The sequence below is a fragment of the Mauremys mutica genome, chromosome 4 (assembly GCF_020497125.1).
Source record: "Mauremys mutica isolate MM-2020 ecotype Southern chromosome 4, ASM2049712v1, whole genome shotgun sequence".
NCBI classification, from domain to species: domain Eukaryota; kingdom Metazoa; phylum Chordata; order Testudines; family Geoemydidae; genus Mauremys; species Mauremys mutica.
In genome coordinates this window covers 135217565-135344652 of record NC_059075.1, presented here as the reverse complement: position 1 = coordinate 135344652, position 127088 = coordinate 135217565, and the positions used below count along the sequence as shown (strand labels likewise).

At 45.5% G+C, this 127088-nt stretch overlaps 6 protein-coding genes and 1 long non-coding RNA gene across 21 annotated transcripts; 4 read left to right on the top strand and 3 right to left on the bottom strand.

Annotated features, from left to right (window-relative positions):
* Window positions 1-2494: 2494 nt before the first annotated feature.
* LOC123369070 lies at window positions 2495-9484 on the top strand. Its single transcript, XM_045014437.1, has 6 exons — window positions 2495-2537; window positions 3248-3598; window positions 5051-5368; window positions 6617-6710; window positions 6824-6994; window positions 9053-9484. The coding sequence occupies exons 1-6, from the start codon at window positions 2495-2497 to the stop codon at window positions 9078-9080; spliced, it is 1005 nt and encodes a 334-aa protein (XP_044870372.1). The 3' UTR covers window positions 9081-9484.
* An 8079-nt stretch (window positions 9485-17563) lies between these two features.
* Window positions 17564-20407, top strand: LOC123370163. The gene is made up of 3 exons (XR_006579302.1): window positions 17564-17653; window positions 17767-17937; window positions 19993-20407. It is a non-coding gene; the product is annotated as an uncharacterized LOC123370163 (long non-coding RNA).
* A 3414-nt stretch (window positions 20408-23821) lies between these two features.
* Window positions 23822-30140, top strand: LOC123370162. The gene is made up of 7 exons (XM_045016438.1): window positions 23822-23952; window positions 24760-25116; window positions 26522-26846; window positions 28182-28274; window positions 28990-29084; window positions 29296-29351; window positions 29871-30140. The coding sequence occupies exons 1-7, from the start codon at window positions 23910-23912 to the stop codon at window positions 30138-30140; spliced, it is 1239 nt and encodes a 412-aa protein (XP_044872373.1). The 5' UTR covers window positions 23822-23909.
* Window positions 30141-66168: 36028 nt separating this feature from the next.
* Window positions 66169-86624, bottom strand: NFYA (nuclear transcription factor Y subunit alpha). Of its 9 annotated transcripts, none has more exons than XM_045013433.1 (10): window positions 86462-86624; window positions 82162-82283; window positions 80252-80338; window positions 77670-77816; window positions 75090-75221; window positions 74181-74286; window positions 73133-73299; window positions 71940-72113; window positions 71422-71514; window positions 66169-69736 (listed from the first exon to the last, which is right to left on the bottom strand). In XM_045013433.1, the coding sequence occupies exons 2-10, from the start codon at window positions 82234-82236 to the stop codon at window positions 69683-69685; spliced, it is 1035 nt and encodes a 344-aa protein (XP_044869368.1). In that variant the 5' UTR covers window positions 82237-82283; window positions 86462-86624; the 3' UTR covers window positions 66169-69682. The 9 variants fall into 9 exon arrangements, with proteins under 9 accessions (XP_044869368.1, XP_044869371.1, XP_044869372.1 ...); XM_045013436.1 differs by having other exon boundaries at window positions 80252-80335; XM_045013437.1 differs by having other exon boundaries at window positions 73133-73281; window positions 86462-86620.
* A 16-nt stretch (window positions 86625-86640) lies between these two features.
* On the top strand, window positions 86641-96076 carry OARD1 (O-acyl-ADP-ribose deacylase 1). Of its 4 annotated transcripts, none has more exons than XM_045013448.1 (6): window positions 86641-86777; window positions 87876-87944; window positions 89083-89227; window positions 90512-90570; window positions 91678-91790; window positions 94106-96076. In XM_045013448.1, the coding sequence occupies exons 2-6, from the start codon at window positions 87909-87911 to the stop codon at window positions 94206-94208; spliced, it is 456 nt and encodes a 151-aa protein (XP_044869383.1). In that variant the 5' UTR covers window positions 86641-86777; window positions 87876-87908; the 3' UTR covers window positions 94209-96076. The 4 variants fall into 4 exon arrangements, with proteins under 4 accessions (XP_044869383.1, XP_044869384.1, XP_044869385.1 ...); XM_045013449.1 differs by having other exon boundaries at window positions 86716-86857; XM_045013450.1 differs by lacking the exon at window positions 86641-86777 and adding an exon at window positions 86857-86988.
* Window positions 96077-96197: 121 nt separating this feature from the next.
* On the bottom strand, window positions 96198-106159 carry APOBEC2 (apolipoprotein B mRNA editing enzyme catalytic subunit 2). The gene is made up of 2 exons (XM_045013443.1): window positions 105732-106159; window positions 96198-98328 (listed from the first exon to the last, which is right to left on the bottom strand). The coding sequence occupies exons 1-2, from the start codon at window positions 105857-105859 to the stop codon at window positions 97791-97793; spliced, it is 666 nt and encodes a 221-aa protein (XP_044869378.1). The 5' UTR covers window positions 105860-106159; the 3' UTR covers window positions 96198-97790.
* A 7165-nt stretch (window positions 106160-113324) lies between these two features.
* TSPO2 (translocator protein 2) lies at window positions 113325-119459 on the bottom strand. Of its 4 annotated transcripts, none has more exons than XM_045013444.1 (4): window positions 119302-119459; window positions 117355-117581; window positions 116512-116650; window positions 113325-116009 (listed from the first exon to the last, which is right to left on the bottom strand). In XM_045013444.1, the coding sequence occupies exons 2-4, from the start codon at window positions 117525-117527 to the stop codon at window positions 115827-115829; spliced, it is 495 nt and encodes a 164-aa protein (XP_044869379.1). In that variant the 5' UTR covers window positions 117528-117581; window positions 119302-119459; the 3' UTR covers window positions 113325-115826. The 4 variants fall into 4 exon arrangements, with proteins under 4 accessions (XP_044869379.1, XP_044869381.1, XP_044869382.1 ...); XM_045013446.1 differs by lacking the exon at window positions 119302-119459 and adding an exon at window positions 118978-119295; XM_045013447.1 differs by lacking the exon at window positions 119302-119459 and adding an exon at window positions 117755-118767.
* Window positions 119460-127088: the final 7629 nt, after the last annotated feature.

The following is a 127088-nucleotide window of genomic DNA, read 5'->3' as shown; positions in this document are numbered from 1 at the left end:
GGTTAAAACTGTGCTTTATCAGTTATATTCTGCAGCTAGTGGCAGCTGAGGATACCTCTGTGTTTCCCCACAAAGCACAGAGGTGGTCAGTGCTCTAAGGTTCACACTGGGTCTGTAGGAACATAAAACGAATACTGCTACCCGGCATCAGTGGTCCCACCCTAAGAGTTAAAGGAGAATTTTCTCTCTCACCCTATGTATATGCTGCAATCAGAGATGAGGTGTAGTTTGTGCAAACGTACCCGTACTCGCTTTAATCTCGTTAACATGCTAATAATAGCAGTGAACATGTGGAAACATGGTCTACAGGGCGGGCTGAAGAAACCTGCCCAGAGACCCTGGGTATATACTTGCATTGTTAGCCTGCACCGAGGTCTATGCTACTGTGTCTTCACTGCTGTTTTTAGCCACGTTAGCTTGATTAAAAGTAATACATGTGTCTACCTAAGCTGCAATCACACCTACAACTGCAGCTTAGACTTTCCCGGAGACTGAGACCTTTCCCATGGCGATAGAAAGCCTGGTGCTCTGGTTACCACCCGCTGCAAAGGGGCTTGCTGCTCTGCCATATCAGTGTGCAGCATTATCCAAGATGCTTATCTGCACAGTCCCCTCCCCAGAGAGCCAGAGCTGAGAGCCACCTAACTCACGTCACCTCAGGGCTGCCCGGGGGGTGGGGGGAGCAAGTGGGACAATTTGCCCCAGGCCCTGGGCCCTGCAGGGGCCCCCATGAGAATATAGTATTCTATAGTATTGCAACATTTTCTTATGGAAGGGGCCCCCAAAATTGTTTTGCCCCAGGCCCCCCTAATCCTCTGGGCAGCCCTGTATCACCTCAGAAAGCAGCGCACACACAGTGCCAAGGGACAGAAACGATGTTGTCTCTGTTCAGGGGGAATGAGGCCTGGCATAAGGATTCTCACAAACAATGTACCAGCGTGGGGCAACCCCCTTGGTGATGGTCCCTGTGTCAGAGGATTGAGGCCTATCATAGAGCACCTTCCTTCTCCCAGACCAGGCTTTCCTCCCACTGAATTAGCTCACTCCTTGAGGTAACTCTGTCTGAGCTCTCTCAAGGAATCCAGGGAAGCAATTTCCAGCAGTTTCATTTTAAGCCTTCTTACCAAAACAAAAAACCCTCACCAACTCTTCTCATATAGTCTGTGCTGACCAAGGAGTCCCTTCCCCAAGCCTGTCCCTCATGCCAGTAACTCCGGTAACCGACATTTCCTGGCTCTTACCTCTGAGTCTCAGCAATAAAGGACTCCATGCAGTCTCCCATCTGTCTGTCTGGTTTCTGGTGCAATTCCTCTTTGCAATAGCTCCAGCAGCAGTCCAACGGGCTCGCAGACCCTGGCCCCTTCACTTCCTGGAGGGTGTTGTAGTCCTCTCCGCCATTTCCTGCTGCCTTTTTTTTTTAAATAAGGGTCAGCTAATTACGTTCCAGCTCTTTCTCAGGTGCAGTGAGCAGGGCTAATTGGCCAGCTGGCCCCAGGCCTCTGACCCCAGAGGAATGGCATCCCTTACACCTTCACACCTTGCTTAATGCAAACACAGATGGGGGTTTGTTTGAAGACACAATTCACTGGGCTCCTTGCATATCGTTACCGACAGTCTCCCAGGTTCAGGTGCCAACCGCGTTCTCCAGGGAGCTTCTGTCCAGCACAGAGCCTTTGTGGGTCATTTTCCACATGCTCAGGCTCATACAGGAGCAGAACACGCTGACTCTCACCTCTTTCCCATTGGGTGAAGGTAAGAGGTGCAGCACAGGGCTCTCTGTGAAAGGTGTGGAAGGCAACCGTAGGCAGTACAATCAGTACAGCATTCACAAGGAAGCCAACCAAACTACCCTCCATCAGCAGAGCTGGCTGGAAAACTTCTGTTTCATGAAACATTTTGAAGTGAGACCATGTCACTGCAAGAGGGTAGTGGGAAACCCCTGGTCTCCCTACACACCAGCTGTCCCACGCTGATGGAGAAGTTCCTTCTTCACTATGAAGTTTAGAGCAGCCTCCAGACCATTTGAAACACCTTTATGCCCTCTGACCCTGCCTAGTGGAGATGGGTGCAGGAGAGGATCTGGCCCACACTGTGTAATACAGAAATTAAGAGTTAACAAAATAACATGTACTGATGTTAAAAATGTTATTTGAAGCTATAACATTCACCATCCTCTTGCCCAGCTCCCTATGTTTAAGTGTCAATAGCTAAGCTGTTGTGCTTTTTTAAATGAGAAGCAGCTGGTAGTTCAAATACACAGAAACACAGGCACCTGCCCCAAAGACTAAATTGAGGGATGCTGCTCGGCCTGCTCCAGTTAAAGAATTTTTCCAACAATTCCAAACCGACACTGTCACTCCAGAGCAACACGTGACAGACAGCGACAAAGGGAGTTCACTTCCTACCCGTGAGGGGAAATCCATCTTCACAGCACTGAAGACGCCTGGAGGCGGCATTCCACATCTCCAGGACCTAAGCCACTTCCCACTACAGGATGGGTCGCTTCCCAACCTGGCTGCTACTGCTGGCACTAACAGGTAAGGCACCGAGAGATCGGCCCTCCTCTCCCGTAGACACGGAATATTCCATTTCCTCTTGCATTCATAGCACACTGCACTTGTTTGCTCTTGCACTTATCATGTTGTCTGGCTGCAAACAGCCACGGAAATTGGGCTCCCAGCTATTTGTGATGGCAGGAAATGCTTGGCCTGCTGAATCTCCGTATTTTTTTCCTCAATAATTGCATATTTTAGAGAGAAAATAAAAGCCATCACATGGATTTCAGGGGCACCCCAAATTGTGAAAACAGGCTAGAAGGGATTCCTTATCCAAACCCATCTACGAATTGGTTCCTGTCAATCTGGAGAAAGCAACAGAGAATGTGCTGTAGCGAACACTCCTACACTGAAAGGGTGGTGGACTAGATGATGAGACCAGTGCCAGTTTACCAGACTGTACCAGACAGAGCCAGCCTAGCTCCCGATTAGTTGTTCACACTCTAACTCACTTTGAAGACTGGGTGATGTAAGCTCCAGAGTGGAGCACAGCATGGACCATTAAATGGGAAGGAGACAGCTTCTAGGCACTGGCGCTCAGGACAGAGGCTCATTTAGGCAGGGGTAAGGAGCTTAGAATAACAGTCACAGCAGCCTGAAGTAGTCGCAGGGATGGGCAGGACATTGGTTAAGAGCCACGGTCCCCACAAGTCATTGTCACCTCTAACGTCAATTTGTTCTTTCCTTGGAAGGGCCCTGCCTTGCAGGAAAGGACCTGGAAATGGTGAGAAGAGTGCAGGGAGGCGCACTCACTGCAATGTGTCACTACAACCAAGACGAGTATTCACAAAGGGAGAAATTTTGGTGCAAGGAGCTGTCAGACTTGGAATGCCGCACCATAGTCCAGAGCTCCCCTGCAGCGGGAAGGAATTCTCTAAACCCTCCAAATGCAAGGGTCAGCCTAAAAGACTCGGGAATTGGCTGGATTTGTGTGTCCATGACGGAGCTCCGGGTAGAGGATTCGGGAATATACTGGTGTGGGGTTTCCGATCATATGAAGATTATCCCATTGAAAAAGATAAAAGTGGCGGTATCTTATGAAGGTGAGCTACAGATCAGTGAAGAGCAGGTTAGGACACAAATCAACTCAAAGCTGGATATTCCAAATTAGATTCATGCACCATTCCCAGTCCTGTTTCTAAATAAAACACATTCTTTGCCGACAGAGCAATGGTTAATATATTTTAATCCCAATTGTATATATACTTATAGAAAAAACATATGTATCAGATGTATGTATCTATTTAAATGCGTGTATGTATACATAAACACAAACACACATATACATGTATCTATGCATCACATGCTAGCACATACATAGGTAGAAACCAGAGCTGGTTGGGAAATTTTTTTGCTCTATGAAAACTTTAGATAAAAACAAAAAAACATTTTTCCATTGTTTCTAAAAACACCACAAACAAGGGTTTTTGACTCCCTTAAAACTGAATATTTTCAGTTATGGGTTGTTGGATTAAAAAAATCCATATTTTTCCAGGAAGGTGAATTTTTTTTGCACATATTCTATGTTTCACACACAGCCATTTTCCATTAAAAACAAATACCCCCTTTTAGACAGAAAATCTTTGGCCAACTCTAATAGAAACCCCATGACATGGAGAAACATCGGTCCCAATTTCAAGTCCTGGTTACCAGTTGGAATGACCAATAAAAACAGGGCCGGCTGCAGGGTTTTTGCTGCCCCAAGCGGCGGGGAAAAAAAAAAAGCCACGATCGCGATCGGCAGCAGTTCCACCGCGCTGCTTTCTTCTTCGACGGCAGGTCCTTCCCTCCGAGAGAAACCCGCTGCCGAATTGCCGCCGAAGAGCCCAATGTGCCACCCCTTCCCCTTGCTCAGCTGGTGCCTGGAGCCAGCCCTGAATAAGAACGATGGTCAGATCAGCTGCTAGACATCCCAGACTCTGGGGCATCTTCACTTATACCACCCCCGCCCTGTTTAACAGCTGTGTCTTGTTACTGCCGGTGAAAGGTGCCGCAGCAGCAGCCCTGGAGCCTTATCCTTACACACAGGGGAGGCCCAACATGGTGCAAGCTTCCTCATGATCCCCCAGCCCAGCCCTGGGTGGTCCCCCATTCTAGGGACGAGGGAGGCGTCCCCTCTTCATGGCTCATTCAGTCTTTAGCTCCTCGGTTGCTAAGACTGCCAGCAGTAGAGGAGCCCGTTGTGAAGGTGCATTTTCAGAGTGGTGGCAGCATTAGCAGATACTCAGGCTGGATTCAGGGCTGCCCCATAGTGATTGATTGCATTTTGGATACTGTGCAGTTTTCCAGTGGTAATTGTGCACAGACAATCCTAGGAAATATTCTCCTTGGGCTGGGAGAGATTATTTCTATGTCTTTTGCAAGCTCCTGTTGGGCTGGGGTTTGGTCTGATCCTTTGCCTTCCCATTTAGATACAGAGGGCATTTATACACCTGCAGGACATGTCTCTTTCCTTCCCTTTCTCACAATAACCAGTAACCGATCTCTCCCTCCAGCTCCCATGAGGCTATCTGCCAAAAAAGGACACTTCATCTCCCTAAATTGTTCCTATTTTATGGATGACAGCAGAAGACCTAATAATTTTACCTGGTGCAAAATGATAACCGCAACCAGATGTCAACCTGTCGTCAGCGTTAAGATCGATCAGATTGTTAATACACAAGGAAGGACCAGGATAAAGATCGACCGGTGGAACAGAGTGATTATAGTGACACTGGTGGCGCTCCAGCTACATGACTCAGGGGAGTATCATTGTGAGACCCATCTCCAGGGAAGTACCGTGCTACTGAAGATGATCACACTGAATGTTTTGGGTGAGTTACTCAAAGAAAACTGGCCCTCCCTTAAAAGTCAGCAAATATGGTTACAGGCCAGAGTTCAGATGGGCTCCTCAGAGACATTCCAGGAGACAAATGAAAAATTCCTGAATTCACCTGTACAGGCTTTGATACCTACTAGTATTATCTACAAATTATCCTTTATATCACCATGTGTTGTGAGTCTTGGGTAAAAGCCAATAAGAGCTTTAAAGAGGCTCGGCCTTCACCCCCAAAATCCTGACTTTTTTGAGGTTTAAGGCTGAGCTTCTGCCACTTGAGTTTTGCTTGAATTAACTTTCAGTGTGTGCATTAAAAGGGTGTCGATGCGAACTGGGGTGGGTGAAATAAGAACTGAACTGAATCCTGACCAAATCTCAGACTGAACACTGCCCTTGGTCAAGGTTCATGAACGCTGCACTTTTATTTGATATTCCTCCTTTTCTGCCCTTTTCACTTTCAGCCAGTGCAGGAAGCAGAAACACAGAACAGGCCATAGGAACAGCCACCCTTGAGGAGGGTCCGACTTGGGTGGAGATGGACTCCTCACAAGAAGATGTCCTTCCCCATAAAACCTCCAGCCTAATAATAGCAAAGAAGTTCAGCTAAGCATCTGAGCATTTGGATCCTTATACGAATGGGACCTCTGGTCCTGCTGAGGTTTAACCAGCAGTGCTCAAAATTTTGCTCTCATCATACCCGTGCTTTTATCTGTCATACAATAAGGTTCTGCAAGGCACTGAGGCCCAGTTTTTCAAAAAAAATTAGGTGCCTAACTCCCACAGAAATCAATGGGAGTTAGGCACCTAAATACCATGGAGGATCTGGGCCTGAGTGCTCTGGAGATGAGGGAATTTAGCATCTCCTAGGAAGCACTTAACAGCTTGCAAGATCAGGTGCACAGAAATTAGAGATTACATAGCCCATCCCTTCTGGCAATGCACAATGGTTCCCATCAGTATGTTTCTCTGGGCTTTCTCCAATCTCGTTTTAATTATCTCAATTGAGGTGCTTCCACCACTTCCCTTGCAAGATTGTTCCAAAGACCAAGAGACCTCACTCATAGGAATTTTTTTTGCTGGTAAATGGCAAAAAGATTGGGTGGGTTTCCACAGGACACACATGGTACATGCTCACTGCTAACAAACGAGTTAACTCTGTTCTTCTTATTCCTCATGACGAGGACATGGCTACAGGAGAAGGTTCACGTGTACTATCTTCATCATGGGGTGTGTTTATTTCCAGAATCTTATGATAAGACAGCTTTTGTGACTATATCCCATCCCATTGACAACATAGGAGCCATCCTCCCAACTACAGCCAGGAATGATCAGCAGAGGTAAAGACAGAAAGAAAACAATTCAGGCTCAGCAAAATGCAAGATTCACAGTAAAAGGGTGGAAATCTCCTTTCCCAGTTAACCCTAATTGTTGTGTGTGTGGTTTCCCATAGCTGGTACTCTGAGGTCAATCTCAGTGTCCTCTGTATCATGACTGGATTGCTGGGCGCTAAATTCCTGACAGCACTCCTGATCTTTATTGTTGCCAGCAAAAGGGGAAGCAGAGCCACAGAGCAGGAGATCCATGGCCAGCCGGAACAAACACCAGCTCCTCCCACTCACAGGTAATCTCACTAAGTGTGTACGGGGTGGGATGAAGCCCTGCTGGGAGAGTGTTTCCCAGTGCTGGGCCGCAGACATAAGCAAGGTAGTTGGAGTCCGGGGAGGATGAGCAGTGCGAACTGGGAGTAAGGCTGAAGGATATATCTTAGCTGCTTGTCAAGGAAGACAATAAAACATTTGAGAAGCTAAATGTAGCAATAACCTCTCATGGGTCACCAGTTGGTTTGACCTGACAGCAGAAACCTTGATTACTTGCACTAAAGGGGTAACTCCATTAGCTGGCGGCAGTAGTAGTCTGTTACGTCTATGTGGACCAGCCACTAGAGGGTGACGCAACACACACTTTGACTCATGCCCCTCATGTAACAGGCAAAAAGTGAGTCATCAAACACATTAATGATATTAACAAAGGCAATATTGTAAGAATAATTTTAAAACATACGGGCAACGTTGATGGATTGTGGGATCTCTCTTCCATGCCTTTAATAAAAGTCTTCCCAGGTGGAGAATGTTTGAAGATTTCAAATCCAGTGGATCTGAGTGAGCTAGAGGTGCCACTCAAACCTCCAACCCTGCCACAATGGCAAAAGGACCCTTTAACCTGTGACAAAGGGAGCTGAGGATACCAGCAATGCTTAGAATATCCCAGATTTCCTTCCTTCCTTCAGGATAAACAGTATTTACTAGGATCTCAGATTGCTCTTTCAGGTTTCTCATGCAAACTGTCTACTCTGTTGTGGGGTGGAGGGAGTTTTCCTCTCTAGGGAGTGAAAAGTCTGTTCATTTGTCCTCTGGCCCTTTCAGGCCTTGGCCTTGCTATTGAAGTGGCCATTTAGTGCAATGCTGGTGATGGTTTTGTGCGTGGAGGAAGTGGACACCTGTCCACTGGACACTGAAGTGAGATTCACCACTCCTTTAACAAAAGCCAGCAGAAGTGAACAGTTTCAATCAACACAGACCTGGGCTGGATTCAAACCAGCAGCCTAGAGGTGAAACTATCCCATTCCCAGACTAGTTACACTACGGAGAAAATGCCTAGGGGCAAAAGGGACCAAAGACACGGTGTATGGCAGTGGGCTCATCTTGTACAGGAGGGAGATGATCGGCCTAGTACCTGAGCCAATGCGTCTCGGGAACAATTTACAGGGTACAATGGTCTATTTGTAGGCTTGGCAGAATTCAATTTTTGTTATATCATTTTAACCGAAAATATTGATGGTTATTTAAGCTTTTTAAATGTTTATCTATTTAAATTTTCACGGTTGCAGGAAATTATGGGGGAAGTCAGACAGTAATTATTTAATGACAGTAAATGTTGAGATTCGAACAGTTAACGATTTGTCACAGCTGAAACACAAATTGTCAACATCACATGTCACAATATGCAAAGTAAATATCCTCACATCAAACTGCGATACATTCTCAAGCAGCATTTTTCTTACTTTGACTATCTGTACATTTAGATTATTATCGATGAAAACATTTTTGCATTGGCTTGTGCGTGTATGATGAAACCAACCTTTACCGATAAAAATCTAATATTTGTGCATAGCTCAAACATGTGATACTAAAATAAAATCCACTGTCGTGTTTCAGATCGCCCAAGCTAGTTACGCTAAGGAGAGCTGAAGACCACCGCAGATATGACTGTTCCATTATCCACACCAGGGTGACCCTGTTAACTGCAATCATTACTATTTGTATTATGGTGGCACCCAGGAGCTCCAGTCATGAATCAGAGCCCCCCTTGTGCTAGGTGCTGTACAAACACAAAACAGAAAGACTTTCTCTGCCCCGAAGAGCTTGCAATCAGAGTAGAAGACAATAGACAAGAAATGCATGCAACAGGCAGAGGGAACTAGGTAACAGTAAGACCATACTGACCAGCCTGATAAGCAGTGGTCACAGTCCTGATTTACACTGGCACCAATGGAGAACCACGCTTCAAACGTGGGTGGGGGGCAGAGGCATGTTTTTGGAAAAGCAGACAGCTCCCTGAAACCAGCATGGATTCCTCATCCCTTACTCTATACCAAACCCATTTCCTGTTTTGTTTCCAGGACTAAAGCAAGGAAAGGAAAACGCTAGTAAGACAAGGATGTGATGGAAGGAGGAAGAGAAGTAGGCAAAGAAAAAGAATTCCAAGAGTCTTTCCAGCCAAGCTCCCAACTCCTCCAGCACTTGTACATATACACGCAGAGATACTCACACAGATATTGACACCTGCAGACACACACACCTCCTTCGGATGAGAAAATTCTGCTCAGTTTTCCCAGTGCCTCCAGCCATGACAGATAAACCTTTGCTTGCTAAACCCTGTTTTACCTGCAAAGCTAATAGAAAATGCCTAGGTGCAAAAGGAACTAAAGATACAGCATTTGGCAGTGCGCACACTTAATTCCGGAGAGAGACTTGGAGTGTTGCATCTGAGCCATCAGGACCAATGTCCAGGGGCCGCAATGGGATATATGCATTACTCACACATAGGATGCTAAAATAAAAGGCATTGTTGGGCGTCAGATTGACAAGCGTATTGACCCGATTCATCCAAACTCCAGGTGTGCCCACACTGCAATCAACAGCGTGATGGCAGCACACGTAACCATACCCAAGTTCGCGTTGGTCTAGCTAGCGCCGGTAAGAATAGCAGTGAAGCTGCAGCAGCACGAGCTGTACAATCTGGAGAATTGGAATGGGTTACCTAGGGAGGTGGTGGAATCTCCTTCCTTAGAGGTTTTTAAGGTCAGGCTTGACAAAGCCCTGGCTGGGATGATTTAGTTGGGTTTGGTCCTGCTTTGAGCAGGGGGTTGGACTAGATGACCTCCTGAGGTCCCTTCCAACCCTGAGATTCTATGAATCCCCCCAGGGCCCTGGGTATGTTGAGCTGCTAGCCCAAGCTGCTGAGGATTTGTTGCTCTTGTGCACTGGGCTTGAGGAACATGGAGCTATTAATGTCAGCAGATACCAGTGACAGAGTGCTACGGGCAAGGCCGGCTCCAGGTTTTCTGCTGCCTCAAGCAGCCCAAAAAAAAAAAAAAAGCCGCAGCAGCGCGATCGCACAACTCCACTCTTCAGCGGCTGGTCCTTCGGTCCGCAAGGGACCTGCCACTGAATTGCTGCCGAAGACCCAGACATGCTGTCCCTTGGTATTGGCTGCCCCAAGCACTTGCTTCTTTAGCTGGTGCCTGGAGCCGGCCCTAGCTATGGGCTACGTTTCTCTCCCTGATTCAGCCAATTCCTTTCCCACGGTGATAATTGTACCATGCTCTGGATCCCACTAGCAGCTGGGATACCGGCTGTTTTGCCAGATGAATCTGCAGACATATGGGAGCTGTTACCTGTACTACCTCCCACAAATGGGCTGAGATCCACCAAACTCATGCCACCTCAGAGACCAGTGCCTGCAGTGCCAGGAAAAAGAGATGGTGCTGTCTGTTTGTAGCCAATGAGACAAGGCAGAGGAGTGATACCACAACTTGACATGCACACAAAGCAGTTGAGCTAAAGACTCACTGTTTGCTGGGTACCTGACACAATGTTTCTGGGTGGTGTCGCTAGGTTCAGACACAATAAGTGCACACCCCAGATAACCAGCTGCACCCACGTCCTGTCCATTCAGGAGCCTTTGCACTTTGAGTCCATGAGCCTCGGGCTTATACAGGAGCAGCACGTGCAGCGAGTGGCCGGCTTAGCCAGGAGACATCCACTTCCTACCCACTGGGTGATGAGACAGGGACAGCAAGGGCTCCCTTTTAAAGGGGCAGGACGTAAGCCAAACCTGCAGGGCTCATTTCACAGCACTGGAAGGGAGATCCTCATTGCAGCCCCTGTAGACTGGGAAGAACTGATGGAGACTTGGGGTGGGGAGGAAGATCTGAGGACGGCGGAGGCCAAAATCTCCTTATTCCATACATTTGGGAGCCTTGGCAACTCTGTCACACACACACACACACACACACACACTGGGGGTGGGCAGGGGAAGTCCATGGACAGACCCCCAAAACCATATAATTTTTTGATGTAAAATTCATGATTTTGGTACAAATCATGATTTTGTGGGGGCTAACTCATGGTTTTTGAGCCTGGCAGTAATGCACATAAAAGCTAGGTACTGTTTTTATTCTCTAAACTTGAATCCACAGCTCATTTCACATGCGTTCGAGGTTCTCTGCCTTGCAATCAGGGAAGAGGAATCCAGGGCCAGGCTGGGGGCTGTAAGGAGAGAGCGGGGCTGTTTGCTCACAGTCTTTGGACTCAGGGAGGGTGAATCCTGCAGGTTTCCTACCCGCAGAAGCTTGGATCTTTGAGGACAAGAATTTCAGTGCTGTTAGCTGAGCAGCTGCACAAGACAGAACAATGGGCTTGGAACTTGCTCACTGCTCAGGGTTAAAAGGCCTGTTTCCTGATTTCACAAGAAATCATGCTGCAAAAATAGGGTAACCCAGCTGTGGGCTTTTTTCCACTCTCTTATTGCTATGTCATCGGTATGTGAGTTTGACTCATCACCGCCCCAAAGCAAAGCTGAATCTAGCCATCCTGGGAAAGGATCTAGTTACACAATGCAAAACCCTGACACCAGCAAGAACTCACCCCCAGAATGCCAACTGCGCCCCAATGGCCAAACCCACTACCAGCAATGCTTTCCTTTCCCCGGCACTGGTTGTAAACCCAAGGCAGAGCCAAACAAAACTGACTTACAGGGTTCGTCTATGCACACAATTGGTTTGTGGCAAGTTGAGGCGTGAGTGTACGCTGTACTAGCCCACTGCGGACTAACTGCCCATGTGACCCTGCTCACGCTCACTAACAGTTCGTCAATCCACTTTGGTCTACTCCTCTTTGAAACAGGATTAGATCAAAACACAGCAACGAACCGTTAATGCGCATCGGCAGGTGCACAGGGACTAACCATGCAGGCTAGTGTGGGTCTCACACCAGCTTGCTCCCAACTAAATATTTGTGTAAACAAGCCCATACTCCCCCCCACACCCACACACACACCACGAAGACTAGTGCTGGTTTTTCCATCCTGTGAAAAATGTCAAGATTTAAAAATGTTTCCCCTACCACACTGGGACGAAACCGAGCCCTTTTGAAGTTTTTTGTGAAATACCCAATAGGAAGAGAGAACAGAATAACCAATAGCCCAGCAGTTATGGCAGTCATCTCAGATCTGAGTGCCCAATGCGCTGTTCCAATGAACAGGTCACTGTTTATATGAAGTTCGAACAGCTTCAACAGGAGAGATTGAGAGAGACGCATCCCAAAACAGCCAATAGGACTGGCTGGATCAGCTGAGCCAAGCCGTGCATTCCAATCTCCCACATAGAGGCCAGCCAACATGATCCCGCGTTCCTTTCCTCAGCACTGTAATCCTCCTCCTTTTTGTATGACTTTAAGCAAAAATATCACATCCAGGTCAACATCCCAAACACGGAGCTAGAGAATGACACAAGGGACCCTGATGGGAAGCAACTTGGGGGTGTTCTACTAAGGAGATGGCATGGCCTAGTGGGTTGGGCCCTGTCCTAAGACTCAGAAGACCTGTGTTCTACTCCCATCTCTGACCGGCTGTGTGACACTAGGTAAAGGAATTACCCATCTCTGTTTCCCTCAGAGTACAATGTAGCTGTGGCTAATTCTCCCCTTTACAGGGGCAGCTCTAGGCATTTTGCCGTGCTTGCCTGCGGAGGGTCTGCTGGTCCCGCAGCTTCGGTGGCACGCCTGCGGGAGGTCCACTTCAGCTCCCGCAGGCATGCCGCCAAAGCCGCGGGACCAGCGGGACCCTCCGCAGGCAAGCCGCCGAAGGCAGCCTTCCTACCGCCCTTGCAGAGACCGGCAGAGCTCTCCCAGTGGCTTGCCGCCCCAAGCACACACTTGGCATGCTGGTGCCTGGAGCCACCCCTGCCCCTTTATAAAGTGCTTTGTGATCTAGGGATTGAAAGCTGTTCCTGTACTATACACCAATGCTTCAAATGTCAATAAAAATAGAACATGTGCTAATCTCTCTCTTTTTTCCCCTCACTCCCCATTTCCCCTCACTCTCCCAAAGCAGATATCTAAACATGTGCTAAAATGAGAAACAGCTGATAGCCAGAACACAGGCTTCCTGTGTGATGGCTCAGAATAGGACTGTGGTAAAAGCATCTTTCCAACAATACTGTCACTCTGGAGCATGACGACACAGATAGTGACAAAGGGAGTTCACTGCCAACCCATCTTCACAGCAACAAAAAAGCCTCAATGCTGTATTGCACCTCTCCAAGATCTAAACCACTTCCCACTACAGGATGGGCCACTTCCCAGCCCGGCTGCTACTGCTGGCACTAACAGGTAAGGCACCGAGAGATCATCCCTCCCCTCCCGTAGACACAGAACATTCCGTTTGCTCTTGCATTCGTAGCACGCTGCACTTGTTTGCTCTTGCACTTATCACATCGGCGGGCTGCGAGCAGGCACGGAAATTGGGCACCCAGATATTAGCAATGGCGAGAAATGCTCGGTTTGCTGGGTCTCCATATTTTCCCCCAGTCATTGCATATGTTAAAGTGGAATGAAAAGCCACAAAGTGGATTTCAGGGAGGGTTTAACCAATACCAATTTTTGGAAATAGGCTCTCCTCATGCTAGAAGGGATTCCTGTCTCCAAACCAACCTAGGAACTGGGTGCCAGGAGTCTGGAGAAAGTAACAGAGAATGTGCTGTAGGGAACAATCCTGCAAGATGGCTCAAGGATTAGATGAGTCAGACCAGTGCCAGTTTACCAGACAGAGCCAGCCTAGTTCACATGCTAGCCTGCAATGAAGATCAGGGGACATAAGCTTCACAGTGGGGAAGAACATGAGAAGTTGAATGGGAAGGAGGCAGTGGCAGGGGCGGCTCCAGGCACCAGCATGCCAAGAGTGCGCTTGGGGCGGCAAGCCACAGAGGGCACTCTGCCGGTCGCCGCAAGGGCGGCAGGCAGGCTGCCTTCGGCAGCCTGCCTGCGGAGGGTCCACTGGTCCTGCAGCTTCGGCAGACCTCCCACAGGCTGCCACCGAATTTGTGGGACTGGGGACCTCCCGCAGGCAAGCCGCCAAAGGCAGCCTGCCTGCCGTGCTTGGGGCGGCAAAATGCCTAGAGCCGCCCCTGGGCAGTGGCAATGGTTCGAGTCTCAGCACAGAAGCTCCTTTAGACAGAGATGGGAGCCTGGAGAACCAGTCACAGCAGCTTGAAGTAGCAGAATTGATGGGCAGGTCATTCTCACCAATGTTTTTCTTTCCTTGGCAGGGCCGTGCCTGGCAAGAGAGGAGCTGGAATTAGTGACAGCTGTACAGGGAAGCCCTTTCAGTACAACGTGTTACTACAATAATGACAAGTATTCACCAAAGGAGAAATTCTGGTGCAAGATGCTGTCAGACCAGGAATGCAACAGCAGAATCTTCCTGAGCATCCAAGCAAAAGGAGGGGAATACCTAAATATTGCACCAAAAAGAAGGGTCCATCTAACAAACTCGGGAACAGGCTGGATTTCTGTGTCCATGACGGAGCTCCGGATAGAGGATTCAGGAACATACTTGTGCGGCATTTTGGATCATGAGATGATAATCCCATTGAAAATGATTAAAGTGGCGGTTTCTTATGATGGTGAGCTAAAGACCAGTCATGACCTAGTTGGGACACAAATCAGCTCAAACCAGGATATTCCAAATTAGACTAATGCTCCATTCCTATTCCAAAGAAAACACAGGGTCTATAGATGTCAACTTCCCAGTATATATTATAGAGAGAAATGGTTACAATAATAACCTTCAATTACATATCTAGACATAGAAACACCATGTGTATCATACTCATATATGCATGTATTTAGATAGACATCACATATCTGGTAAAAAGAAGAGCTGGTTAGGAACCTATTCCCCTCCACCCCCACCCCCCGAATAATTTTGACCTAATTTTGGTGCAATATTTAGATATTCCCCTCCTTTTGCTTGGATGCTCAGGAAGATTCTGCTGTTGCATTCCTAGTCTGACAGGAAATTGTGTCTCACTAATCTCTTAGAATTCCCTGAACATGTCAATAAAGTGCTGAATGAATGAGAACTGATTGACATAATTTCTTTAGTAGTCTCTTATGACAGATTTTCTCAAAGCCTTCTGGAAAGTCTAAATGAATTGAATAATCATGGGATGAGAGTAAAACAAACAACATTTTTAGTCTTTTTGTCAAAACAACAAAAACTGTTTTCAGTTTTCAATTGTTTAATTTAAAGTTTTTTTTTTAAATTATGAAAATTAATATTTTTTTCCCTAAATTTCCTATTTAGTCAAAAAGCCATTTCGCATAAAAAATTGAACCTTTTACACAGAAAAATCTTTGACCAGCTGGGATAGAAACCCCACGGCCTGGAGAAACCCCACTCCCAATTTGAAGTTCTGGTTACTAGTTGGGATGATCAATAACAAGACTTGGCTTCTTCAATCACACCATCCCTGTCCTGTGTGACTGTTGTTTGTTGTCACTGCTGGTGAAAGGTGCTGCAATGACACCTCTGGACCCCTATCCTGACACACAGGGGAGGCCCAATGTGGTCAGTTGCAGTGCAAGTTTCCCCATGCTGCCCAAGCCAAACTACCTCAGTCCTGTCCTGGGTGGTTCCCCGTTCTAGGGACGAGGGAGGCGTCCCCTCTTCATGGCTCATTCAGTCTTTAGCTCCTCGGATGCTAAGACTGCCAGCAGCAGAGAAGCCCGTTGTGAAGGTGCATTTTCAGAGTGGTGGCAGCATTAGCACATGCTCAGGCTGGATTCAGGGCTGCCCCATAGTGATTGATTGCAGTTTGGATACTGTGCAGTTTTCCAGTGGTAATTGTGCACAGACAATCCTAGGAAATATTTTCCTTGGGCTGGGAGAGATTATTTCTATGTCTTTTGCAAGCTCCTGTTGGGCTGGGGTTTGGTCTGATCCTTTGCCTTCCCATTTAGATGCAGAGGGAATTTATACACCTGCAGGACATGTCTCTTTCCTTCCTGCTCTCACAATAACGAGTCACCGGTCTCTTTCTCCAGCTCCCATGAAGCTATCTGCCAAAAAAGGAGACTCCATCTCCCTAAATTGTTCCTATTTTATGGACGACAGCAGAAGACCTAATAATTTTACGTGGTGCAAAATGGTAACCGCAACCAGATGTCAACCTGTCGTCAGCGTTAAGATCGATCAGATTGTTAATACACAAGGAAGGACCATGATAAAGATTGACCAGCAGAAAAGAGTGATTACAGTGGCATTGGTGGCGCTCCAGCTACGTGACTCGGGGGAGTATCATTGTGAGACCCATCTCCAGGGAAGTACCGTACTACTGAAGATGATCACACTGAATGTTTTGGGTGAGTTACTCAAAGAAAACTGGCCCTCCCTTAAAAGTCAGCAAATGTGGTTACAGGACAGAGTTCAGATGGGCTCCTCAGAGCAGGGAAATTCCAGGAGACAAATGAAAAATTCCTGAATTCACCTGTACAGGCTTTTGATACCTACTGGTATTATCTACAAATGATCTTTTATATTGCCATGTGTTGTGGGTCTTGGGTAAAAGCCAATAAGAACTTTAAAGAGGCTCGGCCTTCACGCCCCAAATCCTGACTTTTTTGAGGTTTAAGGCTGAGCTTGTGCCATTTGAGTTTTGCTTGAATTAACTTTCAGTGTGTGCATTAAAAGGGTGTTGATGCGAACTGGGGTGGGTGAAATACGAAGTGAGCGGAATCCTGACCAAATCTCAGACTGAACACTGCCCTTGGTCAAGGTTCATGAACGCTGCACTTTTATTTGATATTCCTCTTTTTCTGCCCTTTTCACTTTCAGCCAGTGCAGGAAGCAGAAACACAGAACAGGCCATAGGAACAGTCACCCTTGAGGAGGGTCCAACTTGGGTGGAGATGGACTCCTCACAATAAGATGTCCTTCCCCATAAAATCTCCAACCTAATAATAGCAAAGAAGTTCAGCTAAGCATCTGAGCATTTGGATCCTTATACGAATGGGACCTCTGGTCCTGCTGAGGTTTATCTGTCAGACAATAAGGGCATTGAGGCCCAGGTTTTTTTTAAAAATTAGGTGCCTAACTCCCACTGAAATCAATGGGAGTTAGGCACCTAAATACCATGGAGAGATCTGGGCCTGAGTGCTCTGGAGATGAGGGAATTTAGCATCTCTTAGGAAGCACTTAACAGCTTGCAAGATCAGGTGCACAGAAATTAGAGATTACATAGCCCATCCCTTCTGGCAATGCACAATGGTTCCCGTCAGTATGTTTCTCTGGGCTTTCTCCAATCTTGTTTTAATTATCTCATTTGAGGAGCTTCCACCACTTCACTTGCAAGATTGTTCCAAAGACCAAGAGACCTCACTCATAGGAATATTTTTTGCTGGTAAATGGCAAAAGAATAAGGTGGATTTCAACAGGAAACTCATGTTACATGCTCACTGCTAACAAACAAGTTAACTCTGTTCTTCTTATTCCTCATGATGAGGACATGACTACAGGGGAAGGTGCACTTTTACTATCATCATCATGGGGTGTGTTTATTTCCAGAATCTTTTGATAGGACAGTTTTTGTGACTACATCCCGTCCCATTGACAACATAGGAGCCATCCTCCCAACTACAACCAGGAATGATCAGCAGAGGTAAAGACAGAAAGAAAACAATTCAGGCTCAGCAAAATGCAAGATTCACAGTAAAAGGGTGGAAATCTCCTTTCCCAGTTAACCCTAATTGTTGTGTGTGTGGTTTCCCATAGCTGGTACTCTGAGGTCAATCTCAGTGTCCTCTGTATCATGACTGGATTGCTGGGCGCTAAATTCCTGACAGCACTCCTGATCTTTATCGTTGCCAGCAAAAGGGGAAGAAGAGCCACAGAGCAGGAGATCCATGGCCAGCCGGAACAAACACCAGCTCCTCCCACTCACAGGTACTCTCACTAAGTGTATACAAGGTGGGATGAAGCCCCGCTGGGAGAGTGTTTCCCAGTGCTGGGCCCCAGACATAAGCAAGGTAGAGGAGTCCAGGGAGGATGAGCAGTGCGAACTGGGAGTAAGGCTGAAGGATATATCTTAGCTGCTTGTCAAGGAAGACAATAAAACATTTGAGAAGCTAAATGTAGCAATAACCTCTTATGGGTCACCAGTTGTGTTTGACCTGACAGCAGAAACCTTGATTACTTGCACTAAAGGGGTAACTCCGTTAGTTGGCGGCAGTAGTAGTCTGTTACGTCTATGTGGACCAGCCACTAGAGGGTGACGCAACACACACTTTGACTCATGCCCCTCACGTAACAGGCAAAAAATGAGTCATCAAACACATTAATGATATTAACAAAGGCAATATTGTAAGAATAATTTTAAAACATACGGGCGACGTTGATGGATTGTGGGATCTCTCTTCCAGGCCTTTAATAAAAGTCTTTCCAGGTGGAGAATGTTTGAAGATTTCAAATCCAGTGGATCTGAGTGAGCTAGAGGTGCCACTCAAACCTCCAACCCTGCCACAATGGCAAAAGGACCCTTTAACCTGTGACAAAGGGAGCTGAGGATACCAGCAATGCTTAGAATATCCCAGATTTCCTTCCTTCCTTCAGGATAAACAGTATTTACTAGGATCTCAGATTGCTCTTTCAGGTTTCTCATGCAAACTGTTTACTCTGTTGTGGGGTGGAGGGAGTTTTCCTCTCTAGGGAGTGAAAAGTCTGTTCATTTGTCCTCTGGCCCTTTCAGTCCTTGGCCTTGCTATTGAAGTGGCCATTTAGTGCAATGCTGGTGACGGTTTTGTGCGTGGAGGAAGTGGACACCTGTCCACTGGACACTGAAGTGAGATTCACCACTCCTTTAACAAAAGCCAGCAGAAGTGAACAGTTTCAATCAACACAGACCTGGGCTGGATTCAAACCAGCAGCCTAGAGGTGAAACTATCCCATTCCCAGACTAGTTACACTACGGAGAAAATGCCTAGGGGCAAAAGGGACCAAAGACACGGTGTTTGGCAGTGGGCTCATCTTGTACAGGAGGGAGATGATCGGCCTAGTACCTGAGCCAATGCGTCTCAGGAACAATTTACAGGGTACAATGGTCTATTTGTAGGCTTGGCAGAATTCAATTTTTGTTATATCATTTTAACCGAAAATATTGATGGTTATTGAAGCGTTTTTAATGTTTAGCTATTTAAATTTTCACGGTTGCAGGAAATTATGGGGGAAGTCAGACAGTAATTATTTAATGACAGAAAATGTTGAGATTCGAACAGTTAAAGCTTTGTCACAGCTGAAACACAAATTCTCAACATCACATGTCACAATATACAAAATAAATTATCCTCACATCAAACTGCGATACATTCTCAAGCAGCATTTTTCTTACTTTGGCTATCTGTACATTTAGATGATTATCGAAACATTTTTGCATTGGCTTGTGCGTGTATGATGAAACCAACATTTACCGATAAAAATCTAATCTTTGTGCATAGCTCAAACACGTGATACTAAAATAAAATCCACTGTCGTGTTTCAGATCGCCCAAGCTAGTTACGCTAAGGAGAGCCGAACACCACCACAGATGTGACGGTTCCATTATCCACACCAGGGTGACCCTGTTAACTGCAATCATTACTATTTGTATTATGGTGGCACCCAGGAGCTCCAGTCATGAATCAGAGCCCCCCTTGTGCTAGGTGCTGTACAAACACAAAACAGAAAGATTTTCTCTGCCCCGAAGAGCTTGCAATCAGAGTAGAAGACAATAGACAAGAAATGCATGCAACAGGCAGAGGGAACTAGGTAACAGTAAGACCATACTGACCAGCCTGATAAGCAGTGGTCACAGTCCTGATTTACACTGGCACCAATGGAGAACCATGCTTCAAATGTGGGTGCGGGGCAGAGGCATGTTTTTGGAAAAGCAGACAGCTCCTTGAAACCAGCATGGATTCCTCATCCCTTACTCCATACCTAACCCATTTCCTATTTTGTTTCCAGGACTAACGCAAGGAAAGGAAAACGCTAGTAAGACAAGGATGTGATGGAAGGAGGAAGAGAAGTAGGCAAAGAAAAAGAATTCCAAGAGTCTTTCCAGCCAAGCTCCCAACTCCTCCAGCACTTATACGTATACATGCAGAGATACTCACACAGATATTGACACCTGCAGACACACACACCTCCTTCGGATGAGAAAGTTCTGCTCAGTTTTTCCAGTGCCTCCAGCCATGACAGATAAACCTTTGCTTGCTAAACCCTGTTTTACCTGCAAAGCTAATAGAAAATGCCTAGGTGCAAAAGGAACTAAAGATACAGCATTTGGCAGTGCGCACACTTAATTCCAGAGAGAGACTTGGAGTGTTGCATCTGAGCCATCAGGACCAATGTCCAGGGGCTGCAATGGGATATATGCATTACTCACACATAGGATGCTAAAATAAAAGGCATTGTTGGGCGTCAGATTGACAAGCGTATTGTCCCGATTCATCCAAACTCCGGGTGTGCCCACACTGCAATCAACAGTGTGACGGCAGCACACGTAGGCATACCCAAGTTCACGTTGGTCTAGCTAGCGCCGGTAAGAATAGCAGTGAAGCTGCAGCAGCATGAGCCGCACAATCCCCCCAGGACCCTGGGTATGTTGAGCTGCTAGCCCAAGCTGCTGAGGATTCGCTGCTCTTGTGCACTGGGCTTGAGGAACATGCAGCTATTAATGTCAGCAGATACCAGTGACAGAGAGCTATGGGCTACATTTCTCTCCCTGATTCAGCCAATTCCTTTCCCACGGTGATAATTGTACCATGCTCTGGATCCCACTAGCAGCTGGGATAACGGCTGTTTTGCCAGATGAGTCTGCAGACATATGGGAGCTCTTACCTGTACTACCTCCCACAAATGGGCTGAGATCCACCAAACTCATGCCACCTCAGAGACCAGTGCCTGCAGTGCCAGGAAAAAGAGATGTCTGTTTGTAGCCAATGAGACAAGGCAGAGAAGTGATACCACAACTTGACATGCACACAAAGCAGGTGAGCTGAAGACTCACTGTTTGCTGGGTACCTGACAATGTTTCTGGGTGGTATCGCTAGGTTCAGACACAATAAGTGCACACCCCAGATAACCAGCTGCACCCACATCCTGTCCATTCGGGAGCCTTTGCACTTTGTGTCCATGGGCCTCGGGCTTATACAGGAGCAGCACGTGCAGCGAGTGGCCGGCTTAGCCAGGAGACATCCACTTCCTACCCGCTGGGTGATGAGACAGGAACAGCAAGGGCTCCCTTTTAAAGGGGCAGGACGTAAGCCAAACCTGCAGGGCTCATTTCACAGCCCTAGAAGGGAGACCCCCACTGCAGCCCCTGTAAACTGGGAAGATCTGATGGAGACTTGGGGTGGGGAGGAAGATAGGGTAACCAGACAGCAAGTGTGAAAAATCAGGACAGGGGGTGGGGCCTATATAAGAAAAATACCCCAAAATTGGGACTGTCCCTATAAAATCGAGACATCAGGTCACCCTAGAGGAAGATCTGAGGACAGCAGGGGCGAAAATCACCTTATTCCATACATTTGGGAGCACTGGCAACTCTGTCTCACACACACTGGGGGTGGGCAGGGGAAGTCCAAGGACAGACCCCAAAAAACCATATAATCTTTCGATGTAAAATTCATGATTTTGGGACAAATCATGATTTTGTGGGGGCTAACTCATGGGTTTTGAGCCTGGCAGTAATGCACATAAAAGCTAGGTACTGTTTTTATTCTCTAAACTCGAACCCACAGCTCATTTCACATGCGTTCGAGGTTCTCTGCCTTGCAATCAGGGAAGAGGAATCCAGGGCCAGGCTGGGGGCTGTAAGGAGAGAGCGGGGCTGTTTGCTCACAGTCTTTGGACTCAGGGAGCGTGAATCCTGCAGGTTTCCTACCCGCAGAAGCTTGGATCTTTGAGGACAAGAATTTCAGCGCTGTTAGCTGAGCAGCTGCACAAGACAGAACAATGGGCTTGGAACTTGCTCACTGCTCAGGGTTAAAAGGCCTGTTTCCTGATTTCACAAGAAATCATGCTGCAAAAATAGGGTAACCCAGCTGTGGGCTTTTTTCCACTCTCTTATTGCTATGTCATCGGTATGTGAGTTTAACTCATCACTGCCCCAAAGCAAAGCTGAATCTGAGCCATCCTGGGAAAGGATCTAGTTACACAATGCAAAACCCTGACACCAGCAAGAACTCACCCCCAGAATGCCAACTGCGCCCCAATGGCCAAACCCACTACCAGCAATGCTTTCCTTTCCCCGGCACTGGTTGTAAACCCAAGGCAGAGCCAAACAAAACTGACTTACAGGGCTCGTCTATGCACACAATTTGTTTGTGGCAAGTTGAGGCGTGAGTGTACGCTGTACTAGCCCACCGCGGACTAACTGCCCATGTGACCCTGCTCACGCTCACTAACAGTTCATCAATGCACTTTGGTCTACTCCTCTTTGAAACAGGATTGGATCAAAACACACCAACGAACCATTAATGCGCATCGGCAGGTGCACAGGGACTAACAATGCAGGCTAGTGTGGGTCTCACACCAGCTTGCTCCCAACTAAATATTTGTGTAGACAAGCCCATACTCCCCCCCACCACACACACACACACACACACACACCCCACAAAGACTAGTGCTGGTTTTCCTATCCCATGAAAAATGTCAAGATTTCAAAATGTTTCCCCTACCACACTGGGATGAAACCGAGCCCTTTTGAAGTTTTTTGTGGAACACCCAATAGGAAGAGAGAACAAAATAACCAATAGCCCAGCAGTTATTGCAGTCATCTCAGATCTGAGTGCCCAATGTGCTGTTCCAATGAACAGGTCACTGTTTATACGAAGTTGGAACAGCTTCAACAGGAGAGATTGAGAGAGAGACATCCCAGAACAGCCAATAGGACTGGCTGGATCAGCTGAGCCAAGCCGTGCATTCCAATCTCCCACATAGAGGCCAACCAACAAGATCCCGCGTTCCTTTCCTCAGCACGGTAATCCTCCTCCTTTTTGTATGACTTTAAGCAAAAATATCACCTCCAGGTCAACATCCCAAACACAGAACTAGAGAATGACACAAGGGACCCTGATGGGAAGCAACTTGGAGGTGTTCTACTAAGGAGATGGCATGGCCTAGTGGGTTGGGCCCTGTCCTAAGACTCAGAAGACCTGTGTTCTACTCCCATCTCTGACCGGCTGTGTGACACTAGGTAAAGGAATTACCCATCTCTGTTTCCCTCAGAGTACAATGTAGCTGTGGCTAATTCTCCCCTTTACAGGGGCAGCTCTAGGCATTTTGCCGTGCTTGCCTGCGGGAGGTCCGCTGGTCCCATGGCTTCGGCGGACCTCCCGCAGGCATGTCGCCAAAGCCGCGGGACCAGCGGGACCCTCCGCAGGCAAGCCGCCGAAGTCAGCCTTCCTGCCGCCCTCGCAGAGACCGGCAGAGCGCCCCCAGTGGCTTGCCGCCCCAAGCACACACTTGGCATGCTGGTGCCTGGAGCCACCCCTGCCCCTTTATAAAGTGCTTTGTGATCTAGGGATTGAAAGCTGTTCCTGTACTATACACCAAGGCTTCAAATGTCATTAAAAATAGAACATGTGCTAATCTCTCTCTTTTTTCCCCTCACTCCCCATTTCCCCTCACTCTCCCAAAGCAGATATCTAAACATGTGCTAAAATGAGAAACAGCTGACAGCCAGAACACAGGCTTCCTGTGTGATGGCTCAGAATAGGACTGCGGTAAAAGCATCTTTCCAACAATACTGTCACTCTGGAGCATGATGACACAGACAGTGACAAAGGGAGTTCACTGCCAACCCATCTTCACAGCAACAAAAAAGCCTCAATGCTGTATTGCACCTCTCCAAGATCTAAACCACTTCCCACTACAGGATGGGCCACTTCCCAGCCCGGCTGCTACTGCTGGCACTAACAGGTAAGGCACCGAGAGATCATCCCTCCCCTCCCGTAGACACAGAACATTCCGTTTGCTCTTGCATTCGTAGCATGCTGCACTTGTTTGCTCTTGCACTTATCACATCGGCGGGCTGCGAGCAGGCACGGAAATTGGGCACCCGGCTATTTGCAATGGCGAGAAATGTTCAGTTTGGTGGGTCTCCATATTTTCCCCCAGTCATTGCATATGTTAGAGTGGAATGAAAAGGGAACAAAGGGATTGTAGGGAACAATCCTGCAAGATGGCTCGAGGATTAGATGATCAGACCAGTGCCAGTTTACCAGACAGAGCCAGCCTAGTTCACATGCTAGCCTGCAATGAAGATCAGGGGACATAAGCTTCACAGTGGGGAAGAACATAAGAAGTTGAATGGGAAGGAGGCAGTGGCAGGGGTGGCTCCAGGCACCAGCACGCCAAGTGTGCGCTTGGGGCGGCAAGCCACAGGGGGTGCTCTGCCGGTCGCCGCAAGGGCGGCAGGCAGGTTGCCTTCGGCGGCATGCCTGCGGAGGGTCCACTGGTCCCGCAGCTTCGGCAGACCTCCCGCAGGCTGCCACCGAATTCGTGGGACCGGGGACCTCCCGCAGGCAAGCCGCCAAAGGCAGCCTGCCTGCCGTGCTTGGGGCGGCAAAATGCCTAGAGCCGCCCCTGGGCAGTGGCAATGGTTCGAGTCTCAGCACAGAAGCGTCTTTAGACAGAGATGGGAGCCTGGAGAACCAGTCACAGCAGCTTGAAGTAGCAGAATTGATGGGCAGGTCATTCTCACCAATGTTTTTCTTTCCTTGGCAGGGCCGTGCCTGGCAAGAGAGGAGCTGGAATTAGTGACAGCTGTACAGGGAAGCCCTTTCAGTACAACGTGTTACTACAATAATGACAAGTATTCACCAAAGGAGAAATTCTGGTGCAAGATGCTGTCAGACCAGGAATGCAACAGCAGAATCTTCCTGAGCATCCAAGCAAAAGGAGGGGAATACCTAAATATTGCACCAAAAAGAAGGGTCCATCTAACAAACTCGGGAACAGGCTGGATTTCTGTGTCCATGACGGAGCTCCGGATAGAGGATTCAGGAACATACTTGTGCGGCATTTTGGATCATGAGATGATAATTCCATTGAAAATGATTAAAGTGGCAGTTTCTTATGATGGTGAGCTAAAGACCAGTCATGACCTAGTTGGGACACAAATCAGCTCAAACCAGGATATTCCAAATTAGACTAATGCTCCATTCCTATTCCAAAGAAAACACAGGGTCTATAGATGTCAACTTCCCAGTATATATTATAGAGAGAAATGGTTACAATAATAACCTTCAATTACATATCTAGACATAGAAACACCATGTGTATCATACTCATATATGCATGTATTTAGATAGACATCACATATCTGGTAAAAAGAAGAGCTGGTTAGGAACCTATTCCCTCCCACCCCCACCCCCCGAATAATTTTGACCTAATTTTGGTGCAATATTTAGATATTCCCCTCCTTTTGCTTGGATGCTCAGGAAGATTCTGCTGTTGCATTCCTGGTCTGACAGGAAACTGTGTTTCACTAATCTCTTAGAATTCCCTGAACATGTCAATAAAGTGCTGAATGAATGAGAACTGATTGACATAATTTCCTTAGTAGTCTCTTATGACAGACTTTCTCAAAGCCTTCTGGAAAGTCTAAATGAATTGAATAATCATGGGATGAGAGTCAAACAAACAACATTTTTAGTCTTTTTGTCAAAACAACAAAAACTGTTTTCAGTTTTCAATTGTTCAATTTAAACTTTTTTAAAAAAATTATGAAAATTAATATTTTCCCTAAATTTCCTATTTAGTCAAAATGCCATTTCGCATAAAAAATTGAACTTTTTACACAGAAAAATCTTTGATCAGCTGGGATAGAAACCCCACGGCCTGGAGAAACCCCACTCCCAATTTGAAGTTCTGGTTACTAGTTGGGATGATCAATAACAAGACTTGGCTTCTTCATTCACACCATCCCTGTCCTGTGTGACTGTTGTATGTTGTCACTGCTGGTGAAAGGTGCTGCAATGACACCTCTGGACCCCTATCCTGACACACAGGGGAGGTCCCAATGTGGTCAGTTGCAGTGCAAGTTTCCCCATGCTGCCCAAGCCAAACTAGCTCAGTCCTGTCCTGGGTGGTCCCCCATTCTAGGGACGAGGGAGGTATCCCCTCTTCATGGCTCATTCAGTCCTTGGCTCCTCAGATGCTAAGACTGCCAGCAGCAGAAGGACCAGTTGTGAAGGTGCATTTTGGGAGTGGTGGCAGCATTAGCAGATGCTCAGGCTGGTTCAGGGTTGCCCCGTGGTGACTGATGTGCAGTTTTCCAATGGTAATTGTGCACAAACAATCCTAGGAAATATTCTCCTTGGGCTGGGAGAGATTATTTCCATGTCTTTTGCAAGCTCCTGTTGGGCTGAGGTTTGGTCTGATCCTTTGTCTTCCCGTTTAAATGCAGGGGGCATTTATACACCCACAGGACATGTCTCTTTCCTTCCCTTTCTCACAATAACCAGTCATCGGTCTCTCTCTCCAGCTCCCATGAGACTATCTACAGAAAAAGGAAGCTTCATCTCCTTAAATTGTTCTTATTTTGTGATGGACGACAGCAGGATACCTAATAATTTTACCTGGTGCAAAATGGTAACCGCAACCAGATGTCAACCTATCGTCAGCGTTGAGATCAATCAGATTGTTAATACACAAGGAAGGACCAGGATAAAGATCGACCGGTGGAACAGAGTGATTACAGTGACCCTGTTGGCGCTCCAGCTATGTGACTCGGGGGAGTATCATTGTGAGACCCATCTCCAGGGAAGTACCGTGCTACTGAATATGATCACACTGAATGTTTTGGGTGAGTTACTCAAAGAAAACTGGCCCTCCCTTAAAAGTCAGCAAATTCTCATCCCCTGCTGGATGTGGTTACAGGGCAGAGTTCAGATGGGCTCCTCAGAGCAGGGAAATTGCAGGAAACCCAGAGACAACTTCTGAATTTGCTAGTATTATAAACAAACTCGGCCAGATCCTCTGTCCCATGTAAATCAGAGCGGAATCATTAGTTGTTATGGACCTACCCCAATTTACACCAGCGAATGAAATGGCCCCAAAACTGATCTGAATGTTGCCCAAATCTCTGATTGAACTCATCCCTTTGTTATAGTTCACGAATATTAAACTTTTCTTTGATCATTTGATAATTACCTGTTCTGTTCATTCCCTCTGGGGCACCTGGCATTGGCCACTGTCGGAAGACAGGATACTGGGCTAGATGGACCTTTGGTCTGATCCAGTATGGCCATTCTTATGTTCAATACCCATTTTCACGCCTCTCCGCCCTTCCTACTCTGAGCCAATATAGGACACAGAAATACAGAAAATAAATTGGGAGAAGCTATTCCTGTGGTCTTTCTGACTAGACTGAAAATGGAGCCTCAAAAGGGATAGCTTGTCCCTGAGACACTTCCATCCCAATAACTCCGAAGAGGGTCAGATCAGAAGCTGAGCACTCAGATCCTTATCCAAGGGGACCTTTTGTCCATATGTGGCTTATCGGTCCCTGTTCACACGTATTCTCTGGCAGTAGCCATACTTTCCCTTTCATATGTCATAGACCCCAGACCTACCAGGTCCATCTCACTGGAGGCACTCAGCAATTGGCAACGTTGGGTGCATGGAAACCAATGGTTGTCTAGACAATCCCTCTGGGCATTGCAGGGTTGTTCCCTCTAGTAAATTTACCAAGGCTTGCTATACTAGCTGTAAATGTCTCCAGTGAAAAAGCATAGCCCAGTGGGTGGTGTGGGAGCCTGGGAATCAGCAGATGTGAGTTCTAGCTCCATATCTGCTACTCACTTCCCAGCGGTATCGACACTAAACTTTTTTTGCTCAGATACTACGGTGAGGGTCACCATATAACAACCTTGGTAGAATTCACAGCACTTCACTGAGGGATTATTGGACTACACTCCAATAAACCTCAGGGCTAGGACTCCTCTGGGTGAAAGGGCACAGAATGGACTCCTGTATCATACCCCATTGTCACATTCTCACTGCTAACCAACAAGCGATCTCTCAGGATTAGTAGAGGAGGCTCTAAAGCCTCATTGTGATTTCCCATCACTTCCAGAATGTCAAGCAGACCAGGGCCATGCAGGGAAGGGTCACTCATTCTTGTGTTTATTTTCAGAAAAAAGTGTGCATTATGATACAGTTAATGAGGCTACTTCGCCTCCCACTAACGAGAGGGAAACCGCCCACCCAACTGTGGCCAGCAACAAGGAGCAGAGGTATGAACATCAAACAAACAAAAGACTTTAGGGTCCCCAGAAGAGATTTTCTGGGTCTGCTGCAGATTAAAAGGGTGGGGTTGTAAAAACACACACACCATCCTCTGAGTCTCTTACAGGGTTTGATCTAACCCCCTCAAGGCAATGGAAAGGCACCCACTGGCAGTAGTAGGAGTTGGATCAGGCCCTTAGTGAAGGAGTTGAGCTGTCTGTTCTTTCCACTCCATAGAAATACTTAGGGGATAAGCCCAGAGCCCAGCTGTGCTGCCTTCTCTGTCTCTTGCATTAGGAACACAGCCTAAGACCAAACAATATCACATGTCAAATGAGAGCCATTACCAGGCCTGATCAAAGAGGCCCCTGATAATTACCCTGATGAAAGACAGACCCATGGAAGGGGTACAGCATCCTTTGAATTCTAGTAGCACTGCCAGCAAGTGCTAGAAAATAATTCAAGTTCCTGAGTTTATCCCTTGTATGAAGCAACCCTGGGAAAATACAGCAGGGCCACATACTCCAGTGGCATCAGTCAGCGTAGCCCCATTGACGTCAGTGGAACTGCATCAAGGTACAAGCAGACAGTGTGATTTTTGCATGCTGAATTTAGATCTTGGAGCCTTAATCCAGTTTCCAACACACAGAGTCCCCTCCCAAATTAACCAGGTCACCTTTGATGCCAGGAATATTAATGCAGATGTCATGCATTTCCTTGCAGAATTCTTTATGTTGTCCTGGCACTGGGCTCCTTCCTGGTTGGCAGTGCATTGATTGCTATCATGGCTATTATTTTCACCAAAGGGAGAAAAAGAGGTACATCTCTATCACTTGTCCAGTTTTCATGCAGTTTGGGTTTGTTCCCCACTGGCCTGGATCAACAGTGGTGAGGGTCATGCTGAATGGAAATGGGGTGGGGGGAGAGAGGTGCTAGATCCTTCACCCCATGACTCACTTTTAGTGGTATGTAAAAATACAAAGGGTTAGGTACAGTTTTTCCATTAAATTGAGATTCTGTCTTTCACAGTAGGAAACGGGCTGAATTTTGGTGAACACCCTAACTGCAGACTAGCAGCAGAGCAGGTAGGTTGAAGGTCTGGTATTTCTAGCATTTTGTTCCATCTCCTCCATATAGCTATTTGAAGCAGATGGAAGCAGGATTGTCTAGTGTTTAGAGCAGGCAGATGGAAATCAGGATTCTTGTATTTCTGTTTGTCTGCCTGTAATACAAATATTACCATGAACACAAGCTGCATGAAGTTTAATGTCCCTGAATCTGCAATCTGATCAGCATGGGCTCAGAGGTCTAACTTCAGAGATCCTTGAATGTTAGATGATTGCAAAGCATTCATATTACTGAACAAGCCAATATGGGAAGTGCCTCAGTCCAATTCCTCAGTCCTTACAGTAGGGTTCATATGGGGGGGGTGTTCTCTGAGCATCCCAGAGAAATGTATTTCTCTTTTCCCATGCCCCCCCCCCAGTTTCACCCTCTAGAGAGGAGATGTTTAGTTCTGGTAAAGTGATACTTAATATTCAGGAAATGGAAATGTTAAAAAGGATGACTTTTGATTTATTCTCCTATTATTTGTGGCTTTCCAGAAGGATGAAGGACACCCCAGAGATGCCACCCCAGATGGGGAATGGAAGAACGGTATAATATATGCCATGCTAAGGCTCCAACCCAAGCCAAAGCCAGACGATGTCACGTATGCCAACGTGGAGCCTCCACCAAAGCCAAAAGGTGCCAAACATTCTGCTGAGCCCTCAGCTGTCCTGTTCTCCTCAGGCACCATGGAGTATGCAACCATCATCTTTGGAGATTCACCTCCTCGGTCTGGGACTAAAGAGAAACAAAGTGTCCCTAACTGAACTCAGATCCCATGAAATCTAGTGTCCCTCTCTCATAGCTCTTCTCCTGAACTGCTATCGCAGAAACTACAGTCGCTGACAATTGAATGCATCTGGAATTGAAAGAAAGATACATCCTGCACTGGTTGTCAGTAGCTCCTCTGGGTATTACCACAGTGCATCATCTTACATAAAAATTGTGGTGAGGCTTATTTACCTGGTGGCCTACTGGTACAATAGCGCTCTGAACTACTCTATGATAGGCCTGTGTCCACTTTCCTGTTTCTTGTCCCCATGGCCAGGCAGGTGCAGGGAATGCTCCGGTGGGAACACACTCGCTCCTTGGTGGGGAGAGTTACTGAACTGCATTGCCCAGCAGGGAGCAAGGATGACAGGTGCTGCAGGGAGTCCCACAACCAGAGGAACTGCACTGTAACATGAGGCCATGAGGGTACAAGTGCAAAGCAAGTGAAAAGGAGCAAAGAAGGAGGGGATGGACCCAAAGGACTGGGACAGAGCTTCAAAAAACCTCCCTGGAAAAAAACAGCTACACTGCTAGGATAGCCCAGTAGCAGGATTCAGCCACTGGGAACTAAATGCAGTGGAAGGGTGGGGGACATTTACTTTCTCTAGTGGCTCTATTTTTAGTGATAGGCGGCTATAAACTCCCCCATCAGGAAACTGGCTCCCTCTGATAAGAGCGGCCACAGCGTCCCAGTAGGGAAGTGCTGTGAAATATGGGAACATGCTACATTTCCTTTTCAGTCTTATAACTTCTCTAACAGTTCAGTTAACACCACAGTGGCTACCTTTCAGTCACCTCCCTGCGTTCGGCTCCAGTTCAGCGAAGCACTGAAGCATGTGCTTAACGTTAAGTCCTGACTTCCATGAGACTTCAAGTGCTTTGCTAAACTGCTGCCTTGTGCCTCACCGAAGAGCATATGATTGTGCAAAGTAAAACTGTATTGTAATGCAGAGTTAACTGTGGGTGGGTGTGAGAGTCACTCTGTATTCACTTCTATGGCGCATAATAAATATGTTAAATAACTTTATTATAAGCTATACACATTTCAAACTGTGGCGGCTTCCATTAAAATCTATGCGATTGATACGATGGTGGCTAGTCCCTGCAGGAGAAGAATTATGTTGGGGAAGACTATTTGCAGCAATTCCCAGTGCATTAGCAGGAGGAATGAGTTCCTGGAAGAACAGTGGAACAGATTCCATAGCAGGACTGTGGTTATCCACGGCCCAAGGGTTCAGGTGCAAGTTTTCAATACCCCTATCAGGAGATATATGCTGGAAGTGGGGTCTCAATAGGACTGTCACAGAACCTTGCCCCGCTCTCAGGTTATCCTAGGGTATGTCTACACTACAGTGAAACACCTGCAGCTGGTTCTGAGACCCCTTAGAGCCCGGCCTCTAGCCCGAATAGCTGCATTGCAATTTGACAGCCTCACAGCCAGAGCCCTGCAAGCCAAGTCAGTTAACACAAGCCAGTCCCGGGTGTTTGACTGCAGTATCATCATACCCCTTAAATACAGAGTTATCCCCAATCATTCCAGGGTCCCACAAACACCACTGAACTACACAGACTAAAAGAAAAGAACCCCTTTGTGTCACTTTTCCCCATTTTTCCAGTGTCCCTCCTAAAATTCTCTGCTGGCCTCTGAGCCACGACGAGGCAGGTTTTCAACGTACGTGCTCCAAATTCCAACAAACCCTCCACCCTACCCAGCAATTTCCCAGCTCAGACAGTCTCTCCTGCCCGCTCAGACTTTGTCACCGTCACCCTGGGGTTTTCTGGACGTCGAGGGCAAGGTGCGGGGTGCAGTGCTGATGTATTCCATAGGCTCACCACTGGGCAGCGTGTGGGGGGACGCGGGAGCTTGCCCCAGCTGGAGATGAACAAAGGTCAATTCCTCCAGCCTGGGTTCGGATTTCAGCCTCGATGTGACAGATTTCATGTATTCTCGTGTGCCCTCTTCATCCTGATCTTTGCTGTCCTTCAGCTCTTCGACTCTGCCGGAGCCCTGATTCTGTGCACAAAACAGGAAATCTTCTTAGCATGGTTTATAACAATAGCGGAGGCTGAGCCGATGCCCAGGAGGGCAAGACGGGAGAAGGAGAAAATGTTCAGCTTAAGGTGTTTGCCTGAGTTACCGAAGAGCAGAAAGCAAAGTGCATGTTGTTTGTCCTCCTACTGCTAGTTCTGTCATGGCATCTGTGCCCTATACAGTGGGAGAGCCAGATCTCTGACGCACAGGCCACAGGGGCTAAGAACATCAGGTCAGAAGGTCATGAGAAGGGAAGTTGAAACTCGTGTTTCACAGTGGCCCCTGCTGACCAAGTTGGAGCAGCAGTAAAAGGGCTGTAATGGGAATTCTTGTCAGTCTTTTTGGATGCACAGGTGCCATGGGGTCTATAAAGGGCCAGGGAAAATAAAGAAGCAAATGAAACCTAGACCCTCTCCCCTTAATGCCGAATCTCTGCATTTCTTAAGTAACTAAACCTGCAGTTTAGCAGGGGCTGTATCATAGGGGGAAAGTTATGGGGGAGGCAAAATAGTGAACCTGAAACAAAGACTCTTCTCCAGTGGGATCTCTGTGTACCTGCATCAGTTCCACTGCAGACCCTGACAATTCCCTCCACAAGTTATACAGTGTATGATAGACTCCCTTTAAATAGTTTGTGAGCCCTCTAGCGGTGCTCATCGTGTTTTATGTCTTAGAAGCCACCAGAAAACCAGTCAGAGCAGGACGGTGTATGTAGCTAGGCTTTGTACATTTGTGTGCACTAGTAAACATGGTAGTTTGGGACCCAACTGCGCCCGGGGTGTTGTCCGTCGTGTTATTGTTACATTCAGAAGGAAAGTTACACCAAGTTGTCACTCGATGCCCATTGCACTGCAACTACCATTGCCCGTTTTGTTTCTATTGGCACCCCAGAGCTCAGCTCCCCTGGCGTTCAAAGAGAAGAGTCACGGCTCACCTTGTTCTGGACACGGTCAGATCTCACACTGAGAGACATTTCCTCCAGCCTGTTGTGGGAAGTGGCCGAAAGTTTGAGACCCCTCCACAAAGGGGCCTGGCTCTTATCTTCATCTCCCAGGAGGTTAACAGAGGCTTTCAGGCTGTAAACCCTCGTGTGGTAGACTGGACTCGTCGAGCAGCGAGAAAGGAATTCTTCAAAGTACTAAAGAGAGGAGAATAAACCTGCTCTGAGTAGGGTGGGGGTGATGTGGTGCTTAATATGCTGGCAGCAGCCTGTCTACTCTAGGGCTTCTTATGTAGCTGATCCCGGTGGAGCTGATTCCCCGCGAGCAGCCATGGGGAATTTTTGCAAAAGACTAATGAGGTTGATTGGCAGAATTATATGGGCACATGGGCTGGACTAGCAGAGGTGCTGTGTGCATTGGCAGAGCCACGTGGGGTCCGAGTATAATGGACACGGGGACTGGAAGAGAACGAAGGGTAACAGATCCAAGTGGGAAGAGCTATGCATGCACAATGCCTGCTCAGACCAGGACTGGTTATTACCGGTCCTTCCCTTACATAACCACTGGAATTGACATAAAAGAAAAATCACCCCGAGCGTTGAGCTGCGAGTCTCCCGGACCTTCTCGGGCATGTCTTCCATGACTCTCTGTAGCAACAGCCCCTGGCATTCCAGGAATCTAAAAAAGCCATGAGTGCCAAAAAGGGACGTGTTCGTTCTGCTCACCAACCGCTGGGCCTTTGTGAAATTGTCCTCGAACAGATCCCACTGCTGGAGTCTGCCAAACCTCCAAACAAACAGGAAGGAAGCCATCAACCTCTTCTATTCACCGCCAGCCAAGGCTGCTTTAATATTGCACTCAACAACCCTGCTTTTATTCTTACAGCAGCTTGGAAGGAGCCGCAGGTGGCTTTGCAGAGCCGCTCATTACAGTGGGCCAAATGAGAAAAGAGCCTCCACTATTTTGAGGGTTTAAGAGGGACTTAAATGGAGACAAGGTTTTGTGCTGGCCTCTGCACAGGGGTGAATGTCGCCCTAATTCCATATGTGCCCTAGGCAGTTACAAGAAAGGGCCATTTCATTTTCAGAGCAGATGAGCACCTGTAGCTTCCATTAAAGTCAATGGGAGCTGCAGATGCTCAACGCTATGAAACTCCGGCCACTTCTATCCAAATGCCAGAATTTAGGTCCCCAAGTTGGAAAATGTTGGCTTTACTTTTTAAAAAAATACAGATTCTGCAGCAGGGGGTGAATTCTCTGCACCCAATTCCATACCTACAAGATCATGGTTCTCTCCCCCACAGCACACAAAAGAATGCAAGAGCTAAAGCCCCAACACAGAGACGTATCTGATGAGACCCCTGTATTACCAGAGTGCCAAAGAGGAATACAGACTCAGCAAGATGTTGCTCTGAGACTTAAGGATGTAGCTGGCTTCGTATTGGTTTATGAACTGCAGGCACTCCTCAATGGGCCTGTAATCAAACCCTGCAAAAGAAATGGGCATCTGAGACAGTGTCAGAACAGAAGAGACCTCCCAACGGCTGTTCACATGGGTGCATGTTTGGTGATAAGGACCTTGGGTTGTCAGTTTAAATCATGGCTGGATGCTGATTGAATCTGGCGTTTTTAGTGACACACCATGTCCCTGGTGCCATCAGAAAGCATCAGTAATGAGTTAGCATGAACGCATCAGTTACCTTTCCTCCTAGAGAAAGCATCCTTACCAGGTGGTGCTCCCTGAGAATAAACCCCTGCACCCCATAGTGGTCTACTCAATGCTAAAGCCATGGCTTTAGGAATTGAAGTTTGTTTTTTGATCAAGTAGGTCCTATAAAAACATGTTTTCCCTTTTGATGTTTTGTCCATTAATAAGGAATCTGGTAGGTTCCCTAGCAAATGCCAGACCTAGGGTAGATTCAAAGCCACCAACCCCAGCTTGTAGTGTAGAGGTAGAAACCAGACAAGCCCATCCCGTTGGACAAAGCCAGCACTGCTCTCTGTGCTTCCTCTAAATATGTCAGTAGCACACAGATTGGTCCCATCTAGTGCCTGATCAGCTGCCCAAAGTCAGCTTTCAAAACTGTCTAAAAGAAAGAAAAATGGCCTCCGTAGGCCAACGGGGATTTTCTTTCCTTACATTAAAACTCTCTATATAAAAAACTCATGGTAGGAAGAGCAATGACTCCCCTCTTCACACACTAAGATCCCACCAGAAGAGAAACTGAGAGGGCCTGAGAAAGGCATAGCTGCATAAGAGGCTAGCAGATGCCTTTCCGAGTTGTACTCTTTTCTGGCCATCTCGGAGTCCCCTGGAAACATTTGAGCCTAGGCATGCAAGAACAGACTACCTCAACATTCCTGAGGCTCTGCTTCATGACGATGTCTCCCTTTTACATTTAGAGCATAAGCTCTTTGGGACAGAAACTGTCTTTGTTCTGTGTTTGTACAACACCTTGCGCAATGTGGTCCTGGTCCATGAGTAGAGTTCCTAGGTTCTATAGCAACAAAGATACTACTAATGGCCATAGTGAATACTGCTGGTAACACAACCCTCCCAGCCAGTGTAGGAGCTTCATTAAATGCCTCTTCCCATCATGAAAACAGCATGAATCCTGGCAGAGGATAGCAGTGTGTGGCCACCCTTCTTCTTAAACTACAGGTAGCACTTACCAGCATCACAAAGCAGCAGGTCTAAGCAGGCTGAATAGAAACATGCCAAGACAATGATGCTCTCCTCTCGAGTAGCAAGTTCCCACAGCCACTCCAAGACTCTGATGCATTGGGCGTACCTACAAAATAAGACCTACGAGCTCTAAGAGTGCCATTATAAACAATCCCTTGAGACCCTGTTGTGCAAAGGGAAAGTCCGAAGGGAGCTCTAACCCTAAAATGCTAGCAGGAGTTGGCACCAGTGCTGATTCAACAGAGGCCTTTCCAGCTTGCTGTATCATACTGTTGATCCTTGCCAGGTTAAAATCAGTCCACACCTCCCCCTCCATCTACATCCATCAATCGCACCATCTCTAGGACCCTTCTTCCATCTCTATCCTGTCTTTCTTAGGCCACTCCATTTTCCCATCTATACTCATTCTTCCATCTCTCTTTATAAATCATCTTGACCAATGCAACATAAATACCCCAACTATAGTGAGTTAATACAGCAAAATGAAATGATGATAATACTTGTTCTTCAGGAACGCAGATTTGAAGAGAACCGAAAGAACCAGGCAGTGGAGGCTGGTTTTCCGGAGACACACACACATTGTATGAGCTTGAAAGCCTGTTGAAGAAAGAATACATATGTCTGTATATATGGTGTGTGGGTTTATGTATATAAACTCTCCCTCCCAGCAAACGGTTAGAATGGACTCACCCAACTGGATGGATCGGGTCAGATGACCCGAGCAGAGCTTGCTATAGGCCAGTGCCTGAGCTAACTGAGCTGTCATTAGCAACCTCTCCCTAGTGAAGGTGAAGTTGCACTAGGAACTTCTCTGGATAGCCATCATCTCATATTTTAGCCACTCGTCTTTATAGCCCATACTTTGGGAGAACTGTGAAAAATCCATATACGTCGAAATGATCTAAGGCATTGAAAAGAAGAAATGAAAATGCACCCTGCTGAAACTCACCAACCGGTATAAAGAAAATACAAGGCTGTTGAAGGAAAAGCCATGCAGCAGGCCAAGCTGGAGAAGACCCTAGTTTCGGAGAAAGCCTGAGGATCTTGCCCAGATAGAACATGGTGTCTCATTGTAGATGGTACGTTTAGGTGGAGGAAAATTTCCCTACCTAGAGACAACAGCACTGAGCTGGAAGCAGCACATGCTCAGTGGAGGTCTGGAGCAGGCTAACATGGGGCAGGGTTTTAAACATCACGCTGACACTCAATGGTTATCTGATTGCCACGGAGACTTTTCTAATTAAAAATGTAGCAACATATTTGACCTATGACTTTCCCCCCTGCTGTCAAGGTTGGGCTAATCGTAACTTCTCTTGCAAAAAGCTTTTTCTTTTCTTTTCTTTTTTTTTTTAATTGCCAGCTCATTTTTAGTTTGCAATATGACGACGCAAAGCCTTTCTGTTCTCAATCAACCCCACACTGCGTTCACTCAGAAATATTGCCTGTGCCCAGAGACATTACCCCAGAGCTTAAAATGTCCTAATTTTAGAAGCCTTCTGGGTACTTCCCTCTTCTCAGGGATTAGTACTTCTGGTGCCATGCTGATGAGTGGAGGATATGCGCCTGGAGAGATGAGGTAGCTAGACCTTTGCCATCTATACCAGGACTATTAGCAAAGGGCACACACACCTGCATCTTGTTCTCAGACGCATCTGCCAAATTTATTTCCATCAGGGCTGCCAGCCGAGAGTACTTCCTGTTGGCGGTAGAGTCCAGGCTGTAGAGCTGCCAAAGCAAGGAGAGGCAGTGGATTTGCTGCTGCAGGACAGCTAATGCCTTCCTACTGGAAAGACGTTGTTAGATATTAGTGGTCCCAGCAAGTCAAACATATACGGTAACTGCTAATTAAATAATGAGAGATCAAGCAAAGGGGCCCATTAGAAACCCTCTTGAACTCAGCGTGCCAATCACGCCTATTGTGTTCAGTTTCCATGGTGACATTTGCAAATAGCCGCTGGGGACGAGGGCTAAGACCCACAATCATCTGACTGAGATTCTGCCTCTTACTCTGTGTGTTGGGCCTGATGCTGCTGAGTATGATACGCAGAGTGTTTGGATTCTTCGAGTAACGACTGGAAGAAGGCTCCGAGCCAGGTATGGGGAAATCCCTTGTGCAGTAAGCAGAGGGCCCTCTTGATCAGTTTCTTGGCCAGTGCGATTTGACCCATGTTGAAGCAGACCTGCATGGGGAATGACTAGTAAGGCAACCACCGCAACACCACCACTGCATAATTGCACCTAGGGGAGAGAGTCTGACGAGGTCAGGGAGGCTGAATGGCATTTTCCACATTTTAGGATAAAACAGAGTTGAGGTGGGGTCCTGCAGACAAACTGAGCTGCAGGTGCACAACAAAGGAATAATGAGGTACTGTGTGTCTGACTGTCTAGGTTCTACTGTGGTCCCTGCTAATATCTGAGTGCAGTAATCAAATCAGGAGGTAGGAAGATTTGGAGATGCCACTGTGGCAAGGTCGGCCTCCAAAAGGAGATGGTGGGGTCTGCAGCTGAAAGGGGAGTTTGCAACCCCAAAGCTGGGAGCAGATACGGGGGGAATACTGTGTATTCCTTGGGTTGCTGCTGCTACTTGCTCCTCCAGAGCAGCCAGGATCCAACAGAGCGCTCAGATTGCGCACTTTATTAGCAAAACACAGCAGTCCTGGTAGTTAGACGGCAAAAGCAGGTGGGCTCCTGATTTTGCTGCAACCGTTTTTAAGGTGGCAATGGTGAGATGGATGGGTGGTAAAACCTTGAGGGGTTTGCACAGGAGTTGGGGCTCATGGGAAAGGCAGACAGCAAGAGTCAGAAACCCCGTGAACCATATAATCTTTGGACATCCTCCGGCATCTACCGGGCATCTTACCTCTCCCCTGAGGCTACAGAAAGTGGCTTCCTCAAACGAGTTGATCTTCAGTTTTGGTCTCTTCAGACAAGGGAACACTGCCAATGCTGACAATTCCTGTAGGCCACTTGCTTTCTTCAAATACAAGTATGCCTCAAGCAAACACAGGGAGATACGGTGAGAGACTGGGCCATCGCCTTCCCAGAGCACACAACTCTGGCCACCCAACCCCCTACTTATTAGTCAGAGGAAACTTATCCAGCGCCAGCTTTAGGTTAGGTCAGCTAGAGATGCAGGAACATATGGAGGCCAATTCACCATATAATTGTTGGATAAATATAAGGAAGCAGCTGCAGACTCAGCAGATAATAAAAAGCCCTGGTTCTGTCGTTCACCATGAGGCAATGGCGGGCTAGGGCAGAGACCACCGACTCCACTCTCTCTCCACATTCACAGGGTGCCAGGTTTGTGGCTTCCTCTTTGCCACGTTTATGGTACTTAATCATCTTGTCCACTCTGTCCAGGAACTCCTGTTCAACTCTGTAGTGAGAGAGAAGTGAGGGCATGCCCGCTGTAGCCCAAGTTGAATATCGCTAAAGGAGCCCCTGGAGATGATCCCATCAGGGCCCATCCCCAGTATCCACACGGGCATTGGGGAACCCCTACTGCAGAAAATATTAAACACTCCAAAATTTAACTGAAAAAAAAATTTGTTTCCTTTAAATTGACATAAAAATTCCCAAGTTGTCTGGCATCACCCACCAACCAAGGAAGGATGGGCTTGCAGTTAAGACATGGGACTGGGATTCAGGAGAACCAGATTCAATTCCCTCTTCTGCCACTGATTGCCTGTGTGTCCTTGGGCAAGTGCCTCCGTTTCCCCATCTGTAAAATGGGGATAACAACAATGCTGTAGCTCACAGGCTGCTGTGAGGTTAATAGAGTGCCCAAATACTATAGTGGTGGGGGCCCGACCTAACTAGATAGAAAATCCAGTATAAAGCATTTATACCACTATCAAAAATCCTCTGTGCACAGGCTCCCCAACAGCAGTCAAGAACTGCAACATAGGCATTTCCAAACTGGATCAAACCTGGCCCAGTATCAGGTCTGCAATAGCAGCCAGCAGGTTATATGTCTCCAGAAGGTGTGAGAACCCCACAGCAGGCAGAGGTGGGATTCATAGCATATCAGGGTTGGAAGGGACCTCAAGAGATCATCTTGTCCAACCCCCTGCTCAAAGCAGGACCAATCCCTAAATGGCCCTCTCAAGGACTGAACTCACAACCCTGGGTTTAGCAGGCCAATGCTCACACCACTGAGCTATCCCTCCACCCCATCTTCTCCCTCACCTTCTCCCCTCACTAGTTCTCAGCCTGGTCTCTCACAGACAGAGATTGGCTAAAGCATGAGGTTTTAACCCCTTCCTAAGTTTGTTAGCATTAACTGTTACAGCTCTGGACGCTCTTGTTACTCATATAAATGTCCACGCCCTTTCTGAATCTTGCTAAACTCTTGGCCTCAGAGACTTCCTATAGCTATGAGTTCCAGTTGGTTTGTTTTTTTAATTTCCTTGAATGTCCCCTTGCTCTTGTGCAATGAGAAGGAAGAACAAAAACTCCCAATCTGCCTTCTCTAGACCATCGATTACTTGATATACTTTTATTATGTCCCCTCTTGATCCCCCTCTGTTCAATCTCGCTTCATATGAGAGTTTTGCCAGGCCCTTAATCATCCCTGTCAACCTTCTCTGAACCCTGTCTAATACTTGTGCAATATCCTTGCAAAAAACAGCAATAACGTTTTATCATTGACCAAGGGCCTGATCCTAAGTTCACTGAAGTCAATAGGAGTCTGCCCATTAATTTTGATGGGTTTTGGATTAGATCCTAGCTGAGCCAGATCTGAACTAATGGGCTTCGAGCTGAAAAGTTCTGTTATCCCATTTCCAGTCCCAGTCCCAAGAGCAACCTGTTCCCAAGGAATTAACTTGCTCTTTAAGAACACAGGTGATCAAAGATCCCCCCTACCATACCGGAGATGATCGTCTGGCAACACCTGTTTATTCATGGCTGATTTTGCCCTGCACTGCAAATTATCTGAAAAGCAAGTTAAAAAAAAAGGGTTAAATGAATCATGTTCTAGCTTCCAAAATTTACTTTATAGTTTAGGATAGGGTATCCTTCACTTCCTCAGCTAAACTGTTGTGCTGCGTTCCTGTGGACTGTTAAACAGCTGACGGGTTCCATCCCAGAGGTGGGTATGACGTGATGCCTTTGTTTAAATTACATATCAACTAATTAAGTCTCTAAAATTGCTGAGAGTGTCCAGCGAGAGGGATTGGACATTACGGTCAGATGTCTCTGGGAAACTTGGGAACTGGGTTCACCTGCAAGGCAAGGTTTAGACTAGCAGAGTCTCAAGGAGTTTGCTGGTGAGATGGACAGACTGGTGTGGCAGGGAGCTGACACACAGATTGTGCTCCAGCAAACCACTCTCTTGCTGAGGCAGAGGGGTAACACAGTAGCTTAAGATTCTGGGCATCCCGGGAGAGCATCACACCTTGTGCAAGTCACTTAGACTCTCTGCTTTAGTCCTCCATCTGCTGTGAGGATAACTACAACTGAAAATCATGAGGCACTCAGATACTGTGGTAATGGTAGCCAGGTAAGTACTCTCACAGCCATAACAGACAGGCTCCTCTCTCTCTCTGTCCCCCTTTCAAAGCCTCCCCCATTCTAACTACATTCCCAGCTGGACAGCCAAAGAAGTTTTACCTTCACATGAGGCCATGGGAGTTTCTATGGTGAGTTCCTGCCCCAGAGGGACATCGGTCCTCTTTGCTGCATCTGAAACAGACGAGACAAAATAACTTCTGAATCTGAAATGCTCTACACAGGCATTGTTATCTTCCTGCAAACAGAGACTGGAGTTGCACTAGTGACCAGGTTTGCCTACTGCAAACACATAAGCTGGAACTTTATTTTAGATCTGGGTGTTTGGTAAGTTAGGAATCTGTCTGTGGTTCCTCTATCCCCTTATGTGATGCTCAGCACTGGAATTGCATCCAAGAATGCTCTGACCTGCATACAAGAAGCATCTGGATATTTGATATATTAGAAACCAGACATGGCATCAGATAAGCCTGACACAGTCTGCCAGTCAGGTGACCTAGTTCTGTATTGGCCTTCTGGGTTGCAATGCAGATTTCAGGCTGGCTAATGTATCACTAGTCTTCCCAGTTTGTCATTTGTTTGACAGAAGTAGGAAACACGTTTGCCGAGTTTCCAAAACTGGAAATATCAGATGGAGAAGCAGCACCTTGCAGGATGAAGAGGACAGGAGTTTTCAAGACACTGGGGCAATCATTCAACACACTCCAATGTTATGCTCCAGAGACTGCAGGTACCATCTTCATCCTCTTACAGGATATTGGGGTGGGGGAGGGATAGCTCAGTGGTTTGAGCATTGGCCTGCTAAACCCAGGGTTGTGAGTTCAATCCTTGAGGAGGCCACTTAAGGATCTGGGGCAAAAATTGGTCCTGCTAGTAAAGGCAGGGGGCTGGACTAGATGACCTTTCAAGGTCCCTTCCAGTTCTAGGAGATTGGTATAGCTCCAATTATTTAAAAAAAAAAATAATCCTATGCACTGGTGTGAACTACAGCTTCCAGAAACGCACAACCCTAAAATGCAAACACCCTGCAATGCGTTGTCAGTCCCTCTATGCTATTTCCTCTGGACCTCCACTGTCTGGGTTTCAATAAGAACTTCAGTTTACCTTGTGCTAAGCTTGTCTGAAGCCTCTTCGTAGTTTCTTCAGGGAGCACCAGAGCCGTGCCCTTGGTCTTACTGCCCTGTCCCAGCAAAGAGTCTACATTGCTCATCTGGGTGTCCAGGGCATAACGGTGCAAGGAAACAAAATCTCCTCCACCACAGCTTCTGCATTTGTGAGCCTTGTGCACCAGAAAGGTGGCACATTTGTGGTTCAGGGCCTTCTTCTGATCCCCCAGCCACAGCTCATAGGCCCCTTCTCTCAGCAGGGGAGTGCAGAACCGCATTGCTTGATCCTGCTGCAACATCCCCAGCTCCTCTTGCAGGCTGAAGCTAGGAGCAGTGGCCCTGACATCTGGAAAGCAGCAATGATTCCTTTATCACATTATTGCATCAGATTTATCTGACTGGAAACCACTTAGACTGGCTGTTCTTCTGGGCAGGGACCTGTCATTTTTTACTTGTTTATAGAAGTGCTTTACACATCTAGGGAGTGATATAAATAAATAATAATAAAGCAGAGCCAATGTGATTACGATGGCTGTAGAACCTCATGCAAAATTCTCCTAAGCCTCCCAGGGAGTAATTTCCCCAGCACTTATGAATACAAAATATTAAGTGAACATAAGAACAGTCGTACTGGGTCAGACCAAAGGTCCATCCAGCCCAGTATCCTGTCTACCGACAGTGGCCAATGCTAGGTGCCCCAGAGGGAGTGAACCTAATAGGTAATGATCAAGTGATCTCTCTCCTGCCATCCATCTCCACCCTGACAAACAGAGGCTAGGGACACCATTTTAACTGCCATCACCATTTCAACTGGCCAGTGACTATGTGCATGGGGCCAGATCCAAACTCCAACGAAGTCAATGGAAGGAAATACTCCCATTGACTTGAACAGGCATTGGCTCAGGCACACAGGGACAAAAGAAAGGGACATCAGCCCATCATTTCCAAGGTATAGCCAAAAGAGAGAGGAACAAAGGAGTTCCCAGGGAACACTGGGGGTTCTGAAAACTAAAAATCCTGCTCACCTTCAGACTCCTCTGGCCCCAGGGTTTGCATCGTCAGGGGGCCCAGATGTGTGTGTAAATGGCAGGAGCCTACTGCCTGTGTAGCCCTGGCTTCTTTTCCAAAACACTCAAACACGTGGGAATTGATCAGGCTCATGAGTGTCTCCTCCATCTTCTTGTTTGTCCACTCCGGGAGGATATACAGCAGCAGCTCTGGAGTAAACGTATGGCCAATGACAGCTGCATATTTAACTGCCATCTGCTCAGAGGGGCTCAAGCTGTACAACTGGGCCACAGCAATCTCGGCAGACAAAAAAGTCAATCAGTCAATAACTTCCTCCTGTGAATATATTAACTCGCAGGATATTATTCAGTTGCTCACGATCTCTGGGATGTTGCATAGAGTTCCAGACAATGATTCTCTCTTCCCACTCATGCTCATTTTAGATCAGTATAACTCCACTGACTTCAGTGATTGGCATAAGTGAATCGGGCCCAGAGTGTGGTCCCTGGTAAACAAAGCCAGATGAAACTGGAACGCGAGTTGTGTGGAAGCCTGCTCACTCCGATTTGTTTTGTACAATAGATGCCTCCTGTATAAGGACTGCGATTCCATATATCATGGACCCTCTGGTCTTTAGCCTGAGTCCATTCCAGGAAAGTAGCAGAAACCTGTTTGGATCCCTGACCTCTTCTTTCTGTACAAATTAATACACTGAGGGAGCCCCCTCTGTGCCTTATGGCAACACCGTTTGTGAACACTGTTGCCTCAGGCAACCAAAAGGAAATCCCAGAGTGCAATGTTCCACTGAATTCAGGTGGGTTCAAGGTACATTGTGACCAATCATTCAAGTCCATTTGGATATGAACCCAGTGGATAAGGTGTTAGCTTGTGACTCAGGCTCAGTTCCCTGTCACAGACCTCCTGTGTGATATGAAGCATAAGGCAAGTCACTTACATTTCTCTGTGCCTCAGTTCCCCATATGTAATGCAGGAATAATACTTCCCTAGCTCACAGGGGAGCTGTGGAGCTAAATACGCTCCAGATCACAAGGCACAGATACTGTGGCAATGAGGCTGCATGAGTACCTAGATAAATAAGCGGAAAGAATGGAGCTTGAACTGGATTGTGCATCCAAAAAGCACCACTGGTGAACACAGTAGATACTCCTTTTATTGAAAGCTCCACACTAGCTCGGTCTAACAGAGTTCCCAGAGTCTTTAGCCCTCCTCCGTGATGAGCTCTGGATCTCAGAACCTGCGCTGCGGCATTCAGCTCCCCAGGCCTTTTTCATTTCTCTTTGACCACTGCCTCTGAAGAGACACACTGAGCACCAGCCAATCAGCTGCTCACCTTTCAGCCTCGCCGGGAGTAGAACGGTGTCCAGGTCCACATCCTTCCTGGTGGTACAAATGTAAAGCTCTTTGTCTTCCTTGGAGGAGACTAGAGGCGCTCTGTAGGGTATCGATTTGACGGCACTGGCTACGTGGAGGGAAGGAATTATTTGGAAACATTTTACAGCTGCACAGTTTGAGCTCATTTTAAAAATATATCTACAAATTAAACCATGAGGTAGTGAGAGCTAAAGAATTTGTGCTGGTTTATTTAGTCTTCTGCACTATAGGTATTAGAAAGGTCTCTGTAAAATTCATCAGTGTTTATTCCATCTGCCAGAAAATGCAAACTGCAAACACTTTGATACAGGGACTGATAGCTCTGGTGTCAGTCTAGTTTCTAAGCACTCTCGATAGCCTTTGCTGAAATGCTATTTTGTATCTCCCTACATACTACATCGCCTCAGATGAATCACATCTGCACCAGGCCACACTAAGAGAGCTGTTTCCCCCCCCCCCCCAAGCAATGGAAGCGCTTCCAGGTCGCTAATGGCAGCGCTGCATCATCTATCACCTCCTCTTCACTGAGAACAGCTCCTGCACCAAAGTCCAGACCCAAAAGAAAGTTCAACTGAAGACAGAGTCAACAGGATCTGTTGTTAGATCATCCCCAAGTGAAATGTTATGAACAATAATGTTTTTTAAAAGTTGGTGGCGCTGTGATTTAAAGAAGTTTCCTTTCAGCCAAGATTGGATTTCTGGTCCTGTGTAGGATTGATTCAGAGTGAGCAGGCTACAGGTAGAGGAGAACCCCATAATCTATTCTATTCTATGTGTATCCTTGTGAATAGCTCACTGGATAAAGACTGTGAAACCCGGGTTCTGTTCTCAGCTCTGCCACTAGCCTGCTGGGTGACTTTGGGCAAGTCAGTTCCTGTTCTGTGCCTCAGTTTCCCCACCTGTAAAGTGGGGATAATGATTCTGAACTTCGTAAGATGCTTTGAGAGCTACTGATGAAAAGTGCTATAGAAGAGTTAGGTATTATTCTATTCAATGGAGGTTCTTATACTGTCCTCACCATAGTATCTAGGTGCCTTCCAGTAGCATATGAAGGACATGAGCATGAAGGTGGTAACTTCTACTCACCCTGAGCTGGATTTGAACCGGGGACATAGAAGTGAAAAGCTCTCTATTCTGTTAGCCACAGGGCTGGCTTTGAACTGGAGACAGAGGGGAAAGGCTCTCTGCTCCATTAGCTATACCCTAAATCATCCAGACCTGCTCCATGTTTCCCTAGATCCAGCTAATATGAAATAGAGATGTAAACTGGAATTCTGAGTCCTCTGGCTGGGAACAGAGCTATGGGATTTAGATGAGTTAAGAAGGTGAATCGTACTAGACAGGTTATCCCACTCATCCTCTTCTTTCTCCTCCTCGGGGATGCGATAAAACTCAAGAACCTCATTAGCATGGAGGTCCGTCAGTAAAGCTTCACAGTACAATGGGACCCCAGAGCTTCTTTGTATGAGGAATCTAAAGAAAGGAGAAAGCCCAACACTTACTGACGCAAGCAGCTTCTCAGTGTAATATGGAATTTAGCACATTTAATATATTTTTAAATAGCTGATTTCATTTATCTTTTTTCCCCATTTATGATGCATCCATTATCGGGAGGGAAAGCTAAGCAGTAAAAACCAAGACCCTGGAATAAGCAACTGGCCCAGAAGTGAGAGGAACAAATGGAATAGGAAATCCTCACGAGGCAAAAGATTGCCCTAAATTGTTTGCCTGGTTTAGCTGGTGAGCTGAAAAGGGTTTTCAAATTAAATTTGGATTCAGGAAACCACGTACATGGGTACTTAAGTCCCATTGCAGTTGATGGGATGTAAGCACATGCAACAAAAATGTGCTTAAGTGCTTTCCTGAATCGAGACCCAAATCAGTAACAATACCAGGGCATACTTTAAACAGCGCTGGCTAGAGTTTAGAGCAGGGGCAGGGAGTAAGGACTTCTGGATTCTATTCCCAGTTTGACCAGGGATTTGCTGCGTGGCATGGGGCAAATAATTGAATCCCTCTGTGTGTGTGTGGGCTATGACCCTTCTGTTCTTCTGTATTCATGGCCCTTAAGGCTTGATGTCCCTCCCTGGTGGACTTGTTCCTCTCCACTTGCTAATGCAGATTAGTCAGGTATAAGGCCACTTACATTTCCATCTCTCTGGGAATGCTAACCACTCCAAGGGCCTGACGGGCCATCTCCAAGAGTTTGGAAGGCTCCAGCTCCTGGAGGACAACACCAGTGGTCTTGGGGCTCTTCATGATGCCTTGGGCAGAAGCACAAGGGAGCAGCTCTTTGGAGGCAAAGGGAGAAATGACAGGACTATAAAGATGGGGACATTCGAGAGGAGTTTTGCCAAAAAAATCCCAGGAGGCAGCATCGATGTACTGGGCTTCATCGATGATGAAAATCAGTGTCGCTTCTTCTGCAGCCTGAGAAAGAAAAGGGACGAGACCAGTGCGTTATAGGCCAGGCTTCAAGCAGAGAGAAAAAGAGGCAGGACAGACCAGACAGGGGTTTGCTTCATTTCTTTAAATTGGGTATTTTTAATTGACAACAATTCAACTCTCCAATGATTCCCCCCTGCACCTGTTGAGCCTGAATGTTAAAACTCCTCAAGCTACTTCCTCAGTTAGCGTAAATCAGCGTAGCTCTGTTGAAATCAATGTTGAGGTCAGGTTAAACCAGGTGAGGATTTGGCCTCATATTTCTAACCCAGCATTTAACTGGTAAGGAGCTGAACCTTTTTAACTTGGGTGGGGGAAGCTCCAAGTCAGAAAATCTGACCAGTTTTCAAAGCAGGAACAAGCGCTATGCGAGATGATCTTCAAGAGCACCCGGCTGATTTAGGAACACAAATCCCAGTGACTTCCAGCAGGACTTGTGCTCCTAAGACACACAGCTGCTTTTGAAAATACCAGCCTATGTATTCAGGAAGGGCCTCCACAAAGCATCTCAGATTCAGGGAAGACACCCCTATTGAGTCTTTGGGGAAGATAGTCCAAGTGGATGGTCATCTCAGCCCATTAAAGTAAAGCTGTTTGCTAGCCCTGCCTTTGTAATCCACTCAGGGTGGTGCTCTGTACACTCTAGTGGTGGACTGTGCCACACACAGATGTTGATGAACCTTCTACAGCCATAGGTGGCAGAGCTGGATCTACACTCAAGCAATAGATGCTCAACCCATGTTCTAGCCCCACGGTTGATGACCTATCTGGGGCACGGTTTAACACCTGCAAGCCCAACCTCTCACTTGTACCTAGTTTAGGATGTCTGTTCACCCCATTTATCTGGTGATGGGGTTCGCTCACCTTCCGCAGGACTCTGAGGAAAAGCATTTCCTCTTCTTTTTGCTTTGTCTCATTGTCCATGTGAGAAACCTCAGCTGACATGGGGAACTGGTCAGGAAGACACCAGGATAGTTAGCAAGAGACGTAGCATGCTTGAGAGTTAATGCACATTAGCAGAAAAGCAGCCAAGAAGAAAGATCCAGTGCAGCAAGGCGTACATACATTGCTCGTCGCTTTTTTTTTTTTTTTTTTTTTTTTTTTAAATAAACCTTTCCCTGTGGAGACTTAATGGCTCAGGATTTGTCCCAGGACACCCAATGGAACCCTTTGCTTTCTAGGCCAATGGCTTGAATTTGACTCATGTCACTATGATGTTCCCATCTGGCCACTGTTTGGTGAACTACATTACATGCATATGCTGGATCTTAGTCCAATACCTAGCAAGCAGTTATCCACATCACAAAAGTCACCACCCACCAGTGGCATCGCCGCTGCCTGTCAACGGCACGCAATGATGGAATCAGCAAGGAGATGCTTCTGCATGCTTTGAACTCCCTCTCCCTCACACCCCCTTGCCTTGGGCTGGATTACCCCCACCACCACCAAGTAAGGGATTGGATGGAAAATTTGTTGAATTTCTCCTCACCAGGTCTCCTCCAATGCTCTGTAAGGGGTAGGAGCTGTGCCCACAGAGTAAGATTTAGCCTCAATGAGCTGGCATCATAACGGCAATGAGGGTAATCTCAGGCAAAAGTGAACAGGTGGTTGCTTAATTCTGAGCTCACAGCACGTCAAGAGGATTTGGAATGCTTTGATATCACTGGATGCTCCAGACAAATTCAGGGAAATTTAGTAGCCATATTCCAATGTACCGGTCAGTCCCATGTAGAACAGTGAAAATGTCTTGGCTTTCTGATTATTTGGAAATTTGATCCTGGCCACAATTTTGACATTTCTGCCAATGAAATTCAAGGCAAGGATGAATGATGCTGAGACATGAACCTGACAAAAATGAAGGAACCAACTGAACCCCCACTCCTTATAACCGGCTCGTGCACAAAGTGGTTACACCTCATTGGGTCTTCTCCCAGAGAGCAGGTGCTTTCCCCATTACCTTCACAAAGAACTGATTATTGAGGAGACAGTAGAAGGTCTCATCCCACAGCCCAGTGAGCTTGCTTTGGAGGATGTCTTGTCTCTTATAAGGTCTACAGGCATCAATCCCGAAGACTATGGCCATAAGTGACCGGATAGCATAGAAGGACTCCTGGATATCTACTTTGGACAGCTCTAGTGCTATAACCCTGTGTTGAAAATTATTAATTATTATTATTATTATTTGTATCATGGTAGCACCAAGGAACCCCAGTCACGGCCCAGGACCCCATTGTGGTAGGGTTTCTGAGGGGGCCATCAGGAATGAGAGGAGGGGTTGGATGGGGCGGTGGGGGTCTGGGGGCAGCAGGGGACAGGGAATGCAGGTGTGTGGATGGGGCAGGGGTCCCAGAGGGGCCATCAGGGGACAAGGGGGTTGGATGGGGCAGGAGTCCTGGGGGAGGGGGGGGCAGGTCCACAACCCCCTCCCCTAACCGGCCCTCCATACAATTTAGGAAGCCCTCAGGCCAAAGAGTTTGCCTGCCCCTGCTGTGGAGGAACAGCACATATCAGAACAGAAACAGCAGCATCTTACCTTCTTCAGAACGTTTCCCAAGACAAACCTCCGCAAGGCCAGCTCGAGCTCACGACTGGAAGCCAGGGCCACAGCCTTTCTCAGCAGGACTAGGAAAGGAATTTATATGGTTTAAGTCAGCAGTTCTCAAACTTTAGCAACCTGAGGACCCCCCATTTTGATTTAATTTTTTTATCACGGACCCCCCAAGCCCTCTGCTCAGCACCAGGCCTCACCCCCACTCTATCCCTTCCCCCAAGGCCCCACCTCCACTCCACTCCTACCCTCCTCTTCTCCGCCTCTTCCCACCTCCTCCCCTGAGCATACCCTGTCCCTGCTCCTCCCCCTCCCTTCCAGTGCCGCCGCTGAACAGCTGTTCCCCTGGCGTGCAGGAGGCGCTGGGAGGGAAGGGAGAAGTTGAGGGAGGGAGGGGGAGGAGTTGATCAGCATGGCCCACGGACCCCCTGGAGTACCCTCTGCAGACCCCATTTGAGAAATGCTGGTTTAAATTATCGAGAGGCAAAGGGGGGTGGGGGAGGAGGCCTCTCCCTATTCCAGGGATCCTCCATTCTTGTTGTCTCGAAAGCTGAATGCAAGGATCTCACCTTCATCGTTTGGATAATGCTGTAGATGGTCTATGCACTTTTCAAAGTGTTTATCAAAATCAGGTGGATGGAAGATCTTTAGGTATCGCAGCTGAGTACAAAGAAAAAATTATAGACAGTGTGTCATTTCCCCAAAGTCTGCTCAGTAAAAAAATACATCAGCAGAAGCATTCCAACCCTAGATCTCATCCTTCACTATGGTCATCATGCCTAAATTGCTCCCCAAACTAACTTCATCATTCCCACTATTGGCACCTTCCTGGCTATATTCAACCCACTTGTGCCAGAAGTTAAAGGTTCTGGATTTACAAAGGGTCCGAACACCTGCCCCTCCCATTGATTTCCCTAGGACCTGTGGGTGCTCAGCTCTTCTGAAAATCAGGCCAAATGGCCCTAGAATGACACCGTCTACTGACCCCACCTGGTGATCATCAGAAATTGGGAAGAACTGCTAGCCATAAAAGTAAAACAGTTGCTTCTTGGGAGTGTTATGTTTGCTGCCCTCAAATTTCCCTCAGAGGGAAGGTACCTTGCAGCAATTTAACACATGCTCGGCATAGCATGGGGGAATAGAACTCACAATCTTTGGCTGTAAAAGCACAGGCCCTTGCTGATTGAGCTCAAGAAAATGTCCCACTAGCTAACAAAGAAAAGGGAACCATATGAACACAAGCCAGTCTGATATATCTTGGTTAATGGACTGATCCAAAGCTCACTGAACTCAATGAGGCTCTCCCTCTTTTGACATCAATGGACTCCATATGACAGACTCCACTGCATAGTAATTGCAAAAGCACTATGGGGCTCCTACCTTCATGGCTTTTTGGCCTTTAAGCATTTCTGCTTCTAACACATCCCGATCACAGAGCTCCCAGCAGTTCAGTGATAGAATCACTTCACGAGCTTGTGCCAGACTTTGTGCCAGCCTCACATTGTCCACTTGCTGGCCAGTCACCAGCAAATACTGACGTATCTCATCACCGACAATGAGCTGAGACACGTGGCCTGCAGACAGCCCTGAAAGGAAAAGGAAGTTCCTGTAACTGGTGTTCTTTGAGATGTGTTGCTCATGTCCATTTCATATTAGGTGTGTGCGCTCGCCACATGCACTGGTGCCGGAATTTTTTCCCTTAGCGTGCTCTGGTGCCCTCTGGAGTGGCGCCCACATGGCGTGGTATAAGGGGCACCGCCAGATCCCCCACCCTCAGTTCCTTCCTGCCAGAAACTCTGACAGAGGGGAAGGAGGGCGGGTTATGGAATTCTTTCCTGGGTGCTGGCTGGTGAGTCTTGCCCACATGCTCAGGGTTTAACAGATCACCATATTTGGGGTTGGGAAGGAATTTTCCTCCAGGGCAGATTGGCAGAGGCCTTGGAGGTTTTTCACCTTCCTCTGCAGCGTGGGGCACGGATCACTTGCTGGAGGATTCTCTGCATCTTGAGGTCTTTAAACCACGATTTGAGGACTTCAATAACTCAGACATAGGTTAGGGGTTTGTTACCGGAGTGGGTGGGTGAGATTCTGTGGCCTGCATTGTGCAGGAGGTCAGACTACATGATCATAATGGTCCCTTCTGACCTTAAAGTCTATGCGAGCAGCGGCACAGGAGGCAGCGAACAGAGCTGCTAACAGGGGAGTTTGCGTGGGAGTTCCCATTGGAGGAGCAGGTGAGTGTCTTTGTGTCTGTTTGTGTAGTGTTTGTCTCCCTCAGCAGAGGCCCGGAGGGGCAGACTGCTGAAGGGGCAGCCGAGCCGGGATTGGCTGAGCCCTGATTAGGGGGTGGAGCCAGGCTAGGAGGGGCCTATAAAAGCGGCCGCCCAGCCAGGCAGCGGCACAGCTGCGAGCAGCGGCACAGGAGGCAGCGAACAGAGCTGCTAACAGGGGAGTTTGCGTGGGAGTTCCCATTGGAGGAGCAGGTGAGTGTCTTTGTGTCTGTTTGTGTAGTGTTTGTCTCCCTCAGCAGAGGCCCGGAGGGGCAGACTGCTGAAGGGGCAGCCGAGCCGGGATTGGCTGAGCCCTGATTAGGGGGTGGAGCCAGGCTAGGAGGGGCCTATAAAAGCGGCCGCCCAGCCAGGCAGCGGCACAGCTGCGAGCAGCGGCACAGGAGGCAGCGAACAGAGCTGCTAACAGGGGAGTTTGCGTGGGAGTTCCCATTGGAGGAGCAGGTGAGTGTCTTTGTGTCTGTTTGTGTAGTGTTTGTCTCCCTCAGCAGAGGCCCGGAGGGGCAGACTGCTGAAGGGGCAGCCGAGCCGGGATTGGCTGAGCCCTGATTAGGGGGTGGAGCCAGGCTAGGAGGGGCCTATAAAAGCGGCCGCCCAGCCAGGCAGCGGCACAGCTGCGAGCAGCGGCACAGGAGGCAGCGAACAGAGCTGCTAACAGGGGAGTTTGCGTGGGAGTTCCCATTGGAGGAGCAGGTGAGTGTCTTTGTGTCTGTTTGTGTAGTGTTTGTCTCCCTCAGCAGAGGCCCGGAGGGGCAGACTGCTGAAGGGGCAGCCGAGCCGGGATTGGCTGAGCCCTGATTAGGGGGTGGAGCCAGGCTAGGAGGGGCCTATAAAAGCGGCCGCCCAGCCAGGCAGCGGCACAGCTGCGAGCAGCGGCACAGGAGGCAGCGAACAGAGCTGCTAACAGGGGAGTTTGCGTGGGAGTTCCCATTGGAGGAGCAGGTGAGTGTCTTTGTGTCTGTTTGTGTAGTGTTTGTCTCCCTCAGCAGAGGCCCGGAGGGGCAGACTGCTGAAGGGGCAGCCGAGCCGGGATTGGCTGAGCCCTGATTAGGGGGTGGAGCCAGGCTAGGAGGGGCCTATAAAAGCGGCCGCCCAGCCAGGCAGCGGCACAGCTGCGAGCAGCGGCACAGGAGGCAGCGAACAGAGCTGCTAACAGGGGAGTTTGCGTGGGAGTTCCCATTGGAGGAGCAGGTGAGTGTCTTTGTGTCTGTTTGTGTAGTGTTTGTCTCCCTCAGCAGAGGCCCGGAGGGGCAGACTGCTGAAGGGGCAGCCGAGCCGGGATTGGCTGAGCCCTGATTAGGGGGTGGAGCCAGGCTAGGAGGGGCCTATAAAAGCGGCCGCCCAGCCAGGCAGCGGCACAGCTGCGAGCAGCGGCAACAGGAGGCAGCGAACAGAGCTGCTAACAGGGGAGTTTGCGTGGGAGTTCCCATTGGAGGAGCAGGTGAGTGTCTTTGTGTCTGTTTGTGTAGTGTTTGTCTCCCTCAGCAGAGGCCCGGAGGGGCAGACTGCTGAAGGGGCAGCCGAGCCGGGATTGGCTGAGCCCTGATTAGGGGGTGGAGCCAGGCTAGGAGGGGCCTATAAAAGCGGCCGCCCAGCCAGGCAGCGGCACAGCTGCGAGCAGCGGCACAGGAGGCAGCGAACAGAGCTGCTAACAGGGGAGTTTGCGTGGGAGTTCCCATTGGAGGAGCAGGTGAGTGTCTTTGTGTCTGTTTGTGTAGTGTTTGTCTCCCTCAGCAGAGGCCCGGAGGGGCAGACTGCTGAAGGGGCAGCCGAGCCGGGATTGGCTGAGCCCTGATTAGGGGGTGGAGCCAGGCTAGGAGGGGCCTATAAAAGCGGCCGCCCAGCCAGGCAGCGGCACAGCTGCGAGCAGCGGCACAGGAGGCAGCGAACAGAGCTGCTAACAGGGGAGTTTGCGTGGGAGTTAGCAGGGGGAGGAGGAAGGGGGCCGCGCCGTGTCCCCTGTGTTTCCCTAGGTACAAGCACCGAGCGAGGCCGAGACAGCAGCAGCCATGAGCCAAGCAGCAGAGGACTCACCAAGGATGAGAGCATGCAGCAGCTGCGGTATGTACCTGGTTCTAGCAGGGGACCCAGAGCAGTACTATGTATGTATGAAGTGTCGCCTAATAGAGCTGCTGGAGGAAAAGATCCAGGGCCTAGAGCTGCAGGTAGAAACCCTGATAGAGAATAGAAGGGGGTTCGAGCAGCTGATGGAGCAATGGCAGGCAGTAACCGAAGGGGAACGCCCAGGGGCACAGGTGGGAGCAGGGGCTAAGGCCAGTGAGGGGGGACCGCCAGACGAGGAGGATGGGCGGTGGAAGCATGTGACTGTGAGAAGCAGGCCAAGGAAAAGGAGAGCCAGTGAGGGGGAAATAGAGCTAAGGAACAGGTTTGAAGGTTTGGAGAATGAGGAAGGGGTAAAGAATATGGTAGCTGATGGTGGGAGGCCACGGAAAAAGAGACGAGCGGCCAGTCCCATATATAGAGGGGAGGAGTCTATGGAGGCAACACCAAGTTTGGGTCAGGGGAGATTACAGGATGGCTTAAGGGGAACCACAAGGGAAGACAGGAATGGAAGGAGCTTGCAACCAGGGGGAACGGGGGATAGGTTAGAGGACCGCACTGTCCCCAGGCAAAGGCAGGTCTACGTGATTGGGGACTCCATACTGAGAAGGTTGGACAGGCCTGTGACCAGGGCCGATCCGGAGAACAGAAGGGTGTGCTGTCTACCGGGCGCTAAAATACGGGATGTGGACCTGAGGTTGAAAAGGATCCTAAGAGGAGCAGGTAAGAACCCTTTGGTCATCCTTCATGTGGGAACGAATGATACTGCTAGATTCTCGCTAGACAGGATCAAGGGAGACTTTGCCAGGTTGGGTAAGACGCTTAAGGAAATTGAGGCTCAGGTGATCTTCAGTGGGATCCTACCTGTCCCTAGGGAAGGGCGCCAAAGGGGTGAGAGAATCCTGACAATTAATAGTTGGCTGAGAGAGTGGTGTTACAAGGAGGGCTTTGGGATGTATGGGCACTGGGAGGCTTTTGGGGACAGACAACTGTTCTCACGGGATGGGCTCCACCTTAGTAGGGAAGGAAGTAGACTTCTAGGAGGGAGGCTGGCTCATCTGATTAAAAGAGCTTTAAACTAGACACTGGGGGGAGACGGTTGGGAGAGGCCCTGGTGCACTCCACGCCAAATTTACACATTGGGAGTGAGAACAAGAAGATAACAACAGATATAGCCAGAGGGGGACGGTTAGGTGTAAGGAAGAGGGGGGGGACAGATACTAGATCGACAGGTCATGCTGGTAGTACTGTGTCCCTACCGAGTGGGGTGAGAAGAGTGAGAGGAGCCCAACAGCAAAAGGTAGGATGTTTGTTCACCAATGCGAGAAGCTTAGGTAATAAAATGGAGGAACTGGAGCTCCTGGTCCGAGAATTGAAACCGGATATCGTAGGAATAACCGAAACATGGTGGAACGATAGCCATGACTGGAGTACAGGTATGGAAGGGTATGTGCTGTTTAGAAAAGACCGATGCAAAGGTAAAGGTGGGGGAGTAGCATTGTATATCAATAATGAGGTGAAATGTAATGAAATAACTAGCAATGCAATGGTTAATACGGAGTCTGTGTGGGCAATGGTCACATTGGGGAAGAAAACTACCAGAGCGTCACCCGGGATAGTGATTGGGGTGTGCTATAGACCGCCAGGATCTAGCTTGGAGACGGATAGAGAGCTCTTTAATGTTTTAAAGGAGGTAAACACTAATAGGAACTGCTTGATCATGGGAGACTTTAACTTCCCAGATATAGATTGGGAAACAAATGCTAGTAATAACAATAGGGCTCAGCTTTTCCTAGACGTGATAGCTGATGAATTCCTCCATCAAGTGGTTGCTGAACCGACGAGGGGGGATGCCATTTTAGATCTGATTTTGGTGAGTAATGAGGACCTTGTTGAGGAAATAGTTGTAGGGGACAACCTTGGCTCGAGTGATCACGAGCTAATTCGTTTCAAAATTAATGAGAGGATAATCAATATCGCATCTGAGACTAGGGTTTACGATTTCAAAAGGGCTAACTTTACTAAATTAAGACGACTAGTTAGGGAAGTGGACTGGACCAACATATTTAGGAATCTAAAGGTAGATGACGCCTGGGGTTACTTCAGGTTGAAATTGCAGGAGTTGTCAGAGACATGTATCCCGAGAAAGGGAAAACGGCTCGTAGGTAGCAGTTTTAGACCGAGCTGGATGACCAAGCGTCTTAGAGGGGTCATTAAGAAAAAACAGAAAGCGTACCGGGAGTGGAAAATGGGAGGGATCAGCAAAGAAACCTACCTTATTGAGGTCAGAGGGTGTAGGGATGCAGTGAGAAAGGCAAAGCGACGGGTGGAGATGGACCTAGCGAAGGGGATTAAAACCAATAGCAAAAGGTTTTTTAGCCATATAAATAGGAAGAAAACCAAGAAGGAAGAAGTGGGACCGCTTAAAACTTTAAACGGAGTGGAGATTAGGGATAATCTTAGAATGGCACAATATCTGAATGAATATTTTGCCACGGTCTTTAATGAGGCTAATGAAGGGCTAAGGAATAGTGATAGAGGGACCGATGGGAATGAAGATATGGGGGTAGACATTACGGTATCTGAGGTGGAGGCCAAACTTGAACAGCTTAACGGAAGTAAATCGGGGGGCCCGGATAATCTTCATCCTAGAATATTAAGGGAATTGGCGAGTGATATTGCTAGCCCGTTAGCGATGATTTTTAATAAATCTCTAAATTCGGGGATTGTACCGTTGGACTGGAGATTAGCTAATGTAGTTCCTATATTCAAGAAGGGGAAAAAAAGTGACCCGGGTAACTACAGGCCTGTTAGTTTAACATCTGTAGTATGCAAAGTAATGGAAAAAATTTTGAAAGAGAGAGTGGTTAAGGAGCAGGAGGCCGATGACAACTGGGATAGATTACAGCATGGATTTACGAAAGGTAGATCGTGCCAAACCAATCTGATCTCCTTCTTTGAGAAAGTAACAGATTTTTTAGACAGGGGAAATGCGGTGGATCTAATATATCTGGATTTCAGTAAGGCGTTTGATACGGTACCGCATGAGGAATTATTGGTTAAATTGGAAAAGATGGGGATCGAAATGAAAATCCAGAGGTGGATAAGGAGTTGGTTAAAGGGGAGACTGCAGAGGGTAGTACTGAAAGGGGAACTGTCGGGTTGGAGGGGGGTTACCAGTGGAGTTCCTCAAGGTTCGGTTTTGGGTCCTATTTTATTCAATCTATTTATTGCTGACCTGGGAACCAAGAGTAGGAGTGGGCTGATAAAGTTTGCGGACGACACCAAGTTGGGAGGTATTGCCAATTCGGAGAAGGATCGGGATATCCTCCAGGGAGATTTGGATGACCTTGTAAACTGGAGTATTAGTAACAGGATGAAATTCAATAGTGAGAAGTGTAAGGTTATGCATTTAGGGATGACTAACAAGAATTTTAGTTATAAGCTAGGGACGCACCAGTTGGAAGTAACGGAGGAGGAGAAGGACCTGGGAGTCCTGGTTGATCGTAGGATGACTATGAGTAGGCAATGTGATGTGGCCGTTAAAAAAGCTAATGCGGTCTTGGGTTGCATTAGGCGGGTATTTCTAGTAGGGATAAGGAAGTGCTAGTCCCGTTATATAAGGCGTTGGTGAGACCTCATTTGGAGTATTGTGTGCAGTTTTGGTCTCCCATGTTTAAGAAGGATGAGTTAAAACTGGAACGGGTACAAAGAAGGGCCACTAGAATGATCCGAGGAATGGAAGGCCTGTCGTATGACAGGAGACTTGAGGAGCTCGGTTTGTTTTCCTTAACCAAAAGAAGGATAAGGGGAGATATGATTGCACTCTTTAAATATATCAGAGGGATAAATACCAGGGAAGGAGAGGAATTATTTCAGCTCAGTGCTAATGTAGACACGAGGACAAACGGATATAAATTGTCAGTCAGGAAATTTAGGCTTGAAATTAGACGAAGGTTTCTAACCATCAGGGGAGTGCAATACTGGAACAGCCTACCGAGGGAAACAGTAGGGGCGAAGGACCTCCATGACTTTAAGATTAAGCTAGATAAGTTTATGGAGGAGATGGTATAATAGGATAACGGGCTTAGTCAATAGGTCTATTAAGTGCCAAACTGGTACTTAATTGGGTCAAATTGGGTCAATGATATGATATGATATTCTTAACCTCTTTCAGAGGGTATGGCTGGAGAGTCTTGCCCGCATGCTCGGGGTTCAGCTGACCGCCATATTTGGGGTCGGGAAGGAATTTTCCTCCAGGGCAGATTGGCAGTGTCCCTGGAGGTTTTTCGCCTTCCTCCGAAGCATGGGGCAGGGGTCGCTTGCTAAAAGAGTGGGTAGATCGGCTAATGTGGCCTGCATCTTGCAGGAGGTCAGACTAGATGATCATAATGGTCCCTTCTGATCTTGAATTCTATGATTCTATGATTCTATGAGTTATGGAAAAGGTAACTGTCTTTTCTTCGACTGCTTGCTCACATCCATTCCATACTTGGTGACCCAAGCAGTACCCCTGGAGGTGGGTAGGAGTTCACGGACGTGTAGATTGCAACACAGCTCTGCTGAACCCAGCATTGTCTCTGGCTTGCTGAAGGATGGCATAATGCGCCGTGAATGTGTGGACAGAGGACCGCGTCGCGGCCCTACAGATGTCCTGGATAGGGATGTGTGCCAGGAAGGTGCTGAGGATACCTGAGCTCTAGTCGATTGGAATCTGACAATCAACGGCAGCGGCACCCCCACCAGATCGTAACAGGTCCGTATGCAAGAGGTGATCCAATTGGAAATCCTCTGTGAGGACACCGGAAGGCCCTTCATCCTATCCACTGTGGTGATGAAGAGCTGAGTCAATTTACAGAAAGGCTTGATACGCTCTAGGTAAAAAGCCAGGGCCCTTCGGATGTCCAGGGCGTGCAGCTGCCTCTCCTCACTGGTCTTGTGTGGCTTAGGACAGAACACCAGGAGGAAGATGTCCTGGTTCATGTGAAAGATAGACACCACCTTTGGCAGGAAGGCCAAGTGAGGCCTCAGCTGGAACTTGTCTTTGTAGAATACCGTGTACGATGGTTCTGAGGTCAAGGCTTTAATCTCAGAGACTTGCCTCACCGATATCACTGCCACCAGGAAAGCGAGTTTCCATGACAGGTGGGAAAGGGAGCAGGAGCCTAGCAGCTCAAAGGGTGGGCCCATGAGCCTGGAGAGGACCAAGTTAAGATCCCACTGTGGGACAGGAGTCCGTACCTGCCGGAAGAATCTCTCGAGGCCTCAAGAATCTGACTGTCATGTCACAAGAAAACACCATCTGGCCTTGACTCTGTGGGTGAAAAGTGGAGATGGCCGTGAGATGCATTGTAATGGAAGAGTGTGCCAGGCCCTGGTTCCTCAGATGAAGCAGGCAGTCTAAGATAGACTGTACAGAAGAGCATGAGAGAGAGATGCCATGCTCGGACACCTAGCAGGAAAACCTCGTCTCCTTGGCCAGGTAAGTCAGTATGGTTGAGGGCTTCCTGCTTCCCAGGAGGACCTGTTGGACCTCATCCAAGCAGGTCTGCTCCTCCTGTTTTAGCCACGAAGCACCCACACTGAGAGGTGGAGGGACGTGAGGTTGGGCTGCAGGAGCTGACTCTGGTCCTGTGACAGCAGGTCTGGTCAGTTGGGCAGGGGCCAGGGAGGGGCCACTGCCAGGTTCATGAGCGTGCTGAACCAGTGCTGGCGAAGCCACACAGGGCCATCATAATAACCTGTGCCTTGTCTCTCTTGATCTTTGTTAGGACCCTGCTGATGAGAGGAATTGGAGGGAAGGCGTACATCAGGCTCCCTGACCATAACAGGAGGAAGGCATCGGAGAGGGAGTCCTTGCCAGGTCTTCCAGTCGCTGCAGAGTGACCACGACCAGCTGGCCCAGTGGCCCTCCTCCCTGTGGTGCTGGCTACTGTGCCTCGACGCCGACCTGTCCAACTGGGATGAGTTCCTTCCATGGGACCCTGGGGATCTTCAGCGTTCGGTGTATCTGCATTGGTAAACTGGCGATCTATGCCTCACACTGCTTGACCTGTACCAGGATCTAGAGTGGGATCGGGAGTTGGAGTGGGCCAGTTGTCGGTAGAATCTCCCCGATCGAGGAGATTCACGGGCGGGCAGGGCCGGCTCCAGACCCCAGTGCGCCAAGCGCGCGCTTAGGGCGGCATTTTGCCGGCAGGGCGGCTCCGGTGGACCTTCCGCAGTCATGCCTGCGGGAGGTCCACTGGAGCCGCGGGAGCAGTGGACCTCCCGCAGGCATGACTGCGGAGGGTTCGCTGGTCCCGCGGCGCCGGTGGACCTCCCACAGGCATGACTGCGGAAGGTCCGCCGGAGCCGCCTGCCGCCCTCCCAGCGCACCCTCCGCAGGCGCGTCTGCAAGAGGTCCCCCGGAGCCGCGGGACCGGCAGCGCGCCCCCTGCGGCATGCCGCCCTGCTTGGGGCGGCCAAATTCCTAGAGTCGCCCCTGCGGGCGGGTGCCAGTGGGAGGGTGACTGGTGACCCCATTCCGCCAATTGGTCGCAGGACCGGTGCTGAGGCGTTGGTGACACGATGGGTTGGTCTTGACGCACATGCCGGGGGGTGCGTGCTTCCACAGGGTCTGCACCACATTACTGGTCAGCCACACCTTGAATCCTGCTGTCAGTGCCCTGGGTCCAAGGACCTAAGAGGGCTTCTCTGAGACTCATGCAGGATCACCTAACTAGAACTAACACTAAGAGTAAATACTAAACTATATACAACTATTTTACAAAGAAATGTTCGTGAGACACACTGAACTAAGCGAAAGCTAGTCGAAGCAGCAGACGTTCCAGCACCGTCACTGGCGGCAAGAAGGAACTGAGGATGAGGGGAGCTGGTGGTGCCTCTTATACCGCACCATGCGGATGCCACTCCAGAGGGCGCCAGTGCCAGTCCTCTACGGATACTGCTACGAGAAAAACTTCCAGCACCGGTGCATGTGTCAAGCACACACACCTAATATGGAATGGACATGAGCAAGCACTCGAAGAACAGGTTAGTTGCCAGTATGTTTCTTTGGGGCTGAGGTTGCTGTCATGTATTTCTTCCATTAGGCGCCTGTACCGATCTTCAGTTGGAGCTCTAGGCCCACTTCCGTGTAGCTAAACCCAAACTGCTCCTGCATCTCCAAGCTGCATTTTGCTGCTAGGGTAATGATGTCACTGAGCTGGCTTCGTTCTACCTTCCAGAGCACCAGCAATGCATCCCCTGCAGGAGAGAGAGCAGAATGGAAGGGGGGCATGAAACAGAGATGGCTCTTTTCATGTAGGTGATTTCCAGCTTGTGAGATCCATGAAGGACCTGATCCTAAAGTCAATGGGAGCTTTGCCTGATCCTAAAGTCAATGTATCACTAAAGTCAATGGGAGCTTTGCCATTTTTTAACTCCAGTGGGTGGAGAATCAGGCCAAAAATACTGTAATAGCCACTGATGCATTTCAAAGGCATAGAACAATGTAATAAGTACCTGTGAAGTTCAAGATATCGCCTCCGAAACAAAGCACATCTGAGGAACACAGAAAATGAATAAATGAGACATAATATAATGCCATCTTCATTATATAGCTGCTTTCATCCCAAATAGCTTTACAAACTATAGATCTACACAAGAACCACTTTGGCATTGCTGAAATAGGGCATAACTGTTTTATAATGCACAGAAAGACTGTATAACATTGGGGGATGGAAAAGGGAAACAGCACTCTCAAAGGATCCAGTGCGGGGAAATTATTTAGTATTTGTATTTTGGTAGTGCTGAGAAACCCTGCTCAGGCTTGGGAACCTCGTTGTGCTTGGTGTTGTATGAACATGGAGGTTGGGGCAGGGTGTGCATCTAAGAGGAAGACAAGAATATAATTATTCTAATTGGAATTTGGTCAGCACCGTAGGACTAATAGTCCACAAATTCATACTCTTGCCAGGAGAGCTAACCGTCACAAGTGGTCAGGACTCCAGGATTTTCCATTTTCAATCAATGAATTAATTCTTTTATGGATGAGCGTTCGCCAATTTGAGCATGTCACCACTGGAGTCACTAACATGCCAGCGAGCAAGAACCCAAATTTGACTCACTCGCCAATATCACAACCACTAAGAGAAAAAAAAAGCAGGGCTTTAGCTATAATAATATAAAGCTATTTTTAAAACACATTTTCAGAAACAAGCCAGCAGGGCACATTATTTACAAACTTCTTGGGGTAGGGGTTGCATCTTCTTTAATACATTCCTCTGCAGCAATGGCAGAGCAACGCTGCTTGACCAAGGGTGAACATCTGCTGGCCCACCAAAGTTTCCTGGCTTATGGAGTTAAACACACCACTTCTACCCTCTGTACAGCAATGGTACGATCATCTTATTTCAGAGCTAGTTTCCCCTAAGACACTAGTAACACCAACATAAGGTTAATACTGTGGGTATAGGAAGGCTATGCTAGAGAACTCCCACATAAAAGTTAGCAAAAAGTCATGATAAAAGAGATGATAAAGATTTATTAGCAAACAAGAGCTAAGCTGCTTGTTAAGCAGAAACATGTTTAAGACCATGACCTTTTGTTATCGCTGTGTAAGGTTGTTTTAAATCGCATACATGCTTAGTAGATAAAAATATCACAAAAAGCGGGGGAAACAATGAACAGGCATACGTAACAGGGTATAAAATTTAATAATGATTGGTTGAAGACTTGTTCTGAACCCATGTTAAAGTAGGTCAAAGTTGTTATGCTTCTTTACGGTTGGAAATTTGGGGCACTCTGGAATTTGTAAAATTTGACAACAAGTTGACATTTGTTAGAGATTGGATGACACCAGCTATGCAAATTGTCATATAGGTTAAAGAAGGGAGGAGTCTACATAAAGACTTAGGTAATAGCCCACCTTGACCCAGTGCAGCCTGGTACTCCAGAACTGGTAAGTTAGTCTTTTTCTGTTTGTGCTGTGTTTGTTTATAATACACAGATTCCCCCTCAAAAGAAAAGATCTGAAACCTCCCTATGACAGAGAAACAGCCACATGGTGACACACAATAAAACTAATGCCCCTTCAAAGGCATTAAGGGGAGAGTGGCACCCAACTCCTATTGACTCTGAGAGGTGGGCATCTTAACTGCCCCTTTGAAAGCCTCCTCCAACCCTTTCAAGGGAGAAACTTTCTTCTGTGCCACAAAAGTGACAAATAGTAAGGGCTGTCCATCCAGTTACATTTGATCAGGATGACGATTGCTTTATGATACCTGCAGGGGGCAGTGAAGAGTTAGGCAATACTCCTGGAAGGCCACCAAGAAAATAAAGGACCAAGTGTCTCAGAAAGAACAGCATTTTGGCAGAACCAAGCCAATCTCTGATTCTGAGGTTCATATAGCCCTGAACAGATACTAGCTCACCCTATAGGTGGAGAGGTGAAGTACTTACGCTCCATTATCCCTTCTATGTAATCATTGAGCATCTGGGTTAGCTGTTCCGAGCCACAGTTCAGGTCATTGTTTGCTTATAGCTTTTCAAGGAGAGCAGTTAATCCTGTGACACAAGCAAAGACGGAAGGCCAAACTGTCATCCTGAGGGAGCTTTCAATATTGTCCCAAAGGATAGCAGACACTTAACTAGGGAAGGGTTATAAGTTGAATAGTGGCAGGTCTCAGCTGTTGCAATCAAATACACTTTCCATTACAAATTATAAGAATAATGTAAGGTTTGTGATGAGTTTGGTACTTATGAAATAAGTGACTGATAGTGCTTTCTAGAGACATGCATGCACCTGCTATTCCAAGTCATGGGATTCTTTGAAGAGCTCTATTATTCGTGTTGAACTTTGTGAGCGCACCCAGTGGAACGATTAACAACCACCAAGTCCTAGACCAGGGGTTCTCAAACTGGGGGTCAGGACCCCTCAGGGGGTCGCAAGGTTATTACATGGATGGGGGTCTCAAGCTGTCAGACTCCACCCCAAATCCTGCTTGGGCTACAGCATTTACAATAGGGTTAAATATATAAAAAAGTTATTTTAATTTATAAGAAGGAGGTCTCACTCAGAGGCTTGCTATGTGAAAAGGGGTCACCAGTACAAAACTTTGAGAACCACTGTCCTAGACTGAAGTTATCAGACTCATTTCTAATCATGATGTTGGACAAATTGAAACTTTCCCATCTGCTCAGTGGAGCAAAGCTGCCTCAGGATGCAGCAGGGATCAGGGCAGGGGACAGGTAGACAGACTGGTTCAATTGGGGAAAAAAGAAAAGAAAAACAAAAACAAAAGCCCAGACTCCACTTTCCGCCAGAAATGCCCACTTTGTCTAAAGGAAAGTGGAAAGGAATGGAGCCTTCAAGGCTGGGAACTCACTTACGCAGCTGGCAGAGGGGATAGTAAACAAAAGGGACACTCATAGCACTGATAGAAGAACCTAAATAAATAAGTGTAGAAAACCCTTTAAGGCAGCTGCTGACCAACTGATAAGCTCAAATGGTTGCCCCATCCACAAAGGGAGCACAGACAGAGATTTGCCACAGGCAGCCCTGCTCCTCACCTGTAATCTCCACGCAGAGCAAGACTCCATTGAAGGTCTCCATGGAAGGCAGCGTCCGCAAGAGGGAGTGATTGTTATACACCAGCAAGTCTGGGAGAAGGGAAACCACCTGCACCTGCCTGGGAGGGAAGCTCACCTTCACCTCCTTCTTCCCCATCTCCTGAGAGGTCTCCTTCAGCACCCCCATTCTCCCCACCTCCTGAAGAGGCCCATAGGAAACTGATGCCATCTCTACCAGCTGTGGGGTCCGAGCCATTGATTCCTCCTGTACACTCTGCAGGGATTCATATGTCACTTTCCCACCTTGAGGGAACCAGTTGAAGCTGCCCCTGTCCCCTTCACCCCACAGAGGGAATCTGCTCAGCACAGCCATTTCCCTCCACTCCTGCAGAGACCAGTTCTCGCCCTCCACATCCCCTGCTCCTCTCTGAGGGGGACTACGTGATGCCCCTGTTGTCCGAAGGGATTCATCAGATGCTGCCATGACCTTCACCACCATCTGAAAAGGCCCACTTGACATACCCATCTTCCCCCACTGAGAGGGCTCCCCTGCTGGGCCCGTGTCCCCAACCCCGCACTGAGGGATCCTGGCTGACTCCTCCATCTTCCCTCTGTGAGAGGACCCTGCCAATGTCCCCATATCCCCAGCTCCTCTATGAAGGGATCCATCCTGGGTGTTGCCCACCAAGGCTTCCCTCACATAAACTGCCATCTTGATGCTAGAAGCGGCTTCAAAACACTCAAAAGTTCTGAGGCGAGTCACCCTTCGTCAGCCAATCAGAATTCCTCACTGGGAAGCCAGCCCCCCCAGGCCAATCGGAACTCCCCACTTCAGGGCCACACACCCCAATTTCAGCCAATCAGAATTTCCGCAGCCCATGACCTGTTAGCTGCAAGTAGCCGTTTAACCATTATGGCCTGTACAGATTAATCCATCACCCAATCAAAAGCCTCTACAAGGCACCACCCTCGTCAGCTTGAAAGTCCTTATTCTGCTAGAGAATGAGGAAAGAGAGGGAAGAATAAGGGAATGTCCTCTGTTTCCTGCTCCCTCATGGTCTGCCCCATCCTGCAGGACGCTCCTAACACACAGACATCCCCCCACCCCCACCCCCAGCAAAATCAATCCAACAAGACCATACAGGCACAGTCCAAGTCCAATTGTCTTCCATGGCTGGCTGCAGGCCATGCTACAGGGAGACTGGCTGCCTGAAGATGCGGTCACCTGCAGCTTGCTCACAGGCCCCTGGTGTACAGTCTGGCCTTCATCAATATGGCACGCCACCCTACAGGAAGGCCACATGTTTATAGATGCTGTGAACAGGGCCAGAACTTTTTGGGGGGGATGTGCAGTGCAGAAGAAAGGGTCAAAGTCTTTCCAACTGCCCTGCAAACTGCTCAACAGAAAAGTTTAAAGATAAAGAAAGCAAAAACCAGGAGCTCAGCGTTTATAAATTTTTTATTCGCTGGATAGTGTACACAGTACTTACAATTGCATCTATTAAAGACAAAATACACTTGAAAAAAATGTATCATATAAAAAAAATTATAAACTTTTGAACTATTTACAAACGTTGCCTTACGTTACACAAATCTCAATACCACCACCCCCCACCCATTCACAAAGTAAGAAATGGACTTTTTTAACATGCAAAAGCCTTTGAAAAAACTATTTAGCATCACTTAGGGATCATATTTCCCACAACCCCATTCTACACTTGTATAAAACTGGTTTTGATAGGTTCAATGCTCCAGTGCTTTAGGGGTCAACTGACCAAGCATCAAGTTCTCCTCATACCCATCATTATTTCTTTTATCTTGATCTGTCCTACTGTACTGTGCTCCCAATCTGGAATTTATGTCCAAATCTAGCCAATACACAAGCTAGAGTTCTCACATCCACTTACTACAGGCTTTTATCTCACAGCATCTCCAGTTTTATAATTTATTTGTAAAAAGAGCTTCGAATCTTTTTGTAACATGGTGCTGAGATCTTCAATCTCACTGAGCAAACAAAGGCCTTCAGAAGTGTGTCACTGAATACAGGAAAACCAAAACAAAGAAAGGGTATGACACTAACACCCAGGCTTTCACACCACTATATAAAAACTTACCTACAAGAACTCTCTATGTAGCACAAATGCATAGGTCTTTATACACCTTCTACAACTATGGCTCAGAGAATTTATTTGGGGGAGGGGCTAGCTGGAAGAAGTTCTAGATGTTTTGTGAAGAGCTATACAAGTTCTTAAAGAAAACACACACTGGGGCTAATTACTCAGATACAAGATGTCAGACAAATAACCTCCATTCCCCTAACTTCCCAACTTTCAGAGAAGATTCTCTGGGATAGAAATTGGTTGTAAAATGAAAGTAGAAAGACTGAGAGGCTCCCATAATCCAGAATGGAACTACCCTTCCCACCCACCAGCGTGCATCGGTAACCCAGACTGACAATGTACAAATGCTCTTAAAAAGTATTTACAATGTGTTCATTCAAACAAAGCAAAATATTTACTGTTCCTTCACTAGGAAAGAGTCTGATATTTCCTGAAATAGGGGACATGACAAAAAATATTAAGCAAGGGTTTCATGTGAAGAAAAAAAAGCACCATACTCTAATTGGCCAAAATATTTTAAGACGGAGCAACCAACCAGAGATGCCAACGATGTAAGGGGCAAACTAATGTTTTTTGAATAATAAAAAAAAATAAAATGCAAAATTGTAGGTAACAAATACAACCTAAGACAAAATACAAAAATAATTTATTCCTTTATTTGCATGTCATGAATTGAAACTAGGGTTCCATGTCACCCCTTAACTGTGAATGTCACCAACAAACACAGCTCCTTGCAAATTTTAGTTCATGTCAACCATGGGGGGTGGTGGGGAGGGGGAGACATTGAACTAGGCAGGAAGGATGATCATCTTTAATTACAGAATATAGTCTACATGCCAAAGGACAAATCCCAACGTAGCAATTCCCTTCCTGTATTTTCATTGGCTGAAATTTGGGAACCTTCCTAGGTGGCTGGCCCAAGAAGCCCAGTTCTCTTGGCATCTGGTCAGGCAGTCTCTCACTCCAGGCTGACTGCTGTCAAATTGAAATAAATCATTTCCACCTTTTCTGTTTCTCTCTTTGATCCTCTCTCACCTGTTTTTACTATTTTAGGTTTAGTATCCTTTTATCCAAAGGAAAGGGGTCTTCTGGTGGTATTGTTCATCCCGCCCTCACCTCGTTTGCTACCCAATTTTCTTCCTCCAGTTTACACAACTAAATTGTTACTTTGAGCGTTCCTCCTGTTCATGATTTGAGGAGATGGTATAGGGCATATTCTCCAAACTGTGCTTGCTGTGCTACCTTAAGACAGACCCCCCTGAAATTTAACTAGCCTTTCCAAATGACCTTCTTCACTACTTCATCCATGAAGACTCTCCTCTCCACTGCTTTCATCATTCAGGCTCACCCATCACACTTAATTCTGGTGACCCAATAGAGTCTTAAGATTAAAACACAGAACACGCAAAAATTGGAAACAGCAGCAGCACCTTAGATGTGCAAAGGGGATCAGCTTAAGTGCGGATGAGGCAAGGGTGGAAATAGGCAGCTAAATATGACTTGCTAGAAGGCTATAGAAACCTCAGATCCCATTGCCAAATTTCAAAGCCAGGATGATGGACCAAGTTCAGAATCCAATAGTGGCTAACCACAAGGTATTCAACAGATGCCCATATAAAGAAGTCACAAAAAAAGGATCCTACTAAAAAAAAAAAAAGGCAAACATTCCTCCTTCATTCTCTAAGTGCTATGTTTATAAAAGAGGACATTTCATAAAAAGCTTGAAAGGATCATCAATGTTTGCCCTCCCTACATAAATAGTCTTTGAGCTAGACCAGGGTGCACCAAATTGAGCTGGCCTCTGCTCCAGTTGTGATGCAGCCATCCTTTGCCCTGAATAAGGTCAAAGCTCTGTACAGAACCATCTGCAATTTAAAACACACTCAGACAGCCACACTGGGAGATAGTCAATCCCTCCATTCTGAGGTTCCAGATTTCATCTCTTTTGGAGCAACCAAGTTCTGCACTGGCAGAGTAAAAACAGACACTGAACTTCTTTTAGAAGAGAATCTCAAACCTTTTTATCATTTTTATCCCAGCAGCTGGATTTCTCCTTTCAATGCATCCACTGCTAGCAACATGCCACCAGCGCCAAGGTTGTTTTCCCTACTTAACTCTGAGCTCTGTGTCAATGAGCCACTCCCATCTTACTCCTTGGAACAGATATACAATATTTCAATTCTTGTAAAGGTCTTGCAATATTCACAACAACTTGACAAGATGGTTGAACTTTTCCCAGAACGAGCTTGCTGTTTAAGGATGGAGCTTAGAGAACCTCTTTCTGTTCTGTTACACAGTTCCAGAAGGGCAAATGCAACTACAAGAGAACAGTTCAGCTGTCAATAAATGAAGTCCAAAGCTGTGAAGAGTGGCTATAAACAACAAAACTCCACTGGGAAAACAAAGCACTGTGGTGTAGCCATGTTAGCTCTGGTTGCTACAAACTGGATTACTCCTCTGCAGAAGGGCCATGGCTCTCTATGGTCTCAGTTAGCCCTGCTTCAGCATGCCAGAGTTATTGCTAATCACTGTGTCAGTTGGCCAAACTTAATTCAAGAAATGTAAAAGGCATGAGTTGTCAAACTTTCAAACCCCTGGACTGAATTACACGGGTATAACCCTGAAGGTCCCTACAATTTCTATTTGCTGAGTCCACTGCAGTTAAAATCTCAAACAAACCACTTACTGGAAAGGTGGTTTTTGTTGTATAGAAAAGGGTAGGCTAAGATATGGTGATTGTCCATTGTCCCATTGGAAGGTTTGCTTGATACACTGGTGTTAAGATAGGACACGCTTGCAGAGGGACAGGAAACTTGTTCAGTTACTTTTTTCTTCAGACAGTGGTTAGGATACTCTGATCATCTGTGTCATTGCTTCTTCATTTGCCTGAGCTGGATCCTGTATATACAAAAGACAAACAATACTGTGACCCTGAAGTATTTTCCTTACAGCAAAGTACTTCTACTACAGCAGCCAATCCTTGAGGGCAAATATCTCCCTTTGTCCAAAAGAAAAAAAAAGTATATACAAAAAGAGTTACTGAGCCAGAAACTCATCTTAGTATAAACCAGTGTTGTTTCACTGACTTCAATGGAGCTAACCCACTTTACACCAGCTGAGGCGCTGGTACATAAAACCTATAGGTTAAGAAACTAACTCTACAAGACTCTTCCAATCAAACAGCACATCTCCAGTAGTAAATGCAAGACTACATGACTGGGAAAAGATAAGTAACCCTAGAAGACAAAAGTAGCTTTGCCAAACCACCTTTTACTGCCATAGTTAGACAGGTGTGAGAGCTGCCAATATCTTCAATATTCAAAGCCAAGTGATGCTGTACCTTCAAACTGCTTTAGAAAGCTGGTGAACATAAATGCAGCATGCAGACAGAACAGTGATTTTCAAACTTTTTCCATTTGTGGACCCCTAAAAAATGTCAAATGGAGGTGCAGAACCCTTTGGAAATCTTAGACAGTCTGCAGACCCCCAGGGATCCACAGACCACAGGTTGAAATCCACGGAGTTAGAATGTGGGATTCTAATTCAGAGGAACCAGTGAAGTTTTAGTTCCTGGGAGTAAAGAGATAATTTAAGGCTCTCCTTCCTTAAGGAATAACAGCTTAAATCATGTCTCTCCTCTCCCTTAAGGAGTAACATCTACATCCCTTTAAGTTTAGTATGTTAACAGCATTACTCATTCCACCCCAGGAAAATTTATCCTCTCTCTACTACAAACATTTTCCCCACATTTGCAGGGGACACTAGGATAGAAGAGGCATAAATTTACAGATGACAAGAACGCTGTATCACACATCAGAGAATTATGACTTTTAAACAGTACATTCCAGACTACAGCACTAAATTAAATGAATTTCAAGCAAACCAGCTCTGCTCTTTGACAACAGCTCACAACTCAAGCCAATCATATACTAGACATAGTTGGAAATCTTTACTTGGGAGGAGTTGGTATGGACTAAAGAAAGAAGTATCTTATCCCTAAAGAGAACGGATCTCTTAGGTTAAACATACACTGCTACCTCAATGCTGTAAAAGGCAACAGTGTTTTCTATCCCATTATATTCACTTCTCTGAAAACCTCTCCTGGCTTCTTTCACTTCATTTAAAACAGTGTGAAATATTAAAGCTACTTTTAAAAATAAAAAGATCCAAGCATGCCCAGTTCTGAATTTCAAACTGCGTGCTCATTGACTTTCATCCATCTTTCACTATCATCTTGAGGCAGTAGACAAAGAGGAGCAGCTGACTACACCTTTCTGTACAGGCAAACAAACAGAGCTATTACATTTCTCTCCATTTATAAAACAAAGTTGAATACAGGTTTATATTAAGATTACTATGGCCTAGCTATTTGAGGGCCTGTAAGCGAGGTAGGAGACTTTCCACATAAAGCCTGAAATAAGGATTGGGGAAAGAGGACAAAGGCCAGGGGCTTAGCCCAACAAGGTCAGGAAAGCTGCAGAAAAAATAGAGCCCTTCGAAGTGTTTTTCTGAGGGCTACTCAGAAGGTGTGTGCAAATTTCAGCCATACAAAGAACATAGCTGGAAGCAAAGGTTTTGCTCACCTGCATATCCTTTTCCTTCGGTGAGAAAAAACGCCCACCTTCTCCCCGTTTCCTAGCCATGGCATGACGATGTCTAGACTCATGCAAGTATTTCTGTAACAATAAGAAAAAGAATAGTCACAAGTCATTCGATACTTTCTAGCTCAGTATTATTGCTGCAGCTAATTGAGCACTCAGAACCAATTCCTTCTAATGAAAAACAAAGAATGCCTTTGAGGAACGTCAGTGTACTGGCCAGTTACAATACAACCACATATACTTTCAACAATTAAGAGCCAAGGAAGTAAGTGGACTCAAGTGTTGAGTCAAAAATGGCTCTGATGTCTGTCAAAAGATAAAACGTGACGAGAAATACCCATCAGTGAGACAGACATATGTATGTTGCACAAGGCAGGAAGAAGTATATTAGAATCAATTCCAATTGTCTCCATGTCACCCAAAATGTCTTCTATACCATTATAATGCAATGTCATTCCTCCACACTATGCCTAAAAAGTAACCTTGGGTTATATACTCACTCTCCTCTCTTTGGGGATTTTCCCCTCAGCTTCCAGCTTGGCTCGTGCCTGCCTCCTCTTCAGGATTCGGTGGTACTGCTTGGCATTTACATAGAGGGGCTCCTCTTCAAGCATCTCTGCCCCTGGCAATGGAATCCTTTGAATAGCTGGTACTGATCCAGCCCCTGGTACCATCTGTGTAAAGAAGAACACACTCAGATGCATATGGTTCACAGCAGACGCTACATACACAAAAAGGAGATACGATCAGTCCAAAAATATTAATGCAGAAGTAACTGAAAAGATGTATTGTCTGAACAACTGTGTCTGCTTCAAAGTGATGGAGTATCAAAGTCAACTGCACACAATTCAACAAACTGTCGGTTACATATTGCCAATTTTTCTGATATTTTGTGTATAAAAAGGTAAATGTAAATAAATTATATTACTGTGTAAAGTTTCTCTAAACAAATGTTCACTTTTGTACCGATGGTTTTGTATGGGACATTTACATGACAATGATATGAAAACCTGTTAAAATTCCTAAATAACCAGATTTAAAATAAATAAATAAATAAATGAATTAATGAAAAGCTACACAATACCTAGTGCTCCAAGCAATTCATTTTCCTGTACAATGTAATGTATTATACACTCATCTCTTCTATTGGTATTTTATTTGTGCATGTTCTACTTGTCTATTTCAGTATCTTTATTAAAGAAGTGCTATTCATAAAATGTCTGCTGCCATCTAATGGAGCTGAACAGTAAAACAAAAGCCAAGAGGGAATCTCAGCACAAATGTAGTATGAACATGAGCAGAACAAAGCCCTTATTTACTAGAAAAAAACATCTACGGGATACTGAAGAATAGCAAGTTTTTGCTTGAACTCTTCAAATTTGTAAGTATCTCTAATAAAAGTTCCTTTAAATTAAAATGTTGAACTTCTTTGAATTCGATGATAAAATTATGGGGGAGAGGAAGCATGACCTATGTAATAATTTGCCACACAAATTCAACACTACAATTATTTACTCCAGTTTTAACTCCATATTAAACCAATAGGAAGTCCTAATTACAACTAATTTCTGAGGAGACTGAGCATATTAGGTGAAACTAATATGAATCTCAAATTGCAGTTTGAAGATAGTAAACTTAAAATAACTTGTAAAATGACAAAAAGTGAAAAAGAATTTGGAAATTCCATACGTACCATAACCATTCCACCTGAATTGACCACATTTCCAGCAACTGGTAGCGTCACAGTTACAGTCCCTTGCCCACTGCTAGTTGTATTGGTGTTGGCTCCTGCCTGGACAATTTGTGCTCCTGCCAAACTGGCTGCTGGGATGGTGATCATGCCTGTAACAGGGACTGTAACTTTAAGAAAATAAAACACAAAACAAAAAACAAAAACACGCACACAGAAAGAACGAAGGGAACACGATTAGTCCCACTTCTATTTTCATTCACTCACTCTTGGATAACGTACAAGAGGATGGCAAAAAAAATGTTACAAGCAACTATTAACCAAATCCCATCATCTGTCCTTAATACACAAATGCACTCAACTTTTCAAAGTGTTCATTTTTCATATACATGGGAATCACAGTCCAAATGTGAAGCAATTTCTCCAAAACCTCGAAAATTAAATGTAAATGCTTGCACTCTCCATTGACTATTTGTCAGGAACCCAAAGCCTGTATTTTATTTAAATATTAAACCTGAAAGTGAAGAACTAATTCTTATTCCGTAATCCCGTTTGCACTTTCCACACCAAAGAGCTTTTGTCCTATTTGCAGGCACATTTATATTTGCAGATTCCTAGTAACCAGCCCTGCAAAGGGGGGGGGGGGGGGGTAATTTATCTGCTTCACTGTGGTCTGGGAAAAAGGATTTCTGTAGCTATTTAAAAAGTTAGTTCTACAAATGTGAATCTATATGATCAATGTGAAAAAAAATCTCCTGCACTTATTCGTACATTTCAAACTCTTCCTATCTGTACAGCTGTTACAGCACATTGTTACCAGCAATATAAGACATATCAGAAAAAAAATCTTACTGATGTCAAGAGTAGTAAAAACCTATAATTCCAACTCTAAAGACAGGCAGAAGAGGAACAAAAACTTTTGCTCTTCCAATTGTCACAGTGTTCCTCAACACTAAGGAACCAAGAAGAAATTAAATGGTATGCGTCTCTCTGGAAACTTTCAACTATAACTTAAGAGAATGTGCTGTCCTTTATATGCCAAAGTTCATACCTTGTTGAAGAATGGTTCCATCAGCATTAACAGGCTGATAGACAATGGTCTGGCCTTCTGCTGTCTGGGCCACCTGCTGCCCTTGAACTGCTATCTGCTGCTGGGTCTAAATGGAACAAAGAACATCACAAATTACAAACTGCTGAGAAGTTAAAGATTTCCATCCCTGTTAATGTCCACATTGAACCCAAGGACGTGAGTCTCCTTTATTACTAATACTCAGAATAGAATTGTGTATTTACACGCCAATTTCAACTGGAGATTAAAAGATACTTAAAATATATACAAAACTTTGACTTAAATTTGTTGTAAGGAACAAGAGAACTGGGGAACTAAATTAAATGACTAAATCTGTAGATACATCAAGCAATAATATTACAAGAAGTGCGCAACAGTAGTAGCAACCACAAGTTTTTCAGAAGTTCTTCACGAGAGATCTCAGAATTTAAAAGGGGCAGTTCTACATACACAAATATGTTTAATATACTGGGAGTATTTTTTTAAGATCTAGGTCTCATATTTCATAAACGACACGTTAAACGGATACTCAAGTAACAATAACAAAAAAATTGTTCCTAAATAAATAAGATTTCACAAAAGTCAAATGTAACCATAACTTTACAATTTTTTGGGGTGGGGAACGTTAAATTCAACAGTATTTTTCATTTTAAACATTCTCATTCAGGGAATCCCAAATCAATAATGTACAAATAAGAACCAGTTGGTTAAACTATGACAAATACAGTTATTCTGTCCCAGCAAAGCAATTTGCAAAAAAGAAAATAGCATAAAAGCTGATGTATTACAAATTTATTTATTTTAATATCAGACGGTTCTGGATACTAACTTTCTAACATTTTCTCCCTTCTTGTAAGCCCATTACAATCCCTTTCATGCTGGTGCAGTTACCTGTGTCTGGCCAGCGGTGACTGCAGTCTGTGGCTGCTGAATAATGATCTGCTGGGTCTGGCCCTGTTGCCCCTGGACCTGCACAGCCTGCCCTCCTTGAATCTGAATCTGGCCTGGCTGGACCAACTGAATCTGTGGAAGAAAGAGTCAGAAAGGAACATTAACTAAACCTGTTAATTTTTTTCCCTTTGGTCTCAGCATTACCAAAGCATCTTCCAACAGTCATCTAATGCGACCACTGGGAAAACCCCCCACTAACTTTCCTCTTTTAATGGAGACAGTTTGTTTTAATTTATTCCTGCCCCATGACATAGTAATCACTGATGCAAGGGAGGATAAGACTAAGCAGAAAGGAGCAAATATACTACATGCTCATGTCATCATGCCTCATCAGTTTTCCACAGTTTACTAAATACAGCATAATCAGAGAGAGAAACACACTAGCCTTGAGCATGAGACTAGGGATAATACTCACCTAAATCACAGGAGGAATGGGACTTTAAGGGTTAATTAAGATAGCTGTAAAGTATCACAAGTGCTAATTATCAAGCACATAAAAATTACCCTGGATTTTACAAAAGTGTAAGACTAACCTTGCAGAGAAGAGATACTTTCCACCCCCCTTGCTACACCTCTCAGGATAAATTGGAATACTGTCAGCCCCCCATTGCTGAACATTCCAATTACACACTTACTCTATACAGCCTGTAAATTAGAAGAATGTTACACTGAGGAATGATAATCGTGTTTTCCTAATATATAATGCCTTTCAGCCAAGTAGACTGAAGTATTTCACAAGTCACTAAATAAGCCCATCAACACAGCAAGTTAGTGGCACAGCACAGACAAAAATTATTTGACACCAGACACAATCCCCATGCTCTAACCACCAGACCACACATACAGAGAAGAAGTTGCTTAACTTTTCCACCCTTTGTTCTTGAGGAACACTTATCAGGGCCTTGCCTAAAACCAAATACTATCTTTTAAATAGACAGTTCTTATCCAATGTGTATTACTGAAAAATAATCCTATCCCACTTAGCACTATTACTCTCTGTGAAGCCAGAGGTTTTAAATTCTCCTCAGGCCTTCATACATTGTAATAACTGAACTTCATGTTAGTCCTGAAACATTTTCAAGGAATTCCATATTTTTATGGGACAAGCACATGAGTAGGCATGGAACTGCTGTGTGTTACAGCTGCCAAGAACCAGAAAAAGCTCTGGCTGCATTTCAGGGGACTGTGCTGAGTATATTTGCAGCATTCATTGGAAATATACTTGAAATACAGAAGAAGCTTCACTTTAAATATATGGTTGTGACACAGAGGCTCATGGGCTACAGTTGGCAAAGAGTTCACTATCATGTAACAGCAAAGCCTGACAAATGCACTATACCTAGCACCCTCTTTCATAGTATGTATCCATAAAGAATGGCATGTGAGGTCTCTAATAAAAAGTGTGTCATACTGATCCTCAATCTTTGCATGACATATGTACAAATGATATTTAAGGAGTTGTGTATACATATTGAAAATATGTTTTGAAGTCTGTCACTGATCAAAGAGAAAAACTGGTTTATTCAAGACAAGAGGTAAGAGTATCTCTTTCTGTCAAATATAAATTAACCATTGGAAGCCAACATAATGGAAATGCCTTTTACATATGAAGTCAACAGGGGAATGGAAAGTCAACAGGGACACAAGACACTGGAGACAGAACCACAGGGGGCTGTCCTGTCTCTGGGAGCAGACAATGAACTTTAAGGCATACAAAGGAAGGCAAAAAGACTTTATCTTGCACTTGAGAAAGTAAACAGAAAGTGCATCTACATTCATGAAAATGGAATCTCAACCAGGCTTGGTTGAAATGCTGCAGAAGATATCTGGAGTGAGATAAACTTTTTTAGACAGAACCTTAGCTTGCTAAATTAAGTTTAATCTCTAGTAAATGAGCGATGACTTGGTTTTATACATAACCTGTTTCCATGATGTTTACTCACTATCTCTTAAAATTCAATCCTTGATAATAAATTCATGCATTGTCATCACTATAAATACAACTCTGTGCTCTAGTATTATACAAAGACCTGACACTGGGTCCAATCATTCAAGTCGTACACAATTGCCTTTCGGGGACAGCTTACCTGGAACAACTATCAGGGTTCAGTGGATAAGGGGCTGCACACTATAGTGGGAACACTTCAAAATGGCTCAGAGATTGGGGTGCACCTATTGTTAACCTGCAAGGCAAAGTAAGGACTAGCACAGCCCTGAGGAAAATATTTAGAGGCTAACAGACTGGAGGCTTCAGGTAGCTGACACAAATTAAGCACATTCAATTCTTCCTCTCACTGGAGGGAGGGAGAGTTAGCAAGGTGACACTCAGTCCTGGGCACCTCAAGAACTGTCACGGTAGTTCATCCAATGCACTGGGGCAGATCCTCAGCTGGTATAAGTTGTCATGACTACCTTGACTTCAAAGAAGCAATGACAATTTACACTAGCTTATGATCTTCCCCAGAACAGTCATAGTTCATTCCTTGACCTTTATGATTAATGAAATTGGAGCATACTGACCTGCTGCAATCCTTGCGATCCAGAAACTGGGACTTGCATGATGGTCTGACCCTGACCCCCAGGCACAGCTTGCACCATGATCGGCTGGCCAGTTGATGTGATCAGCTGACCTCCGCTTACTTGTACCATTAATGGCTGACCCTGGACCTAGAGAACAGAAGAAACAAACAGAACAATGAAACAAAAGACAGATGATAAAAAACCTCAAATGAAATTGATAAATAGTAAGGGCTAAATGTCTGTTTATTTCAGTGGAAGGGCCATGAAAACTAAATAATAGTCTCTAAATTGTTTTTATTCACAACTTCCAACAAACAACATTTCTAAAGGTGTCTCCATCTTGTGTTGCTGAATTTAGTAAGTTGTCCTTTTCTGCTGCTCCCTAATCAAAACCATAAAGTCCAGATACAATAAAGCATGAACAATATTTACATAATACATATGGCTAAATTGTCCATACACTAACAGACAGGGATTACCTCTATATACAGCCTGAGAACTGGAACCTTTCAAAAAAGAGCTCACAATCCACAATAAGTCTTTGTATTTCATTAAGAAGCCCAATGCAAATGAGTAAAGGCTCCAATATAAAGCTACCTTGGCAGGTGGGGCTCAAGAAATTACATTCTCATAGCATCTTAATTTCCAGATGGCTATGGCATGCATTGTTCTTGGAGCATCTTCTTATGATCATAAAGGGAAGTAGTGCTTGTAACAGCACAAAGTATGGCTCAGAAAGGAAGAGTGGATGAAGTGGACCAACAAGTCTGGAATGGTGAAGGTTTCTAGATCAGACATGAGAGCCCTTACAAATATTCTTTGGGAAGAGGCCTGGGGGAGAAAGGAAGGCAACGGAAAACTCCATTCAGCTATGCTTATCTAGCAAGGAAGAAAGCCATCTGCACCAAAATAATATGCCAGACGAAGAGCTCAATAAAAGCCACATCTTCAGGTCTTAAACTTGGAGTGGGAGGCAATTGACAACAGGATTATTCTTCACTGCACTTAACACATTTCGTAGAAGGGAAGAAAAAGTATAATGAGCAATCACTGAACCCCAATTTCAGTTATCATGGAAAATTCAAGGACTTTCAAAGGCCAATGACCATCACCTCTGACTTCTACCTCCAGATCTCTCATTGTTGACACTTCTATCCCCCACCTTTCAACTAATTACAGTGCAGGAGACCAATCCATGACTGAATTATCAGTAAAAAATAATTTTCAGAATTTATGAAATTATCTAAAATAATAAGGTCCCTTAAAGGAAAAAGCTCCAATTTCTATACGGTGAAATGCATTAGTGGCTTATACAATGACACACACATCAGCAACCCTAGGTATGTATAAGCAGTCAAGCTCCCAGATAGGATATCCTGGCTTCATTAAGTCATCTGATAGTCCTACTACTCAGTCTCTTCCACCCACTCTTCCCACCATATAAAAACCACTTTCAATAAAGAGAAGTGAACAGTATGCATTACAACATAGTGAAAGAGATGCAAGCATGCATACATCAGCCACAAAGCAGCAAAAAGTAATTAGCATGATATGCTTAAATTGAAATAAAATTATAATATAAATCCGGGATTTTTGTTAATGTATTTTTAAAATGCAAGCAAGAAAGGAGAGATGAAAAGCAAACTTTTCAGCAATAGGACTGTGATACAATCGAGCTCCAAGCAATTGCCTCCAATTCTACCAGCTCACCCTTTCACATTTTAACTCACATCAGGAAACCACTGCATATACTTCATTATTCACAGGACCATTCTGACCATCTAGAACGTTTTTCTCTCCAAAGAACAGAGGAAGGCCCCCCCACGCCCACAAAGACCCCAGACATGGGTAAAAAAAGCTATATCAATCTTGTAACATCTACCATCAACAGTTTTTTCATCCCTTTAAAGAGCTGCCACACAAACCAATGAGATGAAGCTTGTAAGATGTGGAACATTTCACATGAACAGAAATCAGGGTTTGAAATAACCTGCATCCCTTCCCAACTGGTAGTGAGATTTGGTAGTAATTAAGATGCAATTTATGGATCTGCTTGTGTTGTCACAGTAGAAATATGTGGTCAGTAAGTATCTCAATCCTATAGTAGGCGAGAAAATCCTCAGTTTTTGTTTCTAGTCAGGAAAAAAAGTCTCTCCTCAGCCCCACTGTGGCTTCTTTCCACAGAGAAAAAACACAAAAAGTCCCACTCAGCACTGGATCTGAGAGGTCTGAATCTCTGAGCTAGGTCCTGGGGTTTCTTTTATCTCGTCTGCAAGTTGTAATTTTCTCCTGTTTCATTCCTATTCCCACCAAAATTCATCTTCATAATCACACCAGCAGAGAGTTTTTATGAGTGGATCAGGGTTTGGCTGCATGCATTTTAGATCCAACAAACAGCTCTACCGCTTCATTTGTTTTACTGAATGAAACTGCAATTAACATATGTCCCAGCTGCTACAGACCAATGAAACTGCCACTAATTCTGTCCCTATTTCAAACCCTGGTAGAAACACAACATTAGAGATGAGGCGATGGGGACGTTCATGCAGTGCTCACATAGACACAATTAGAGAGATCACCACTACCTGGAGGGTCTGGACTTGCTGGCCTGAGGCGGTTGCCACCTGGGCCTCTGTCTGCAACTGGACAGCAGTGACACCACCCTGCTGCTGGGAACAGGAACAGGAATAGCTTGAAACTTAACAACAAGGAAATGCAGAGCTCAAGGCAAGAACCTTACTGATGGGACAGGGAGAACTTACAGTTCTCCTATCACTTGTTCTTAGGAACACAGGAATGCTGAACATGCTCACATTATCTTAGGAAAGGAATATCAGCAAACCCGACATAGGCTCACTGGCAGGAGTCAGCAACAAACAAAACACAATGCAGACAACATTGTCAAGGTATTTTTCAGAATTTGAAGTTCCTATTGTTCTTTAAATTATCCCATGTTTGTTCAAGTGTTTTCCCTTTAATTGCACATATTTGTTATTACAGAGGTGCAGTTGCTCTGTCAGACTCCAACTTCCAAATAAATAGCTCCAAAGTCCTTTATCCAACAGACAAGGTACAGCATGGACAGCAGCAAAGTAAGTTTTACATACCCAGCCCATATGCTTGAGGGGCAATCTGAAGAGAATAGTTTTATCTCTAATGACCTGTCCTATCTCTAACCTCTTAGGAGAGATTCCCAAAAATAATCAGTGCCAGTTGCAGTAGCGGTTTGTGAGACATGGACATCCATCCACAGAGAATTAGACTAAGATTGGACCATTCACATTTTGTTAAATACAGCATTCAAATATTCCTTTTCAAAACAACCACCACATATGCAGTACTACATTAACTTTGAAAACTAATACAAGAAATTAAAACTAGGTCAAGGTTTGGTCCTACTGCCTTTTGCAGAGTTCCTTTAAAGTGTTACAGGATTACAAAATGTCAATCTACCAATCAAAAGTGTCTGATTTTAGCCATCTATCAGCATCAGATTCATGGTTCTCAATTTTCCACAATTTATTTTCTTTATAATTTAGTGATGGTCTCTGTAAGGGCCACATGCTGTTCCCACAGAAGACAAAAAGTCAATTTCCACAGTGGAAGTAGGGCCCAGCCTGATGTGTCTGGTATTTACACTGCTTGACACCAGCAACAAAGTGCTATTTTAAATTAAAGTGTGATTCATATTGTCTCACTCATGTGCATAGCAGAAACAAACTAAAGAGCTCACTTCCACTGTCCCAAACAAAAGCAAATAAGGCTTGATGAACACAGCTAATCCACATAACCAGCTTGAAAATGTATCACAATATGAGGCTAGGTAAAGATAATATTTTAAAAGCATGTCTAACACTTTCATAAAAGCAACTCTACATGCCTGAACATTATTGTACCCAAGCCAGAAGTTAGTTTTTGGAGGAATGATTCAGACAAACAGTCCAGCAAATGACAGACTGATCAGTAGAAAGCAAAAGGCCTTGTTGCAATTACTTTGTTATTGCATTCACCCTGATCTTTCAGTGGGAGCAGAAAAAGTGATTCACATGAACATGATTGTTAAAGGAAAGCTGGAGAAATTCTCAAAATTTGCTTGAGACCATCTTGTTTCAACCCTTGAAGATAAACAACTGTTCGTGAACATTAAGTGCTGAAATTTACATTTTGTTTCATTTAGGATCTTCATTAAATTTTTATTATTTTTGTTTGTGTCAGAATTAAAGGGTAAAGTCCTTAATCTAATTCAACTTTGCATTGTATGTATCAGTTGTTTCCATTATTTTATTTAATATAGATTAGAAATGCTAATATTCAAGCACACTCCAATAACAGAATGAAACTGCTGATCAAGGGATAAGACAGTCAACTAACCATGCATCCAGTCAATCTCACGCAGCATCCTGATGGCCTGGTCGAACTATAGAGAGCATGATATGCCTTGTGACCAAACAGCAGAACCTCTAGCTCACCCTTTAAGATAATTTTTCCATACCTGCTGCTGAATCTGTCCAGCTTGCACAACGATCTGTTCTGTGGAACTGTTGCTGTTTGCTGTGTACTGCTCCATAGTGTCTCAGTTCCAATCTTGTGCCCAATGCACCTCAGTCTGGATATCTGACAAGACAATAAAAAATGCATCATTACTGCTTCAATGGCTCAAGATCAGGATCAGTTTACAGGAGCTGGAAAACAAGCCATCTAATGACATTTAGATGACATGCCTTAACAGTCAGAACACCATTGTTTCAAGTAAAGTACCTACCCTGTGTCATTTTCATTTGTAGTAAGAGGCCACATATTTTAATGTGAAAATTAAGTATTTTCCTAAAACTCATGTGTAAAAAGAGGCAGCATCGTCCAACAGCTTGGGCACCAGACTGGGATTCAGAACAGGGTTCTATTCACAGTTCTGCTGCCGATCTTGGGCAAATTATTCCACTTCTCCTGTGCCTCTGTTTCCTCTACTACCATTTGTCTGTCTTGTCAATTTAGATTGTAAACTCTTGGCCAGGGACTGTATCTTGCTATGTGTATAGATAGCACTTTGTGCATGGGGACTCGATCTCAGTTGGGTCCTCAAAGCACTACCACAATATACACTAATTATAATTAATAAATAAAACTTTGCAGTGCTGAAAAGTTCACTGTAAACATCACCTGAACACCAAGCTACATCTCAAGAATTTCATAGATTTTCAGTTAGACACTGATATAACAAGAGGGACTGAAATACCCTGTGCTCTTAGGAATGAAGTTTTCCCCATTTCTTTTCCTGCTTCTCTTTTAACTTGAAAACAGATGGCTTCTCCCATCTCTCCTTTTCCTGATCCCTCACTCCAATGCACAGGGGAGAAAAGGCTGAAGTAAAACCATTCATTCCACAGCTCTCTTTATTCTCATCTCCATTTCTTCCTTTCCTAGTTGATTAGCAAATGAGGAATTCTGATCTTCGCTTGTAATGAAGCATTTGTTCTACTCTACCATTGAACAAGTCACTGCTATCCAGGTTCGAAGCCCGCCTAAATTTTATATCAACTTTAAAAAGAAAAATAAAGGAATTAATTAGATTTGATATCTGCACAGGATTTAGTCACACCACCACTGACTTCAACTGGCTGTGTAATGTAAGAGACAAGGTGGGTGAGGTAATATCTTTTATTGGACCAACTTCTACTGGCAAGAGAGACAAGGTTTTGAGCTACACTGAGCTCGTCTTTAGGTCTGGAAACTTGTTAGATCCCAGACCTGAAGAAGGAGCTCTATTTAAGCTCAAAAACTCGTCTCTTTCACCAAACAGAAGTTGGTTCAATAAAACATATTAACTCACCCACTTTGTCTCACTAATATCCTAGGACAGACATGGCTACAACATGTGTAATGTTAGTCAGTTAACATTGCACCGAAGACTTAAAATGCTGTAATTCCTGCCTTTATGTTTACCTTTGCATCCAAATACGCATTAATTGTTTTGCATTTATCATAAAGACCATTGCAAAAAAGCTTTTCATTGATTTACTCGTCTTTCAAAATAGATTGATTACTTCGAAGATTGTTAGCTCAGTCAAATGAATATAATCAACATGCGTCAACAACAACAAAAAAATACACAGTACGCAGCAGACAGATTACATGGCCTAAATGTGGTAACAATTTGCTTATTCCCTCTGCCAAAAGCTTGGTTTGGAATTAAGAAATACAACTAGTCCCTTTGACCAGAGCAAAAATCTGAGTCATAGCACAGAAAGATACAACATTGTGCTGCAACTGTAACTTTATCTGTCCCTGGCCCATTTAGAGACATATGGTGGGTGAGGTAATATCTTTTATGTGGCCAACTCCTGTTGGTGAAATAGACAAGCTTTCAAGATATTCTGATTTTCTTCGGGTCAGTAGTGTTTTTCATGGGCCAGCAGAAGAAGAGTGAATTTGGGCACTGATTTCAAAACTAGACATAAATATGGTTGCATTTTAGAAAGCCCAGCGGATAGATATGTTCTCCTTTTAAAGGGTTCAGCTAAGTCAGACCACCTCAGGCCATGTGCTTTTCTGATCTCATGAACTAAAACAGGGCTAGGCTTAATCAGTATCTTGGATAGGAAACTAAGGAAAATCCAGGACATTGCAGGAAGTGGTGGTGGCAACATGACCAGTGGCACTGTGATGTCAAAGTCCGTTTAGGAGACCTGTCTTCTGCTTAAAATGTAATGCTGAAATCCTGATTACATGGCCATGAAAAAATCCCATCCCATTTTGCAAGAGTATAATCATTAATACTGATAAAATTAATTTCTAGTTGCTAGTTACATTCTGCCTACCAAAAATTATCCCTCTAGTTTCAACTGCATACAGTATTCTTCACTTCTGTCCTAAATGCTTGTGCAGTATCACATGAAACAGCTCCCACATTCCATCCTTTGAGGCAGCATTTCAGCAGTGAGTGCAGGATGCTAGCCTATTATACAGCATGTAAGCCAAGCACATACTAGCAAGAAGTTCCTTGATTTCCTCTACTCTACAAACAACCTTTAAGCAGAGACCTATTCGTCATGAATACTCTCTAAGACCCAAATGCCAGGCCCCTTCTTCCACACCTGAAGTTCTGGGAAATTTCTTCTCAATTCAGCTTTTTTGGGGGTCAGAATACAAGAGAAGAGAATGAGATTTTAGCCACGCAGGATCATGACTCCATCAATGCCGAGGACAGAAGATCTACTGAGGAGGGGAAGCAGCAGGGGGAAAAAGACTACTTTTTTTTGTTTTTTAAATACAGCTTATTTGTCCATAGACAATCATTTAACATTTTGTTGCCTCATAAGAAGGCACAGAGAGAATTTTCTCAAACCAGAATTTTTAAAAAATAATGATTCTGTATTATGCTGCATGCCCCTCCTTCAAACTGCTGGTCTGACTGGTCACAAATCCTGTATAACTTGAAACTAAGGTACTTTCTACACTATAAATAGTTTATTGGTATAACTATACCAGCAGACCCTCCCAGCGTAGATGCAGTTTATGCTGGCAAAAGCATGCTTTTGCTGGTATAGTTTATATGGCAGTTCTCTGAGTGAAATAAACTAAACTGGCAAAAAGTTATTTTGATAGTATAACGGCATCTACACTAGGACGTTTGCACATATAAAAATGTTGGTTAAAAAAACCCCAACCACACCTACCAGCAAAAGTTTCTAGCCTCAACATGGTTTAAGTATAAAAATGAAAGCAGTTATACCCCATCCTGTACTTCAGTAAGAACATACATGACTAATCACATCCACTCTCCCCAAAGTGCATCAATGAAAGTCAAAAGAAAGAATTCAGCCAAAACCAGCAGCTCAGGAGAGTCATCTTGAGTTATTCAGCAGACACGGAGGCCAGTTTTCATTATTAACCTCATAGGGAACCTGCAAGTCCGTGTACGCATCTAGAGAGTTTCAGTCCAGTTGAGCTGGACTAGAATGGGCGTTTGATTGTGGTGAGCTGCCGACAGCAGGATTTTCTTAGCCCACAGAGCGCTCAGCGCCGATGAGGGGAAGGAAATGGCAGGCAGCCCCTCTATGGGGAAGAGAGAGAGAAACTCCTAACTGCTCACCAGAGCGTTTTTAGCTGCACAGCGGCTCTCCGCGGGGAACGGGGCACGCGGGCCGGGCTGCTCTGTGGGGTCGGGGATGGGGTGCAGACAGGCTCCTAATCCCTGGGGGAGGCGGGATGCACACAGGGTCGTGCCCCTCATACTGGCCACAGCTGCCCGGGGGGTGGACCCTGACCGCTCCCCCCGCCCAGGCGCGGGCTGCAGCCTGCTCAGTAGCTCTCCCCCGCGGGGGCACACGCCGCTGCTCTCCGCTCCGCGAAGGGGGAGGACTGGTGGCCTGGGCCCTCGCACACCGCGAGGCCCATGTGCCAGGGAAGCCAGCGGGGCTCGCCGAGGGCGGGGCCCGCGCAGTGGCGGCTCCCTTCTCGCCGCACAGAGTCCCCACCGGGGGAACGGCCCAGAGCCGGGCCCCGCCACAGCGCGAAGCGGGCTCGCCTCCCTCTCCCCCGAGGGCAGACCCCGGCCACCCCCTCCAGCCCGGGCGGCGACCCCAGGCCCTGCTCCCGCCTCTGCTGCCCCCCCGTCCCGGGCCCTCCGCACGCGGCGCGCCAGTCCCAGGCCCAGCAGCCGAGCCCCGTCCCTCCGCTCCCACAGTGCCCGGCCAGCCGGCCCTGCGAGCGGCCTCCTGACTGGTCACTCGGCCCCGCCAATCCCGGCGCTCGGGCCGGCGCTCGGGGGCTCCATATTGGCTGCTCGCACTCACCGTGCCTCGCTCCCCCGGTTCGGGTCCCGCTCTGATTGGCTCCGCCACCGGCCCCCGAAACCCAATCAGCGCCTCCACTCAGCCGCCGCGCAAAATGGCGCCCAACCCTGAACAAAGAGAGGACGGAACTCAGGGCGCATGCGCCGAATAGTTCCGCCCGCCGCATCTCTGCAGGACACGCCCAGCCGGCCCGACCTAGCCGAAGCTCTTACGCATGCGCTAAAAACACGCTTCCCCCCAGTCGAGGCCGCCAATAATACGCATGCGCTGACAGAAGCCTCTTCTCTAGGTCTTCTGCGCATGAGCTTATTGACAGGTAAGTCCTGGTCTGCTTTCCACCGCCGAATGTTCTGGGCTGTTACCATAGAGAGGGGCTCCGCCACTCAGCCTAGATAGGTAAATGGATGGAGGTTGCCATCTTTGATGTCCTACTAGACTGTACCAATGGAGGGAGGGGGGCTGCTTAGGAACGGGGTTTACCCACGTCGTGGCTTGTCGTTTGGACTCAACTTGCAGAGGCGTGTCAGGTGCGGGGGGCGGCCTGTGCTGGTGGGGTCCCCCGAGGGCGCGGGGGCCGCATTGAGGGGGCTCTGTGGTGGGGCCCGCGCAGGAGGTAGGGGTTGAACCTGGTGGCCCGTCGAGGGGTCCCGGGGGGGGGGGCTGTCGAGGGCCGGCCGCGTGGGCTCCCTGCCCCGAAGGGGGGGGGGGGGGGTTGTCGAGGGCCGGCCGCGTGGGCTCCCTGCCCCGACGGGGGGGGGGGGGGCTGTCGAGGGCCGGCCGCGTCTCGAATGGGGGGGGGCTGTTGAGGGCCGGCCGCGTGGGCTCCCTGCCCCGAATGGGGGGGGGCTGTCGAGGGCCGGCCGCGTGGGCTCCCTCCCCCGAATGGGGGGGGGGGCTGTCGAGGGCCGGCCGCGTGGGCTCCCTGCCCCGAATGGGGGGGGGCTGTCGAGGGCCGGCCGCGTGGGCTCCCTCCCCCGAGGGGGGGGCTGTCGAGGGCCGGCCGCGTGGGCTCCCTGCCTCGAGGGGGGTGAGCTGTCGAGGCTGGCCGCGTGGGCTCCCTCCACGCTCCCTCCCGCAGTGGCTCCTGTAGGCAGGCTCCCTTGGTTTTTGTCTGCCCTGCGGTGAGCCTTGAGCATGGTAGTTGTGTGGGACTCTCTGCCCTGCACCCCAGTGCCACCAGCCTGGAACCCTGGGGTCCTTGTACCTTGAGCCTGCTTGATGCAGACTGATTTTGGTGGGGGGGTGTTCTTCCCTCTGAAATACCTGCTTGCTCCTGCCTAATGGCACATCCACTGGGGGAAGTTTGCTTTTTACAGTCCAGGTCTCCCATATGTCATCCAGCCTAGTTCTGTGTACTTAGTATCACTTATCTTGCAAGGCTTAATAATCATGTTTCTTTTCTTTAACCTTGCAGCAGAAGAAATCCTGGAAACACCCTCACATTACCATGGCCAGCCCCCCCTCCAGGGATCAGGCAGACAGAGTATGTAGAAAATTAACTGTTTAATGTAGGTTCCTGCTATTATAAAGGCCCCGTTTTTATCATAACTCAAGAAGTGACATTTTCCTCTTAATAAAGTTTTCCAATTGGCATGTGCTCTAGAGTTGTGTTGTAAGAATATTTGGTTCTGGGGCATGGCTATTTTTGGGAAGGGGTAGTCTGACTACATCAACGGTTAATAATTGGTAGATCCCGATCGAATGGTCGATCCTGTAGCATCTGACAGTCCATCACAATCTCCGGCTGCTAAAAGTCCAGTGGCGCAGCAGGGCTAAGGCAGGCTCCCTGCCTGCCCCGGTCCCGTCCTGCTCCCGGAAGCCCCCGGGACACCTCTGTGGCCCTGGGCGGGAGTGGGGGGATGGAGGGACAGGGGTCTCTGAGCACTACTCCTGCCTGCAGGCACCACCCCTGCAGCTCCCATTGGCAGGGAACAGGGAACTCCCCTGGGGCTCAGGCTTCGGTTCCCCCTCCTAGGGTCATGTAGTACAGGCAAGTCTCATCTTACATGGAGGTTCTGTTCTGCGGTTAGCGCGTAAAGCGAAAACCGCGTATAGTGAAACACTCAGTGAGTTGAATGGCGGGCAGAATCGCCCGCACTACAGATGCAGTTTTTATATTGTTATTTTTCTTTCCTGTTTTTGCTGACTGCGCAAAGCTGAATTCACGCATGTTAAATGCTCCTAAAATGCGACTTGCCTGTAATTTTTGTTATCAAAAGGGGGGCACTGTGCAATGAAATTTGAGAACCCCTATGTACGTCAACCCAAAGCACAGTTTAGCCCAGTGCTGTTTACTTTAATAAATTACTGCCCCGTTCAATATGTTTGCACTAATTTAACCATACCCGTCCAGTTTTCTTTAATTTAGACTGGTTTTTCATAAAATGAACTGATCGCAAATCATGTAGGTTTCGCAAATGACCTATAGGAATAGCTAAGTGTTGCACAGCCTATCTTCATTCGTTCATTTGTAAACAGTGTCTCAGTCCAGTCCCCTGTCCACTGTACCATCCTGCCTTGGTTAACTCTATTTTTTTTTCTTCCTTATGTGATTCTGCACATTGAAGGTGGACCAAAGTTGATTTCTCTCATTTAGCTCCTATTTGTTTGTTCTTTTTCAGATCAGGTACATAAAAGGGGACCTTTTTACCTGCCCCAGAACGGACTCGTTGGCTCACTGCATCAGTGAGGACTGTCGCATGGGCGCTGGGATAGCTGTTCTATTTAAGAAAAAGTTTGGTGGCATACAGGAGCTGTTGGATCAGCGTGAGTGATGTCTGTGGGGAGGGGAGGCTACTATAGTCCATGTGCAAGCCTGAGCCTCTAGCAGTAGTTCATGTTTACCTAAAATATTTATATAACACCAGTCACAGTAGTATCTAGGCACTGATTCTAGAACTGGCCATACTGGATCTTTATAAAAATTGCTGTGAACTATTTGGGGCAGAGACATGATCCACTTCTGCATTTGTACAGTGCCTAGCACAGCAAGCCCCTGAGCCTGACCATGGTTTCTGGGGGCTGCCATAGTATAAATAATAATGAGACCTTCAACTTTTATGCTCCCTAGTTTGTTTACAGGGAGAATTTTTGTTACTTAATTTCCAGTTAAAGAGGAAACCAGAGAGAAAAGCCTACTGCCCGTGTATGTTTGGTATTTAAATTTGACCTGTTTCCATCTCACTAATTAATGGGATTCCAGTGGGATAGAGTTCATAACTCACTGATATGAATAAGTTACCGTAGAACCTCAGAGATACGTACGCCAGAGTTAGGAACTGCCCAGTCAACCCCACACCTCATTTGGAACTGGAAGTACGCAATCAGGCAGTAATGGAGACCGGGGGAGGGAAAGGGCAAGTACAGTACTGTGTTAAACGTAAACTACTGAAAAATAGATGGAAAGCAGCATTTTTCTTCTGCTTAGTAAAGTTTAAAAGTTGTTTTAAGTCAGTGTTCAGTTGTAAATTTTTGAAAGCACACCCGTAACATTTTGTTCAGAGTTATGAACATTTCAGAATTGTGAACAACCTCGCTTCCCGAGGGGTTCGTAACTCGGAGGTTCTACTATAGTTCACACATCTGCTGCAGCCCTGGTTTAGCAGTAGTCAGTTAACTGCAAGATTGGGTTAGCCCAGCTGCAACACATTTGAAAAAGCAACACGAGGGCAGCAGCAACAGAAAAAGCCAAAAACTGAGGGCTTATCCACACTATGGTGCTGCAACTGTAGCACCGTAACATAGATACTTCCTACAGCAATGGAAGGGGGATTTCTGTCACTATACCTAATCCGCCTCTCCAAGAGGTAGACCGAAGATGCTGAGCCATTAGGTCAATCTAATTATGGTGCTCAAGGATGTTTTTCACACACTGAATGACAATGTCTCTGATCTTTTAATTATTTGTAAAAATAGTTTTGGTTTAGAAAATTCTTTATAATATCTGTTAATTCATTTCTAATCTATTCAGCAGGAGTTGGGAGAATCAGCAGTGAATTGTAGAATTTTAAACACAATTAATGTCAATGCTGTGTTTCACTTTTGTTTTAGAGAAGAAGTCTGGAGAGGTGGCCGTTCTGAAAAGAGATGACAGATATATATATTACCTGGTAAGAAAGGGATGAGAGTCAGGCATTTGTTATAACTGAGCCCCACCTCATTTGCATTAAATGGAAGAGAGGTTTTTCTCTAGATTCTCAACAGACATCTCAGCCTTTTAAATAAAGACACAGATTATGAGGACAAGCCAAGCTAGATTTTTCTTTCAGAACTAAACTCAGTACAGCTTCCTACCAACAAGTAATTGAAGGACATTTGAATAGCACATTTCATTTGTGGACGTTACTGTCTGACAATTGTTCAGTAGCCTTTATGTGCAGTGTTGAGGTGTGCTGGCAGGGTAGTGTGGAGATTCTTGTGCTGCTGCCATCCTGCAGTTCAGTGGTTGGATGGCTCAGTCACAGGAATGTTGATCTGGTCGCCTTCATAATTTGCTTTAAAATGTAAAAGCATACAAATGCACATACATTTTGATACTTTTTTTTTTTTTAGTTCACTGAACTAACTGCTAAAATTTACTCTCTAAATCCTGGGTTGTGATTTCCCCACCACCACCTCTCTCTCAGACTATTGGTAATTCCCATTGACCCATATCCTGCTGGTCATGTGAAAACTGGGCCCCTGGTTGTTACACTTGTGCTGAAAAAGCCTCTCCTAGCATGCTGCAATGGAAAGAGTCTGCTTTTCCACTCTCTGCCTGAAGTATGGTGTTTATGCTTTAAACAGTTTGTTTGAAACAGGAGCTGCTTGTTTTTTTTCAACCGCTTCCCTGAAAGTAGTATTCAAAATATTGGTCTACTGTGTGAGACAGATGTAAGCATAACCCCAGCATTTGGTAATGAGAGAGATTGCAGTTTATCTTTTGACTGGAAAATTTTAAAGAAAAATAGTGGTTTTCTCCAAACCAGATTATTGCCTTTTAGAAATGCAGTATTTAGTGCCCTGACCTGCTGTGTCATGTGGCACAGAATTGCAACTAAATGTCTAAATGGTAATAGTTGTTCATCTTATATTGAAATAACTAGTGGAGTCCAGTCACCATATACTAAGAGGTAGTTGATTACCAAAATCCAGGCCACAATTTACTAGAGTTAAGGAGAAAATAGCTTGCACCATTGTTGCTAATGCACTGTTGAACTTTTTTAATTTGTACACAGATTACGAAGAAGAAAGTCTCCCACAAACCAACATATGAGAATATGCAAAAGAGTTTAGAAGCCATGAAAACTCATTGTTTGAACAACGGGGTTACTGACATTTCCATGCCTAGGTAAGGGAATTGGAGACTAGAAAGTAAACATTTCATTGTCCCTTGGGCCGAATGGATATTTTAGGAAGTGACCATTTACTATGAAATAAAGGATCAGATGCCCACTCTTAATATTGTTATATTCAGTTTGGGTTGTACAGTTGAAATCTGATCACAAATGAAGTGAGTTCTGTGGCCAGCACGTAGGCCTCGTTATTTCCGTATTTTTGACTGCATTAAGTTAATTTCAGATACATTTAGTTAGTGCTGCGTCAAACTAGCTGCTTGAAATTGCTGAAATATCAAAGTTGCAACATAATGGGGACTGGCTTATTGCACCTTATTCAGCAACATAATATTGAATGCCTATATATGTCTAGCTAGGACCCAGTCCCATCATTAGTTTAAAACAAGCCTGGGACTAAACTAGGATGGAGAGAGAGGGCTTATTTCAGCTTTAATTAGGGTTCAGTTCTCCTGCACATACGCTTTACACTAATTTAATAGTAGATTGTAAAGGCTGCAGGACAATGTGTAGAGATTCCAAGCTCTTTTAAGGGAATCTGGAACTCTGTCCCTTTTTTTACTTCTGCAGTACGTAGAGACTGCTGGAGAGCACTGTGCTGTTGGGGCAGCATATGCTGTATTTAGGTTCTTTTGGTACATAAAGATATAATGGAGAATGTGAATTTGTAGTATTCTGAAGCAGAGCATCTGTAACTTACTGAAGTGCTGAATCCTATTGAGGAAATGCTTGATAAGTCTATGCCTTCAAACAGATTATCACTGCAGGTTTGGTCTTGTGACTTATTTAGCACCAAATTTCCTGCGTTTTCACACTGGTCTTTTGAGATCTTTCAAAGGGACCTTAAAATCGTAGTTACATAAACAAGGTTCTAGGCAGTAATTTGCTTTCTTTTAGTTAACCTTTGGTACAGCATTTTGAAGATGTGCAGTGCCCAGGAACTGTTTTGTGTTATTACTGCTTTGCTCATGTTGTAAGTTGGTTGTCCCACAGAGAAATACATGAAACAGGTCATCACATACCTTCTCAACAAGGTCAAATGCAAAGTACTCCACTTAGGAAGGAACAATCAGTTGCACACATACAAAATGGGAAATGACTGCCTACGAAAGAGTACTGCGGAAAGGGTTTGGGGGGGTATTAGTGGACCACAAGGAAGTCAACAGTGTAACATTGTTGCAAAAAAGTGAACATTCTGGGATGTATTAGGAGAGTTGTAAGCAAGACACAAGAAGTAATTATTCCACTCTACTCTGCGCTGACTAAGCCTCAACTGGAGTATTGTATCCAATTATGGGCACAATGTTTCAGGAAAGATGTGGACAAATTGGAGAAAGACCAGAGCAACAAAAATGATTAAAAGTCTAGAAAACATGACCTATGAGGGAAGATTGAAAAAACTGGGTTTGTTTAGTCTGGAAAAGAGAAGACTGAGAGGGGACATAAAGTTTTCAAGTACATAAAATGTTGTTACGAGGAAGAGGGAGAAAAATTGTTCTTAACCTCTGAGGATAGGACAAGAAGCAAATGGGCTTAATTGCAGCAAGGGAGGTTTAGGTTGGACATTAGGAAAAACCTCTTAACTGTCAGGGTGGTTATGCACTGGAATAAATTGCCTAGGAAGGTTGTGGAATCTCCATCACGGAAGACTTTTAAGAGCAGGTTAGACAAACACTTGTCAGGAATCGTCTATATAATACATAGTCCTGCCATGAGTGCAGGAGGCTGGACTAGATGACCTTGAGGTCCTTTCCAGTCCTACGATTCTCAGCCCATCTGAGACAAGTGTGTGTTTGGGTTTTTTTCCCCCTTCACTTGGGCCAATGAGTTGTAATTGGAGTAATTTCACTTTCACGTTCTTTTAATAGATTTTTAATAAGAGACCATTCCATCATCTAGCCTGACCTCCTGTATAACACAGGCCAAAAGAATGTCACCCAGTTAGTCATCTTTTGTGCCCAATAACTTGTTTGACTAAAGCATATCTTGCTGAAAGGCATCCAGTCTTGACTGGAAGCCATGAAGAGATGGAAAATCCACTTCCCTTGGAAGTTTATTCCAATGAATGACCACTGTCACTTGATACTTTTTTTTTTAAACACCTTATTTCTAACTCCAACTTCTGTGGGGTTTTAACTTCCGTTCGTTCTTGCTATGCCTTAAAAAGTATCCAGTATTTTTCCCTTGAGAAGGTACTTACACCCTCTAATCAAGTCCTTTCCCAATCTTTTTGTGCATTTGTTTGTGAGCTTTACAGCATACTCAGTCAGAAACAGCTCATCACAGCCACTTTGGTGTCTTTATTTTCCAGGATCGGATGTGGACTTGACCGTCTGGAATGGGATAAGGTTTCAGCGCTACTTGAGGAAGTGTTTGAGGACACGGACATTAAGATCACAGTTTATGCTCTCTGAACAAAGAGGCCTTATGGAGATGATTGTTGATTTCCCTTGCTGTAGATTCAAGTGGCTTGGGAATTGATTTAAAGAAAAAGCTGTGTGTGAAGCAGAGCCCATTTCCTCCTCTTTGAGGAATAATTTACCATTAGGTTTTTCCCAATGGCAGGCAGTTGCTTCCAGAGAACCAGCTGGTTTGGAATGTGTTGATCAGAGTTCCAGAATGAAGTATCAAGTATAAACCTTCAGGGTTATATATATCCCTCAGGGATCCTTGCCTGTGAGTCACATAGCCAACCACCAGATGTCACTGTTCCTCCACCCGTCAGAATACCCATCTGCTCATAAAGAAATATTTTCTTACGGTGGTGGTTTGTGCGCGTGGAAGTTTGAGCTAGTTTGGCACTTTTTAAAATATTCCAGATCTTTGAATTTAAGAGTTATATGTATCTGTTTAGTGTGTTGTTTCAGATAATGAAGTGAATCATGGAGATCTGCTGTTTAATCTAAAACAGTACAGTGTTCAGCTCAGTCATGCAGATTTCCTCTGTTCTTTTAGTTATTAAAAATTAAAGTATTATCTTTTCAAAACATAAGTGAGGTTTCACGCTTTTATCCGGAGTGTCTCTTAAGCATCATGCTATCAAGTCTCAAGTACATACCTTTTTAACTCTTCCTATTGAACCAGAGCGCAACCCCTCTGTAAACCCAACTATGTTCACATTTCTCTCTGCCTTCTATATGAAGGCTGAACTTCTCAAGGGAACATAAGTGTATGGGGCATAGATTCCTAGGAGGTTCATTTTGTCCCACATAGTTGGTACAAGTATCAGCATGCAAGTGTTCTGAGATGGACTAGTATGAAATAAAGTGGGCTTAGCATTAAATGCGTGTATAGGTTTTCATCTTTACTCTTCATCTACTGTATTTATAGATTGCTAGTCATTGTGGGGTCTGTGTCATTCTGTTTCTACATCTGGCATTGCTAAACAGCAATGAACAAATCGTATTAATAAATAGCATATTGAATCTAGCAGGCCAGCAAAAGGAAGTCCATTACTTTGTGGTGGTCAGTAAACTTCAGATGGAACATCTTTTTTTTCTTTTCTTTTTTTTTTTTTTCTCTTCATGTCCTTACAATAACTTACCAGGTCTCTTTCTGCAGCCTTTGGTTCAAAGGTTATAATTCTGCTGATTTTTAGAACCTTATACTGAAGTGCTCTACCATATACTCTTAGTACTTGTAGTACATTTTACTTCTGATATTGTCACAGTGACTAATCTGATTTATTTTTAGGATGCCCATTACTATAGTAACTGAGTGCAAGAGTATAGGAATTCTAGCATAAAGCAGAATCCCTAATATCTTCTTTTTATCCATGTAATATATGTAAACTCTTCTCTGTTCAAACGCTACTAACAGCTTGTGTTGTGTGGGATCCTTTGCATAATTGATGGAGTTCTGCAAATCCCCTTCTCTAATCTTTAAAGGCCTCATGTTTTACTCTCCTCCTTTTCAGTTGAAAATGATTGAATCTTTGCAGATCATGAATATCACTCTTTAATTTGTTAGAGTGGTTGCAACTGGGTGATTCTGTCTTTCCACTCGTATGTATTTGTAACACCTTAAAAACGCAAAGCCAATATTTGTTGACTGTCCTTTTGTCCCTTGTAGAGTTGTTTTTGGTGTATAACTGCTGTAACCAAACATGGAAATAACTTTTTAAAGGATTGAGTTTGACAAATAGAAGCTTGGGAAATTGGATCTTTAAACAAGCATAAATATGTACCAAAAATATGGGCCTGGATTTAGGTTTTTGTATCTTATTTATATTTGTTGTCTAAATCTAGTAACAAATACAAACAGTAAATCATTAGCAACTGTTTTTGTCTGCTCGGCATATTGATGGTTTCTTATCACTATTCATGTCCTTTGTATTGAAGGCTTTGGCTAGGGTTTGGTGCCAGTGGGAGACTGACATGTAAAACTGTTGGCCGTACTTGTCTCTTCTGCCTCTCTTACCTTCCTGTGGTCTGCTGATATTGCTTTGTGCTGCTGATACAGAAAGCACGGTGAGTCAGAAATTTAACTGGAAGTGTGAATCCCATCTGATTCAGGATCTTGGCTGACCAGCTTCCCTATGAGCTTTCCACCCATTCTGTGTAGGCTTTATCTGGGACGTCACATGCCCAGATTTTTCTCTTTGTTCCCCTCACGCTCATGCTGGCACTTGAAATTTCTTTGTACTTGGGAATTCCCCCTTCCTATTGCACTCTTTCTCAAGTGTGAAACATTTCACTGATGGGTTGTAAGGCCATGGTTCTTCCCCATCAGATTAAATGTAGTAGACCCTGTGTGGAGAAGGGGATGGGGGTGGAATCACAGCTGCTGTGAGTTTCTGCAGTGGCTGCCAATTTATTTAACTCCTTTGCCCCTCCCAGTTTTATAGCATGAGCGTCTCATAGGCCAAAGGGAGCAGATAAATACTCGAGGCATTCAGAATGTCCCCAGAAGGCTCCAGTATATTGCCTGTAACTGTCTAGAACTGTTAGCCCCAGTCCCCACATTGAGTTTTGGATTATCTATACACGGTGGAAAATGAATAATTTTGTTTTCTATATACCTATGTGTTTTTGTCTGAAAAAGGTCCTTAGCATTTATAAGACATACACTTGCTCAATACATTTATCAAATTTGCAGCCTTGATCTAAGGTGGGTTTTTTTTAATGCTAAAACTGCCCCAATATGTGGGGCCTGCTCTCTTTCCTGCCAGTCCTCTGAAGTCTACTGCATTCATGTCGTTAAGCACAGCACACAGCCTTCTCCTGTCCTGCTAACAAAGACAGTGCATGTTTATTTTAAAAATTAAAAAACAAAATGTCTAAATGCTACATGGTAAATGTAGTCTGAGTCCATCAGGGCTATGTCTGCTAAAGGTTTTTGTTGCATCCTGCCTGACTCAAAGCAGCTCTGAAAAGCTGAAGGCATGTCCCAGATGTCCAAGTCTGTCATGCCTCTCTCTCCTCTGGGTGACAGATCTCTTACAAGCTGGCCCTGGAGAAATGAGAGAGACATGTTACCAGCTTCCGATGTTTCAGAGCTTTGTTGCTCAAAATTAGTTATGGACTCCTCAATCTTTGTGTATGGCAGAAGGGATGGATGATATACTATAATATACCTCCTTTGATATATTTCTAGGGGACTAGAACCACTACCGCCTCCTCTTTCCAGTTCCATTAGATGTGCAAACATCACCCACTTAGAGCAAGAATGTTCCATTCTTTTCTATCTAATGACCCTGCCCTTTGTTTCCTAATGAAAAGTGATTTGGGGCGGAGGGGTGAAATTCCTAGAGGTACTGACCAGTCCCTGCGAGGAAGAGAGCTCAGTATGCCTCTACATGCCCTATTGTGGGGGAGATCACACTAATGGATTGCTAGCTGCAGTGGGTAAGGTACTACTAAGGCGAAGTTCACTATGATCATGTACTGTCAGACCTAGGCAGAGTTGTAGTCACAGATGAGAAACAACAGAGATGAGTGTCCACCATTAAAGCAAGAAGCTAAATGAGCAAACTGAAATCCTCACTGGCATGGGCCTCAGTGCAAAACCTCTGATAATTTCTCTTCGTAATACAGGAAGTTCTCTTGAATGTCCTCCCAGGGCTCGAAGGCCTTTGCCTCTCCTTCTTCCTGCTCTGCAAAGTTCTGCCAGATATACTCAAAGTCTTGAGGCTTCATAATCTTCAGTTTGCATCCAGATGTCTTCAGTTTCTTCAGCGCCGCCTGCATCTCCGGCTCCTCCCACATGAAGAGGCGGCTTACCAGGATGGAGAGGCGCAGGTTCTTGTTCTTCTGCAGTATCTGCGCTATCCGGTCAGCACAGGGCACACACGGGCTGGAGGAGACATACCAGGTGACATTGTAGCGCAGGTTGGGATCGCATGTGGGCAAGATGTTATTGAAGAAAGCATCCTCAGCATGGGCTGCTGCATGCTCATCCTCCAGATAACCCCGAAAGCTCCCCGACTCTTTGCCTTGGGTCTCCACGACATAACATAGGAAAGTCTTGTTCCTGCCTGAGCTGTATTCCACGTTCCTGAACTGGAATTTGAAAAAGAAGGCTGGGAAGCGCTCCCTATGGAGAGGGGAAGAGCAAGAGAAATACCTCAGTGTTATAACGTATCCTATAATAACACACAGCCTTTCAACAGCAACTCTCAACCAAGGATCTTTACAAATGTTAGTCAAGCCTCCCATCCTCCCTGCCACCCTGAGAGTGGAAATATAAGTACCATGTGACTTGCCCAAGGCTCCCGACCAGTCAGTAGCAGAAATGAAATGGAGAATTAGGGCACTAGACAGGAACTCAGAAGTCCTGGGTTCAGTTCCTCAGCTCAGACACAGACTTCCTGTGTGATCTTGGGCACCTCACTTAATCTACCGAGTGCCTTGGTTCTTCACCTGCAAACGAGGGACTATACCTCCTACCTCACCTGGGTGCTGTAAAGATTAAAAATTAATTGTTGTGAGGTGCTCAGATAGTCTAGTAGTTAAGGCCATATAATTACATAGTTAGGAATAGAACCTTGGAGTTCTGGCTCCCGACCCCGTATTGTCTCTGCCTGGCTTCTTTGGGTTATGTTTGCTTCATCCATCCACACTGCAAATCTCTGTATATTGGCTATTAGAGTATTTCAAGACTGCTCGGCACAAGGTGTGACTTTTTTGAAGCTACTTCGGCGTGTTATTTGAATGTCTATATTTTACGGCTGCAGGAAGCAGGAAAATTACTTCTCTGCGCATGGGTCTGCTAGAGCACTTCAGATCTGAGCTGCACACCTGCCATTCCAATGTGAAGCTCCTCCACAGCTCTGCCAGTGCCCTTTAATGGTAGTCTTCAGTACCCTTGGAGTCCAGAACTCTGGTCTATCAACTCTCCTCCAGCTACATTGAGATTCTTCTGAACAGAGGCAGATGACTGGCTAGTACTAAGCATATAAATGCAAGCTTCTGCACACACTGATGCAAGTGTACTTCAGTCCTGGCGGTTAGCCTGCTGTTCTGGTTCTGGTCCTCTACCATGAATTGTGCTATGGTTTTGTTGAATATGGATATAGGAGACTAAATCTAGACCTGGTATAAATAGGTGCATCTCCCCTTGCAGTCATTGTGAACTGTTCCTCCCCCGGTTTCCAAATGAATTTAATCTCACTGATTTGTCACCTCTGAGATGAATTTGCTTGTGGTCTTTTTCCAGAACAGGATGTTCCCTGGAATTGTTTAGGGGAGTTATATTTAGTTCCCTAAAACGTTGCAGCCCTGGTACTTCTGACACTTGCTGCTTAAGAGGGGAAGGGTGACCTCCTGATTGGGACCCCATTTTGCTAAAAGCTTACATAACCTAGTTAAATGACAGCCCAAACCCTGAATATTTATATAGGGCTGCAGTTCAAATACTCTGGTTCACATTTCCCAACGGTGCTGCTCCGCGGGTGTTGGCAACAGTGCAAACTCTGCTGTGTACCGGCTGCAGGGGATTAGGGCACTGTGTTCTCGAATCCTGCTCAGAGCCAGTCTACACAACACAGTGGCTAAAATGGTGGTGGCTGCCGCTGAGGTGGCTGTTGCAATTGCTGGTGGTACTGCCTCAGCGTGAAGAAAAATAGTAAGGTAGACAAGGCCTCTCCATTTTGACTGAGGACCAAACAATTCCTGCTGGGCTGAAGATGCTTTGGTGACAGGGCCATCATAGAGTATTATAAATATAGCACTGCTGAATAGTCTGATGCCAAGTACAGGCTAGGAAATGTGTAGAACACACAGGGCTTTGATTCTAGTATTGAAAACTGGTGAATATATTTTCATTCAAAATGAGTAAAAAGGAAGAACACTTAAGTCCAGTGCCCCTTGGAGTCAATGGAAAGGCTCCTGCTGACTTCAGTAGACTTTGAATTAGGCCTCCATTGCCTATTTTCATGTGTAATCAAAAAGAAAGGGCCAAAAGGATCAAGGGCTTGTTTAGAAATTTGCACTGATACAGTTATACCAGCTCAGATGTCTAATGTAGATACACTGCCCAAGTGCAAGTTCTGTTGTGCCCTGATGCCAGGTGTCTGCATTAGGAGTTTTCACTAATACATATCATTGCAAATTTCCATACTCTAAGCAAGCCCTAACAGACCAAGCAAAGTGACCATCAACCTTTCTCCTCTTGGCAATACTTTCTCTTTCTTTCCCCCTAAGAAGATTTAAAGGTACCTTTGTAAGTGAACGGCAAAACTCCCACTTACTTCATTAGGAGCAGGATCAGACCATTGTGCTTCCCTCGCATGAACTGGGTGAAAGTCCTATTCATTCCTTGAGTCTAAGAAATTGACATTTGTTTGGTAACAGCCAACTTCATGACTTTACCTCTGAGATAATTGGTGACTCTTTTTAAAAATCAAAAGGTTCCACCCAGCACAAGCTACCCTCCCCTTGTTTCAAAGCCACAAGCAATTATTACATTTTTAAATAAATATGTAACATATAATAGTCACCTACACATTCATCCCTGATGTAATTCTGCTAACTTCAGAGGAGTTACAAGAGGGGTGAATTGTCTCTTTATCTTTTAATGAGTCATTTAATCTGTGAGGGCCAGATCCAAAAGCTCTTAAAGTCAATGCAAAGACTCCTATTGACTTCAGAGTGCATTAAATCAGGGCCTCCACCCAGCCCTCACATAAAATCTCTCCCTTATCATGTACTAGGCCGGCTGGGATTACCTGGGATGTTAAAGCAAATCTGTTTTCCTGGCAATGTGGAATATACACTAGATCACTTTATTTCCAGTAAAGAAGCCTGTAAACAATCCTAAAGAGACTATCCAAGATTGTTCATGGCTGGCTGAGATCTTGGAAACCCTTTCTCATCATGGGTGCGGAGAGTATTAATTAATGAAAAGGGTTTGGTTTAAGCCCATCTCGCTCAGAGTGGTGTGGATATTCCAGCATAAGTATGTCATTTAAACATCTGCAGTGGGAGAACTTAAGTGCTTGTCACAGGACTTGCAGTCCCTGTTTTCAGCAATCAAAAACTGTACCAGGTGTCTCTGACCCCCTATGGCTGTGATATCTATTAGCAAGTGATTCAGCAGGAAAAGAGAAAAGCACACGTACCGTAAGATTGCACACGCTTTGGACCTGTGCCTGTGCGTGGTCTGAACTTCAAGCATTTCAGACACTCATAATAAGTAATTGATACTTTGCCTTTCTATAGCATCATTCATCTGAGGAGGTTACCGCACTTTACAAACAATTTGTTAAGCCTCACAATTCATCTCTGAAGTAGCTAAGTAAAGGGGCCTAATGGTAAAGAAGTGGCTGGTTCTCAGGAGACCTGGGTTCTAGTTCTAGCCATGATACTAAGTTGCTGTGTGACAATTAACAAGTTATTAAACCTCTCTAGGCATCAGTTTCCCCGTGTGTAAAATGAGGATGATCCTATGCATCCATTTTTGAATGAAAGGCGTATAAATGTTATGCCCATTTTACAGATGGGGAAAGTGAAGGGCTCTTGCTTCAAGGTCACATAGAATGTCAGTGGCTGAACCAACCACTAGAAATCCAGGAGCTATGGTCTCTGGTTATGTAGGGCCTACACAGAAGCAATGTTTCATGCTCCCTTCACTGGCTCTGTAGCAGCCATTCAGTAACAAACAACTGTGTGGGGCTCATTGATGACAATGGTGCAAGGACTATCTAGTGGACCCATACTGCTCTGTCATGACTGGAGCCTACTACAACCAAGGAAAAGGGGAAGGATTTGCTACTGCATGTCTGTGCTCTAGGGATTCTTATTTTCTCCCCAGAGGAATGTAGTGTAAATTAATACATCAGTTTGAATCCCATGAAGTTTACACAGCTGGGCTGAAACTGGCTGTAACATTGAGAAAAGGGTTTTAATGTTCTTAAGTGTAAAGAGCGAATCAGGTCACCAGCCCCATTTTCAAAGCACAGACTCCTTGGGGCTGTGGGTAGCAGCATCAAACACTTGGCAAGGATCATAAAATGTCCCTAATCCAAGGTCGACAATTGAAATGCTTGAACTGTACACAGTGTAATTGAGCACACACGTTGGGGCTTTGGAGTTATACATTCTCTCATTAGCTGGATAACTGGCGCTCTCTGCTGAAATTTTATAAATAACTAGAAAATCCAAACTGGAATCACATCCAACAAAGATACAGAGAAAGAGATTCCCATCTGCAGTCCCAGGACTTCCAAATACAATATCTTAAGATGGGCACTTCTTAAACATTAGGGTAAATTGGCTGGATTTTTCAGTTTCTTCTTGAGCATCCTCTGTGATCTCCCTGTTTTCTCCCTTTGCTTTCCCATTTCTCACCCTTAGGAGCCTAGCGCATCAATAATAATCCCAGGTAGACCTATCTTCTGCTGGACCTCATCAGACATCAAAAGGCAGATCTTTGGGCCCAATCCTCAAATAGCACAGTGATTAGTACCTTGAGTTTTATGGTCTTAGCTCAGTTCCCCGCCCACATTATAAAAGTCACTATAACAGCTGGCACCAATTGTTCCATTTGTTGTCAGTCTCAGTACAGAGGCCAAGGAGTGAAAGACCTTTGGTTTCATGATCTCATCCTGAGAGCTGGTCTCCAGAACAGAGATGAGACCCACTGGTGTTGGGGAAACTTTCACCATTCTTGTCCAAAGTTTACCCCTCCTGTGGATAGTAATGGACAGAAGATAGTCCCCAAGAAGGGCAATCCAGCTAGGGTTGCCAACCCTGCAGGATTGGCCTGGAGTCTCCCGGAATCGACATCCATCTCCCGGTGACTATTGAAAGCAATCCCAGGAGATTTTAGTAGGATATTTTAAGAAAATGACATTATGTCATGTTGGGGGGTGGGGGAAATCTCCCAGAATAGCTTCAGTCAGAGTTGGCAAACCTAAATCTAGCACCTCTGACTGGGCCTGTGTAACAGCCAAGCAGTGTCACAGAAATAAAAAAGTGTTGTTGAGGCCACAGGGCCAGGTTCTGCCTTGCCACATGCCTTGCGCAATGAGTTCACCAATGCAAAATGGGTGTAAATCAGAATGGTAACATTGTATGCCCACTCAGCATTCACTTTGTGCAGGTGAATATCATGACACTGGGTAGGATTTTCAGAAGCACTTCACATTGGCCCAACTCTACTTCCATTGAAGACAATGGTATTGACTTGAAAATCCTACCAAGGGCAAGACAGTGGAGAATCGGGTCCCAAATGTGGCCTGCTATTTTTAAACCATCAAAAATGATAGAAGACTTTTAAAAGAGATTGTGAGAACAGAAAACAAAATTATTCTCAGGTGAAATCCAGAGAGAAAACCAAGTATTAGAATTTGGGGACGGAACAATTTAATGTAATTATTTTTATCAGAATATCCATTATAGGCAGCAAAGTGACCAGTCAAAATGGCATCTTGTTACTCAACATGTTTGCTCGATATGTATCTTTGAATCACATCTGCTGATTTTTTGGACCAAAAGCTTTCACTCACTTTAGCCCTATGTGGAGGCAACACAGCTAGTGAGGAGAGAGCTGGAGTATATCCTGCCTTATGCATCATCAGAATTGCCAGCTGAGTTCTGATTGTAGAATCTTTCTTAATAGTGATAATGTAACAGGCAGAAAGGCCACAGCTGGATTTTCAGTTCCTGGATTGAAGTCTGTGTTAAAGGCTGCTGGAAAACAATCACATTTGAGTTTATTAATTGAGCACGTAGGCTTGGCAACCTTGGGCGAGAATAAATACAGAGCTCGACCATAACATTTTTATAATGGCATGTTTCTGGTTAAGCCACACTTTAAATTATGAAAGATTACATCTAGACAGTACAGTGACTGGTATATTAGAAATGCTTAGGGATGGTAGATTAGACAGACAAATTTTCCTAGCTACGCCTTTCCCTCATATATTATTAATGTATAATCATTTGTCCATTGATTAATCATCATTCCGTGCTTGTATTAGCTGTATGGTTTATTGTATTGGGATCTTATAAGGATCCTCTTGTAGGCTGTACTTTTCAGAAGGGCTCAACACTCAGAACATAAGCCAGATTTCCATAGAGCTCATCACCCGTTTAGACTCCTAAATAAGTGGCCAGATTTCTAAAAGACCCCCACGTCCAACATGCTGAGCTGTTTGGAAAATCTGGCCCTCAGTGTCCCAGTGGGAGCTGCTGAATCAGTGCTTTAATTTGTGCCAGGCTGAGCCCTGGCATCACTAGGCTGGGCAGTTCATAATCATGCCACCTCTGGGTTTGCTGCACCTCTTTCATTACAAATTAAGCACTGTGCTGAGTACTTTTCAAAAATGACTGATGATCTGGTAGCTAAATGTGAGCTGGGCTCTTTTGACAGTCTGGCCCCAGGGGTGGGTGCTGAGCCCTAGAAATTCTGCCCCCGAGCTCATTTGAAAATCTAGCCCGTATGATCCATAGTGCGGGCACAACACAGCAGTGGGTATTTTTCAGAGCTGATTCTAGGGTCCCATTATTGGCGGAACAAGTGGGTATTCTGGGTCCCTATTTAAAAAACAAACAACCTTCCAGGAGTCATGGGGCTCGGTGGATTTTAAAAGTTTAAAAAGTAAAAATTGGCTGCTGTGCCAGTATTTTGCTGTGATTTATAATTTATATAAAGGATGAAGGCTCTCCAATCTGTGGCTGTTCTACTGCTTAACACTGGATAACTTTGTGCATGTTTTGGCCTTTTTGACAATTATTTGGAGCCCTTGAAGATTGTTTGGGGTGGGTGGGTGGGTGTTGGGGAAGCTCTCACCACTGTTATCCAGAATCGACCACTCCTGTGGATAATAATGGACAGAGGATAGACCCCAAGAAGGGCAATCCAGCACCACTGACTGGGTCTCCGTAACAACCACGCTACTCTGTTAAAGTAAATAGTCTCCTTTGCTTGCCCTTCTCTACCCAGACCATTAGCTCTGGGGATGGTATTTTTCCTAACCCAGCAACAGAGGAACTTGCAAACAAGACCCCTTCAATAAATCAATATTTCAGTATTCTTCAAGGGCCCAATTCTTCCACCCTTACACCAAGTAGTACCTTACTTGATGAGTGGTCCCACTGAAACCAGTGGGACTACTTGCATGTTTAGTGACTTGTCAGCACTGGCAAGAGAGAATTGATAGAATCAGGCCCATAAATGGATCCAGTGAGTTACAAGCTGATTTGAATCCATCCTGCACCTAGGCAGTGAAACTCTCTTCACCAAGCAACTTCACCCTAGCTACCAGTTCAGCTCTAGGAAGAATTGCAACCTGCACAATATAAACAAAGTTCAAAAAATTCCTTTCCAGACTTGCACTGGCCCCAGATTTCATCCTTATTTAACCAACATTAAAACTTCAGGCAGAGATCTCACCCTGGACAGATTGTGTGAGAAGCTAAGTGAAAATGAGTCATCCTGGCTTTCTTTACTCGCTTCCTCTTTAAAACTAAACTCTATGCACTGATCTCTCTTACCCTCCCACGATTTCAAAGGGCGGCAGTTTCTCCAGCTCCTTCTTCTTCTTCTCCTCAGACTCCTCTGCATTTTCAGGCTGCTCCTCACCAGTCTGAGTGTCGCTGGGCTCTTCCTGGTTTTCAGCCATCCTCTCGGGTGCTGGTGCACCGGGTTCAGACCGCGAGGAAAGAGAGGGAGCAATTTTTTGAGACCAGTGCAGGGATCAGAGATGGCAGAGAGAGAGAAAAAAGGGAGTTGGGAGTTCCAGTCCTAGAGGCAGTTGTCGGCAGCTAAATATGGAACAATGCTGCAGTGACACTGACTGGATGGGGTGGTAGAATGATCCGACAACTCTCAGATATCATCACCCTCCCTCGCTTTTGCGAAGGCCTTTTATCAATCTCTCTCACTCCCCTTTTGCCTTTAAAACAAACTGAGGAATTCACTGTGGGCGGGTTAGGGCATGGATGGAAAACCCAGGAAGCAGAAGTCACCTATTTATCCACAAGCAGGACAGAAAACTGGCAGGCTGCAGGACTGGCCACTTCCCTGCTTGCCCTGATTTGCCCACATTCTATCATCCTGCCCTTGAGGAACCATGTTTCTAGAGTGGGCAGGAAGGAGCAGGAAGAGTCCCCAATTTGTTTTATTTAACGATCACCCTGGATAATGGATGGGGCTGAGCCATGCTTCAATGAAGCCCCCGGCAGACATTACAGCTGGAGCCCTCCCAAGAACCTGGAAATTACACCCTCTGCAAACCATGCTTCTGTGGAGTGGGCACTGAAAGACAGGGATCCAACAGGGGCGAAATCCTAGTCCTATCAAAGCCAACGGCACAATCCCCACTGATGTCAAAGAGTCCAGAATTTCACCCCAGGTGTATTAAAGTCAGCCGAGTACAGTTACACAGCAAGGAAATATTTGGGGTGTGGGGCTGTGACAAATTACACCAGCTCAGGGATCTGGTCCTTGTTCCCTACATTTATCTCTCCTTAGTCTGTAAACTACTTGGGGCAGGGACCATTCCTTCTTGGATGCATGGAAATCACTGCAAACAAATGATAAATAATAATTAAAAGACTCCTGCTTCTCAGTTATTCCTTGGTTTGTTTACACCACCTTTGCAGTTGCTGTGGGTGCAAACACCAGATCAGTAATTGCATCGGGTGGAAGGCAGTCTAGAGACTGGAAGTGGGAGCCTAGAGTGGGGTTGAGGATCAGGTTGGAGTTTGCGTGTGGGGCCAGGGGATTGTACAGTACTAAGATCAGGAGTAAGCAGCAGTGGGATTGGTAAGTGGGGTCTAGGACTGACATGTGCAGTGTGTGGGAGGTAGAGTATGGGATTGTTCAGGAGAAGTTCTGAGGTGGTGTTTACTGTATTTTGCCTGAACCAGGTTAGCATGGAATCCAGCTATCCTAAAAAGGCCATGTAGAATAGCATAGGGGGTCTATAAAGTTTTTATTGATAAAAGTTTGGGATGTCTGTATTGCTCTGCAAAAGTGGGGAACCCAGGGCTTGTTTGGGTTTCTTGTGACCTCTAGAAAGGTTTATTTTTTAATGTTGAGGATGGCATGAAATGTTTCCAAATTTCACAAAAACATCTCATACTGAATTTAAAGGGAAAATGGATGCAAATCCCAGGTGCTTCTAACTTAATGGAGTTTCCTGCCGTGCCTCTAGGTTGAAAATAAATAAGAAGCATGTAGCTGCTCTGAATTCACATTTTACTCCTTCAAAACCAATTGGAAATCAAACCTCCAGTATCTTGACTGCTGTGCTAAAGGTAGAACCCATGATGACTGAGATTCAGCCAACAAAGTTATTAAATATTAGCTCTGTATTCAAGGAGTAAGTACTGTAGGTTTGGGGAGGATACATTGTATTCTTCATACATATCAAAGAAGCTGAATTTCTGTTTTCAGTACAAAACTTAATTCAGCTTTAACTATGGTGTTGCATTCAGTGCCTCTATAATTTTATAGTGCCCCGCATCATGATGGATTTGGACCATTCACACTTGTTCAGTTGTACAGTTATTTTTTCTTATTGCACATTGTTCAGTTTTTGTCCCTTTACTAACAATGATCTTTCCTTTCTATAGCATCTCAAAGAATCCCAAGGGTCTTCCCACCTCCCCACATGCTGCACCACTGAAATGCAGCTATTTCTGGGGCAGAGAACAGCAACCACCCTACTGCACCAACACTGTTTGCTGAAACCTGGTGAGTGGTAGTTGTTTATTTGACGACTAACACTTCTGGGGTGGATTGTATTGTGACAACAGGACAGTAAGAGATTTGAGAAGTTCTGAAACAGTCTGTCCAAGGGATATATATAATTTTTCCTATGCTTTTAAAGCTTGGAATACTTTCCTTGGCTGGTGGGTAGAGTATTGTTTTTCCTCTTGACTGGTAACTATGTTTAAATTCCAGATCCCTTGTCCAGTCATTCTCACCTTTGACATTTTGGGGAATGATTTTGGGGATGGGAATCCTCAGCTGATGAGTGACTGCTCTTTCCTTTTCTCCTCCCACCCTCTAAAAAAAAAATCCCATCCTCTCTTGTATCCCCTGACCCACTGTCTCTATTTCTGGAAGCTCTCAACAGCTAGATTAATCATGGTGCCACTACTCTTGCAGCCGTTAGCTTTCACTGGCCAGCCAAACTGCAAAGATCAATGCGAGCTCTCATCTAATCTCCGGAATGTGCTGCTGAGAGTCTGGTTCCATCCTGCCTTTCCCCAGCTGCTGCGCAGTTCCATCTAGGGCAGTGCACTATGTATTCACAACCCCCACCCGTCTGTGCTTGGGCCAAATATGTAAAGGAATGCCAAAGAGATGCTGTCAGTCTGACATTTGCATTAGAATTGTAGGGGGGAAAGTGTCCATCGGTCTGATCCAGGCTTTTTGACCAATGGATAGCTCCCAAAAAGGGTGTGTGTACGTGTGTATGGGTACATGCCTAGTGACTGCACATAGTAATGTTGTGCTCTGCACAGCAATTTATTTTTCCTTCAGCTAGTCAAGAGAGGGAGACTTGGGCCTGGGTCCAGCAGAGGTGCCATATGTGCAGTCATTGTCATTACAGTCTGGGGTAACAGGGAACACTGCAGGTCAAGGAGGAGGCGCACAGGCAGAGCTGTGGGGAGTAGAGGCCAGGACAGGGAATGGTTGCTGGAAGGTTGTAAGATGGGACACTAAGGTGACATCCAGTTCTGGATAGCAACTAGAGGTTTGATCCTTTTGGCTTTTGTGGGTTTTGTCTCCGACTTTTAGAGCTTTGCCATTAACTTCAATGGGAGCAGGATCAGTCCCTTAAATTCATCTGTGACAAACAAAATTCTTTATCTTTTTTTCCCATATATTAATATCTCGTGTGGGGAAAAAAAATAATAAAACACACCCAAATCCTTTGACTTTTCTCCCATTCAGATCCTTTGTCAGTAGCCTTTTAATCATGAACATTTATTTTCTGAGGTTAAAATGTGTGCACTTGGCTTTTATTCTGTGGTGAGCACACAGGGGGCATCAGCTACCTATGCTGAAGCCTCCATTCCAGAGGTGCTAAGGGTTTTGTGTCATGTTTGCAAGAAATGCGAGAGAGCAAAGGAGCCATATGTCAGATCAAACCATTGGTCCATAACTCCAGTATCCTATCTCTGGCAGTGGCCAACATCTGATGTTTAAGAGGTAAACAGCTTCCCCCTCCACAAACATAATGCAGCTGGCCAGTTGTGCAATGCCATACAACTTCCTTCCTGACTCCAAGCCAGGGATCAGCTTATGCCCTGAAGCATGAGATTTAAGTTGCTAGAATTTTAGTTGCATAATTACAAATCTGTTTTTAATCTGATCATAACATTATCCAGCATTTTGAAGTGGGATTCAGGAGTCTGGGAATGCAGTAGAAGATACCTGGCTGCAAAGAAGAATCTTTCTAGGGAGTTCATTGTATTCCTAGGCCAGAGAAACATTTTTTTGGCCAGATCCAAGAGTGAAATAAGACACTGGCTGTATTAATCATAGCTGGGACATGCTCTTTATTCCAAGGTGACAGCTGATGGCAGTAACAAAACATCTCCCTGGATACATTGTTTGGCAGTGATCCTCCTCCTATTTTTCCAGCTGTAACTACCGTTACTCGATAAATAAATAACCTCCCCACTGACAGTGATGTGCAGAGCCAGCTTTTCGTCTCTCAGCCGCCTTGGCCCATCAGCTGCTGTTCCCTCCCCTCTGTGGGACCATGTCTCATACTGCAAAGGTTTCCGAGGGGTCCTTGTCATAGATATAGTCGAAAGGTGGGATAGGTAGAGAGATTGGGGGGAAAAAGGACAGAGTGTTTCCCCCATAAAACCCTTTAGCATTGTGCAAGAAGCTGGTCCCAGTGCATTTCTTTGTCTCCACACCAGACAACTGGTCTTAATTGTCTCCCTGGTTGACAGTCTCAGGAGAGAAGCCAAGATTTGAATCTAATCTTATCTATTGTCATTTTGATATCGTGCCTATCACCATGTTATCTAGGCATTATATAAAAACGATAGATAGATAGATAGCAGAGAGCTTGCACTGGTGTTGTTAATGCTGTACTTGTTGGACCATGTTCTGCTGTCAGGTAGGAAGATGGAACTCCCTGTAGTTTCAAAGAATGTTGCACCCATGTAGCTGAGAGCAGAATTTGATCCTTTCTACAGATGCATAGATAGAGTACTTCAATCTCCAGGGATGTCTATTCCGTTGCAGGCTTGGAAGGATTAATTTTTGATTGGTTAACACCAATTTCACTATACACACACAAACCAATGCAAAAATTGTCATCAATAATCATTGAAATTTAAAAATCAACAGAGTAAGAAAAATGCTGCTTGAGATCTTATTAGTTTAAGGATATTTGTACATTTTGACATGTGACGGTGACAATTTGTGTTTTAATGGCTATAAAGCTTTAACTTTCTGTCCGACCCTCCCCACCGCCATTTTCTGACTCCCCCAATAATTTCCCGCAACTGTGAAAATTGAAATTCATAAACATTTAAAAAATGCTTAAAACCCAGACATTTGTGCAGCTGTGAAAATGTAAATTGATAAAAATTGAAAAAAAAATGCTTTGAAATAAACATTGATATTATCCCATCAAAATTATAAAACAATAAAATAAATGTTGGGCCAACCCTGTGTATAGGTTTTATATTGCAGTCATCACGGTGTACGTGAGCATTGTCCAGCAGGGCACTGAAGAGTGCGACTACCATTTCTCATGTTCTTTTGTCCTCTCCCCAGGGGAAGAAGTATGTGCAACGGGTGGAAAAAATTTTTATATATATAAAATACACACACACACACACACACACGTTACTCTGTGTTTAGAGAAGTCAAGGTCAAAGAAGTGCTCCTTGCACTTGGAGGAGAAGCTGATGGGGTTTGTCTTGGTCCTTAGTTCCTATGGGAGTTCATTCCACAGGGCAGGTCTACACTACTGCTTATGTCAATATAACTTATGTTGCTCAGGGCCGTGAAAAAGCCACCCTCCCTGAGTGATGCTAGCCTAAGTGCTGTCCAGACCAGTGCTATGTCAGTGGGAGACGCTCTCTCGCTGATATAGCTTCTGCCTCTCATGGAGGTGGAGTAATTATGCCGACGGGAGAGCTCTCTCCCAACAGCATAGAGCGTCTTCACCAGACTAGCGTCTTCACCAGTCTTGGGTTGGTCCCTCTAGTGGGCCAGCTGCCTCTCATGTGCCCTGTCCTGGCCTAGGGTCCTTCTACAAACATCCTGCCTCAGTTTTCCCTCTTAGACTGTTCAAGAAACTGAAAACCACTTTTGTCCATTCCCATCCCTTCTTGGGTTGTGCTTTATTAAATTAACAAACATTAAAATAAAGTTTCAAAGTCCATCCAAAAAGTCCATACAAACAAAAGTTTCTTATGATTCCATGATTCTTCTTCCTAGGCCTTTCTGCCTGGGGTCTTTCCTGCTTTGGCAGGCCACTTCCAGGCCCTCCCTGGCTGATGTCTCAGTTCTGACACTCACGCCTAGCAATCTCTAATCCCTGAGCATTTCCCCGTTCATTGCAGCCTTTTGCTACTCTTTATAGGACAATCACCCAGGTGTGGCTCACTCTGTAATCAGGGATGGCTAGCCCCAGCCCTCCAGTCCTTCAAGACCGAGCCGCCTGGTTACAGTCCTCAAGAAAGCTCTTTCTTCTGCCCCTCAAGCGTTACGCTTATGGCAGAGTTCCGCTGTGTCATGTAATACCGTTCACCAGTGGAAAGGAGGGATGGATCAAGGTGAGGAAACAAAGTACAGGGCCAAATTTTCAAAAATAGCCACTGATTTCAGGTGCCTTGATTGTAGATGCTCATTTCACCGTGGGCCTGGCTTTCAGAAGTGCTGAGCACCTGCAGCTCCCACTCACTTTAGTTGGCATCGTGGGAACTCAGTACTTCTGAAAATCAGACTCAAGATGGGCACCGAAAAACAGAGGTGTCCAAAATTAGAGGGCCCTTTGGAAACTTTGGGCCATAGTGAATTAAAGACGTAGAAACCCATACCAGTGTCTCCCACAGAGGAAAAGACAGTCCCTGCTGTATTTGAGGTGTGGTCTCCTCCATAAGCATCTCACGGCCAGCCATCTGGCCCCATCCTATTGGCATATCACCTCTTTCCCTCCCTGTGGAAGGCGAGATTATCATATCAGTTCGAGCAGGGGGTAAGCAGTTTCATTTGCTCTCTGTGTGCTAACTCCACAGAACATCTGCTCCCGGAGGTTTTGCCCCAGAAGGAACTGACTTGCTAGATTACAGTAAAGCTATGAAAAAAAATAGTCACCAAGAATGTTGGTCTCGATGCAGAATTCACTGAATGGAATTCTCTGGCCTGTGTTATGCAGGAGGTCAGACTACATCAGTGGCTCTCAACCTTTCCAGACTACTGTACCCCCTTTTAGGACTCTGATTTGCCTTGTGTACCCCAAGTTTCATCTCACTTAAAAACTACTTGCTTGCAAAATCAGACATAAAAATACAAAAGTGCCACAGCCATTATTACAGAAAAATTGCTGACTTCTTCATTTTTACCATATAATTATAAAACAAATCAGGTTGAATACAAATATTGTACTCACGTTTCAGTGTATAGTATATAGAGCAGTATAAACAAGTAATTGTCTGTATGAAATTTTAGTTTGTACTGACTTTGCTAGTGCTTTTTATGTAGCCTGTTGTAAAGCTAGGCAAATATCTAGATGAGTTGATGTATCCCCTGGAAGACTTCTGCGTGCCCCTGGTTGAGAACCACTGGACTAGATGATCAGAATAGGCCCTTCTGGCTTGAAAATCGAGAACTGTATCGAGTCCATCCACTGTTAGCTTGCACTGGTGTTGTTAATGCTGTTGTTGGAGCATGTTCTGCTCTCAGGTAGGGAGATGCAACTTGTGCATTGAGGAGCTTTTTTCCATGAGGTTCAGTGGGTTCCTTGGAGCCTTTCATAGAACTAGTGCCTAATGCCGTTTCCCCTTCCATCTGAGTTCCGTGTGAAAGCTGCGGGCTCTAGCCAGGGTCTCTGGAACCTTTCCCAGCCCTTTTGCAAACCCAGAACCACAAACAACGGATTTCTTTTTGGAAACAAAAAATCTTGGTTTTATTAAAAGCAAATACAATGTCTCTACATCTGCAGTTCAAACTACACTACCCCAAATAACGCCCTTCACCCCTACAATCAGCTGCCAGTAAAAAGATCCATTAAAGAGATACATACATTGTTTTTATTTCATAAAAAATAGTCAATCCTCTCTCTAAACAGGGAATATCTAATGCCTAGACAGCAGAAGGAAGGATCAGAATGGGGGAGGTTGGAATGGACCTTCCTCTCATAGGGTTGCCAACCCTCCAGGATTGTTCTGGTTTCTCCAGGAATTAAAGATTAATCTTAGCCCGAGCCCTGCGAGGCTGAGTCAGCTGGCACAGGCCAGCTAGGGGTGTCGAATTGCAGTGTAGACACACTCTGAGACGCATGGATTACTGTGTATCATTGCTCTGGAATATTAAGCACATTGTCATCTTTCCTGCCTATTTTGCCCCCTTTAAAAAACAAAGCAACTCCTTACCCTCCCCCTTCCTTGGGTTAAAACAAATATAGGCTATGTCCATAATTCACCATAATGTGTGAAAGGAGACAGTGTGGCAGCATTCAGGAAAACATCCTTATTCAGGAAACTTGTTAAGTACCTTCTTAGCTTTAAGCACATGCTGACGTCCCATTGAAGTCCTGAGTCAGGGCCAGATGGAGAGTGAAGCCTGAACATTTTGAATTTCTTATCTTCTGGGAGGAAGGATTGTCCAGTGGTTAGAGCATTGGCCCAGGAGTTGAGAATTGTCTTTGCTCTGCTTTTTGACCTTGGGCACATCACTTTGGCCTAGTATTGCTATCCTGGCAAATTCTTGTAGTGTAGATGCAGTTTATACTTGCAAAGGAGTGCTTTTGTTGCTATAGCTTGATTCCCAAAGCAAAAAACTTCAATCAGCAAAAGCTTTTTGGTTGGGATAACTACATCCACATTAGGGCTTTTGCCAATATAGAAATGTTGTTTAAAAAAAAGAAAAATCACACCCCTAACTCACATTGCTTTACCATCAAAACTTTCTAGTGTAAACCTGGCCTAAGTCTCTCTGTGCCTCAGTCTCCTTGTCAGTACAATAGGGATAATAGCATTGTTCTACTTCACAGGGAGTTTGTGAGCATAAAAAGTGCGAGGGGCTCACATGCTATGGTAATGGGGGTCTGGTAAGCACTTTAGACAGTGGATTTGTCCAGGACCCTCTTGGTGAGTCTATGGAGGAACAACCTCCTCAGCATTACGGGCCCCGGCCTGCAAGCACTCTCTCACGTGAGCAGTCCTTATGGGCCTATTTGTTCCATAAATCAGGCACCGCTTCCACTAACCTGAAAAATGCCAAAGTGGTATTGGGTAAAGTGATACTGCCTGGGATTTTAAATGAGTCAGGTTAGGGTGATCAGACAGCAAGTATGAAAAATCGGGATGGGGATGGGGGTGGGGGGAGGTGTAAAAGGAGCCTATATAAGAAAAAGACCCAAAAATCAGGACTGTCCCTATAAAATGGGGACATCTGGTGACCCTAAGTCAGGTGCCCAATTCCCACTGAATTTCAGTGGGATTTAGGCATATAACTCCCTTGTGCACCTTTGAAAATCCCAGCTGTTGTCTGGTAGTTTAAAGCACAACATTTAGAGGGGTTGGTTTGAAGGTTTTACAAAGCATATTATAAATGTGTCAGTACATGTTTTGTGGGATGTTTTATTTCAGTGAATGCAGAGGGGAGAGGGTTTGTGGGGAGGGGTATTTTGGAGGTGGAACATATAAACATTTCCCTTCAGTATAGTTATTTGCAGTCCAGTCATTGCAGCATTGTACAGGGGCATGAAAACCAAGAAGCACAATAGACTAAAAGCAGAAAATGAACCTGACCATTTTCATTTCACAGGCAGAGAAAATGGCAATTAATGAGCAAGCAACCTAGACGGTGAGAAGTTAATGGCTAATGGTAAAAAGTCCAAACTGAGTCTTATGCAAAAATTAAACAGCAGAAATGGCAAAAAGCCATTACGTTTGTAAAAATTGTCCTGCTTTAATCATCTCAGGTGTTTTTCGTCACAGAGGTGAGAATTTTTTTTAATGTATGCGAGCAAATTCTGATCACAATTGCACTGATATAAATCCCAAATAACTCCATTGTCTTCAGTGGAGTGACTCTGAATTTATAGTGGCATAACAGAGCAGAAATTGGCCTATGAGATTTAACCTGTTAGTGTCCCTTTAAGACCACCATAGAGCTGTAACCCCCAAACCCCAGAATTGTTGGAGAAAAAGAGAGGCAGGGGTTCTCAGGTTAAAGGTATATGGTAGCCTTAAAGGGACATCCCATTTCACTGTGCAAACTTTTCCCCATCCACCCTATGCAAATAATATGTATGTTCAGATGCCCATCTTAATAAAATTAACCATCCCCGGGCTATCAGCTCTTGGTTCACCACATCACATCAGGATGGGTTGGTTTCATAGAATGACCTTATTTCACCAGCTCCTCTTTTTGTCTTAGTCACTCTTTCCTTTTTCCTCCTCAGGATTGTCCCTCCAGATGCAGAAAGTGAGAGAAGAAGCCAAGGTCAGCCAAGCCAGATAAGGCACCATCAGCATTGTCGCCGTCTTGTTAATGGGGTACCAAGAGTACATGGTGCCAAGCACCAGGCCATATAGGCACAGGATGTCCACCAGAGCCTGAAGAAGAGAGAGGGAAATGATTGAGGCATCTACTGCTGGGATCGTATTCTCCCTATGCATTGTAAGAGTAACTCTTATCGAAGGCAGTCCAGCGAGAGTAGGGCTGTTATGGGCTCTCCTGTTGACAGTGTATTTTATAGCCTGATAAGCCATCCATGAATAGCGTGGCCCCCTTGAAGTTCATGGCCCTGCCTCTGGTTGGACCAGGGTGTGACACTCAAGGAGGCTTATCTCTCGCCATAAATTCTTAACAGAAAGATGCAGCAGCCAGAACACTGGCTCCCTAACCGCCCCGCTTTTCGGGTCAGGAATGCAAGGGACTGATAACACTGGTTAGAATCAAGTGTGGTGTGAGCAGACACTGAGCTCTGCTAAGATGCCTTTACAGTTGACACAGGGTACAGCACTACCTGGTGCTCGCTGTGGACCCTCCGAAAGGCGCCAAACCGGTGGCGCAGAGACACAGACAATACAAGACAAATATGCACGGACACATTACCAGTTTTAGCTTATGAGCGCCAAAGAATAGGGGAGTCCAAGCCCAGTTCAAGGCAAGCTGAGCCCCATAGAGGCCCAGCGGGATGACGGCTTTGCTGTTGAAGCCCCCTAAGTCATTCCACACCAAGTATGAAGCATAGCTGTGAAGAGGAGAATCACAATTAACATTTTGCTGTCCCACCTGGCTTCTCTCCAAGATACTGTGGGATCAGGCACTATTCTACCAGGAGGCACCGGTTTTTGCTCCATATAATTCTTATTATTGGAACACAGCTCCAAGGGCAGATCCCACCCTAGCCAAAGGCAGCTCTTATGGCTTGTCTACACTGGGTTTTGAGGGCGGGGTTTGCACCACTGTAGCTACACTGATGCAACTCCTACTCTAGACATACCGCACTGGTGCAAAAGTGACTTGCGGTAGTGGTTTTGCACCAGTGCAGCATTGGTGCACCTACATCTGTGGCCTGCCATCATCTCAAACTCATGATCTCTCTTGTCTATTTAGGCAATAAGTTCATCTGGCAGGGAATGTCTCTGGCTATGGATACAGCGCCTAGCACAATGGGACCCTGATCTTAGCTCATCGTGAGCCTCAATGCAAAATAAACCCAGTGTAGACAAAGTCCCCAGCAAAAAAAAAAAAAGTTCCAGGTGGAGCTGATGAACTCATCTCAGTACCCAGTGGGGTGTTATGTTCGTCTTCTGAAAATAAATGTCCTCTTCCTGCCCACTTTGTCCTTGAGAAGAAAAGCTCCAAACTGAGCAGTGGAGGAGAGTGAAGTGATGTCTCCCCTAGAGATAAAGACCCACAGAAGCAGAGAAGGGGTGGTACATGGAACCTTACCCCATGCCTGTGTACAGGGTAGTCCACACGACGGGGAACATTTTGTTGGGTGGACGCCAAGAGGGTTTCTTCAGGCTTTCGAACCAAGTAGGCACTTCTTTCCGTGTCAAGAGCCAGCCAAGAAATCCCCCGATATGAGGCAAGGTAGAGAACCCAACAGCATGAGCCCACATCCCTCCTTACTTGATTGAACTGGACTTTGGGTGGCTGGTCCTGGCCTTTTGTGACTAAAAAGCAATAAGTGAGCATCATTTCCAAAGGACATTGGTTATTTCCATATTGACCAAGACCTTCCAGGTCTTTGCCTTACTCTAATTGCCTGGAGGTCTTTTTGGCAAAGTGGCTACCCTCCATCCCCACTCGCTGTCAATGTACTGGCTGCTGCAATTTCATTATTTACCTAACATGGCTGCATTGAAACCATCCTTAGAAGACAGGACTGAAGTCACTTTTCTCAGTGCTTGTCCAAATGCCACAGCTCACAGAGCGCGCACCCTCTCCTACACGTATGCTGCTAGACCTCTCAATGCAGCTATTATCTCTCTGCTGCATGCTCCTCTCAGTAGGGAAAAACAGACAGTTTGTCGTGGGACCTCCATTTTCTTCTCTCTTCAGCTTATCTCTCACCATATATTTATATTTTAAATAAACATCTGTAGTGAGCATTTTTTCATCACAATATTTCAAAGTGCCTTACTAACATTATTTAATCCTTCCTGCACTCTTGGAAAGCAGAAAGGGATTATTCTCCCCCATTTCACAAAGGGGTAAACTGAGGCACAGAGGGGTTTATAGACTTGTCTAGGTCATACAGTGATTCCCTTCCAGATCCAGGCACACAGAACCAAGGAATGCTGAGTCTCAATCCCCTGTCCTAGGCATTACATACCCCCTCCCTTTTTAAAGACAGTCGCACAGTCTTTACATGACTATGGGCAAGTCGTATCAGGGATGAGTGGCCTCCAGTCCTCAACATGCTTCTCATCCTCAGGGGCAGATTGAGATGTGCCTGTCTAGCCTCTCAGTGGACCAACCCTTTCTTTTTGGATCCATTCATAACTTTAAACCCAGTCTCATTAATCTGTGGGAACACGTGGGCTGTTCTTCCTGACAGTAAAAGATCATACTGATCATGCTCGGCATCACTGTGGGAGTCTGAGCAAAAGACTTCAAAAAGGTGGTTGTCTTTGGCAATGTAAGGGGCAGGGGGAGAGGTTCAGAATACATCTTTCAGAAAAAAAAGTCCCTGGGCAGGGGTGCTGGAACAGTTTCTATAGTGGGGGTGCTGATAATGGAAACCATGTATTTGGTGTTTGTTATTACTGCTTCAAGGCAGGGAGTGCGGCTGCACCCCTTGCACCCATAGTTGCAGCACCACTGTCCCTGGGAATCCATCTATTCTGTTACTTTGCACTTTTCGGGGGACATAGATCAGGAGAAAAGAACTGACCTGAATAGTCTTCTGTGTTTTGGATTTTGATCCAGAACTAACGCTGACAGCCCATACTAATTATTAATATTATGCAAGAAAAGGTCATCTTTAGAAACCTGGAGCCAGCAGAATACAAGCAAAGTAAAGACCAAATACACACAGGCGTCATAGCAAATAAACAAGTCATTTACCAGACAGTTTATGGCACTATTGAAGCGTCTATGGGCCAGAAAACCAGCCTTGCGCTGAGCAAAACAAGAGGAGTCAATCCTAATTTAAAATTATATAAGGGCACAGGCTGCATTTCAGTTTCTGCTCAGCAGAGCAAATTGTTACTGCCAGGGTTTGCAAAACAAACAAACAAACAGACACTGGAAATGCTAGGCTACTTTGTTACAGATTGCTGAAGTAACTAAGGGGTGAAACAGACACTTCATTGTCATAACATTCTAATTTGGAACATAGCTACTGATACTGACAAGGCTAAATCTATAGGAACAGCAGCCTTCACTCACCTTCTCCCAGTTGATTTCCCCCCCCTCACCAGGAAAACACAAGAAGCAAACAGATAGATTTCTGAGGCCAGCCTCTGGCTCTGTTCCTGCTTCTACACAATGAAGAAATTGTCATCTGAGTTACGTTGAAGTAGCAGAGAAAGGGGCGTGTGTGTGGAGCCTGTAGTCTGGAAGAATTACTGAAGATCCCTTTAGTGGTGTTTGTGTAACTGTCTGCAGAGGGCGGATCCAACCTGTCAAATTCACACATACACGCAGTATGTGAGCCTCTACATCTCTGCTTGATGCGTTGAGGGAATCCCTCTGTGAATGTGTGTGTGTGTGTGTGTGTGTGTGTGAGAGAGAGAGAGAATGAATGTGTGTTCTGTTTGTGTATGTGGTGTGAATGCGTTGTGTATGAGAGACCATGTGTTGAGTATTTGAACGTGTGTGAATGATGTATATATGAGTGTCTGTGCATGTACGAGTGTGTATGTGTATATGAGTGTTATGTGAAGAACTTGTATGTAGGTGAGAATGTGTCCTGCATGTGGGATTGTGTAATTGTGCGCTAGTGCATTAATGAGAGCAACAGATGGCCCAATCCTCATCTGGTGTAAATTGGAGTAACTCTATGGATATTAATAGAGGTATGCTGATTTACACTAGCTCAGAAGCTGGCCCGGTGCAAGTATGTCTTCTATGTGTACAACAGTGTGTGAGTGAGAGAGAGAACATGCTCTCTGTGTGTGAATGGGTGTCTGCAATTTTAATCATCCATGTGGTGCATATCAGAACATTTTTTAACCAGAGGCTCTCTGTGATCTCCCCTCCACTTCCCTCGTAGCCAAAATTGGCAAAAGCCTCTTGAATCTAAAGTAAAGACATTACAAATGCATGTTAAATGGCAGATGGAGGGAGGGAGGGACCTAGAAATCAATTTCCATTAGGAGGCTGTCTACAAGGGATGGAGAATTAAACACTAATTCACTTTTACTATGGGTCATTACCTGAATTTCATGGTCTGAAGCAAGGTTGATGTCCCTTGGGGGAGTGTAATATTTCCATTATAATACAGACCCAGTCAGATCCTTTAATTTTATTGCGCTCAGAAAGAGCAGAAAAAAATTACTGTTTTGTGAAGGGTGGGGAGAAACCCAGATTCTTAGAGTACGTCTACACTGCAATAAAAAACCTGCCGCACTGAGTCTCAAAGACCAGGTCAGATGACTCAGGCTTATGAGGCTCAGGCTGCAAGGCTAAAAATAGCTGTGTAGCTGTTCAGGCTTGGGCTGGAGTCTGGGTTTTCATAGAATCATAGAATCTCAGGGTTGGAAGGGACCTCAGGAGGTCATCTAGTCCAACCCCCTGCTCAAAGCAGGACCAAACCCAACTAAATCATCCCAGCCAGGGCTTTGTCAAGCCTGACCTTAAAAACCTCTAAGGAAGGAGATTCCACCACCTCCCTAGGTAACCCATTCCAGTTCTTTACCACCCTACTAGTGAAAAAGTTTTTCCTAATGTCCAACCTAAACCTCCCCCTCTGCAACTTGAGACCATTACTCCTTGTTCTGTCATCTTCTACCACTGAGAACGGTCTAGATCCATCCTCTTTGGAACCCCCTTTCAGGTAGTTGAAGGCTGCTATCAAATCCCCCCTCATTCTTCTCTTCTGCAAGCTAAACAATCTCAGTTCCCTCAGCCTCTCCTCATAAGTCATGTGCTCCGGCCCCCAATCATTTTTGTTGCCCTCTGCTGGACTCTTTCCAATTTTTCCACATCCTTCTTGTAGTGTGGGGCCCAAAACCAGACACAGTACTCCAGATGAGGCCTCACCAATGTCGAATAGAGGGGAATGATCAGTAGCAATGCCCCTACTTATACAGCCCAAAATACCATTAGCCTTCTTGGCAACAAAGGCACACTGTTGACTCATATCCAGCTTCTTGTCCACTGTAACCCCTAGGTCCTTTTCTGCAGAACTGCTTCCTAGCCATTCGGTCCCTAGTTCTGTCATCTTCTACCACTGAGAACAGTCTAGATCCATCCTCTTTGGAACCCCGTTTCAGGTAGTTGAAAGCAGCTATCAAATCCCCCCTCATTCTCCTCTTCTGCAGACTAAACAATCCCAGTTCCCTCAGCCTCTCCTCATAAGTCATGTGCTCCAGCCCCCTAATCATTTTTGTTGCCCTCCGCTGGACTCTCTCCAATTTATCCACATCCTTCTTGTAGTGTGGGGCCCAAAACTGAAACCCTCCTCACTCGCAGGGAATTAGAGCCCAGGCTCCAGCCTGAGACCAAATGTCTATATTGCAATTTGATAGCCCTGGAGCCCGAGCCCCATGAATCTGAATCAGCAGACCTGGGCCAGCGGCGGCCACACTGCAGGTCTTTTATCGCAGTGTGGTCATTCCCTTAGCTGCTGTAAATCAGCGTAGCTCCATTGAAGGGTTGTGTTTCCGTAGGGTAATTATCACTGTAAAATAAGAGATGCAACACAAGCATTAATTGAACAGTAGTCATTTTCATCTCATTTTGGAGCCCACCCCTCTGAAGACCTTGCAAATGGAAAAGCCCATCATTCAACAATGCTGCTATTGTGCATGACAGATCAGTTTCTAGTGCGATCAGCTGGTTGGCTGCTGATGTTCCTCTGGAGTAGTAATAATACAGACCACTGACTAATGTTTCCTTCATGACTACATTGGAAAGTAACCTGGCAACAATTTTTAGCTGCTAGTATTTCCTTCCCATGGACAGGGTGCAAAAAGATCACTGTTCAGAATAATCCGCTGCTTGATGGATTTCTGTATAACCCAGATCATACCTGGGCCTGGTCTGTCAAATTCCTAGCCCACTTTACAGATTAGGATGCTGGTGAAATTAAATATTTGATCTAAAAAATTAATGGCCCAGCTCACAAGAGCCCTGGCTTCACTGGCACAGGAGCTATAAAACCTCTATAACTGGCCATGGAGAATTTCCCTGTGTAGGCATATAGCTGGCGTAATGGCACTATGTGACTCACCCAGCAGCTGCCCATAAATGGGGTCATTTTGGGGACATTTCTGTAGAAAATGAGCATGCACTGCCACACTCCAGCTACCTCTGGCTCCTGAAATAGCCCCTAGGATCCACAGGCAGCTGGGTAGACATAAGGACAGCCCCTGAGACTGCTTTGTCTTCATCGGGGATTGGGCCAACCCCAGAATCAGAGCAAATTTCAAGCAATTATTAGGCAATTTTTCCAGAGGGGGAATTGTGAACTTGTAAAATACAAGTGTAACACATCCTGCCACAATGTAGTGCTGTCTCCTTTGGTTTATGAGCCCACTACTGGGTTTGTGCTAACAGAGTTCAATCTCTTAGCTCAGGCAGGAGAGGCTCATGCTTTTTAGACCCAGACCTCCAAGGTTCAATCCCCATCCAGGGGCATTGGGTCACATTACACAGGTATTCACCTTGACTATCTGATACAAAAAGTTATGCGCATCCAATCAAAGAAGAGGAAGACACCATGTGACCCATGCATCCATTCTAAATTTTAAATGCTCCCAAGAAGCCACCTGCAAATCAGCAACACAGCAAGAATTAGTCAGGGACACTGTTCAGAGAATGATGAATAAATCTGAGAAAAACATGATCTGCTTTACGCATGATTCATGAGGAGGAAAAGCAAAATTGGTCTAATACATAATCTGTTAAGAATTATTCTCCCAGCTCTATCACTAATGCACTGTTGCTATAGGGTACATTAGGGATCTTTACTGTGAATCATTGAGGAATGCAATATTCCCATTTCTACTGAGAGATCGAAGTCTATTTATCTCAGTGCTCCCAGTTCCCAGGGGATCATAGGTATCAGAGATAGGAAAGAAGTATGAGGTTGGTGAATCCATTGCTGTGCATGGGAGAGGGAGCAGGTACTAGATTTAAAAATTTTATTAAGGTAAATGTTTGAAATGAAATATACACAGGTTGATAGAGAAGGTACTGTACATCTGTATTACACTGAATCTCAGCCAAAATGCTGTGGTTTTTCCAGGCAGGTGACAAAACTACAAGAGTCAAGCGAAGAAAACTCATCCTATTGCTATTCAATAAAATAACGATGACAATAAAAATCAGTGCAGCATCCTTGGCTCATGTCAGCTCTTGTTTCACTTCCCGGTAACTAACCAGAAAAGCCCACAGACTTTGACCTGTGACATTGCCTAGATACGAATGGCTGGGGGCTGAGAAGAGCACATTTCCAAATGTCATGCCTAGGGAGTATCTTTCCATGCACCTCACTGGGTCTTTGGAACAGCCAGAGAAGGGACAATTGTAAGAAAATTCTGACCATGATTTACGTGGAGCCTAGTGCTGGCTAAGAAAGGACTTTGAGAGCCAGGTCCTCAGCTGGTGTAAATCAGTGTAACCCTACTGAAGTCAATGGAGTTGCATAGGTTTACACAAGTTGAGGATCTGGCCTCGAGAGCATAGTGAGTGCTGTGTGGAGACCCAAGCACAATCAGTCGTGCTCAGAGTCACGCACCTTACTGTCAAGTCTCAGTGCTTTGATTCAAGGAACCTAGGGACAAAACAGGGCCTTTACTAGTGGAAGTCATGTTGTGATGCTAGGCATCATGCTGAACCAGCGTCATTTAGAGCTTGACTGTAACCACTTTGCCCATTGCTGCCAGTCCAGTCCTCACCTCCACATTTGGCACGGATTTTGTTTCCGGAGGAAGCAGGTAGCCTCCAGTCTGCAGCAGTTTGCCTGCCTCTGTGGTTTCTGTCAGTGTAACTGTTCTTGGCCATTTCTCATTCAGAACAGCCCATGGAATTAAAAGTCTCTCTGAAGGGTAGAGTCTAGTGATTAAAACAGGGGGCACTGGAAAACCAGACTCCTGGGTTCACTTCCTGGCTCTATTATTATTTGTACTGCTGTAATGCTCAGGGCCCCTAGTAAGCGGACCAGAACACCATTGTGCCAGGCACTGCACAGTAGAACCTCAGAGTTACGAACACCTTGGGAATGGAGGTTGTTTGCAACTCTGAAATGTTCATAACTGTGAACAAAATGTTCTGGTTGTTCTTTCAGAAGTTTACAACATTGACTTAACACAGCTTTGAAACTTTACTATGCAGAAGAAAAATGCTGCATTTAACCATCGTAATTTAAATGAAAGAAGCACAGAAACAGTTTCCTTACCACATCAAATCTTTTTTTAAACTTTCACTTTACTTTTTTAGTAATTTATATTTAACACCATACTGTATTTCCTTTTTTTTTTTTTTTTTTTGGTCTTTGCTGCTCCCTGATTGTGAGGTGCGTGGTTGAGTGGTCTGTTCGTAACTCTGAGGTTCTGTTGTATAAACACAGTCCCTGCCCAGGGGTCTAGGAGCATTATCTAGTGGTTATAGCAAGAGACTGTGAGTCAGACGACCGGTTTTATTCCCATCTCTCTCATGGACTCCCTTTGTGACTTTGGGCAAATCACATTTCTTCTCTGTGCCTCAGTTTCACCCGCTTCAAAATGGGTGCAATAAGTACCCACTTCCCAGGGGGTTGCCAGGGCTAACTAATGAATGGCTGTAGGATGAAAGGCATTACAGAAGGGCAAAGTATTTAATATTTGCTAAGCAAGGAAAAAAAGAAACAGATTCAGGTTTCTTTTCTTTATTATGATGAACGTTAACTGTTTAGTTGGGATTTTATTGAGAGCATCGTTTTTTCTGAACTGCTGTTTTGACGTCTGTTTATTACTTTCCATTTGAGCCCAGCACTGACCAATGAAGCCGTTGTTACAATGCACACATAGTGTGAGTTCTGTACTTCGGTCTAAATATCTACTCTTCCTGCTTAACCCAGTTACCTACGTAATCTAGCTACTTAACCTACCTACTTCTTCTGTTTATGCATCTCCTCTGTCTACCTGCCTGTGTACATACACAGTCCAGCACCCACCTACCCAAACTGTCTACTGAACCTAGCTACCTACTTAATCTGTTTAACCTAATTTAATCTAGCTACCTAGCTATTCTGTCTACATGCCTCTTTACACAACCCCAACTAATCCCTGCTTACCTACCCACTTAACCTATCTACCTACTTAATCTACTTCCCTGCCTACCTTTATACCTAATTATCTATTTACTTCTCTATTTAATACTATTTACCTACCTGCTCTGTCTACATAACCTATCTAGCTAATCTACCTACCTAATCTATTCTAGGCATTTATAATGTGCTCATCACTGTAGCATCTAGGCAGCAATATCTGTATGTGCCAATCTGAGTTATACCTGAAGCACTGCGTACTTTCTCCCTGCTCCCCCATGCCGAGGGGGAGACGGTTTTCACTGTCCAGCATGCACCAGCCTGAAATCATTTCTCTGTGCTAATGAGCGTTAAACTGCAGTTTTTCCTTTCGCATAGCACATCTGACCTGCTGAGACCCAAAGATGCCATTTCCAGCGAGAGATGGGTCTGAGCAGCAGTAGTTCAGATCTGGGATCTGAACAGCCTCAAAACTCAGGGCAGCTCAGATCCAGAGGTTTAGTTTGGCCCATGATAGAGCTAAGGAACCAGTCACAACACCCAGATCTGGGTTCAGACTTGCCCAGCATTCATGGTTCTTGGATCTTGAATTCTGGCCCAGGCCACTGTCTGTTTAAATTATCAAAAAAAAATCTTTAAAATTATGTGGCCTTTTATTTCGGTTGGTAACTTAATTAGGAGCAAGCGAAGAAACCCAAGCTAGTGTTAGAAGCAGGAGGCAGGATGGATTACAGAGACAGTTGACTTTTTTATTAGGGCCATTTATCTTTTGTAAAATTTAACCTTCCCCTGAACAAAAGGTGAGTAGTGGCAGGGTAGCATGTGTATATTAAACGTGTCAGCTAAGTCAGTCATTCAGAATGATATTGCATGACCAGGAATGCATTGTAACCTCACTTGGGTTTCACTGTTGGCAGCTCTGCGATAAAGGTATTTATAGAAGATGGGAGCAGGGGCTGGGGGATATTGTAACCGCTAGGTTTCTGTGGTTTAATTTATGGCTGTTAGCGGGGAGGAGCCTGAGCTCCACTTCTCTGCACCAGCAGTTGTTAAATGGAGCCCAGAGCCCCCTAATTCCCAGGGATTCATTCTGTGCTTCACCAGCAGAGGGGATTGGCTTTCTCACCTGCCGCACCGCCTCACACTCTGTTCCTTCAGCAGCACCCAGTCATTTTCCCCTACTTTTACTACAGGGGTTCCAGAGGTAGGATCTCTAAATCCAGGCCCCTGTAATATGTCTCAGTGGAGGTTGGAGTGAGCAGGCTTTGATGCTACAGTGATGGGTGCTATAGAAAACCCAGAGACAGAGAGAGACCCTTGCAGTGTCCTGGGGGTGGGGCCTAACGGGATGGGGATCTGTTGAGCAGCTCTGATTCACAGCTAACCGGGCGAGAGGATGGTGGGCTTTGTTTTATATTCAGGCTAGGCGGTGGCATCTGCCCCCAGTGCCCAAAGTTGCGAGTTATACGCTTCAGTCACATCCACCATACCCTGGCGTAGTGCAATATAAGGCCAGCTTCAAATTTGGTGACTATTATTTGTGTGCTCTCCCCACTAAGCATGTGTGTGTGTGTGTGCGTGGGGAGGGTGGGGGGGGGATACAAAAGACTGAACAGTCCTGCTGCTGGAATAGAGAAACAATCCCACTAGCCATGCAGAACTTGGGGAAGGGTTGATAGCAGAGCTCAGTGCAGGTGTGGCAGGAATGTCCTACAGCTGGCACCAGGGAACAGCATCAGCTGTAGAGGCCCAGATCCTCAAC

Coding starts and splice junctions, on each gene's coding strand:
- LOC123369070 (XM_045014437.1), top strand. CDS start 2,495: ATGGGTCGCTTCCCAACCTGGCTGCTACTGCTGGCACTAACAG. Junction 2,538..3,247: donor GCTACTGCTGGCACTAACAG/GTAAGGCACCGA, acceptor TTTCCTTGGAAG/GGCCCTGCCTTGCAGGAAAG. Junction 6,995..9,052: donor CCAGCTCCTCCCACTCACAG/GTAATCTCACTA, acceptor TTTTGTTTCCAG/GACTAAAGCAAGGAAAGGAA.
- LOC123370162 (XM_045016438.1), top strand. CDS start 23,910: ATGGGCCACTTCCCAGCCCGGCTGCTACTGCTGGCACTAACAG. Junction 23,953..24,759: donor GCTACTGCTGGCACTAACAG/GTAAGGCACCGA, acceptor TTTCCTTGGCAG/GGCCGTGCCTGGCAAGAGAG. Junction 28,275..28,989: donor GCCAGCAACAAGGAGCAGAG/GTATGAACATCA, acceptor ATTTCCTTGCAG/AATTCTTTATGTTGTCCTGG.
- NFYA (XM_045013433.1), bottom strand. CDS start 82,236: ATGGAGCAGTACACAGCAAACAGCAACAGTTCCACAGAACAGATCGTT. Junction 77,817..80,251: donor AAGTCCAGACCCTCCAGGTA/GTGGTGATCTCT, acceptor TCTGTTCTCTAG/GTCCAGGGTCAGCCATTAAT. Junction 74,287..75,089: donor TCACCGCTGGCCAGACACAG/GTAACTGCACCA, acceptor TGTTCCATTTAG/ACCCAGCAGCAGATAGCAGT.
- OARD1 (XM_045013448.1), top strand. CDS start 87,909: ATGGCCAGCCCCCCCTCCAGGGATCAGGCAGACAGA. Junction 89,228..90,511: donor ACAGGAGCTGTTGGATCAGC/GTGAGTGATGTC, acceptor CTTTTGTTTTAG/AGAAGAAGTCTGGAGAGGTG. Junction 91,791..94,105: donor ACTGACATTTCCATGCCTAG/GTAAGGGAATTG, acceptor TTTATTTTCCAG/GATCGGATGTGGACTTGACC.
- APOBEC2 (XM_045013443.1), bottom strand. CDS start 105,859: ATGGCTGAAAACCAGGAAGAGCCCAGCGACACTCAGACTGGTGAGGAG. Junction 98,329..105,731: donor CCCTTTGAAATCGTGGGAGG/GTAAGAGAGATC, acceptor CCCTCTCCATAG/GGAGCGCTTCCCAGCCTTCT.
- TSPO2 (XM_045013444.1), bottom strand. CDS start 117,527: ATGTGGGCTCATGCTGTTGGGTTCTCTACCTTGCCTCATATCGGGGGA. Junction 116,651..117,354: donor ACCCTGTACACAGGCATGGG/GTAAGGTTCCAT, acceptor TCCTCTTCACAG/CTATGCTTCATACTTGGTGT. Junction 116,010..116,511: donor GCGCTCATAAGCTAAAACTG/GTAATGTGTCCG, acceptor TCTCTTCTTCAG/GCTCTGGTGGACATCCTGTG.